Here is a 133294-nt window from a genome sequence, read left to right as displayed (position 1 = left end):
ATGTTTGTAGGGCGACTATTACGGACGGTTGGATTGCTCCGTTTTCTGTTTGTACTTTGTACCATGTTTATTAATTAGGATCTATGATGCACGGACACTGATACGGACACAGGACACGACACGACACGGGACACGTCGACACGCGAATTTTAAAATCTTATAAGACACGGGGACACGCATATATATAAAATATAAAGTATTTTTTAGATAAATCGTAATGATATTTTGATATTTTATTGATATTAAATTATAAATTAATTTTTTTAATTATTTTTAATGTCTTATTTTAATTATATCAAGTATTTAAAATATTTTTATTTTAATAAATAATAATATATACTATATCTAAATTTATTTCAAGAATATATGTTAAGAATAAGGTTAGATACACTGATACGTGATGCTATTTAGGTGTGTTCAAGCGTGTCCGGAAAAGAATTTTTTTTATTTTTTATTAAGACACGGTTGAATATAGCAGACAGACGTGTCCAACAAGTATCGATGAGTGTCGTATTCAAAATGCATCTGACACGCGAACACAACAACTCAGCGAAGTGTTCGTGCTTTATAAATTAGGATTAATAAAGTCTTTATATTAAAGGCTAAGTTGGACAGGACACAGTTATTGGCTTTATTGGGCCATAGCTTTTGGGTTGGACTAGTTGAACTTTGATAGATTAAGTTGAAAGACCAAGGAAGTTTGGTAATTCTGCATCTTAAAAAACTGCTAGTTCTCTGACCAAAAAAACAAAAGCTGGTAGGTCCAAAATAGCTCTTACGTGACCTTTTTCAAATCCTAAATCCAACCTCTTTGCTACACATGCTATGTCTCAATTTTATTACCCTAATTAATTAAATTTATATATGCTCATTTATAATAAATTCCTCAATTTAATACATACTAACAAGTTTATTATGCACGTATATGCATACTTATATGATTTTATCATGTAAATAAATATATCACTAATTTATAATTACAATTATTCATTAATTTTAACCGTAAAATTTATAAATAAAACAAAAATAAAGCTGAAGGATGTGATAGATTAATAATCCATAGTATGTTGTATAATAATTCTTTTTGATCATTTTAAAAATAATATATATTATTAACCCATATTAATTTTTTTAATTCTATAGAGTTCAAATTAAATATAATATTTTTCCACAATTAAAGAGACTAAATTATAAAATTATTCTAAACTATTAAATGCTTGAGAAAAGTTTTTTTCAAACTTGTGAAAATTAAAAATATTATTAAATATTTTAAATTATGATAAATATACTTAATCATTATATATGGTATTTTTTTTATTTTCCACGGTATCTCCCAACCTGACAGGTCAAGGACTAATCCGTCGCGGTACTGAGCTCCATTTAAGGGTTTGCCACTGGCCAATGGGTTGTTGTATGCACAAGGCGAGATTCGAACCCCCGACACTTGCTTAAGCGGACTAGTGAGCTAACTACTAGACCAAGCCAACTTGGTTATTATATATGGTATTTGTTGAGCCTAGTTTGATTTTGGGTTAAGTTATGATGACAAACATTATTTTGGATGAAAAGCCCAATATAGTTTAATGTGAGTGTTTAGTGATACAAGCCCATATGTCCAAGTTTATATTGTTTCAGCTCAAATCCAGCAAGTGATTCAGCAATGCAAAAGAGCCAAAGTTCATCCTCACAGCAACGTTCAGAAATAAGATGGTTATATATTTTGCTAAATGTTAGAGGAGTACAACTGTATCATACAAGGACAAGTGTGGCTCTGTAAAAGTAAGAAAGAACACTAGGACAACCACTAACCCAAGGACATCAGCTGAGCAATACTAGAATTGTGGTTGAGCAAAACACAAACGAGCAAAGAGCACAGAGCAGCAGCAGCAGAAAAATAGAGAAAAATGAAAAAGGAGAGCATGCCAAGGAAGAAGGCCAACCAAAGGACAGCAGATGTAGTGGTCGAGCTCCTCATCCAGCAGAGGTAGTAGAGCATGGTGAAGAAGGACTACAGCCAGCTATGACAGCTCCAACGAGCAGCTGGTACAAGAAAATAGAAGAGGAAAAATGAAGGCAAGCTGAAAATATATAACAAGTTTCATTCCATCATTTCAAAGCAAGAAAGAGCGAACACACACACACACACTCAGAGCACCATCTCTAACACAGAGCTGGAATCTCTTTCTTCTACTCAAGCTTAATTTCTGATATTTGTGTTATGACTATCTTGTGTCATTTTTTGTTTTGAGAAAAGGCTAATCTTGTGAGGTTGAAAAGCCAATGAGTGAAAAGGCAAGAGTGATGCAAAAGCGTCACTGATTTTTTTTGTGATTTTGGTTTTTGAACTAGGATTAGTTTCCCTTACCAAGTTGGGTTAGCACTTGGAAAAATGAATATGGATGATTTCCCTTTCTAATTGGGACAGCACTATGGGAAGCTAAGCTTTGGCGATAAAAGCTTAAGGGGTAGATACTAGTTGAATTAGGAAAAAATTCAATAGTATTGGTGTATGTAATTTGTGAATGATTAGTGGAAATTCCACCATGGTTTGTGGTGGAGATTAGATGTAGGATTCATTGCACAAAGAATCCGAACCAGGATACATGTTGGTCTTCATTTTCTCTTCCCTGCTCTTTTCATGTTCTGCGTATGAGATAATTTCAAATAATCTCCTGCAACTCGAACAACAGCTTAACAGAGTTTGAAATTTTAAGTTTTAAGCCAACTTTATTCAACCCCCTTCTCAAGTTCAACTAGAACCATCAATATTATTATCAAAAAGGATTTTAATTATCAATATCAGATGTCCTTTTATGAAAATTATTCTTTTTTTTTCTTGGTCAACAAACGAAAAAAAAAAACCATTTAACAATGGATTTTCCTTTTTTTTCTCCTCTTGGTTAATATCAGCCTTTCTTCATCAGGCCTAATTAATTAGCATTATGTGAAAACTACCCAGCACACCTAACACCAAGCCCCAACTCTTGGCCTTTGTGGTTTAATTCTTCTTCATTACAGAATAACCTAAACATACGTCATTTAAAGAGCAGAAATGGGATAGTTGACCCGTCACGATACTATGATAAACAACGTGAAACAGGCACATTTTTCACACACACACCAACTTTATAGTGCAATACCTAATGAAAGCATCACATAGTACCATAGAATGTCCTTTATATTAAACAAATTAGTTGAATACAATAAATTATTTAATAATTTTTAATTATTTTCATCACATAGATGTAAAAATTTATGTGACTAATCACCCATTAATAATCGGTTTTACTAGATAGACAATGATTTTTATAAACAATATGAATAATAAATTTTAAAATTGATCTAATAAACTAAAATAAAAAAATACTCCACTCCAAATTACCTCTTAAATTTTAATATTAGGATAATATTTGCACACCTAGTGAATTTAACATCCCATCATTATTAACTGGGTATGAATAAATCGAATTAAAAGAAATAACGTTCCAATTAAAAATAATCAACATACTTATTAAATTGAACATTCAACATATCAATTATTTATATTATTTAGTATTTTTATTGTCTACCTATACTTTTTCATTAATAATTACTCCTTTAGTAAGGAGTATATAAAAAATATCACAGGAAGAAGAATACCATAGGTTTTTAGAAAGAGTAATATTAGGTAGGTAATAATTTAAAATTATTTAATTTAATTTAATATTTATAATTTTATGTGCGTAATATTTATTTCAATAATAATTAATAAATATAAACAAAAGTAAAAAAAAAAAGACAAATATGATTACTTGTAATTTCTAAACTTTAACATCAAATATTTTTATCTACAAAATACCGTGAACTAGTAGAATTTAAGAGTAATTACTTAAATCAGTCTCCGATAATTTTAGAATCGGACATTTTAGTCCCCAAGAAAAATTAATATACAAATTAATCTCCAAGGTTTTATTCCGGCAGACAAATCAGTCTCCAGTTTATTTTCTGGCAGTGTAATTACCCAGATCAGTCCCCAAATATTTTAAAAACGGACATTTTAGTCCCTAAGAAAAACTAATGTACAAATCAATCCCCAACATTTCTCTCTATTAGACATAATAGTCCTCCGTCCAACAATAAAATAAAATAAAATAATTATTATTATTAATTGCACAATAATATTGTATTATATTTTTTGTATTTTTTGGAAAAAAATAATGATAAATTTATTCATTAAATTCTTATATATATATATATATATATATATATATATATATATATATATAGTCACTCAATAATAATAATAATAATAATAATAATAATAATAATAATAATAATAATAATAATATAATAAAATTATAAGAGATTATTTTACAAGAAATTTAAAGTTAAAACTATTTGATATTTTTGTATTTAATATAATCAAAAGATGTCTTAGGTAAAAAAATATATATTTGTATTAAAAAATATGTATTAAAAGAAAATATTTTAATTTAGATTTATATTAAATACATATTTTTTTTAATACAAATATTTTTTTTAAAATAGTACATCTTTTAATTATATTAAATATAAAAATATCAAATAGTTTTAACTTTGAATTTCTTGTAAAATAATCTCTAATAATTTTATTTATTATTATTATTATTATTATTATTATTATTATTATTATTATTATTATTATTAATTACATAATATTATACCATGATTTTTTGTATTTTTTAGATAAAAATAATGATAAATTTATTCATTAGATTCTATATATATATATATATATATATATATATATATATATATATATATATATATATAGTCACTCAATAATAATAAATAAGTAAATAAATAAAACTATTAGAGATTATTTTACAAGAAATTTAAGATTAAAATCATTTGATATTTTTGTATTTAATATAATCAAAAGATATACTATTTTAAAAAAATGTTTGTATTAAAAAAATGTATTTAATATAGATTCAAATTAAAATATTTTCTTTTAATACATATTTTTTAATACAAACATATATATATTTTTTTACATAGAACATCTTTTGATTATATTAAATACAAAAATATCAAATAATTTTAACTTTAAATTTCTTGTAAAATAATCTCTAATAATTTTATTATTATTATTATTATTATTATTATTATTGAGTGACTATATATATATATATAAAAGAATTTAATGAATAAATTTATTATTATTTTTGTCTAAAAAATACAAAAAATATAGTACAATATTATTGTGCAATTAATAATAATAATTATTTTATTTTATTTTATTTTTGGACGGGAGACTATTATGTCTAACAGAGAGAAACGTTGGGGATTGATTTATACATTAGTTTTTTTTGGGGACTAAAATGTCCGTTTTTAAAATCTTTGGGAATTGATTTGGGTAATTACACTGCCGGAAAATGAATTGAGAACTGATTTGTTTGACGGAGTAAAACCTTAGAAATTAATCTGTATATTAATTTTTCTTGGAGTCCAATTCTAAAATCCTCAGGGATTTGGGTAATTACTCAAAATTTAATTAATTAACTTCTTTATTTTCTTTCAAACTTTCCAAAGTGTCCTTGAGGCTCACTTAAAAAGGAATAAACTCAACTCCCAAACTCTGAGTTTTTTTTTTTTTTCTGGAAACCTGGAATTTTGGCACATATAGTTTATCATCTGTACACCTAATAACATTTTGAAAAAATAAAAAATTAAAAAGGATAATTTTTTTTAAAAAATGCATATGTGTGAAATGGACAAAAAGTGAAATTATATTACTTATATGGAGTTTCCATTGTTGGGTATATTTAACACAAAATCTTTGTGACTAGAGAGAAGTGCACTACTCTCTCAACAATACAATATCTTCCACTAGCTGAATCAATCTCATATGCCTGAATATGTGCATTAGCCATATGAAAAGTTTCAGAAATGTTTCAGAACCTGCATGCACCAACAGTGAAAAGTTTCTGTTAGAGGTGTCCAATCAGAGAATAATTTGTAGTATAATAATCTTGTTGTGCAAAATGCTAGAAGGAACAAGAAAGAGGTTGGATTTTCATATTGGTTCTCTGTTCTTCACTTTTTTAGTCACCTTAATAATTAATCAATTATACAAAAGAGATGGAATATATCCTCCTCTTGATTGATTAAAATTACTATTCATGCCTTAGCAAAGCATCAATTCACTAGTATGGAATAATAATAATAAAAAAAATAAACCAAAAACTAGCAGTTCAAAGTGAAGAAGAAAAGAAGACATACAAGAGATGAAACAGAGAAAATTTCAAACACCATCACATTCACACCCTTCAACAACAGAGTCAAATGGCGCCTTCTTCTTCTTCTTCTTTAGCTGCTGCTATTATTGCTTAGCTTGCTTCAAAGAATTCTTGGTTACTAACTTTCCTAATATATATAAAACGGACCTTACAACTTATTAATTAACAACTGTGCTTATTGAATTGAATAAACGTAGTGACGGAGGATACAAAAGTACAAAAAAATGAGATAATGTAGTAGATGTTAGTTTTTCCTGCCAAACTCTGTTGCTACTATTCAATAATTCTAATTTGGCTTCTCATTATGACCGAATACTAATTAACATTTGATCACACTTGAGATTTGGACTTATGAGATTAGATTTTTGTTGGGTATGGAAATTTGCAATTAAATTATAGGTGGTGGGTAAGTAGATTAAATAAGTTGAAATTTCAATTAGGGTATTGACAAATTTGTCTATGCAAAAAACATAGAAAATTATACGTTAATCACTGAGAGAGGTTTTAATTATTTTATGGGTAGTGCTAGGGAGCCAATGGCTTAAGTGTACAATGTGTACAATGGGCTAAATTTTTGGTCCATGAATAAAATGAACATCACCATACTAGCTAGAATAACCATCCGATACCAAGGATAACCATCCGGATACCAAGGATAATAAACATCTCAATAAAAAATTAAACTGATTTTGGGATTCACCAAGGATCAAACTCTTAACCTTTCGAATCTAGAACTCTAATACCATATCTGAAACCACTCATCACAAAAGCGTAACCTGACAGGACAATATAACACTAATGGTCATATCTCTAATACTTCTTAAACCTCCATTGTACACATTGTACGCTTAGGCCATTGGCTCCCTAGACTTTTTCTTATTTTATTCATAAATTTGGTGGGAACTTTTTATTGATTTAGCTATTTTTTTTCTAACGATATATTTTAAGAGTATAATAATAAAATAATTTTAATTTTTAATAATTAAATGTATTAAAATATAAAATATATATTTTTAATAAAACATTTTTTATGATATTATTCTTAAACTAGGTGGTTATAGCTATTATGAACTATTTAATCGCATTTAACAGGTATTCCAATAGTGTAATTGGAATCCATTTATTGTCTCCTTTTGGTCCCAACAACCAGCTAGTGAAGGCCGAATGAAGCATAAGAACAGTGCAGGATGCTCCATTCCAATCATAGATTAAAATAAGTACTTAACAAAATGAACCAAATTAAAGGAAAACAAATTAAATTAAGGGTTCATTTATTTCTTCATTTAATTTTGTGAAAGAATAAAAATGTGAGACGTATATTACGTAGGTTTGGTATTGTTTTAATCTAACAATGATGATTCATTATTAGTAGAAAATCTATACCACACTCCAAATCCAGATGAACAAATACAAGAACATGAACGCAGTTGTTTCCTGTTATTCCATTCCCACTCATGCATTTCGTTGTATTCAATTTTTTTCCCACTGTTTTTTACGTGATGGGAAAGTTTAGGGGGCAACAATTTTACTGAATTTTGGCCAGCATATAACCAGTAGAGAAAGATGAGCCATTAGATGAAATCTCACACCAATCTCACACCATCAAATTATCATTAATGGCTAATTGATGGCTAACAATCACAAAAGTTGCTGGCCCTAACATTGCTCTTATGTGATTTCGTTTACGTTGTATTTGACATCACTCCTATACTAAATGCCATACATATATAGGTGATAATGTTCGATATCAATCACGTATATTCAAATTACAACTTTAGCATATTATTTATTAACATATTATTTAATTTTCGCTTGCTAGCTATATAGGGGTGATTGAGATTCAATTCATTAAAAAGTCTCTTTTTCTATCAAAAGCATCTAGAATAAGATATATTATTCATTTATTCAGCTTAAAAACAGAATTTAAATAGCTTACCATTCAAGATTAGCTAAAAACAAATGAGATTTAGAGTTTAAAATTTGAGTTTAATTTTAATATATTATATTCAATTATATATATATTATATTTAGATGATAATTTATTAATGTATTTATGGTAATCAGATATCCATATACAACTAAATTCTCAAAGTTTTATATATGACCCCAAGAAGTTGGCATATGAAGCACCAAAGTCAATTTGATCGGATATGGTCTCATAAAAATCCATATATGCCATCAATTTATACTGTAGGGTGTATAAATTTAAGTTTTCATAGAAGATTTTTATATTTGACTCCAAAAAATGGGTTTCATCATTCATCAAGTATCACTAACCCCAAATATATATAGACATAATTAAAAAACAATAATGTTGTCGGCAACCCAAAAAAATTGGGAACAATGCAGTTATTATGACTTAAAAGATAGATAATATCGCTATGGTGTTTTTCTTTTTTTTTTGTTGACTTACCGCTATGGTGTTTGAAAATACTATTTAATTTGTCAAAAAAATTTAAAATTAATATTTAATTTAAAAAGTATAAAAATAAATAATTTTTAAATAGCTAAAATTTATTATAAAAAATAAATTAAAAAAATAGACATTAAATAATAAAGGTCTAGAAGATAATCACAACTTGCATTGTAATGAAAAGTAATCTCATTTATATACTTATTAGATGAACAATAAAAAATGCCAACAAGGAACTACATTTCAGGTTTATTAATTATTTAAAATAAGAATTATATTTATTTAATTTAAAATTTAATTTTAAAATTAAATTTTTTTTAACTTATTATTTAAATTATTAAAAAAAAGCATTGTTCCACGTACTTTCTACTTATATACACACATTATAAAGAGTACAAGGGCACACTATTCTGTAAGACTGTAACTAGTGGCTAGTTGTTAGTGATGATGACTTGATGTGATTCGCTAATTCCATTAGGTAATGGAATGCAAGTCATAATCCACATTCCTAATTTGGTGAAAACGTGTGGTCGAATTCACCTGAAGTTGATAGTCAAAAATTGTTAGAAAAAATACATATATGGTTTAATTTATTTTTTAATATATATTTATATTTTAACATATAATTTATACTAATAACTAATTTTGTTGATTAATTTTAGTGTACACATAACACAGTAAAAATTTTAGAACAATAAAATGTATAAACCAGAAATACATTGAAACTATGTGGCTTCTATATGCGCACCTCTATTATTAAGGTGGCTCTTGAGGACCTGCTCAAGATGAAGCGCCGTGTCCGGTGGATGAGCCATCATCCTAGGCCGCTCGGGCAGGATCCACCGGCCGTCTCGGCTCCTGACCATTCCCTTGTTCTCGTCCTGTCGCCAGTGCGGCGGCACACCATACTCACTCCTCAAAAAATCACAACTCTTATTCACCAACGCTATGTCCCTCTTGGAAGCCAACCTAAACCTCCTCTTCTTCCCATGGTAACCATCAACAAGGTGCAGGTGCGCCTCCAAGTTATGTGCGCACCCTAAATCACCCGTCGCTTTCAAAAACGGACTCTCTCTATGATCCAACGCAAGTTCCACACCAACATGCGCGTAGCTCCACGGAAAACTCAACGCGTCTTCTATGTACTTCTGAAACTGAAACTTCTCGTTCGTTATTATCCCTGGAACCGTTGGAACCATGTCATGCACGTTTATCACCCTCAAAACCTTCACCCCAAGCTCCTCGCACCGTTCTTTGAATTTCAGATTCCCAACCCTGGGCCCCGCAAACGAGAAAACCGTTACGGGAATCTTGGCCGTTACATCACCGTTTTCGATCACGTTCAGTTTGAGTTCCGCTATGTCGTAAGCGCTTAGGACGGCCAAAGCAGCACCCAGACTATGCCCTGTTATGGTTATGCTGAGTTCTTCGTCTTCGTAATACTGTACAAGACGTTTCACCTCAGATAAGACTTGTTCACGCGCCGAGAAGGAGCAGTAGCTGCACGCGTCTTCTTTCTTGGTGTACAAGTCATAGAAACCGGATTCGATCTTGATGGTTGGGTCGTTGGTGAAGTTTGCGGGCGTGAGAATGTCCTTGAGGTCGTAGATCCACTCGATGTACGTGACGGTGCCTCTCCAGGCGATGACGATGTCTCGGCGTCCGAGACGTTGGATCTCGTCCTCGTCGGTGGAGACTGCCACGTATCCCATCCAGTTGGCGTGTGGGCTCCACACGCTGGCCATGGAAGATTTTTGGAAGAAGTTTGGGAGGTTGATGTTGGATGTGGCGTAGAGGTAGCGGCTTATGGTGTACCCCTTTTCTTCCATGAGAAGCTTGTCGAAGAAGTGTGAGGGATGGTACTTGCAGGTGCCGCAGTATTTGGAGTGAGGGTCAAAGTCAAAGGAGTCGTAGCATGCTTGTGCTAGCTCGCCGCAGCGGATAATTTCCCTTCTTAGGTGTGGGTTCATGGGGTCTAGAAGGCCTTCCCAGTCGTTGGAGCCCTGGATTTGTTTCCACACTTGGTTCAAGGGAGGTTCATGGGAGAGAAGAATTTCTTCTTCAAGTTCTTCTTCTTCGTCGTCGTCTCCTGCTTTTTGGTGCAGATACTCCTGGTCTCGGGGACGTAGGCTTGAGATAGAACATTTGATGAAGGATTGTGGTAAAGAGAGTTTGTTGTTTCGAAGAGAGAGTGGGTTGTGGAAGATAGGTGTTGTTGGATGGAAAATTAGGGATGGGAAGGTAGTGGTAGGGTGGTTGTGGATTGGAGAAACAAGGAAAGAAGCCATATATGGCATGAATTGAAGAAGAGAGATCAATGTAATTACTTAAATGTGTGGGAGATGGCACTAAGAAATAAAGAGGGAGAAGCCACTAAAATGGAGTGGAAGCTAAGTTATGATGAAAAGCATGGACTTGTCTTGTATATGTATGTTGTTGAGAAATAATGGAAAGATTCTTTTTGTAAAGTGATGCACTTCCAATAATGTTATAGGAAAAATTTCAAAGGTACCTAGAATGGATGTTTTTCTTATACTTAAAAGAATATTATACATCCAAATTTTTTTTATAGATTATTTTTTTTTCTTTACCCATTAAATAATATTTCTTTTAATATTTCAGTTGAAAAAATCCCTTTATCTTGACATGATGTGCTCCAAAATCCCTTTATGTTGACATGATGTACTCTGAGTATAAACCTCTTTTTTATGCAATAAAAATATATTTTTAAGAATTTTTTTTATAAACTAAATTCAACTCAGTTAAACAATAAAATTTAAAATAATATTAATTATAACTATTTTTTATTATAATAGATCAATTTAATTGAACTAAGTTAAAAAAATTGAATATGTAATATTATTTTATATTTATAAATATTTTTTAAATTTTTTGTTTTAGTATTAAAATAAATTAATAAAAAAATAAAAAATTTATCTTATATATACACACACAACATACATTTTTTGATACATTTTTAATTTCCCACTTCAAATATATCTATACAAAGACATACACGAACTATTCAATCTAAAGCAATTATAGTTGCGTTTTTTTTGTAGTAAAAATATTGTAGTAGTTCCTGATATACTCATCACATGTGTACCACCTATCAATCTTGGAGAAAATAATGTTAATATTCATATTCATTATAATAGGAGTAATATGTAGAGTTTCTAAAAGAATTGACATTTAACATAACTCTTAATCTTATAGCTAGACGATGCATCGAGATTCTTTATACTATTTTGCAGTATATATGTCCAGAATAAGTGGATGATGATATTGGTATATATATCACTTTGTTATTGTTTTAATTAATGAGTAGCACAAAAGAAATAAGTTGTGGAATCTGATCCCTAACAGAGGCATGAGAGAAGTATACATAATGTATAATTAAAGAAGCTTTAAAATGTAATTGGAACGGCAAAAAATCTGATTATTATACAGATGGGATAATATCCGCAAAATATAAATCGAATGTGGATATTATTCTATGTGTAGCATTAATTGTATCGTTTAACTTCTTAATATCTCTATTTTTGTTGGAAAATAACCTGAATCAATTAGTTGCACCCATTATAAAATTCTTTGTAATTTTTATGATACTTCATGTGATTTGATTCAAACACTTTTTGCTCAACCTCACATTTGATGCTATAGTTCTTTACACAGAGCACTTTTTTTTATTCTGAAATTATTGTAAATTATTCATCACCAATGCTGTCGGAGGTAAATTTACAGGCGTTGAGCTTGAAACTCCCATTGTACTCATAGAATGAGGATTTGGAGCCAATTCTCCAAAACTTGCTATCAGATCTTCAGGTTTCGCATAAAATTTTATTGTACGAATTTTCGAAAAGCTTTTACAACAATAAAATATTACTTGCAAGTCATCATTATTCCGTAATTCAAAAGAATTAAACTTCACAAATCCTTCCCCAACGACAATGGAAATTCTATGTTAGAGTTGAGTCACTTGCTTTTTCCCATATACACTATTTTTATGTAATATATTATTGTATAACTCTCTAAATGTTGTGGACGACTTAATAAGTATAGCAGTTGACTTCTTTTTACTAGTAAAAGTTACAGCCTCCCTAATTTCTTTAATTTTTCAATTACAATGAACAAGTGTTAAGAAATTATCACCAATTTTTAACTATATACTATCTCTTACGTTACTCTAGTTTATTTATACCATCAAAATGTTCTGATCCATATACTAAATCGTTGCTTTTTGTCGAGTTTTGTCTCCTTACACTACTAAATCGTGGTGTTTATATTGGTTTTATGCCATCTCCACGAGGAATGCTAGGCCAGCAGATTTTGTGAGTTGTAGCCATCAATTAGCCATCAATAGTGTATTTAATGGTGTGAAATTTCATCTAATGATGGAGAATAACTCATTTTTATTTTACTGACTAAGTACTGGCCAAATTTTAACAAATCTGCTAGTCCATAGTTGGTTTTACTAGTGTTTCACGCTGCAACAAACTTTTCACCTAAATTGTGGTGATTGATTGAGTTTTAGCTTACAATTTTAAAACCCTTAAAACCTAAGTAGAAACTAGAATTTAAACATAGATTCGGTTAATATAAATCGTGGTTTATGTCCTGATTTTACATGTTAGTTAAAAACTTGTATGAATTCTACAATTTATATTAAAAATAAAGGTAAAAGTATAATCATTTTATTTTTAAGACAATTTGATAGTTTTAATATTGTAATAATTTAAATAAATAAATGACCCTCATATATAATACAAATATGTTAAACAAAAGCACATATATAATTATGCACATATACATTATAGCGGTGGATCAAACACTTTTGAATTACATAACCTCTATTTTGTCAGATTTTACTGCCAAATTTGTCTGTCCATATATTATACTACTAAGTTTACTTATCCAAATTCATGAATTTTTCTCTATTCTATGGTAGTTTTCTTTTCTTTTCTTTTCTTTTCAAACTAACATAACTACCAAGCTGCCATTATTCTTCTTAATAATTGTGTAAATTTTTAGTGGTGTAGGATTAGGCTGTCCAAGAGATAGTGGTCCTTTTTATTGTTGTTGTTGGTTGTGGTGGTGGTGTTAATGTGTGTGCTTTTCTTTTTTGTTTCTTAAAAAAAAGGACCTTTTTGTTGCTCGTATGTATAATTGTATCCACTAACTCGTAAAGTAGTATAGTAGTGGTCCTGGTGTTCATTACGAAGTGAAAGCTTTTATCATCATGATAATGAAATTGGAAGATATATTGCCAAATTTTAGACCCTATCCAACCCCACTCCGATGGAAAATGAAAGATTAATCCACCATAAACACGACTCAAATGAGAACCAGAAAGGACATACACCAAAGCATTCTACACGTGTGTAATCCCTCTTTCCCAATACACATTAGTATTGTGAGCTCATATATAGATAAAAAGGCTCTAAGAGAACCAAAAGTTTGGTGAGCAATTTAGAATTTCTTTTTAAAGTAATATGTATTGTAAAAAGCTATAGTATTCGGATTAAAGTGAATTTAGAATCATTTTATTAGAAGAATTCAAATTCTACTCTTTTTCTATTGATTATATTTTTTAATTCTCAAGAATTTTAGATAAAACTCTTTCAACAAGAGAATTTAATTTCTAAAAAGATTTTACTATCTGTTTCTTAAGGTATTGATTAAGCATACTATAAAAGAAAATATTTTAATGCTTTTGATATATTTAATATTTAAAAACATAAAAAAATATTTTTGTAATAAATAGCATTAAAATATCGGTTTCGCTAGAAAATCAACTAAAAAGATAGCCAACTAAAGTTAATTAATTAGAAAATAGAAAGTCTGTTATAGAAAAAACAAACAACTCTTTACTACTCTAATTTTTTGAATTGCAAAACTAAAGATACATATAATTGACTTGAGTTGACTTATATTATAGTTAAGTCCTTAGACTTTTTCTTAAAACATTTCTTTTTATGATATACTTAATCAATGTTTTTAGGGCACAAGATAGTAAACTCCTTTCTAAAATAATGTGTGCTCTCTTTTTTTATAAATCTGATTTGTTAATGTGTACTTATTTGTTTAGCTAGAATAATAAATATGTTAAAATTAAAAGTGAGGAAGAATTTGAAATTAGTCCCACACTAAAAAAGATAAAAAATGTAAAATTTATAAGATGAAAAATCATTAATTTAACACTTAAGATTTTGAATTGAATTTGATGTCTTATAATATTTATTCACTTGTTTTTTTTAGATACTGGAATATATGAAATTGGTCTCATATAGTAAAGTTTGAGTTGGATGTAATTTTTTTAATAGTCGATAGAGTTAAATATCAATTTCAAAATGATCCTTGAAATTAATAGTTACTCAACTTTATCTTCGAATTTGTACTCCGAAACTCATACTAATAACTTGGAAAAGAGAAGGAGAAGGAGAAAGGAAAAGACATCAAGTTGGAGAAGGAGAAGAAGAATGAAAATAGAATGTTCGGGAAAGGGAAAGGAAAGGCTCGGAAGGGAGGGAAGGAGTTTAGGCGGTCCCAATAAATATAATATGACGTTGTTTTTAATGTTCTGATGAATGACAAGCGCCTTAGGAACTAATGAGTCTCGAAGTACAAATTTAAGAATAAAATTAAGGAACTATTAATTTAAAGGACTACTTTAAAATTTGAATATAATTTTAGAAATAATTTTGAGGCTTAACTCATAGTTAAGAGCTTCCCATCCCACGGTGGCAGAACAAAATGTTTACCCGTTTTATTTTTCAATTTTGTGATTTTTGGTTTACAATTTTTTAATTCTTAATTCTTTTATTTTTTGAATATGGGCCAAGCCCTAGAAGTAAAACCCAATCCGCAAACCTGGTCCCCATTCTATTCTGATGCCCATGACAAAGAAAAACCCTATTCCTATGCCTCTTAATTCGTTTTGTGAGTGCGAACTATTCCTTTTGGCCATGCTAGTTTCTTTTTTTAGGGTCAAGTTCCACAATGACTTCGATAATGAATTCATGACCAGTCATATGAACATTTTTGGGTAGCATTCTCATAAAATTTTAACAATTGGGCTATAAGCAATAGCAAAAGAATTAGCCTTTTTTTTTTTCCAAAAACCTTGACACTATAAACTTAAAAAAGAAAAAGAAACGACAAAAAGTCAAAAAGTAGTGATCGTTGTATATATGCTTAGTTGCTTACAGCTTAGAATATGACAAATTGTCAATTAGGAATTTAAAAATGTCATATACATAATAACAATTAATCATTAAATTATTCACTATATATTTATATATAAATATATATTATTTAATTTATTTTTAATATATATTTTAGACTGATTTTTATTTATATAAAAAAAATTAGTATTTTTTTAGAAATAAAATTATTTGGTGTAATTACAAGTAGATAAATTTTATAGGTAAAAATTCAACACGTAAAAGGCGTATAGGGACGTGTTGAACACGTGATAATATTCTAGCCAGTACGTGGGAGCGTGTTGAATTCATGGCACTATTTTAGCTAATACGTAGAGAGCGTGTTGTAACACGTGAAGATGTATTGAATAATTTTTATAATACTGTAATACATTTTAAATATCAATATTCAACTAAAATACTATTTTTATTTCTATATTAAAAATAATTTCTGTATATTTTATATTGTAATGCGTATTTATATAAATATTTAATGTAGTAATTAATTTTTAATGTACACATAATATTGATATGAGTTAGAATATGATACTAAGCTTAAAATTATTGAAAGTAATTAAAGTTGTTTTCAAGAGAAAATATCTTAGGTCAAGTCTTTTTTACATCTAATTCTCAAATTAAGTAATGACATCTGGATTTTTTTTTAAATCTTAATATGAGTATAAAATTTAAAATTTTAATTATTCACTTAAAGCAAAAAAGTAAACATGTAATTGTTTGAATTGAGAATTGACTGAAATAAATATAAAGATATAATACAGCTGCCAAAAACAGTGTCCTTTGAGGCATGTCCACATAACATTAAGGCTCCGTTTGGTTGATGTATTTGATGAGACATAAACACAGAGACACAGACATTAAAGACATGGACATAAAATATTTGTGTCTATGTATTGTGTTTGGCAAAAATAAGAAATAAGACACATATATTTAAAAAAGACTAAATTACCCTTCATTCAACTACAAGTTTTACTATTATTACAATACACCTATTATCCCAAACAATGCATGCCATTACCATTAAATTTTTATTTCTTCTAATAATTTTTTATTTCTTCTAATACCATCTTAAATTATCATTCAAATATTAAATATATAATTGTTCTTGAAAAAAAATAGAAAATTAAAGTTCAGAATTTATCAAAGATTAATCAAAATTTAAATAAATAAAAAAAATTAAATGTACAAATTTTTTTTATAAAAAAAAAAAGAAAAGTAAATTTAGTTGTAGAATCTAAAAGAGAAAGAGAAAAAAAAAGATTTGGGAAGATAAGAAGACAAATTTTAAAAACTCAATAAGGGTAAAAGAGTAAAAAATTAGTGTCTCACAAGTTGTGTCTCAGTGTCTCACCAAATTGGAGGTACACAAATTTAGTGTCTCCGTGTCCATCCGTGTCCTCCCGTGTCCTTCGAAAATCTGTGTCTCACCAAACCAAACAGCAGACATGTGTCACCGTGTACTACTGTGTCTATGTCTCAGTGTCTGTGTCTCAGTAACCAAACGCTACCTAAGGCATAGATATAATAATAGTTCAAAACAAGAGGAATTACCAATGCCAGTATAAATTCTCAAACCAAATATTGACAAGAGTTCAACGTATAAGAACAGATCAAAACGCAGCACATTAAAGAAAAGAAAAGAAAAGTTTTTCACCAACTATTAGGAAAACCTAATTAAACAAACTTGTACGAAGATGCAAGCATGCACGAAAAGGCAAAAGTAGATTTTGTGACATAACATGATAATTCTCAAAATGGAACAAGTGACAAACTTCAAATCACACAGTGACACATTGAAAGCGAACCATAACCCACAAGCGATAAATTTAATTTAACAAAAGAACAAAATGAGTAATAAAAGGAAAGGAAAGAAAATGCTAAAAGTGTATTCTATAGATAAAACTATTTTGGGCTTTATTTAAAAACAAAAGTATTACAGTCTGAGAGGAAAATTTTCCAAACAGGTTGGATATGATTTTTCTTGGCATGTTGGAGATTCTGTCGTGTATAATCTTTTTGTCAAAAAAAAGAAAAAGGAATTGATAAAGATTCCTTTGGTATTTGTAATATTGTAATAATATTCTCTTGAACTTTAGTGAGGCTAATATTGAAGATTCAGGTGAGTGGGAATAGCACCAAAATGAAATGGAGCCCACAAATAAAATAGGCATAAATAGTGGACAGTTTAAGCTGTGACAACTCCTTGGAGCTTGGACCAAGGGCCGGCTTCTCCCATAGTCACATGTATTCCCACTTTTTTTTTTCTACGGAATAAATAATTTTGGATAAAATGTTAATTAGATTGCAGAGGATTTCGACTTAGAACTAATTAATTTTTAATAAAAAAATATCAATTAGATTATCCACCAAGATAATCAATATATATATATATATTTTTAATAAATAGTATAAAATAAAATAAAATTATTCATATATTTTATTATCTATAATAATATATATCCAATTAAAAATGTTCTAGTTTTAGATAATGAATTATTCATTATCTTTTAAGTTTTCATATAATTTATATCAATCGCTTTCTATTTATTACAAATCTTACTAAAATAGATAAAATTATTATTTATATAATAATATTTCGTAAATAGACACGTTACAGTAATTAATAATATATAAAAGTACTATCTTTAAATTTTACATGTTAAATTAATAAAAGAATATAATATATCTCCTGTTTATTACTGTGAAAAGCTAAGTTAATACTTCTTTTTTTTAAAAGACTAATTAGTCTAAAGTCAAAATTTTCAAAAACTTAATTATCACTTTACTCGTAATTTTATTTGAGTAGATGTTAGTTTAAATAGATGCTATTTTCTCTAGTTAAGTTGATTTGTGTTTAGAGAAAAAATAGATTTGAATTGATGAGATTTAGTGTGTTTAAATTGGATGGAATAAATATATTTTTAAATGGATCAAAATCAATCCAAATTGATTAAGGCAGTTGGATCGACTTAAATACTCGGATATCTAAATTAGTAAATATGTGACTGAAAAAAAAAGATAGCACAGGTGAATTACAAATTATAATATATAATTAAATTTATATTTAAATAAATATCATTTAAGGATTGACGAAAAAATCAGAGTTAGAGTGATAAAGATAAGAGACTTGCTATACATATAAGTATTTTTGGTTTATAAGTCATATAAGTTGGGTCAAACTCAATAAAAAAAATGCTCACCCATACGAGCATGTTAACACGCGCGCTATTTAACAGTTTTCATAGCGCGCTCACTCACCATTATGAAAAACGATTCTTCTTCTTCCTCGATCAAAACTACAACCGTCGTTTTTTTTTTTCGCCCTCCTCCTCCTCCTCCTCCTCCTTCTTTGAGTTTCTCTTTCTTTTTTTTTGTGTGTTTCATCTTCATCGCCGTTTTTTTATTACTGCTATTGTTACTGCATTTTTTTCCCTCCTTCTCTTTCTATTAATTTTACAACATATTATGTATTTTTTTCTTTGTTTATTTTTTTTCTCCCAAAAAGAATTATGAGAATATGAAATAAGAATATGAAGAAGAAGAAGTAGCAGAAGATGAGGAGGAGGAAGAGGAAGAGTTTTGAATTATGCAGAACTTATCAGAACACATACGCAAAAAATTCTTAAACAATACACCCAAATATCTTTGTGTTACACCCAAATATCTTACACCCAAATTTGCTGCAAATACAGAAAATTGTTTCCTATAATGTTGCATTTTTTTGTTCTTTTTTTCTTATTTCTTTCTTTCTTTTAGTTGAACGAATGTAAGTTAATCATCTTTATATGTTTCTTCTTCTTTTTTGTTTTTTATTTTTGTTTTTATTCTTGTTAAAAGAGTAAAACAATAAGAAATTTGAAAAGATAAAAGAAGAAAAAAATATGAATAAGAAAAAAAAAGAAGATGATGATGATGATGATGAAAAGAAAAAGAAGCAGCAGGAGATGAGGAGGAGGAGGAAGAAGAGTTTTGAATTATGCAGAACTTATCAGCACACATACATAAAAAATTCTTAAACAATACATTCAAATATCTTCGTATTACACCCAAATATCTTTGTGTTACACCCAAAGACAGAAAAATATTTTCTTTAATGCAGAACTTTTACATTACATTCAATTCAAACCATCAACGATGAACAACAATATTCACAAACAAAAACAACATTATTCACCTACAGAATCATAAACTACTAACAAAAATATTAACTAGAATCCAACCACACCTCAACCGCTTGATTTGATTCAATATAATCAACTTCGTTCTGGTTCAATTGACAATCTGAAATTGAATTATTCATTATCTTCAACAACAAGATAACTGATGATGGAGGAGAAGGAGGAAAAGGAAGGAGGAGAAAAAATTCCAATAAAAAATAAAGAGGAAGATGAGGAGGAGGAGGAGGTGATGTTGGTGAGAGAGTAACAAGAAGAAACTTGAGAAGGTAAAACAAAAAGAAAAAGATGAATAAAAAAAGAAAAAGATAGTAATGATGATGAAAAAAAGAAGAAGAAGCAGCAGAAGATGAGGAGGAGGAAGAGAACAAGATTTGAATTATGCAGAACTTATTAGCACACATACACCGAAAATTCTTAAATAATACACCCAAATATCTTCGCGTTATACCCAAATATCTTCGTGTTACACCCAAATTTGCTGCAAATATAGAAAATATTTCCTCTAATGCTGCATTTTTCTTCTTTTTTTTTCTTATTTCTTTCTTTCTTTTAGTTGAATGAATGTAAGTTCATCATCTTTCAAGTAATTTTATACCATTATGTGTTTCTTCTTCTTTTTTTGTTTGATTTTTTTTTTGTTTTTATTCTTGTTAAAAGAGTAAAACAAGAAGAAATTTGAGAAGATAAAATAAGAAAAAAAATATGAATAAGAAAAAAAAATGATGATGATAATGATGATGATGATAAAAAAGAAGAAGAAGAAGAAGAAGTAGAAGATGAGGAGGAGGGAGAAGAAGAGTTTCGAATTATGCAGAATTTATCAGCACACATACACAAAAAATTCTTGAAGAATACACCCAAATATCTTCGTGTTATACCCAAATTTGTTGCAAATACAGAAAAATATTTTCTTTAATGCAGAACTTTTACATTACATTCAATTTAAATCATCAACGATGAAACATTATTTACCTACAGAATCATAAACTATTAACAAAAAAATTAACTAGAATCGAACCACACCTAAGCCACCTGATTGAATTTAAAACAATAATCAATTTCGTTTTGATTCAATTGACAATCTGAACTTGAATTATTTATTATCTTCAATAATGAGATAAGGAGGAGAAGGAGAAAAAGGAAGGAGGAGAAGAAATTCTAATGAAAAAAGAAGGAAGAAGAGGAAGAGGAAGAGGTGATGGTGTTGGTGACGACGATAACGAAAAAGAAGAAGAAGAAGGTGCAGTAATGACACGAAGAAGAACATGCACGTGTTGATTAAAATCTGTTAAATTAAGACGCGCGTAAAATGTGGGTGCGTAAGACGCCCGCGTGATGGTGATTTAGGAAAAAATGACTTGTATGAACTTGTATGGTAAAATAGTACGTTTGTATGTAAAGAATACTTGTAAAGATAATATTTTATTTTTTTAATGCAAATATAAAACTAATCGAATTTGTTGATCCATACTTTTATTTATGCTGTAATGACTCTTATTAAGTCTTAATAAATGATTTGCAAGTGATAAATTCCTATCTAAAACATGCTTGTATTTGTCTCTTTGTGAACATGATAATGCTATGTGAATACTATACATGAGAGAATCTATTCTTTTGTTTTCTTTAGTTGTTTTGAAAACGAGAGGTTCATTACTTTTATTTGCTACATGTTATTTCTACAAGTTGTAATTTCACCCATAATTTAAAACTGCATGTGTTAGTTTGCTGAATTTCAGGTAGATATGATTTAAACGTTAAAATTAATAATTAGATGCAAAATATTTACCAAAATGACAAACATATATAAAAAATAAATTATTCAAGTTTTATGATTTAAAGTTATTCAGTGGTTCTTATTTTTAATTATAAGGGGAAGGGGAAAAAAAGGTAAAGAGGTTTATATTATATATATAAGAAAGTGGGCATTTTATTCTTGATGCTTCCACTTCCCCTTTAAAAAAAAAAGGAATGACCGAATGAACGAATCAAAAGATAAAGTGATTACTAAAGAAAGGTAAATTTAAAGCGGATTAGTTTTTACATTCCAATAGTCTAAAGTATTTTATATTACCTACTTATTATCAATGATATGATTTGCCAAATATAATTTGCCATAACATTGAAAACATTAAATATTTTGTTATTATCGTAGTAATTTAAAGGGACCTACCACTGAAGCGATATACCTATTAAGAAGGATGATAGAGAGGTATCGTAGTAGTAAAAGGGACCTACATATGGTGTTTATTGATTTGGAAAAAGCGTATGATAGGGTACCAAGGGAGGTCTTATGGAAGGTTTTAGAAAAGAAGAGAGTAAAGATCGCATATATTCGGGCAATTAAGGACATGTATGATGGGGCCACAACTAGTGTGAAGACTCAAGGTGGTGTGACGGAAGAATTCTCTATTGGTATAGGATTACACCAGGGATCATCCTTAAGCCCATACCTTTTCACATTAGTCCTGGAAGTACTCACAGAGCACATCCAAGAGCCTGTGCCATGGTGCATGCTTTTTGCCGATGATATCGTCCTTATGGGAGAGTCAAGGGAAGACCTAAATAAGAAGTTGGAATTATAGAGAGAAGCCTTAGAAGTGTATGGTCTGCGCATAAGCCGTAGCAAGACGGCATATATGGAATGCAAGTTCAGTTCGGGAAGGGAAAACCCCAATATAGAGGTGAAGGTTGGAGAAAACATCCTAGAAAATGTTAAGAGTTTTAAGTATCTTGGGTGCATCATACAGGATAATGGAGAGATTGAACAGGATGTAAATCATAGGATCCAAGCAGGTTGGTCAAAATGGCGGAGTGCATCTGGTTTTATATGCGACAAAAAAGTGCCTTTAAAACTTAAAGGTAAATTCTATCGCACTACTATAAGACCGGCTATGCTGTATGGTACGGAGTGTTGGGCGGCTAAAGGGGAGCACGAACATAAGCTGAGTGTGGCAGAAATGAAGATGTTGAGATGGATGAGTGGTCACACGCGATTGGATAAAATAAGGAATGAAGATATAAGGGAGAGAGTTGGAGTAGCACCAATTGTGGAAAAGATGGTTGAATCGCGTCTCAGGTGGTTTGGACATGTGAGAAGAAGACCGATAGAACATCCAGTCAGGAGGGTGGATGAGATGGAAGATGAACAAAGGGCGAAAGGCAGAGGAAGATGATGAGCGGATAATTTATACGCTTTTTGGCATTGTTTTTAGTATGTTTTTAGTAGTTTTAGTTAGTTTTTAGTATACTTTTTATTAGTTTTTAGTTAAAATTCACTTTTCTGGACTTTACTATGAGTTTGTGTGTTTTTTTGTGATTTCAGGTATTTTCTGGCTGAAATTGAGGGACCTGAGCAAAAATCTGATTCAGAGACTGAAAAGGACTGCAGATGCTGTTGGATTCTAACCTCCCTGCACTCGAAGTGGATTTTCTGGAGCTACAGAAGCCCAATTGGCGCGCTTTCAACGGCGTTGGAAAGTAGACATCCTGGGCTTTCCAGCAATATATGATAGTTCATACTTTGCCCAAGATTTGATGGCCCAAACCGGCGTTCAAAGTCACCTTCAGAATTCCCAGTGTTAAACGCCGGAACTGGCACCAAAGTGGGAGTTAAACGCCCAAACTGGCACAAAAGCTGGTGTTTAACTCCAAGAAGAGTCTCTACACGAAAATGCTTCAATGCTCAGCCCAAGCACACACCAAGTGGGTCCGGAAGTGGATTTTTATGTCATTTACTCATTCTTAAGCTACTAGTTCTCTATAAATAGGACCTTTTACTATTGTATTTTGAGGAATCTTTCAATCTTAGGATCTTTTGATCATGTTTTTATGATTGAACCCTCTTTGGGAGGCTGGCCATTCGGCCATGCCTAGACCTTGTTCTTATGTATTTTCAACGGTGGAGTTTCTACACACCATAGATTAAGGTGTGGAGCTCTGCTGTACCTCGAGTATTAATGCAATTACTATTGTTCTTCTATTCAATTCCGCTTGTTCTTGTTCCAAGATATCACTTGTTCTTCAACTTGATGAATGTGATGATCCGTGACACTCATCATCATTCTCACCTATGAACGTGTGACTGACAACCACCTCCGTTCTACCTTAGATTGGGTGAATATCTCTTGGATTCCTGATACACGACGCATGGTTGATCGCCTGACAACCGAGCGCTCGCCTGACAACCGAGCCAGCCATTCCGTGAGATCAGAGTCTTCGTGGTATAGGCAAGAACTGATGGCGGCATTCAAGAGAATCCGGAAGGTCTAACCTTGTCTGTGGTATTCTGAGTAGGATTCAATGATTGAATGACTGTGACGTGCTTCAAACTCCTGAGGGCGGGGCGTTAGTGACAGACGCAAAAGAATCACTGGATTCTATTCCGGCCTGATTGAGAACCGACAGATGGATAGCCGTGCCGTGACAGGGTGCGTTGAACATTTTCAATGAGAGGATGGGAGGTAGCCACTGACAACGGTGAAACCCTTGCATAAGCTTGCCATGGAAAGGAGTAAGAAGGATTGGATGAAGACAGTAGGAAAGCAGAGAGACGGAAGGGACAAAGCATCTTCATACGCTTATCTAAAGCTCTCACCAATGATATACATAAGTATCTCTATCTTTATCTTTATGTTTCATTCATCATCTATACCCAATTGAGTCTGCCTGACTAAGATTTACAAGGTGACCATAGCTTGCTTCATACCAACAATCTCTGTGGGATCGACCCTTACTCGCGTAAGGTTTATTACTTGGACGACCCAGTACACTTACTGGTTAGTTGTGCGAAGTTGTAGTGATCACAATTTCGTGCACCAGAAGACCTAAGAAGACTATCCATGAGGTGGTCAAACGAGATCTACATGTAAACGGTCTCTCTGTAGACATGATACATGACAGAGCACAATGGCGTCATTTGATTCATGTAGCTGACCCCACTTAGTGGGACAAGGCTTTGTTGTTGTTGTTGTTGTTTGTATTATCGTAGTAATTTAAAACTAGAAGTTTTATATAATTTTTTATGTCGATAATAAATTAAAATGGGAAAAATAAACAAAAATGAATATTTAAATTGAGTCAAAAATAATAAAAGTATTCATGTAGTAATAAAAGGTTTAATTATCTATTGGTCACTGTATGTAGTTTTATTAATTTTATAATTAGATTTTTATATTTTTTTAATTAAATTTTTATATTATTTTTTATTTTATAAGTAAATCTTTTTTAATAAAAAAATATTAGAATTAATTAAATATTTTTTTACAAATTAAAAGTATATATAATTAAAAAATTAATTAGATATTTGATTATATATATTTTGAAAAAAATATTCTAGTAATTTTAAAAATATTTTAATTATAAAATTAAAAATAATGTAAGAATTATCCTACAAATTTTTATATTGACTCACAAGACAAGTATTTGGGATTGTCATCAGTGGTGTATAGATAAAAAAAAGGCGACATTTTACTACATCAAAGGACAAGGTAATAAAAAATTGCAACATTGGAACCGGAATTTATTTTCAACAAGTGAAAGAGACTGCTTATAAAGTCAACTGGATCTACAATATCAATTTATACACTTAATTGTTTCAAACTACCCGACACTCATTGATGATATTCAAAGGAATATGATGCGATTTTGTTGGGTAAAAAACATGATGAAAAAAGATGCAATAGACTAAACAAGATACATTGTGCAAAGACAAAAGGTAAGACGATATGAGTTTTAAGGACTTGAAGAACTTTAATTTAGCAATGTTGGGAAAATAGAGATGGAGATTGAAGGTTGTAGAAGGCTTAGAGAAAGGGGGGTTGAATCTATGGTCTCCTTTTACTTTAATGACCTTATTCTTTAATTTCAAACTCTTAATTAGAATCTGTTTGAACTGTGCAGCGAAAACTTTATGAGACAATTTCGTTTTGTATCATAAATAATAGAAAACATAACTTAGAGCAAGAGAAGAAGAATGACACAAGCATGTATCCTGGTTCAGTTGCCTTGTGCCATGCAACCTACATCCAGTCTCCACCACAACAGTAGTGGAATTTTGATAAACCCCATTTGTAGGGTTTATCTTGTATTGATTTTAGGAGATTTTAATACCTTTTACCCACATTTATTCATTGAATTAGCATGATTTTGTGATTGTCTCCTTATTTGTGCTTAGATGTGAAAACATGCTTTTTAGGTCTCTAACTTGATGATTTTAATCTCCCTTTGATTTCACTAGATGCCTTGATGTGTTTGTTAGTAATTTCAGATTGAAAAGGCTAGGAATGGATCAAAAGAGTGAAGAGGAAAGTATGCAAAGTGGAGAAATCATGAAAAGCCAAAGATTTGGACTCGCCCATGGACGCGCGCGCGCACCAGGCGCTTACGCGCATGATGAGCGGATAATTTGTATACTTTTTGGCATTGTTTTTAGTATGTTTTTGGTATGATATAGTTAGTTTTTAGTATATTTTTATTAGTTTTTAGTTAAAATTCACTTTTCTGGACTTTACTATGAGTTTGTGTGTTTTTCTGTGATTTCAGGTATTTTCTGGCTGAAATTGAGGGACCTGAGCAAAAATCTAATCCAGAGACTCAAAAGGACTGCAGATGCTGTTGGATTCTGACCTCCCTGCACTCGAAGCGGATTTTCTAGAGCTACAGAAGCCCAATTGGCGCGCTCTCAACGGCGTTGGAAAGTAGACATCCTGGGCTTTCCAGCAATATATAATAGTCCATACTTTGCCCAAGATTTGATGGCCCAAACCGGCGTTCAAAGTCACCTCAAGAAATCCCAGCGTTAAACGCTGGAACTGGCACCCAAATGGGAGTTAAACGCCCAAACTGGCACTAAAGCTGGCGTTTAACTCCAAGAAGAGTCTCTACACAAAATTGCTTCATTGCTCAGCCCAAGCACACACCAAGTGGGCCCGGAAGAGGATTTTTATGTCATTTACTCATTTCTGTACACCCTAGGCTACTAGTTTCTTATAAGTAGGACCTTTTACTATTGTATAAAAATCTTTTGATCATGTTTTGATGATTAAACCCTCTTTGGGAGGCTGGCCATTCGGCCATGCCTAGACCTTGTTCTTATGTATTTTCAACGGTGGAGTTTCTACACACCATAGATTAAGGTGTGGAGCTCTGCTGTACCTCGAGTATTAATGCAATTACTATTGTTCTTCCATTCAATTCCACTTGTTCTTTTACCAAGATATCACTTGTTCTTCAACATGATGAAGGTGATGATTGACGCCCATCACCATTCTCACCCATGAACAAGGTGACTGACAACCATTCTTGTTCTACAAGCATCTGAGGCTTAGTGAATATCTCTTGGATTTCTGATTGCACGATGCATGGTTGATCGCCTGACAAACGAGTGCTCGCCTGACAAACGAGCCAGCCATTCCGTGAGATCAGAGTCTTCGTGGTATAGGCAAGAACTGATGGCAGCATTCAAGAGAATCCGGAAGGTCTAACCTTGTCTGTGGTATTCTGAGTAGGATCCAATGATTGAATGACTGTGACGTGCTTCAAACCTGTAACCTACTGGGCGTTAGTGACAGACGCAAAAGAGTTATTCTATTCCGGTAGGGGAGGGAACCAAACCGGTGATTGGCAGCACTGTGACAGAGTGTGTGCATTAGCTTTCACTGCGCGGATGGGAGGTAGCTGCTGACAACAGTGAGACCCTATACGAGCTTGCCATGGAAAGGAGTAAGAAGGGTTGGATGAAGACAGTAGGAAAGCAGAGAGACGGAAGGGAAGGCATCTTCATGCGCTTATCTGAAATTCCTACCAATGAATTACATAAGTATCACTATCTTTATCTTTTATGTTATTTTCGTTCATCACCATATATATCTGAGTTTGCCTGACTAAGATTTACAAGATGACCATAGCTTGCTTCAATACTAACAATCTCCGTGGGATCGACCTTTACTCACGTAAGGTTTATTACTTGGACGACCCAGTGCACTTGCTGGTTAGTTGTGCGAAGTTGTGTAATGCCATGGTATTGAGCACACCAAGTTTTTGGAGCCATTACCAGGGATTATGAGAGTTGTGAAAAAGTATAGTTCACAATTTCGCACGTCAGCGCACCTTGCGAAATGGCCCATGGACGCGTACGCGTGTTGTGCGCGTACGCGTCATTGCGGAAATATGATTTTTTAATAAAAATGTGCCCAGCGATTTCTGAGAAGATGTGGGGCCCAATCCCAACCAACTTTGGCGCCAAAAATACTATTTAAAGCCAAGGATTGAAGAGCAAAGGGAGGGAAATCATTCACATCCATTAGGATTAGTTTAGAGTTAGTTTTAGAGAGAGAAGCTCTCACTTCTCTCTAGGATTAGGATTAGAATTAGGTTTAGTTCTTAGATCTAGGTTTTTATTCATCATCTTCTACTTCTACTCTTCAATTCTTTGATTGTTACATTCATCATTCTTCTATTCTTTTGTTGTAATTTCCTTTATGTTGTTCCTATGCTTTGTTGTAGATCTACTCTTGTTTCTTCTATTTTCTTCCAATTCAATTAGAGGTAATTCATAATAATTGTGTTTCTTTTTATTGTTGTTGTTAATTCCTTTCAATAATTGTTGTTAGATTCTATTCTTGTTGTCAATTTTACTATGCTTTCCTTTTATTGCCTTCCAAGTGTTTGATGAAATGATTGGTTGGATTTTAGAGTAGAATTTTATGCTCTTGACTTGAAAAGGTAACTTAGGAACTCTTGAGTTACTAATGTCCAAGTAATTGATGATTGGGAGCTATTGACTCTAGTTCTCACTAATTGAATTAGTGAAGAGTTAGGACTTATGGACTTGGATTGATATATCTCATTTAACTTTCCTTTACTACTAGTTAGAGGATGATTTAATGAGATTAATTCTTTCCAATTCTCATATTGTGGTTAGTGATTAGGATAGAGATCCTTGACCACCAACCCTTGCCAAGACCTTTTTAGCTATTAGTTTACTTTTTGCCATTTATCTTTCATGTCTCTTATCAAAATCCCAAAAATAACTCATAACCAATAACAAGATACTTTATTGTAATTCCTAGAGAGAACGACCCGAGGTTCAATACTTCGGTTTATAAATTTAGGGATTTGTTTCAGTGACAAACAATCTTTTGTATGAAAGGATTATTGTTAGTTTAGAAACTATACTTGCAACGAGAATTCATTTGTGAAATTCTATACCATCAAAATCCAATCATCAAATTTCCACTATAGTTAAAGTATTACATACACCAATTCATAGGATTCACCCAATCATTTTCTCTCAAGTTCTCAACTAACTTGACTTGGTCATGTTAACACCTAACTCTTCACTCTAAGTGTTAACCCGACTTAGAAAGGGACACCTCATAGGTACAAGATACAAGACACATGAAACAACCTAAAAAAATCTGAAATCACTCTAGGCTTTTCTCTCAAGTGTGTTACTCAGCCTTTTATCACTCATGGGCTTTTTCTTGATTCTTCTTTTTCATCCTTTTTCCACTCATGAAATTACAGAAAGACATACATTAAAAATAAAATACAAACTATAGAACATGAGAGAGATTGATGCATTAACCGCCTCTGTTGCTATAAGTTGAATCGGATTCAGTTGACGCTGATTAAGTTCTTCATCTTGGCAGAATTCTTCTTTTACTAGAAAATACTATCCAAAGTTGATGAACACTTCATAGAGAAACTCTTCATAACAATACTCAAAATCTGGTTTTCTCTTCTTATTTTTTTAAAAGATGAGAATTTTTTTCTTTTTGTATCTCTTTTCCAATTGCTGAGTTGCTTTCTTCCAAGTCAACTCTTCGAGCTGTGTGCTTCCCAAAAGTGACATTTCACTTTCTTCCATTAACCCCCAAATTAGAAATTTTGGAACGGACCCTTTTTACTTGACCGAATGCCTCAAATCAGCAAAGATAAAAGTTTCAAAGGTAAACTTGAATATGAACCCTTAAGCAAGAGCTTTGTCCCCAAGAAATAGTTTTAGCCTTTGATTCACAGCAGTGATTATCAGAGAACACTTTTCCATTTATCCCAAATTAGAATAGCAGAATTTTGGAGAAGGAGTGAAGAAAGTAAATTGCATGCAAATGGATATAAATCACCTTTAACTTCTAACTTAGCTTAAAATGGTTTGATTTGGGTGATTAGATCTTTGTCCTTTTTTATTAAGCTTTCTCTTTCTTTCTTCTCTAGTGAAATGAGCAAGAAGAAGAACGAAACTTTCTCTCTCTTTTTCTCTGAGTCTAACCGAGGCAACAAGTGAATGTTGGCTTTGAAGTGTATCAGCTTGGTAGGATCAACTTTGGCTTGGATTTGCTTTCCTTACCTCTCAGCCCGTTTGATTTATTTGCTCAATTACTTTGGGTTTTGTTGGCTAAAGATTCACCAATAATCTCGTTTTTGTTTTCTTCCAAATGGGTTGCTGCTTCTTTGATGTTTGGCCTGCATCACTTAACCAAATACAATCAAAACTAATTGGGTATTTAACCCAATGAAATAATATTTGTCATCATCATATTAAATTAGTTATACACATGACTCAACAATCTCCCCCTTGATGACAAACATAATTGTGACATTGATCAAAGGAGTTGAATTTTAATAAAGTTAAGGTACTTCCCTCTAAGTGATGTCACTTGCTTTTGAGTTGCTCTCCCTTTTTCTTTTCAAGAGTTACTTTTCCTAGATTTGTGCTTTTCTCTTCTTTCCTATTTACACATTCTCATAAAGAACACAATAATATACTACATACTATATGTTGTCCATGGATGAAGCAATCCTCAAGATTTTAAAACAATTTAACATCTCAACTTAAGTGAGAGATTGTACGCATACAGCAACTAAAATCCAGCCTAATACCAAATAAAACATGGCAGCAACATCAAGAAGATCAAAAGCAAAGCAGAGCAAAACATAGATAACAAAGCAGAGCAAAGCAAAACATAGATTTATGCAACAGATACAGACCATATACACAACATATGCAATCTGATACTATTACTACTATTACTACTACTACTATTACTACTCCCCCTTTTGTCATCAAGGGAGAAAATCTAATCAAATGCAAATCTGCAACTTAAAGCCTACAACAAACTATTAATGCAAAGTTCAAACATCTAAATAACTTAAATTAAAAGCAACAGTTGTTAAACGATTTACAGTCATCCTAGACATAATAAAAGAACGTCTAAAAGTAAAAATAAGAGTTTTTATGAGACAAAAGTAAACAGAAGACTGCAGCATCATGAGATCATTTCAGGCATCCGAACCATCCTCTTCAGAAGCAGCATCTTATTTAAGATTAGTGGCAGCATTGTCATCTTCTTGGAGGTTATCAATGAATTTCAAGAAGACTGCCACTCTATCTCTAGATTTCTTGAGAAAATTTTCATGCTTGGTGGCAAGTTTCTTCTGCTCTTTACTCATAGCAATTAGATGGTTTGACTAAGAGACAAACTCTTGCACCATATCCTTAACAACTTCATACAAAATAGTTTTGTATCCAGTTGAGGCTGAAATACCTGAGGCAGATGGAGGAGGGGACTCTTCTGGTTCATAGTCATCATCATCATCATCAAGAACCACCCTTTCAGTTCAAGTTGGTCCCTTTTTCTGCTGTTTCACTAAACTACCTCTTTTTATATATGAGAGTTTATTTTCATATGACTCATTTGACAGGTCAACATCAAAATGTTCAAAGATACAAGTTAAGAATATGCCATAAGGAAGAGTTTTATCTTTCTCGCTTCTAACACAATCAAACATATACCTTATGATTAAGTAAGCAATAGAAATTTCAGTTTTTGTGAGAGTAGCATATAAAACCAGAGTATCAGTGTAAGACACCCTTTGATATAAGCCACTCTGAGGAAGGATGATATGGTTCACTATGCGGTGCAACTGAGCATGACTGTAACCCAGGACTTTGTGAGTTGGAGTGATGCCATTAATCAAAGAGATATGTTCACATACATAGGCTAGAGCATCATTGTAAGAGAGACCTGCACCTTCATCCCACTTACAATATGTGTAGACACAAGCACCAACATCAGTGTATTTTAGAAAATCACTAATGGTTTTATTATTCAGAACTATGTCACGGCCTTTTACATAAGAATAAATACTGCCCTCATGATAAGTCATATTTGCATAAAACTCCTTGACTAAATCAGGGTAAACTGGTTTTTTGATTTTAAAGATATGGTTCCAGTCAAGAAATTAAAAATTTTCAGCAAAGACAAAACCTTTCTTTTTCACATTTGGTAAATCAAGAAAAAAGGTAGGACATAAGGTACGGTGAGCAATAACACCCTCAGAAATCATTATTCATGGCAGATCGAAAATAGTGAGGATTATAGTTTGAGTGGGAAGTCATAAAGTGTGATTTGTGTGCAAAAGAGTCAATGGAAGGCTCTTTAACAGATTTGAGAGGGATTCGGGTATTACCTCTTTGAGGACGAGAGGGAGCAGACCTAGGCTTAGGTCGAGATGGCTCAGGAGCAGGTTCCTCATTGGCAGTGCGCTTCCCTTTTGATGTGCTAGGTTTGGAAGGAGTCTCCTTTAGTGGAGCCGTCGGCTTGGCAGAAGAGGGGAACCGTGGTGTGGTTTTGGTTCATGCCATTGGATTAGTATAAGGAGGAGAGATAGGAGGAGAAGGAGATGGAGTGAACATGCGATACTTGGAGCGAGTGGAGGGTTTAGGTTTCTCAGGGAGTTTAAGGATTTGTTCACGAGGAGGCTTTGCAATAGTGGTTTTCTTCCTCATTAGGTGAACCTCGATTTTGAATGAAGAGAAGCACTAATGGAAGTTGGGAAGTAACAAAGGGTTAGTGGAGAAGGAGTTTTAGAAGAGCTTTGTCCCCAAGAAACAATTTTAGCCTTTGATTCATAGCAGTGATTATCAGAGAACACTTTTCCATTTATCCCAAATTAGAATAGTTGAATTTTGGAGAAGGAGTGAAAAAAGTTAATTGCATACAAATTGATATAAATCACCTTTAACTTCTGACTTAGTTTAAAATGGTTTGATTTGGGTGATTAGACATTTGTCTTTTTCTATTAAGCTTTCTCTTTCTTTCTTCTCTAGTGAAATGAGCAAGAAGAAGAACGAAGTTTTCTCTCTCTTTTTCTTTGAGTTTGACCGAAGCAACAAGTGAACGTTAGCTTTAGAGTGTATCAGCTTGGTGGGATCAACTTGGGTTTGGATTTGCTTTCCTTACCTCGCAGCCTGTTTGATTTCTTTACTCAATTACTTTGGGCTTTGTTGGCTAGAGATTCACCAATAATCTCATTTTTTGTTTTCTTCCAAATGGGTTACTGCTTTTTTGATTTTCGGTCTGCATCACTTAACCAAACACAATCAAAACTAATTAGGTGTTTAACCCAATGAAATAATGTTTGTCATCATCATATTAAATTAGTTATACACATGACTCAACAGAGATTGATAACAAAGACTAATTCTTTGGTCCTTAAGGTATATAAAAGCAAGTATTTTCGCTTTTCTTCATTCCTAAAAGCAGAAGCGGGTTCGAACCCATCTTAAGCATGGATAAGCTTATTGGAGGGGAGAAATGTGCTAGAGAAAAGAGTTGTTTGGCAAGTTGAGAGATAGTCTACGGTAAGTATTTGAAAAAAAATTGGATACAAAACCATCCAATTATTTTAGAACCTTAAAATTTGCACTTACAGACTAATTTACTATGGGTTAGTCAACTAATGAAAAAGAAGCAAATTGGAATGCTCAAATTATTTAAAACAGTTTTAACCCAGACACAACCCAAACAATTTTACAAACTATAATTCATAAAGGCAGAGATAGAATTAGATGGAGCAGAGAAAGAAACGACACTTACTCAGTCTGCACAGGTTACTCTATTAGTTTTCAGTTCTATCACCCCCTGTAGATACTTTTCCCACTTATTTCAGAAACAAAAACCTATGAAAAGAGCTTTAGAATGTTAATAGCCCAGTCAAATTAAAAGTATTTTTCTAAAAACAAGTTTTGACAGTGAAACAAAAGCTACATACTATAATTGAAGCTATAAGAGAGAATTGTCCTTGTTGTCATCAATGTCCAGAATTGATGACCCATTGCTTGATAAAACTTTTTCCATTCTTATAGAATCTGACAGCTGGTAGACTGACAAACCCCGTTTTGACGGTTTATCTTGCATTAATTTTTAGGGGATTTTATCACCTTTTACCCACATTTATTCAATAAAATAGCATGGTTTTGTATATTCTCCTTTAATTGTGCTTAAGAGTGAAAACATGCTTTTTAGGTCTTAAAATAGATAAATGTAATTTACCTTGATTCCATTAGATGCCTTGATATGTTTGTTAAGTGATTTCAGATTTAGGAGGCAAAGATTGGATTAAAGGAATGAAGAAAAAGCATGTAAAGTTGGAGAACTCATGAAGAAATGATGGAACCAAAAAGCTGTCAAGCCTGACCTCTTCGCACTTAATTGATCATAACTTGAGCTACAGCGGTCCAAATGATGCGGTTTCAGTTGGGTTGGAAAGCTAATATCCGGGGCTTCGAAACGATATAAGATTTGCCATAGTTGCTACACGTATGGTGGCGCGCACGCGCAAAGTACGCGCACGCGCCGTTGCTGCCACCTAGTTCACTTAAAGCAACATGTGGCCAGCGATTTTAGAAGCCTTGTGGGGCCAATCCAACTCATTTCTGATGCTATTTAAGCCAAGGATTGAAGGGGAATCAACATACTCTCATACTTTACATGTTAGTTACCATTAGTTTAGTTTAGTAGTTAGAGTTAGTTTCTAGAGAGAGAAGCTCTCACTTCTCTCTAGAATTAGGATTATGATTAGGTTTGGTTCTTAGATCTAGATTTTAATCTTTGCTTTCTCCTACTTCTACCTCTCAATTCTTTGTTGTTACATTCATCTTCTTCTACTCTTTTGTTGTAATTTCCTTTATGTTGTTCTTACATTTTGTTGTAGATCTAGTATTGTTCCCTCTACATTCTTTCAATTCAATAAGAGGTAATTCATAATAATTGTTCCTCTTTGCTTTTCTATTATTGATCTCTTGCCTTTATAGTTAGATCTCTCTTTAATTCTTGCAATTTATGTTGTTTACTTGTATTGCACTCTATGTGTTTGTTGAAATTCCTCTTCTAGATTTAGTGTAGATTTTGTTCCTCTTGGCCTAGGTAGAGTAATTAGTGACACTTGAGTTATCTAATTCCTTTGTTGATTGATAATTGGAGAGATTGCTAATTGGTTTGGAGTGCACTAAAGCTAGTCTTTCCTTGGGAGTTGGCTAGAATTTGTGGCTCAAGTCAATTCATCCACTTGACTTTCCTTTTTCTAGTAAGGGTTAACTAAGTGGTAGCAATGAACAATTCTCATCATAATTGAGAAGGATAACTAGGATAGGACTTCTAATTTTCATACCTTGCCAAGAGCCTTTTATAGTTGTTAGTTTACTTTCTTGTCATTTATCTTTCATGCTTCTTATCAAAACCCCAAAATAACTCACAACCAATAACAAGACACTTTATTGTAATTCCTAGGGAGAACGACCCGAGGTTTGAATACTTCGGTTTATAAATTTAGGGGTTTGTTTTAGTGACAAACAAATTTTTGTATGAAAGGATTATTGCTTGGTTTAGAAACTATACTTCGACGAGATTTTATTTGAGAAATTCTAAACCGTCAAAAATTCATTCGTCATAGACGCGCACATACCTCAAGTAGCTGATGATCCACAACAGAAGATTAACAGCAGTGGTGACTGAAGACAATGAACAGTTTTCGCTGAGCTAAAACTGGAAAAAAAAAGTAAGTCTTATTGCCATGGTGTGTATGAAAAATTTGGAATGCAAGAAATAAAGAAATTTTTTAAGACTTAAAAAGTTTTTCTGTAAAAAATTGTTGATGCTACATCAAGATTGAAGGATGAACAATGACATTAGAGTAGCAGAAACTTTACTCTCCCATTTTTTTAATTTTTTCTCTCCTAATGTTGTTTTTTTATTTCTTTTGGGTTATTCTTTTTTTCTGTGTGATGTCCACATCGTGCAACGCCGAAAAGAGAGTGATGGAGAATCATTCCGCCGAAGAGAGAGGGAAGGAGAATTGTGCCGCCGGAGAAAGAGAAGGAAGGAGAATCATGTTTGAGAGTGAGAATGAGAAAGGAGAATTGTACCTGAGAGTGAGAGTGAGAGTGAGGAAACGAGAAAAAGAGAGGTATATTTCAGTGCATATAAAGAGTGAGAGTATGATTTTGATTTTTAATTTCTGAATTTGATATTTGTATATGTATACAAATATAGTAGCTGAAAGTGGTGTGCATGTAGCACAACTGTAATACAAAAGAGTTGGTAGAAATTTTTTTTTTTGTCAATTAAATTTTCATATTTTTTTATTTAACTACTATGCCCAATTTAAATAAACAATTTAACTAAATTCTTTAGAAAAAAAACTTAACACATAAGAATTTATATTAAAAACATTTTATAAATAAGTTATTTTGTATTTGAATTTGTATTCATAAAAGTAGTTGTTTAATAAATGGAAATGACAAATAAAACTGCTTTTAAAAATGAGAGAAGAAATATTTTTTATTTTTTTAAAAATTCTTAAATAATTTTTTAAAAACTTAAAAATATCTTTTAAAAATTATACCAAATAATATTAATGTGATTTTTTATAATTCAAAAAAAAATTTACCACTTTTTAAACAGACTAATCAATTTGGTTTAAGATAAATTATCAGTGAATTAGTTAAAAAAATAAAAAATTAATATACTAATTTAAATTAGTTTAATTTTTTAATAATTAACTGATTTAAAATAATAAAAGATAAAAAAATATTTTTTATTTTACACAGAAATATTTTATTTATTATAATCGATTTAACTTCGATTAAATTTCTATTACATCTCTAAATCTTTAAACCTCTAAATTTACTCATTTATAATCCGTTAGGTATTAGAATCTTGAAATTTAAGTAATAAATGTTGAAATGTTGAAAATATCTAATAATTATCCACTTCCATAACAAAAAGAATGAAAATCGTGAATACTTCAGGTAACATCGAAGAATTTAGTAATAAATGTTGATATTATGTAAAATTTATCCATTTAAAAATGATAATAAGCAATAAGCTCATGAATACAAACCTTCCATTTCTTACAATACATTTAACGCATTGAATATATTGGATTCTCTCATAAAAATTCTTTAATTATTTATATGTGAAGATATTTTTTTATTAGACGATAAATCATAATATTTAATTTTAGTATATTATAAAAATATTATTATTCTCTCATGAACCGTTTTTTCTTATAAATTATACTTTTGAAATGTGAGTAAATTAATATTTTGTTTAGAGTAGGTAGAGTATGATATTTTAACAAGGGGGAGGTAGTGTTAAGAGTGTTAGGAAAGCTATAAAGTATAAACCTAGTGTGTAGTGATAGAGTGGGGAAAGCACATGAGAAGTAACGCCCTCCGTTGTCGGCTTCAAAAGCAGAGAGGAAAACAACGAAATTGACCAAAACCTCCAAAAACAACCAAAACCAACAACTACATTTGCCTACTCATTAAACACTTTGTTACGCCCTACAAAAACCACAAGAAGAAGAAGAAGAAGAAAAAGAAAGCCAACTTCTAAAACGACATCGATTACAATGTCGTCGTTCGCTTTCTCTTTCACTCCAGCTCCCTCCTCCTCCTCCTCCACCTATTCCCCTTTTTCTTCTTCCAAAACTAACCCTCCCTTCTTCGCTTCCTTTTCTTCTTCTTCTTCTTCCTCATTTTCTCTTCGTCTTGCTTCACCTCCCTCCTTTTCCTCCTTCTCTTTCGGAATCAACCGCCGCACAGATCCCGCTTTCGTTCTCCATTCCACCGTCGAAGTCGCCGGTGGCGGCGGCGATCACGGATCCATCGGCGGCGGTCATGGAGGAGGTGGTCACGGCGGAGACGACGACGGCAATGCGGGCGAGCACGGGAGGAAGAAGGAGGCGATGTTGGTGCTGGCGGAGGCAGGGAGGTCGTTGGAGAGCGTGCCTTCAGACTTGGCGGCCGCCATCAAGGACGGAAAGATCCCCGCCTCCGTGGTGTCACGGTTCTTGGAGCTTGAGAAGAATCCATTCTTCAGGTGGCTTCTTCAGTTTGGTGGATTCAAGGAGCGTCTTCTTGCTGATGATCTCTTCCTCGCTAAGGTTGGCATGGAGTGTGGCGTTGGCATCTTCACCAAGGTTTGCTTTCTCTTTCTGATTTCATGCTTTCAAATTTCATGTTTAAAATCTAATTCTGTTCTGAAAAATTTTCATGCTGAATAGACTGCCGCTGAGTATGACCGCAGGAGAGAAAAATTCTTTGACGAGCTGGAAATAGTTTTCGCAGATGTGGTATGAATATCTCCTCTTTATATTCAACTTATTTCTTAAACATGCTCATCATCGTCAAGATTAAATGCTTCCAATTAGTTCTAAAATGATACAGTAGTGAATTATTTTGGCAGATTCAAGGACCAATTTGAGATATTTGATCTTTCAGGACTATTTTGATTATTAATACTATTTGTTAAGGATATAGTCAAGTGAGGAATTCAATGGCATAACACCCCTTTTCCATATACTGTTGTTCTTAGGTGATGGCCATACTTGCAGATTTCATGCTGGTTTATCTTCCTGCACCTACCGTGTCTCTTAGACCGCCGCTTGCAATGAATGCAGGCCCCATTGCTAAGTTCTTCCACAACTGCCCGGATAATGCATTCCAGGTCTCTATATAATCTTGTAGATCATTAATTGATGTTGATTACTTTTACAATTATTATTGTTATTTTGGTTTCCCTACTAAGTGTTTGTATTGTTCTTAATTTCTTTCCCAGGTTGCTCTCTCTGGGACATCGTATTCTTTGTTACAGAGGTTTGGTGCAATAGCGGTGTGTACAATTTCATAACTTTTGTCTTATTACACCTTATAATTCTAATTCAATTTCTACCTTCTTGTTGCCTTCTCTTAGTATATATTTTTTTATTTTATGCAACTAATTGTTATACAAATGGTTACACTGTACAGCGTAATGGGGCTAAGCTTTTTGCTGTTGGATCTGCATCATCACTGGTTAGTTTTCATCATCCTCTGCGATTTTTCTCACCCTCTTACATTTTATGCTTTCTTTTAATAAGTTTTGAATCTACTTTTTCCTTCACTTTAATATATGTTTCTCATAAGTGTGGTTAATGATCCTTTTGACACCTGATAATTATGGTTGTTATTTAATTAACTTTTTTCATATTTTTGTTTTGGGGGTATGGTTTAGTTAGCTCTATGCTTCTGTATCTATGGTTAAGTTTGTCTATGATGCAGTTCTAATCTAAATTGTGGTTGTTTGCTTGTACTTCTTCCCTTGTTGAACTTGTTTTTAACTGCATGAATTATAAATCAAATATAATGACGAAATGCTGTCATAAATGTTCTTCAAATATGAATATGAAAATCACTGATCAATCTTCTAAGTAGTGAAAAATGTTGAAGATTTATAATGTTTGCCAAAGGATCCGTGATAATGTGATATAATGTGATATAATGTGATATATATCCATAACATTGCACTCAAACATTTAATCCAACTAAATGTTCTTCCTCACAATTTTAAAGGAAAATGGTATCAATTGAGTCTAGATATTGACACATATTCTCTTCTGTATATATTTAGGTCGGGACAGCTGTGACAAATGCCTTGATTAATGCAAAGAAGGCTGTTGATAAGTCTTCCTCTGGAGAAATCGAAAATGTTCCAATATTATCAACCAGTGCTGCCTATGGTGTCTATATGGGAGTTTCTAGCAACCTCAGGTAAATTATGTAATTAGCAATACCTTTTTATTAGTGCCTGAAGCGAGTGGAACTTCTTATAACTTGCTCGCGCCTTGGTACGAATATGTATACTACAACAACAACAAAGCCTTGTCCCACTAAGTGGGGTCGGCTGGTACGAATATGTATACCATGAATTAAATTTGATGCATCATGGTAACATTTTAGTAAGTCTGGGTGAATGTCACTTAAATACAGTGCCAACTTTCCAATCATATTAAAAAATGTTCTTAGCCTATTAAGGTTGTCAATAATTGGTTTTGTTGTCTTAAAAAAAAATTTATTACGTTCTAAGGTAAATTATTATTATGCCTAAAGCAAGTGAGTGGAACCTCTTATACCATTAAGTAAATCTGATGCGTCATGGTAACATTTTAAAAAATGTTGTAGCCTATTAAGGTTGTCAATAATTGGTTTTCTTGTCTTAAACCTAGTATTTAGAATCTAATTTTGCTGACAGGTACCAAGTACTTGCTGGAATTATAGAACAAAGGATTTTGGAACCATTGCTGCACCAACACAAACTCATGCTCAGCGCGCTTTGCTTTGCTGTTAGAACCGGCAACACTTACTTGGGTTCATTATTGTAAGAAACTCGATTCCTTCGCAGTTTTTTCTTACAATACACTCTTGGTTCTTTTTTATCTTAAACTGTCAGTTTCAGACAAAAGTATAAGCATTGCTGGTTATCAATGGCTCATGGTTTGTAATTCTTCCGTCGACAGGTGGGTGGATTACGCTCGATTTATCGGGGTTCAGTAGGGCGCAACACCAACGGCACAGGGTTTGGAATTTGGATACTCTCTTTGTTGATTGACTTCCAAGTTTTTTGTTTCAAGACCGTCATTTTGCTTCAATAGTGGCCATCACAAAAACAATTTGTTTTTCTTGGGAGGTTTGGTCATAGGAATAGTCCATTAGATTTTTATTTATATGCTCATTGTTTGAGCACGCTACGTTATTTTTTTTGTTTCTCTCTTGTTTTCCTCATTCAATTGATGATAAGAGGATGTTCACATAATTTTAAACACAAGCATAAACAGATTGAAAGATATTGAAGGAACAATATTTCTTTTCTTTTTTCAATAATATCTAGCATGAGGTACTGGTTTTGCATATTACTTCACATCGTATATTTATTGTATCCTTATAATTATATTCTAATATGGAATGTTAGAGGGTTATCAAAATTTTTTTTATTATCAGTTAGTCATTATTGTTTAAAAGTATAAGATAAAGTATGTTGTTGAATTATTAGATTAAAAAAATTAGATTAAAAGAATTGAATTTATAGTTAAGTAATGGTCAAAAATAATAAATTTTGACGGTTTTTAATAATTTTTTTCCAATTCTATATTCAGTTTATACGATGCATTAGTTATATATAGATTATTGATGGTCTTTTTAAAACTTTACTTTGCATTAGTTATATATTAGTGTTTATATCATGCACTTATTTTTAGTTTTGAAAAGTTAGGAACAGAGTACGTAACGTTGACTTGTACTTCTTCAAAATTAGAAGCATTAATATAATTTTATATGTTAATGAATATTTATATTTTTTTATTTTTATTAAATTTATGTCTATTAAAATTATTTTAAATAGTATTCAAAATAATTTTATCAAACACAATTTTTATAGTTTATGCTTATTGGAAGTTTTTTTCCTTGTAATTTACTATACCTAATTACTATAACTTTAAAAGATGTTTTTAAAATACTCGCTTTAATAAGCTATTTTTCAAAGCCAAAGTTGTACAAGTTGTGTTGGTTATAGTAGAGGGCATTTATGTATTTTTCTGTTTTGGGTAAAACAACAAATATAACATCGAAGTCATAAAATGATAAAGTGTACAAGTTTTAAATGTATACAGATTGATAGATTCACCTAAATTGAACCATGACAAATAGTCATACAGGATGATAAATTCATCTAAAATGAACCAAGACAAAATTGATATTAATCTTTGCATAATAATAATAAGAAGAAAATATGTTATTGAATATGTGGAAAAGTTTAGGAAAAGATATACTTTATACTCTCAGCATTTCTATATGATTTTAATTTTGCTCTTATGATTTTAGTTAATTTTAGTTTTACACCAAACATTTCAATTTTACCATTCTAATAACATTTCTATCAATAGAGGTTAGTCAACTATTATAGGCAAACTATTGAGTTTAATTATCTTTTTCTCCTAAAAAAAAAGTGTGGAGTACTGATTCCATAGTTGTTCAGCTCTTACAATAACATAATCTCCCAACTCAATTCTCTACAATTTTCATCATCATCGGTGGACAATACTGTAGTGAAAAACAGAAAATTATGAATACAATCTTCTATTGATACAAGAAAGAAAACTACACTAAACAAAGTTAACTTAGCAATTTTCTATAAACATCCAACTGTAGGCCCTGTGAAGGCCCCTAAAGCCCTACTGAAAAGAATATACTCTCCATTCCGTTTGTCACTCTGGAAATTCGATATAGTATCGAATTTCCAGAGTGACAAATGTTACGAAAACAGGAACAATAGATATTTAGAAGTTATGATTCACGAGGACCGTCGAACGATTGTGTCTTTCTCAAGTTCCAATGGAGTCCCTCGTGAATACTGCGCAAGAAATCGTTGGTAGAATCAACAAGGCACGCCGTGGGAACTGGCCATGGCGCCATGCTGCACACAAGGGCATCCCCTGGTTCTAATTGCTTCCTGTCCTTGCCATCAAAAGAGGCCCATGCAGGGCTTCTGCTATTGAATGGCACTTGCACCCTCAAAGTTACATGCTCAGGTAATATCAATGGCCTAAATGATAGAGAATGTGGGCATATTGGTGTGAACAAAATACCTGGAACCTGCAAGATTTTCCCAGACTCAGTTTTAAATGTAACTAGGTAGTTCATTGTAACTAGCATCTTAGGCTGCATTTGTTTACAATCACAGAACAATAATGCAAAGACACGGAGATAAAATCATATTTGGTAAGTGAGAGATGAACACAAATAGTGTTGTGAGACACTGAATTAGTGTATTTTTTATCCTTCTTGAGAGGATTGACAAAGAACACTAGCAAAAAACCCAACTTATCTTTTCATTTTCCTTTCATTGTCCCTATCAATTTTTCATAATCACATTTTTTACCATTATATTTTGCTTCATAAATTGTGTAAAGAAGAAAATGAGGGTAAGTTGAACTTTTCATAATTTGTTCTATTTTATATTTTGTTTATCACAAAACAAAATATAAAATACTAATTTTTGTATCTCATCCATTGTATCATGTTCTCAGTATCTTGTCTTGTTCTGTTTTCAAAACCCAACGCAGTCTTAGAGAAGACAAATGTAGTAACAAGCAGGCGAAAGGAGAATAAGGAAAGTAAAATACTAGGCGAATGCTCATAGTACAATTACAAAATATTTAATGTCGTCATGGCATACGAATGTGAAATTCTCAAGGAAAGTACCTGAGGATGGACCATTGAACCGCCGGCTGCCAATGAATACGCAGTACTGCCAGATGTTGTAGATAAGATTAATCCGTCGCCTTGCACACACGTGACGAAGGAGTTGTCACAATAACATTCGAGATTTGTGAGGAAGGATGATATTCCACGGTCAATCGTAACCTCGTTTAGGACAAGTATGGGTTCTTCAGCTTCGTATTCATTTTTAGCTGCATCTCGTATGACATGGCATTGCAGCCGGTGTCGTAACGCGATACTAATAGGACCCTTCAAAATTGAATCAAGGCACTCTTTATAATGCTCGCTATCTGAAGGATGGTTAAGTTAGCTTTCAAATCATAAATGGAAACAGATATGACAATGAAAAGAATATATAATACAAATGTAGCCAAAATGTTGGAGGATACAAAAAGGGGTCATGAAGCCGAGAGAACCTAAAGAGAAGGGGACGATAGGCGGTACTGGCCCTTTGAACATAGATGCCGCCTGCACATTTAGAACGTCACAATTTATAGTCAATGTCACATCAAAATAACTATGAATGTTCGGATATGTAATGCAATGCAAAATTTCAGAGTTACCAAACTCTTTCATCCTGAATAACCAATGGCCAAAGTAATCATTCATGTTGAATAAAGTATCACTCAATATAACAAGTCAGCAAATCAGAGAACACATTTATAGATATTGGTAGTATAGTTTAAACAACTGAAAAGTTTCTTAAGGTGCACTGATTCCTCTATTATCCACAATAGTTGATGGCTAAAATCTACGCAAACAGTTTCCTTGCCTCTGATCATATATGTGAAAATATTTGATAGAAAAATGCAACTGAGCTAGATTTGGATCAGAAGCAGTTCTGTGTCACCAAGATTGAAATATGAAAATCATCAACTAGTTGCAAATGAAATAAAATTGATTTACCGTACCCATAGGACAGTTCCATCACCGCCAAGCGTTATTACCAGGTCAACTTTAGTGTGCAGTGCCAGAACTTCCTTATCTTCAAACAAAAAATTGATGCCACAAATGGTTATAATCTCATGAACAATAAAAACATTTAACATGATATATCACTGCCAGTGAATATAATATATAGAGCACAATCTTTTTATTAAATTATATCAGTTGTTTGCTTCATGTCATTTTAAATATTAAATTATCAGGATGCCGACTAACCAAAATAGAAGCTCATGAAGGAAAGAGGGCAAGATATCCAATAATTTAATTACAACTTGTTATTTAGGCTCATGAATCACAATAACTGTAAGGAAAATGCTTTCTACATCTTTCACTATTTTTTCTTTTTCCAAATAGTTAGCTCATGGAAGATGGATTCTTTTTGAGAAAGATGAGGACTGCTGAACTGAAAAACATTTTGAAACTGAGAACAGATCAATACCTAAATATTTAACTGCTTACCATCATTCCAGGTTTCAACAAAGTTGAAGTATGATGACTCGGTCAAAAGATCCACCCTGACACGTGGTTCAACATAGATATTTAGCTTCTTTTGCTGCCTCAGCCATCTGGAAACCAAAAGAAAAAGGAAAGCAGCGCCATTAATCGAGGTTTGCATCTGCTAAAATGTAAAATAAAATGAAGAATCTCCTATTATTATTATATAACCTGTTATAGATGCATATCATAAAAACAAGTAAATGGAAAGATTTTAAGGGTAGAGGACAGATATAAAACTAAGTGCTCAATATTAAGAAATGGTGACATAACCAGAAAGGAAATAATACTAAATATTAAGAGTTAAGTTAAACTTAAAACTTGACAAGGAACAATACTAGCTGTTGAGGACAATACATCAATTCTATCACCTTCATGTTTTGCACGAAGCATTCATTATCCGACAGATAGAAATATTGTGCTAAAAGATTTTAAAACAAAACTATCAAAGTATAGGAAGCTTTTAGATTTCAGTTAAGCAGAGACCTGAGTCTCCTAATTGCAATTAAGAAAAAGAGAATGAAAAACACCAATAGAAGTTAAAACAAATTCCACACATTTCTCAAGAGCTGCAGAGTTGGTACTGAAGCAGCTTAAAGTGGCAACAAGGTATTGGGATTCACACCTAACCATTTCAACACACAGAATTTGAACTGAAGCTGAATTTGGTTTGGTTAATATGAGCACAGTCTGCGGGCTTGATTCCCACTTCAAAGATATCTGAAATGAATTGACTGCTCAATTAGAAGAAAATAACTACGAAAATTTGGTATTAGCAAGACAATAGACTTTAAGAAATTGAGGAGACACGTACAAGCTTACCAATTTCAAGATAATTTCTTAATTAATAAAACCAAATGCTCCGTAACAAGATGTGATACCTGCTTACTACTGCGCTCTGCGGTGGTTATATTTCCTTTTTCGAAAGAGACAACGTCATGTTTGTGCTGGTCACTTTGCTCACCTTTGCAATACCATGAAAGTTTAAACGAAGCCTGGCTCCGAAAAAGAACAATTTTAGTCACAGTTGAACTGGCAATTTTGACACTATTAGCGGTAATAACAAATATAATTGTAGCTACACCTAAAAAGATATGAAATTAGTTACTGTTAGGACAAACTCCTCAAACCATATAGTGATATTACTTGCACAATGTCATGGGAAAAGAGGACCCAAAAATTCAATAATAATTATCACAACATAAGATCAACTGAAACCACAAAAACAACAGGAACCCAGGATGATAAATAATAACCCATTTTGCTTCAAGAAGGGGTTAACGATATACCTTTCTGACCATTTTGGAATCAGAATCAGATTTCCCATCCCTAAGAACTTCATGGGAGCAAATACCATTGCTTGAACAGCATCTTTCAAACCGCTCATTAGCTTTCTTAGATAACGGAGGATGGTTGGCGGGGTTGTTTATCCTCACATCACCAAGATCTGCTTGATTCTCTAGGGATGATTTCTCTGAAAAAAAAGCAGTAAGATTAGAATGATGCAAACAAAAGGACTTCTAAGTTTAGATAATTAGCAGAGATATCAGAACCAGAGAGGTCCCTGATTAAAAATTTATTAAAGAGGAAGTTCTAAATCACGAGAGACAAAAAAGTGTCAACTGAGTATGAAATGCACAAACAGAAGAGAGAGAGAGGGGGGGGGGGGGGGGAGTCTTCTGCAATAATCTCAAGTAAACAAATAAAATTGATTTTGCTGTTCAGGCAGATGAAAAAAGTTTATTTTTTCTTCCGCAATATCAACTTTTATAGAACAGAAAATGTGTACACAGAAAGTGAAACTTGCATGATTTAATTATAAGAACCTGTAGAATCAAACTGCAGATTCCGCGCCCTCTCCAACTCGAATTTCCGTTTCCATTCAGCGGCCTCAGCTTGAGCAGAAGCTTTTCCTTCAGCTACTCGCCTTAAGGCCTTCGCAACGGCTAGAAGGAGTTTAAGATAAAAATAAGGACAAAGATCTCGGTATCAAAGATCATGTCTTGTTGCATTTGGATATTAATAATTTCAACAAAATATGATCATACTTCTTAACGCCTCCGAGAACTCTATAAGATGGTCGTCTGATCCCTGGACTGGAGACTGAAGAAGTTCTTGCACCGCTTTCTCGGGGAATAGAGAAAACGAACTGATAAAACCATTATCAGACTGTGAACCATGTACACTTGAGTTTCCCTGCATCACACAAACCAAGATAATGATACACTTGTAACTAATAACTGCTACAACAGTTTAAACTATATACATAAGTGTAAACAAATCATAGAATCAATTACATTGTGGTGACTTTGTTTATGAATCACTGGTGATTGGTTAATATTTGTGATAGCATAAATACTATTCTCCACTATAGCCCTATGTCAATACACTATAGCTGATGCTGATTATAACAATTAACTAATGAGAATCAAGCACAACTTTAACTCTTGTCATTTTCTTTGGTATTCAAAAAACTGAATTATCAAAGTAGCAAGTACTTTGTTTCCAGACTCCCAATTTCCAGGAACACAAATCCAAAACTAAATCCTAGGCTGGAAAAATAGGACTTAAAAACCCTAGCAGTAAAATATACACACACACACAATTACAAAATTAAAATCAAAACAAGATGGAAGCTGGAATTAAGAAACAAAACGATCAAAACACGTGAGAAGGGAATATAGATACATACCGATGATGAATTGAGCTTGTTAGGGGCCATGATGAAGAGTGAATAAGAAGGGAAGAGAGACCCAAGAAGAAGAAGAGAAAAAAGATTGAAAATTTGGATCCCTTTTCCCTTGGTAGAGCCTTCCCTGGTCAATTCAATATGAATAATAAAAATGCATCTAACAAAACAAAGTAGTTAAGGACTCTTGAGGAAAAGGGTTGATTTTTGACCTTGTATTTATAATATGAAGTGGTGGATTGTTGAAAGAAGTGTGAGAGGGACATGCACATGTAAGAGAAGACACAAAAGATTGTTTTTTTGGTTGGGATTTATGGTGGGTGTTAGGAACAAACCTGAAAGGAGGCAAGTGCATTCAGAAAACTCAGATTTTGACATTTCCATTTTCATGGTTCCTTCAAAATTTTCATTTTTATTTTGTTTTTGTTTCTCCTTCAGTGGGAACCACAATCTTGCTAACACAAAGATGATTGTATCCGAAAATAATAATTAAACTGTTTAATATAATATTTATCAACATTTTAATTATTATTATTATTATATAAAAACATTTGTAGTTACTTTTTTTTTATACCACTCTTTTTTTATTTTAATTTTTTTAAAAAACAAAACAAAAAACAAAAATTTTATTGTTTCTTTTTGAAAATTATAAAAAGATTTTAAAAAAATAAAATAAAAAGTGACCTTTTAAACCAAACAATTTTCAATGTCCTTTATTTCTGAAACCCCAAAAATGTCTTTATTTCTGTACCTATCATAAATTGAAAAGACTGATGCTATAACCACTCTCCTTAAACATTTATGAAATATTAATTACCATTAAATTTTCAAGCCATATTATAATTTGGATTTATATATTTTATATTTTAAGGACACATGTTAAAGTTATAATTTTTATTAAAAATATAAAAATTTTAAATTTTTTAAATATTTATTTTATATTTATTAAATAAAAAATATAAAATTTTTTATTAATAATAAATTTATCATATACTCTTAAGATATATATTAATTAAACTCTTATGATTTAAAAAAAAATCATGTTAATGTCAACATATATAAATATATAAAGATGTTTACGTGTGTAATTAGAGTTTGTCTACCATAACATAAAGTTATTTAGGTTTGTAAGGGATTACAATTTTTCTTAGAATTTAATTCATACGTATTTTTAGAATACATAATAGAATTATTAATTAAATTTGAAAAAAATAATTTGTAATATATTTAATATATTTTTATTAAAATAAATTATTTAAAATCTTTTATTACATACTACCAACTTTAATTTATATTCTTAAAACTCATATTAATTAAATTTTAAACCCTTCTCATCCTAACACAATTTTCTACCTGAATAATGTCACAAACCAATAAAATTGGGAGTCTCCAACGTGGAATCGTTGACTATTTGCTAGTAATAATTAATGACTATAAATAAAATCAATGATGCCATCTAATTGTTTGACTCTCTTAATTGAATTTTTCAGCAAACGGATTTTGTTTTATTTTATATTTATTTATTTTTATAAAACAATTTCTATATGAAATTCCCTCTAAGCCTTTTAGAATGCAATGTTAGACATTCTTTTATCTTTTATTAGTAAAAAGTTAATTATTTTGTCTATTTAAGCTAAATAAATAGGATAAAGAGGAAAAAAATTAGATGGTTGAATGAATAAAATTAGTCGCCCTCAAACATTCTTAAATAAGTAGTCTATTATTTTTTATTAATTAAATAAATCTTAATTTTATATTTATTATATTTTATATTTAAAAGGATAATGTGTTCATGTTAACCATATTTTAGTAAGATTATAAAAAATAAAAATCTAAAACTATTAATTTATCATCTCTAATAACAATTTATTTTTGAAAAAAAATTAAAAATAGTATTTAGCATTTATCTAACAAAATAAAGAAAGATAAAAATGCTTTTAGGAAAAAAGAATTGAATCTCCCATTTATTGCAATAATGCAATGAGATTAATGCTTGATGGGTTGTGGCAACAGTGGATAGTTGGTGATAAACTTGGTACAATTAATAGTCTTTTGAAATCAGTTGTCTGCTTTATGTATAGACTTGTCTTGATTCTTTTTTAAGTTTTCTTCCAAAAGTTGATTATCATTCAGATAGTGGATCAAGACTACTTCCTTAGCCATCATCAATTGAAGGATTCAACAATAAGTAAATTCGAGTCAGAACATTATTTAGGAGTTTATAAAAAAATTAAAAAAATTATTTTTTTCATAATATTATTATTTTTTATTATATTTTTATAAAATAAATACTTTTAGAATTAAAAATTTAAATACAAAATAATTTATTTATAAGTCATTTTTAATATAGTCATTTATTATTTAAACTATTTTTTCAAAAAGAATTTAATTAAGCTGTTTACTCAAATTGGCTTAAAAGTAATTAGAAATTACGATCTTTTTTCACTAATACCATGGTAAAGTGTAATTCTGATTAAATCGAAAGTAATAGATGTCTGTTCTCTCTTTAGCTTAAACAAGTGTTAATTATTCAAATATTATTTTGTGTATATATTAACTTATTGATAAATAAATATCAAAAGTTCAAATTCCATTTTATATAGGTAGAAATTTTTTAAATCTATAATAAATTAGTCATTGACTTATCGAACTTAAAAATTCTCAGAAAAATAAAAATCTTTTGGTGAATAGCTTAAATTTTTTTTTCTGTCTGATTTTTTGTTTAGGAAACCATATATCATATCATATACTACTACATTTATAATTCATGTTCATATTGCCAATTGTCGTTAATTAGTTCCTAGCAGATGATACCAGCAAAAGCAAAAAGAAATTCAATTGAATGTGCCCCTATAATCAACTAACTGGTCAGGTCTTCACGCGGCATTACCAGTCAACCAACCACCCGCAATTCCCTCCTATTTTAATTTTCTACGATCTTATACAAACCAATTTAAATCTATCTATATATGTTCTTTTATATACCATTTTTTTTATGTGTTACAACTTACAACCGAGGTTTAAAACTGAGAAGTTATGCACCTTTCGGCTCTCACTCACTCATTCTTCCTCTACTTTTTATTTTTGTGGATACTAACATAAAGATAGTATTATAGGTTATTAGATGATTTTTTTTTTGAAGAAATAGACCATTAGATAATTTAATATGTTTAACTAAATATATTTAATTAACCATCTAAAAATTTATAATATCATCCTTATATGAAAATGTTATTATATGAATATTTTTTTTATATTTTATATATATGAGTGTAGATTGACAATAATGTAGCTGAAATTTAAGTTTGTTGTTGTTCTTTGTATTGTACTTATTTGACTTGGTACCACTGGAACAACTTTCTTCTAATAGGAACTTAGGAAGAATCTTAAGAGCTTCAAAGTCGCTCAGACTTAGAAACACATGTATTCACATTCATTTCTTTTTAATTGACTCGACCAAATTTGTCTCTCTGGTCTTCTGTTTCCTCAATTTTCTTTCTTTCCTTCTTTATTTTCAGTGGCTCAAGAACCTACATTTGTTCACACTTCATACCGGGTTAATTCAAGAATCTAACTCAATGTGAAACATTACTATCATAGTCTCATTGGTTTTTTGCTCAGAATCAATTCAATTTTAGTAGTACATAATCTTGATGACAACCTACATTATTATTACCATCTACTTGTAATGCTATGATAATAATTGATAAATAAGTTACACCATATTCATTATATATATCCGTGTATTCCTTTCTGAACTAGAATATATGATTCCCTTTTCCACCATACAAAGAAACATGCTTCCTTCCTTAATTGTTCATTTGAATGCAAACCACCATGCTGCATGATTATTCATTCATATTGATTTCATTACCTCTCTTCCTAATTTGATGAGCCATATATAAAATTATGATGTTAAATATACATAAAAAAAATCAACCACCAATCAGCAATACTTGTATAAAATATATATTTAAATATAAAATATACATTAACTTGATTGTCGGAATCATTTTTAAGTACCAATCCCTTACCTAGCTTGTGACTGTTACAAGCTAGAAATCACTATCCATTCTTAAAATCAACTCAATTTAGATTAGTTACTGCTGAACGTACATAAATATACACAAATATATAATAACTAATTTAATGACTTTTTTGTATATAAAAAGACAACTAATTCGTGTTAAGTTGAAAATCTGTACCAAATCTCAGTTATCAAATAGTAAAATAAGTAAATAAATCCAGAATAAGCAAATCTCCTAATCCGAAGTTATTGGGATATTTGCATATGCCAATGTTTTTTTTATGTCGTCTCTTCCTGTTCTTTTTTTTTGAAACAAGGTCTCAACTTTTTGTTTATGATAGTCACCATTGGGCCTAAAAACAATAGGCCCAGCCCAATCCAAAACACTTCATAAAAACGAAACCCAACCCAATTGAGTAGTTAAGGAATATTCTGTCGCTGTCAGTTCAGAGTTCCGAGTCTCAGTGTCTCTGTTATCGGAAGCGCTCTCTTTTCTTCTCCGAACCTCATAGAGTCATAGTCATAGTAATTGCACTCGGAAAATAAAATCAATAAAGAAAAAACCCTAGAACCGCCATGGATAATTTAAAAGCTTCGTACAAAGACGAAGAGGAAGAAGACGGGGCACCAACCACCGCCGCCGTTGCGGCCGCTGACGCTGCCGCCGACGCCGTCGTTGGCGACGCCGCGATTCTCAGTGACGCGGTAGCTGCCGGAGGAGGCACCGATACGGAATCAGCCGAAGTTCCTCCTGTAACAACCACCAGCACCGCCTCCGACACGCCAACGGAAGCTCAAAACGACGGCAGATCGGAGCCAGACCCTTCCGACATGTCTGATGACGAACCCGTATCTGATGAAGGTTCCCTGAAGAAGTCGCCGAAGTCACCTGCAAGAGACGATTGCGGCGGTGGTGACAACGACGAGGACGACGAGGAACCTCCACCGAAGAAGCAGAAGCAGCTCTCCACATTGACCGCTGAAACCGTTACCCTTAAGATCGAATCTTCTCCGGTGGCTGCGGAATTGCCAGAAGGAGCTAGCAACGGCGACGCCAATGCGGCCGTGTCAACGCCGGCGACAACGGCCACGGGAACAACGGGGACGAATTCGAAGAAATCTAAGAAGAAGAACAACAATGTGTGGGTAACGAAATCGAAGAAATCAAAGAAGAAGAACAAGGCTAACAACAATAACAACAATCACCACGGCGCAAACGGCGAAGACACTGTGCTTATAACGCCGGTGCCAAGGTTCCCGGACAAGAGCGACGACACGGCGGAGATGAAGATCTGCCTCTCGAAGGTGTACAAGGCGGAGAAGGTTGAGCTGAGCGACGACCGAATGGTGGCAGGGAGCACGAAGGGCTACAGAATGGTGAGGGCAACGAGAGGGGTGGTTGAAGGAGCGTGGTACTTCGAAATTAGGGTTTTGCATTTGGGGGAAACAGGGCACACACGGTTGGGATGGTCCACTGAGAAAGGTGACTTGCAGGCACCGGTTGGTTACGATGGGAATAGTTTTGGGTATAGGGATATTGATGGGAGTAAGGTGCATAAGGCTCTGAGGGAGAAGTATGGAGAAGAAGGGTATAAGGAAGGTGATGTTATTGGTTTCTATATCAACTTGCCTGAAGGGGAGAAGTATGCTCCAAAGCCACTGCATTTGGTTTGGTATAAAGGACAGAGATATGTTGTTGCTCAAGATGCTAAGGAAGATCCTCCCAAAGTTGTGCCTGGTGAGTGGTTTTTCTTTTCTTTTTCTTTGTTTTTGTCATGAACTCTATTATCTTTTACTTTGGTGTAGTTGGTTTTCTGTTTAGTTATTGTGATTTTTGGTGTTTGGGGTTGTGAATTAGAACTTCAGTTTTTTAGTGGGAATGAAGGCTGAATAACGGGGTTGATGGATGTGATGTGTTCTTAGTATTTAACAACGGATGCTTGATTTTTGCTAACTTAGTGGTTTAGTCCAAATTACTTGTTTGTGATTTGGGGTAATGGGGAGGGGGAAGATTTTCAATCATTTTTGTAGTACTGCATGGTTGTGAATGGTTTGAGACATTGAGTTATGGAATCCATTATTTTATCTAGACTCTGAAGCATGTGGAACTAAATACAGCTTGCCATGTTTTCAATCAAAGCATTCAATGGAAATTGGTACCAGGTACGGAAGAAGGGAAAGCATTTTAAAAATATGTAAGATATAGAAAGCAGATCTGCAGAACATACTGAATAAAAAGTGAAGTCCTTCAACCAGCCATTGCATAGTTAACGGCTGTGAACGATTAATACCTCACGAACAAGCAAAGAAATAGTCAGAAATGCATGTGTCTGTTATTTGTGTGAAGGTGGCCAGAAATATTCTGAGATTTTGCTCAGAACAGAGACTAGGCACTTAAGATTAAGAAAGCAGACATGAGAGATAGATGGCTGTGATGACAGTTTGAGAGTAGCTACCTGAGATGAGATACTTTGTCCAAGCGTGCTCCTCACAGCCAAGAAAAGATGAGACGGAAGAGAGTGAAATTTGACTGTTGAATGAGGTTTCCCTTGTTTTTCACAAGAGTGGGAAGAGTCAGAAAAATATGCTCTAAAATTTTATAACTATAGGTTAAAGGATATGAAGCATGAACACTTAATTTAGGTTGTTGTGTTTGCATGTTCGATATATTCCAGATAAACACTCGTCCAACTTGCTGGTGTTCTGTGTCAGACTATCTTAATAAAAAATAAAAAGTATTTCTCCAGACATGCTTAGACCCACCCAAATAAGATTGCGTATTGGCATATCTAATCTTATTCTTGGTCTATATTCTTGAAATGAGTTTAGAAATAATATATATTATGAATTATTAATACAAAAAGTTATCTAAAATATTTTGTATAATTAAAAAACACATAAAAAACAAAAGACTAGTTTGTACTTTAATATCAATAAAATTTCAAGATATTATTATAATTTATTTACAAAATTCTATATATTTTATATATATGTTCTGCCTTATACCTAACAAATTTGAAATTTGTGTGTCGGTGTTCTTGTGTTATGTCGTACCTCGTGTCCGTTAGACCGTGCTTCATAAGTTATAGAGGTGAGGGCAACGAAATTTTCATATGGCTCCACTATTTTCCCTTAGGTGGATGCTCAAGAACTTTGTTTTTAATACCTTTAGAAGTAATTTACCTATAAACTTCCTGAATGCCATGTGGTATATCGGCCTTCATCATTGATATCAGTGGCCATAAAAGCATATTGCTATGGCTTCATTTTTTAATTCTCTCATTCTTGCTATTCTTTGCTCAAATTGGTATATCCTTTGTGTCAAAAATTCAAATCCTTCTCATAAAATGCCTAGTGTGGTTCTTTGGAAGATAATGTATATGTGTGTTAGAAGTAATGCTAGGCTTGTTCCTCTATTGGATTGGTAGACATCGTCATTCTTCCCATTTGACAAAAAGTTTGAATAGTAAGTTATGGATCTAAGACTACATTGTGCCATCCTTTCTACATTTAATTCCTTATGGTTGGGAACAGACAGTAGAAGGTAAAAAGGGGAAGAATTTTGCAAAGGATCAAGCTCCTCTAAAGTGAGGTTGGTAAAGTGAAAAAGTGAGAGTCTAATCACCCTTGATTCAAGATAGTGGGATGCATACGTTATGATTATTATAAGTTCAATGGTAATCAATATCTCACTTTATCACTTCACTAATCTCCTCATTTTAGAGAATCTTTTTCCGCTTGGGAAATATAGGAGATATGAGACTGCAATGTTGGAATAAGGTCATTGATGGTATTCCTTAGCTAGATTTGTCTAAGAACCAGGATGATGTATGTAAAAATTGGCACATAATTTTTGTGGATACATTATTTGATTGACCCTCAATATAAAATTGGTTGGAAGTGGTTAATAATACAAAACAGTAAATTTATTGGTTTCTTTATGGCTGTTAATGGAGTTGTTAGACAAAACGCAATTAGATACAATCTAGGCAAATGATCATTGTTTTTGGATCTGGGATTTGATTGTATAAAGTATGGTCAGTACTACTGCATCTTTGGTTCATTATACACTGTAGATATAATCACATTCCTTTTTTGAATTCCGCAGACTGAATATCTGTTTATTGGAAATTAGGTGTGCTTGCTCTGTCTTGTTGGTTACTGTAGTAGCAAATCAGATTTTGTAAGTGTCATTGCTTGCGCTGTTATAAATTAAATTCCCTTGCCTATAATATAAATTTTGAATTTCCTTTGCTGTAAGTTGTATTCTAAGTGTTCCATGTTTATAAAAATCACCTGATTCCAAATATCATATTGTATGCAGGAAGTGAGATATCTTTCTTCAAAAATGGCGTGTGCCAAGGTGTAGCTTTCAAGGATCTTTTTGGTGGTCGATACTACCCTGCTGCTTCAATGTATACTCTCCCCAATGAACCAAACTGCATGGTCAAGTTCAACTTTGGCCCCGACTTTGAATTCTTTCCCGAGGATTTCCAAGATCGGCCGATTCCCAAGCCAATGATCGAAGTTCCCTACCATGGTTTTGATAATCGAGTTGAAAATGGAGAGGCCACTGAGAAGAAACCGTGAGAAGGTTGATGCAGTTTGCATATATTATTAACTACGACTCTGCTGCAAAACCCTAGCGGTGCACATGCACTCTGCCTCTGCTGCATTTGATATATTTCTTTTTTTTTTCAATTTTAAAAGAAACTTACATTCTTTTCTGTTTCAAGCTTGATCCACTGTACACCATACCAGCTGAAGGTGACTATGATTGCACCACCTTTGAAAAGTGTATGTGCTGCACATGGTCTTATTCTTCTGTAACTCTAGATGGTTCCTGAATTGACTCAAATGACTAGCTTAGCTGTGTAAACTTATGAAACAGAGAAATTGTTCAAGTCGAATATATAAGAATTTCATGGCTTCGATAAGATATTGTGCAGTTTCTCTGGCCTCGTCTCCTTCCAATAATTTTTTTCTTGTACATCTGTTATATTCATTGTTTACTATGCAGTTATGAATAATGCATGATTCTTTCACATAATTCGTTACAATCAAGTAAATGGCCTTTGTTCTCAGTACAGGCAAACTTAGAAGAATATAAGAAACAAACACCAAGTGAATATGAATCCCCTCATAGAAAATGGCCTGTATGTTGCAGATGCCAGATGGGTTTTTCAAAGCGTAATGATACTCAGGTATAATGCAGTACCACCAATGATATATAGTATATAGTATATAACTTCAGTGAACTTATTTTCCTTATATATCTGTTTCATTGTAGATAACGAAATAAGAGACATATTTCAACGTTTTCTTTTGGTCTTTTTTGTTTTGTAAATAAGTAAATTGTAAATTGTATAAGTTCTTTGCTTTGCAAGAGTTCTGATACAATATCAGTAGTATGTTGTTGTGTGATTGTTGTATCTTTAATGAATTGGTGAGTTGAGACCCTCTTGAGAAGACAAGGGATGCAGTGTTTGGTGCCTCTTTGAAGAGAAAGATGGTGTTTTCCTGAAAGATGGCCTCTTCTTGATGCGTTGCATTGCTTGCTTTGCATAGATATTATAAAGAAAATGTGAAGCGGGCTCTTTGAATCTGAGAATGATGAAAAAGAGAACTCTATGCAGTATGAGGATGAACACGACAGCAGCTAAGTCCCACCATTTTGAATATTCAATTCTCATGCCAAGCATGGTTGTGAGTATGGTTTCTCCTTTCAGCTTTGGACCACCTGGTACTAGAGGATCAAACTCCAGTCCAATCAAATCATTCTTGAATGCTCCCTGCATCCCCAAGAATCATTATTAGGTAAGTCGAATGAATAATGATACATGTACTCACTTTGCATTGTACATCAATTCTCATTACTATCAAGATGAAGTGTAATTAGTGGGACAGCACCAAATCTAATAGTAATGATCATGTGAGTCAACTGGTTATTCAATACAAAATGAGCTAAAACACCTTTGGAGTTGAATAACAGATTACTACAGCTATGTTATGCATTATAAGTGCCATTTATCATTAGAATCTCGAGATGTAAACTACTTATAATTTGTCATTTTATAAGTTTTCGTATTACAATACTCACCTACACTACTTACGCACTAACACACACAATACTAAGGGTTCACACAATTACACCCACATCTAGCTCAGACAGCTCGAACCCGAGTGTGGTCTTTTCGGAGGCACAAGATATGCCATTAGTACGAGCCTCCAACCACATTTTTTTTATATCCATTTGATCATCACATACTTTTAAGAGGTTTTATAATGGTAATGATCCTGATGAAGTTATTATTATTACCTGTAATCCCCATGCCCCATAATTAATGTATGAAATTGGGTAACGCCAGAAGAATTTGGGAAGATCAGGGATCTGACGGAAGTAGCCAGCAGTCATCATCATTACACCCTGCACCCATATTACAACAGGTAATTAATAATAATTGCAAATTTCAATTATGTTTCGTAAGTGTGATGATAAGAGAGCATGTTCAAATGGTAAAAATTAGGATAAAGTATATTTTTTTTATATATTTTTGAAAAGGTTCAAAAATATTTGTAATGTTTGATTTGCTTTAAGTTTGTCTCTAAAATTTTCGACAAGTTAAAAGGATAAAATTAAAATTTATTGAAAATGTTAGTGGTAAAATTTAAATTTATCGAAAACGTTAGAGACAAAATTAAAACAAATTAAATAGTTTGATGCATTGTCAGTGTAAAATAGTTTTAGACATGCATCTAATTACGTAACGCCACATCAGCAAAAATAACTACATTTTACATTGACCGTGTAAATGATCATCTAAGATGTGATTGCACGACTATATTTTACACTGTGAATACATCAAAATTAAACTCATTAAAAATATTTTTAAAACTTTTCGAAAACAATAGAGACAAATGGTATACTTTACTTTTAAAATTATATGACTTACAATATATCCTGCTCCTATTATTACTCCCATGAGGAAGTTGGGAACTAAGGAAGCTATGATCATCATGGAACTCTCCACAACCGCAATGCAGCCAATAAGATCAAGGGTGATGTAACAAAGATGTGAAAATTCTGGACGAAACTTGACCATATAATAGGTTATGGTGGCAGTGGCAATGGACATCATTGAAACAAAGGGAAATGAAGAGAGAAAATTTGATAGAATGTAGACACTAATTCCATAATATCCATTAAGCCTTTCTTTATAAAACACCTTCATTTCCTCTATGAAGGAGGGGAAGCCTCCAATGGACAAGAATGTCATGAAACCAGAAATGAAAGCCCCACATGCACCTCTTGCAAAGATGGCTCTGTAACTTGTTCCAACATCAAAGAAGATTGTTCCAACAGATAAAGATAATGCTATGTAGATTGCTAGCCTTATCCAATAGTACCCTACATCCCTACTCATGTTCACCAAAGATCTATGAGTCAATGTTGTTAGTTGCTTCCACCATTTCGCTTGATTCTTGCTTTTGCTTTCACCATCATATCCTTCCTGGAGTAATAATTGATTATTTAGTTAAAATGTGTCTTAAAGATTATTAATTATAAAATTTTTAAACTTTTTAATCTAATAAATACATATAATTTTTATAAAGAGAATTTCAATTAGTAATTTTAACATGTGTTCTAAGAATATATATTAGTTAAATTCTAATAATACTAATAATATCAAAGATTTCTTACTCCCTATATATGATTTGACATTAAATTAAATTACTCGTTCTACTAGAAACACAAATATTCGAGAGACAATAAAAAAATAAATCTAAATAAATTTAAAATTATTTTATTTTGTATTTTTTAATTATTACTTATTTTATTTTATATTTTTTAATTATTGCTTGAATAATTGAGTAATATTATGTGTAATAAGTGTATAATTATGAATAGTATAGGTTTAATTATAAATATTAAATTAAATAAAATAATTTTCAATTGTTATCTCCTAGTATTATACAAAATACTAAAAGTTCATTACCATCCCTTTTTATTTTTAATGAATCTTTGAAGTTTGAATGAATGTATCTAAATATATTAATTTAAAAATATACTAAAAAGTGAGAGATAGAAAGCAAATTAAAAAGAAAGAACTTACAAAGTTTGAGATTTGTTTGATTCTAGTTCTTGCGGCGGTTGCATATTCAGACCAACGGTATCTCTCAATGAGTTTTGCTCTGATTGCAGCAGTTGATAAGTTCCCTAATGATGGTGTTAATGAGTTTTGTTCCTGAAGATGAAAAGCAATAATAATAATATAATATTAATTAAATTAATTAATTACTCAATGAATTTAATCAAGGGAAGTGATGATTTAATTATGATATAAAGAACATATACATGGATTCTTTGGGAGGCCATGATGGTGGTTGTGACAGTATCAAAGTCTGAATTAATACAGCGAAGGAAATGATCAGAAGGGTTTCTTCTACTTGGACATGGGAACCCTGCTTTCCCAAAGAACTGCACAAATAAATGGACAAAATTATTTTTGTCATCAAAATAGGGTTTTGTGATCTAAGTACCTAAGCTAAACACATCCAAAATATTGAAAAAAATTTAATCTAAAATTTTCACCAAAGCTTCATCTAAAATATGTTTGGAGGGAAAAAATTTGAGTAAAATGACAATTAGATCCTTAAAGAATTAATGTCGAACTAATTAGTTTCTAAAGAAAATAATTAATTTGATCTTTTACCATAGTAAACGGTAGATACGTGATGTCCTTTTATTAATTCATCACGTAAAATTTAATAATAGACAGATATTTATTTATGAAAGATTGTCATATAAATAACAATTTTTTGAACAAAATTTCATCTATTTTAATAAGATACATGATAAACAGAAACCAGTTAATAAAAACTATATAGAAACTAAAAAGATAATAAATATTTTACGATCCAAAACTATCTTGTTTTCATGTTCATGTGACAACAACAAACCACATTAAATAATAAAATAATTCTTTCATTGACAATAAGACATACTTTATTAACTTTAAAAATATTTTGGTCATTTAGTGGTTGTTTTATATGATTTTTAATTATTAAAGCCAATTTGTACATTTTCAGAAGAGAAAGAATTTAGATTTTTTAAATTTTAAATTTTTATTTTAGAGAATAAAATATGATCTTTCATTTTTAAATATTTTTTCTTAGTCTTATCTATAAAATAAATAGTGGGAGATTACAGTTTATTTTTTATAATAAAATTTTAAATTTAGAGAATCCAAATATTAGTAAGCAACAATTTTTTCTTACATTTGAACCAACATTAACTAACTGTATATCTTTTTTTTCCTTTAAAAGTGTCAAGTCCCTAACATTCTTCTTTAATTTTTAAAAATCAAGAGTTAAAACAACGTACATAACTTATGGTTCAAAAGTTTAAAATACATCTTCTAATAGTTATTTGACAACACAAGTTTTTTGTTTTGGTTGCCAACTAAGAAAGTAGGAGTGAAAGTTTTCTAAATTTTCAATGTATTTAATGTTTTTTTCTCATTTATAATAATCTTTAGACTATTTTATTACCTCTATATATTCTCAGTTGTTGGAGTAATAACAAATGAATCATAATAATATATGGATTTAATTATTCTGTTAATTCTTATAATTTTATCAAATTTATAATTAGATTTATATATTTTTTTAATTAAATTTTTACATAATTTATAATTTTATAATTAGGTCATTGTTAAAATAAAAAATATTAAAATTAACAGAATATGTTTTTATAAATTAAAAATATTTATGAATAAAAAATTAATTAAATCTTTGATTACATGTTTTTTAGAAAGAATATTCTATTAATTTTAATATTTTTGATATAAAAAAGATTTAATTATAAAATTAAAAATAATATAAAAATTTAATTTAAAAAATATATATAAAAATCTAATTATAAATTTAGTAAAAATAAAAAGACTAATAAAAATAATTAAACCTAATAAATATATAAATATATGTACCTCCAGCGAGTTTTCAGTTGGTCCAAAATAAATAGTTTGGCCTCCAGAAAGCAGGAAGAGATCATCAAAAAGTTGAAAAACCTCACTACTTGGTTGATGAATGGATGAAATTACAGTCTTGCCATCATGAGCAATGTTCCTCAAAGTTTGAATAACAAAATAAGCAGAGGCACTATCAAGGCCAGTGGTTGGTTCATCAAGGAACAAGAGACTAGGCCTTGTTAATATCTCAACTGCTATGCTTAGTCTTTTCCTTTCTCCACCACTTATTCCTCTCAAATGCCAATTCCCTATAACCCTATCTGCACAATCTTCAAGACCCATCTCCATTATTGTTCCTTCTACAATCTCATTTACCTCTTCTTTCCTCATTCTTGATGGAAGCCTTAGATTTGCTGAATAACTTATTGTTTCTCTCACTGTTAGTGTTCCCAACAATATGTCTTCTTGGGTCACATAAGCCTATAGTACGAATGTTTACATAACAAAATAATATATTGATTAATTAAATTATAACAAAAAATGATTTAGTTTTTTCTTGATATACTAATATAAATTATGATGTGGAGACGTGGTTTGGGTCACCAATTTTGATTGGCTAAGCCAATGATGCATCTCTTATTCTTAAAGAATCTAGAAGAAAATAAGCACACAGTTTATTTCATATTTAAATCAACTTCAATTTTATTTCATAAATAAAAGGTACACGAGTTATTTATAAATAGTGAGAGAAAAAAAATTTTCATAACTTAGACAATGTGAGACTAAGACAATGTGAGACTAATACATAATATAAAGTTTACTATTCTAAACAATATAAGACTTATATTCCCTTATTACAATTAACTAATATAATTAACCTATTAACTCTACTTGCTCCCGCATCAATTTACATAGTAAATAGATATAAAAACTTGTCATTTTTATCTACATATCAATATGTAATTGGATATACAGTTAGTAAAATTTCATTATACTACTACTAACAGTTTATTAAAATTAAATTTTATGTAGATATTCTTAAACATTTTTTAAATTGTTAAATGATAAGAAAAAAAATAGAAATTGGATCTCAATTTGAAGTATCTAACTTTTAATTCTTGTAATATTTAGGAGAATGGTAAGAGAAAGATTAGACTGTCATTTCTTGGTAACATATTTGGTAATGTATTTTCATAACCACTAACTTTAGAAGCTGGATATCATTACAAACAAATTTCAAAAAAATATTATATATACACTAAAAATTAAAAATTAATCGCCATGAATTTATATAAATATATATATATATATATTATTTAATTTATTTGTATTATATATTTCATATTTTAATATTATTTAATACAAATAATTATTTTAGTGACTATTTTCTTTTCTAACATGATTGAACAAACCTTCAACTAACAAACTTTCAAGTATATCTATTACTATCAATTTTTATTCATCTGTTTAATTAATGCACATGTAGATGTACGAAAGATATGATGGCCAGATACAATTATGCAAAATTTTCGGTTTTTTTTTATGAAAATGAGATGGATGATATATTTTAACATCATAATTTTTGGTATTTTTTAAATTAAGAGTTTGATTTTTGTAAACCAAATTAAACCGTTTTACATTTAAAATTAATATCCTAATTCAAAAAGATATCGTTATTAATCCAATATCAAAAATAAAAAGTGGCAAAATTTTTCCTAAAAAAAAGATAGTAAGATATAAAAATGAAGGATATGGAATAGTATACAAAAATAATATATATTGTGATCATAGTTACTTACAACACCACCATAGTCCAATCTTCTTTTCTTTCCATTTAAAAGCACATTTCCAGACAAGATAACATTCCTAGCGAGTCTACCTGTAATCAATAATTCCAATAATAATCTGAAGATGTTAATAATGTGCCACCATATATATTTATAATAAAAAAATGTTATTTATATACTAAAGTCACCACTAAAATCAGCTACCAGTGTATTTGTATATAAATATATATGTAGTTTAATTTATTTTTAATATATATTTATATTTTAATATATATTTTATACTGGTGGCTAATTTTAGTGGCTGATTTTGGTGTACGCATAACATAACTCATTTATAATTTGTACATACACCTATTTCGTATATATATCAATGCTATGTAACGAACTATGCTTTATTATAATTAATGAAAATATTTCTCTTATTATTAATAACACCTTAAGAATTTGGTAACTGTTCATCATCACCATCCAACAATTTCTAAATCAATTAGTAGAACCTACCGTCCGATACACATGATTCTGAAAATCTCCACCTACCTTAACTTCTTTTAGTAGTGCATGTTTAATTAATAATTATACAGAACATTTTCGCCGAGGCCACTGTTAGGGCAATATAATAATTTTATATTTAATTTCCATTTAAAGCATAAGCATTAATTTTTCCCAAATACATGACAAATAATAGTGAAATTATTATTACTTGCAACCGTCCCTACCAAGGGTAGATGTTCAATAATAAATGAAATATGCTTTCTAAGATAATGTTCATCCAGATAGAGATGATTCTTTGTTTGATCCCATGAAATAAATAAATAAATAAATGAGGACAGTTGATGGTAGGGCTAACTTTAGCTATGTTAAAACTTTAAATAATTATCTTAGAAAGGCCAAGGAAGAATATTTTCTTTCAAATTAAATGAAGTGACAAATTGAATAGGATACTTTTTTAACTTTTCATATATTGCTCATTTATTCTATATAAAAAAAGAATCTGTAGCCTGTAGTAGTATAAATCATTATTGCTTACTATAGAATAAAAATAATTAATTTACATATATTAATAGTAAAAAATAGTAATCATGCTATTTAACTTTCAACAGCTGTTTTCTATGTTTTGTTGAGTTTTTGAATTTTTTTTTGGTTAGTATTATCAAAGTATTGTTTTATACTATTTTTGGCACTTAAAAAATAATCTCTACAATTAATTACCTACACCCTAATTATCTATGCAAGGACATGTTATGGGGATCACTTTGGCAGGGTACAATGGAACATCATGATTTAATAACATGATAAACTGCAGAGAAAGACTATTGGATCTGTTTTATGAGTTTAATCTTGATATATACACTCGCTGTAAAATATTTTACACAATTATGTAATTACATTTATTTTTTTAGATAATCATTCATGTAATCAACGTGAAAATTAATTATTTTTACTAATATGATATTACGTAATTAAATGCACATGTAAAATTATTTTATACTGACAGTATATTAAAATTAAATTCTTGTTATATTGAAGAGAAAAAATTTATACCATTTTTTCATCCACTTTTCAAGTTAATTTTATATTAGATCTAAATAAACAAAATTTAACCCCCAAGAAAAAAAAAGAAAAAACAAGAATAAAAAGATAAAAGTCATTTTTGTTAACTTATCTAAACAAATATTCAACTTTTGCAATATGGTGTCAATGTATCAAATAAATTTGCATGATTTGATGATTTACTATGAAAATATTTGTCTTTGATCTAAAATAGATGGTCAATGGTAAAAGTTTCTGAAGAAAATCTTTATAAGGGTAATTTATTCATTCCCATCTCGTTGGAAGATAACAATAACTAACCCCACCACCATTTGATTATATTTGAAATAATAAATATATAAGAAAGAGACATACTTATCACCTTTCAAAGTACATTATTTTATTCTATTCTATTTCATCATAGGATGATTTGAATCATATCACAATCACATCTAAGAGAAGCATGCAAATTGAAACAGTGAACATGATAATCACTAATCAAGTTACTAAAAAAAAAGAAGGTTTTTGCAAATGGGTAGTTAATAGTTAATACTTAATAGGATGTTTAGAAACTTTTATATCATAATTTAGACAAATTATAGAGTGTTTGTATCAACATGCATATTGGCCAATGCAAGGTTTCCCAATGGAAAGTAAAAAAAATAAAATAAAATAATAATAACAATATAAAAACCAAAATAGAAGTATATATAATAACGAACATGAAAGCTAAGGCATGAAGAACCAAATATGAACATATAGAATGGTGAAAACTCAGGTACAATCAACTTCACGTGAAGTTGATAACTGAGAGCCGTTAGATGAAAATTTAGTCAAATCAGTAAAATCATTTAACGATTCTTAATTTCAACTTCATATGAAGTCGAATGCACTTGAGTTTTCACCATATTGAATATTGTTATTATATTTGATGAAAAGATGGAAATGCAAAGAGTGATGAAAAAAAGTACAAAAACCTGCCAAAGAATCAAGAAGAGTGGATTTTCCAGAGCCAGAAGGACCCATAATAGCCATGATTCTGTTAGGTTCAGCATAGCCATTCAAGCCATTAAGCAACCTCTTTGTGTGTCCATTGCCAAAGTTTGGAACCACAACAGTTATGTCTTCCCAAACTAGGTACATTCCTCTCTTCTCAGTTCCCTCATCATCACCATTACTTCCACTGCTAGTACTTGTAGTAATGCTTTTATTCTCCATTTCTCTCTCAAATCAAGAATACTAGACAAAACCCTGTACTTCTAGTACTCTTTGGTTTTTGGAAATAATCAAATAACAAGTAATAATAATAATATTATATATAACATTGCTGCACAGCTAGCTAGCTTATATATATAAATGAAATGTGTGTGCATGATCCACAGAAATGGAAAAATGGGTCACCACTTACAAAGTCACTTTTTAGGTATATATTATTATTATTATTATTATTATTATTATTATTATTATTATTATTTTTGGATGAGAAATTAATTAATGGTTTCGTTGTGATCTGTCCAAAACAAAACAACACAAGACAGTAATATATAGATGGGCAGCTATCGTTGTTAAATAATGATGGCCTCGGTCATGCATGTGAATTAAGGAGAAGTTGAAAAGGACACATCTCATTATCTCAATCTCAACTAGTTAGGGCAACATCAACTTAGAGCTTCTTCAGTCTTCGGATAATTATGAAAAGCTGCCTCTACTTTTAGTTTTAAGAGAAAGGAAATAAGTTAAATTTATCAGATTTTATATATATAAAGATTAAAAGCTTGATATTTGCATGCAATAGACAAATGCTTTATTTTGCGCAAAATAATTTATGGCTAGTGTTAAATAGAGTTTAGATTCGTGAGAGTTTAATTTATTGCAAAATAATTTTTATATATAATGCTTGATCCCACTTAAATTTTTTCTTTTGGTTTATACTCTTAAGCCATATAAGAGTAAAGGAAGACTCCCATCATGCATCATGTTATAAAAATATTATATTAATTAAACATATAATAATAAAATAAATTAATTAATTAATCATTTAAATTTAAACTCCAAAATTATCGTTTTTTTCTCTAATATTATTTATCTATTGATTTTTTTTTTAAAATTAGATTTAATTTTGTCTGTAACAATTATATCAATTGATATAATTTTTTCGGTTATAAGCATCATAAAAAATCAATTTTTGTAACCATATAAAAAATAATTTTTAAATAATTATTTACTAACATATATAAAAAAGAAATATTTAATTGTATTAACAATAAAAAAATTATCTTTTAAAATATACAATCCGAAAAAAATTCTAAATTATGTTATTATTTTAAATTTTTATTTTATTTTATTTGCTAAATAATTTAAAGATTAATTATATTTTATAAAAATTATTATCGTATTATATATATATAAAGTTAATATTTAATTTGATTTTTGAAATTTGAGTTCAGATTCAAATTGATTCCTAAAATTACAATTGATTTAATTTGAACATCAAAATTTACAATAATAATTCGTGTTAGTCCATGAACTAATTTTCGTGAACGGCACGTTGATTTTGCATGTTAACTTATTAAGATTTGAACTCCTTGAGTAAGATTTTTATGTGACTGATATTAGATCTCCTGTAAATTTTGATTAGTTTTTTAGCATTCTCACGAAAACAACTATAATAAGTTTAATTTGAAAAATTTTGAGATTCTAAAAGCAATAGTCAAATTTCTGAAATTTCTAATAGATCTCGATTACATATAGAATCACGTGAACAAAAAAATCAAATCGTAATAAGTTAATATACCAAATCAATATGTCGTTAACAGAAATTAACTCAAAAATTAATATAAGTTACGATTACAAAATTTAAAATTTATTAAAATTTTAAAGATTAAATTAAATTTGATCTCAAATTTCAGATATAAAAAAAATAAATATTAATTCATATTCTTTGCTTTTGCTTTCACTGTTAAAGTTGTTTAGATCTGTTGGTTGGACACAGGGGCTTCCAAAGTCGCAATAACTACCCTACTAAGGTTACAAGACGCAGTAATTACCCTCACCAAACCAACAAACCTCCTAAAATAAATTCCATAATGAAACTCAGAATCAAAAGCAGCATGGGGAACAGGGCTTTGAGGTTTGAACATTCAATATGGACAATAATATGTTGTTGTTTTAACCCTTTTTTTTCTATTTTTTTTTATCACCGTTTATTCTCTGATTGACACCTCTACATACACAAATTGTCACATATTTCAATTTCAATCTCTTGCTTCTTGGACAATTTCAATAATTAATAGTAACATACATATGTATACATGTAGGGGTGTTTGCGGTGCAGTTTGGATGGTTTTAAGTCAAAAATTCATCTGATTCGAACACTAATTTTATTTGTGATGCAGTTTGAATTGGATGACTTTAAGATCCGATCCAATTTCAAGCGGTTTGGATTTGATTGAATTTGCGATTTTATAAATTAAAAAAAATTAAATACATACAACAAGTCTTAACATCAAATTTTAAATAATTAACAATAACATAACAAGTCTCAACAATATTTTTAAAAGCCAACGATAACATAACAATAGAAATAAAATTATAGGTTAGTTAAAATAAATAAATAAATAACATTTTGAACATAAAATATTTATTAAATAATAATAATACTGAATAATATAAAAATGTATAACAAATTGAACATGTTATAAATATAATTGTAAATATAATAATAAAAGAATAATATTATAGTACATTGTGCGGTTTAGATTGAATTGGATCGGTTATGAAAAGTAGATCCGAAATCCGATCCGATCTAACGGTTTGTAAAAAATAGAATCCAATCAAATTCGAATTAGTGCAGTTTTAATCGATTTTCAATTTGGATTAAATTGGATGAGCGGTTTAATTTGAATCCGTTTGAATTTGAACCCCTATATACATGATTGTTACTCAAACCAACTACATGAAAAAAAAAATGGGGCCGTTTAAAAAAAATGCTATTAATACATATTTTTTGGTGAGGTGGATTTTACCATAATTTCTCTAATAATTAATTTGTTTTTTTGTTTGTTTTCTCTTAAAAAAGAAAACAAAAAAAATGACGTCCCATCACTGTTTTTGTTAGCTAGTTCTAAATATAGGAAAGTGTTTAATAAGTAATAGGAAGAGTATTAAGTAATGTTGAATATGAATCACCAACTCCAACTGTGAATTAAATCTTCTGCCACATTATGAATTCAAAATTTGTTCTTTCAATATAATAGTGGGGACCTTTAAATTGACACAGTTTCGTTTCATTGGGCAATGGGCATAGTAAAAGCCCATCTCTTTCTTCATGCAAGCAGAATGTGTTTGCCTATAATCTCGTTTCATACTGTCTTTCCATCATCTTTATTGTCATATTTAAATGCTCCTAGTTGACCTACCTATCTGGGTTTTTTACTCTTTTATTTTAGGGTAAACCATTAAAAATATATTCGAATTATTTTTGTGTTGATAAAAATATTTATAAATTTTATTATCAATAAAAATATTTTAAAATTATTTTTAGAACGTGACAAAAATACTTATGTGACAAAAAATAAAGCACGTCTCTAATTACAACGAAATATTTTTGTTATGTTTTTAAATTATTTAAAGATATTTTTATTAATAATAAAATTTGAGAATATTTTTATTAATAAAAAAATAATTTAGATACAATTTTAGTAGTTTATCTATTATTTTATTTTAATGTCAAACAATGATCAAATTCAGTCACACGCTTTAACCATGACAAATAAATAATACCAACGTTTAAAAGGTTTTTTTTTATATTTGTAATATAAATATATTTTTGACTCGTTAATTAGTATATAGATATAAGATATATACATTTTAATTTATTGATAGAGTATTTGATGACTACATATGATATCAGTATATGTTTCATTTACATTTGAAATTATTTGTCCAAATTTAAATTGATAAGAAAAAATATATGTGTTGTCATTTTAAATAAAATTCTCTTTCTTTAAATTTGTATAATTTTTGCATAAACGTAATTTTATTTATATCCTGAAAGTTTTTTGTTTTTATCATGTACTTTTCTATTTTCACTAGTTATTATAATAAGAATACTAATGTTTTAAAGTGGCACATTCTACTACTAACTTAGGATATTAATATTGTTATAAATAATGATTTCTTCTTTACCATCAAAAACTCTTCTTCTCTAACTGTTATCGAACATTGACAACATGCAAATTTATTACGATCACAGAGAAATAATGAGAGAAAAAGAAGGGGTACATTGTCTCTGCTTCTGCATCTATCTATCTCTATTTCTGTGTGCTATTTATTATTAAAATTATGTTGCACTGCCTCACCCATCATTATATAAGTATCATTCAATTAATTCACTGCCTCACCCATTAAGCTTGTCATGCATGCATGACCAATTTGTCATATATAACTAACAACAATTTCAAATGTTTTTAAATATCAATATTTTAATATTTTTAATCGTTAATTCTAATTATAATATATATATATATATATATATATATATAATATTAATGTCACCCAATAATTCTATTTTCTTGTTAGGGTTTTTAACTTTTTTGGATTTCAAATCAAGAAGGAAAGATTTAATTTAAATGTGATTGTAAAATTAATTAAAGAGGAGAATATGGAATTTTGATATAGTTATATTTTTGAACCAAAAAAACCGTTTTTGAGAGAATGAGAAGTTGCTGTATGTATAAGACGGAATTCGAATTTCCAATACTTATTTAAACAGACGAGTGAGCTGACACTCGACCAACTCAAATTAATTAGTTAGATAAATTGAAAATTATGTAATGTACCTGTGGACTTTATTAAATATTTAGCTAGGATTTCTTGGTTACCTAACAGCACTGAAAGAAAAAAAAAAGGGTAATGAAAGTTTAAGTTAATTAATGTGCTAGACTATGTTAATTTGTTTGGGTAGAGTGTGGACCAATTGCTTTGGTTATAATTAAGCATCATTATTGGTAGAGGTTTAGGTTATATGTGCCATGTGTTCCTGTTTTCTCCTTTAGGTTATTAGGTAATTGTATGCGACCCTTGTCTCTTTTAAACCATACATAGAATAGAATTTCAACGTTGAGCTATCAATGAACTATCAAAAATCGAGGTGCATTTAGTTTCTATTTTTTTTATATATATTTTTTAGATTTATAAAAAAAATTAAATTTTATTTTCTGTTTTCACTTCCTATTTTTTTTTATAAAAATCTGAAAACTAAAAATTTTAAAAATAAAAATACAAACTAAATACATCCTAAAATATTATTATTAGTTATTTTTAAGATTTAAAAACTCATAATTATTTATTAAAAAATAATTTACTTATTATTTTAGTTAATCTAATTTAACCAAAATCATTATACATTTTAATGAATAAAAATAAAATAATGGAAATTAATCCATATGTTTGTTAATGCCTTAAAAGTAAACTTTTGTTCTATATAGAAGAAATAAGTTAAAGGTTTTTTTTTTTTTTTCGTTGAAGTTTTTAATAAGGGTAAAGTATTAAATTGGTCTCCTAGGTTTGAGCATAATTCTGTTTTGGTTCTTAAGGTTTAAAGTGTTCTATTTGAATCCAAAAAAGTTTCATTTAGCATCAATTTAGTCCCACAGTGAGGTCAAAATTAAATAATTAACAAAATGTCCTACATAACAACAGTACAAGAACAAAATTGATAATCTGAAAAACAAGTACAATCTTCAGAGGCATAAAATCAACCATTGATACATCAATACATTTATTTATTATTTTTTTATAATATAAATAAAATATTTTCTATAAAACTAAAGAAAATGATAAATAAATGTATTGATACATCAATGGTTGATTTTGTGCCTCTGGAGCTTGTACTTGTTCTCCAAATTATCGATTTTGTTCTTGAACTGTTGTTATGTAGGACATTTTGTTAATTATTTAATTTTAACCTCACTGTGGTACTAAATTAATGCTAAATGAAATTTTTTTGGATTCAAATAGAACACTTTAAACGTTAAAGATCAAAACATAATTATACCCAAATTTATAGGACTAATTTAGTACTTTACCCTTTCAATAATAATGAATATATAATAAACTTAACCTTTTAATTAATCTAGAATTGATTAATATTACTAATATAGTGATCCCCTAACTATGGTCTCGTATTAGAGCTTTAAGAATAGAAAAAAGAATTCTCATTAAAAAGCCTCTACTTCTTTCATGAAAATTGAGTTAGGTTGGGTTGGATTAATTTTCTCATGATAAGACTTGATGACTTTAGTTCAATTGGGTCAAACAGTGGAAAGATCAAACCGGCCTCTCTTGCCGTTCCAATGAAATAGCTCAAAAATGTAATTATTAAAACTTTTACATACCTCCAAAAACAATTATTTTTTTTTAATGAAATCAGTAATCACCCAAGTTTTTGGGTTGCGAGAAAACACTCCCCTATTATACGATGCCAAATATCCATCTAAACCGGCTAGGCCCAGTTAGCTAAGAAGATAGTTGACATAAAATCCGGTTCTGTTCACCAAAAAAAAAAAATAAAATCCGGTTCTGACAAAAAATTACGGTTCTGTAAAAAAAACCCGGTTCGTACCACTATTTAAAAAACAAACATTTAAACCAACCAATCTTTTTATTTTAGTGACTTAAACCAACTAATTTACTTATACCAAAATTAGTCATTAATATTAAATATATATTTAAATATAAAATACATATTAAAAATAAGTTAAATAATATATATATTAATACACAAATATATAATAATTAAATTTTTATGCACATAATATTTTTTTATATTTATTTATGCAAATATTAATACGTTATAGAAAAGTAAGAAGTAGTACACTTCTTTATAAAAATTAACTTATTATTAAAGATAAAAAATAAACAAAATATTTAAATAATAAATTTTAAACTTTAAATACTAAATTATAAATTATAAGGTCCAAAACATAAATCTCAAATTTTTAATCTGAATTATTGATATAAAATATAATAAATAAAAAACTAAAATTTATTTAATTAATACAAGTCATCTTACTTATTAATAAATATTTAAGGATAAATAATTTATAAGTAATAAATTATTTATGTATAAATTGAATTGTAGACACGATAAGATAACAAAAATATTTAGAAAATAATAAAAAATAGTTTAAAGTCGTCTAATTTTTTTTATTTTAAACTTATTAATTATTGCTAAAATAAATAATTTTAAATATAATAAATATGTAATTACAAATATTATATATAAATTAAATAAAATAATATTAAATTATTATTTTTTAACATTACTCTAAAAATAACTATCATCTACGAATAAAAGTAGTTTATTTTCTGCCTTCGTTGTTATATTTTACGTTTGTATAATATTTTCATTTCATGTCGCAACCGTCATTAGCTTTATCTAAACTTTATTATGGTGATCACTGCAAACATAGTCACCATAAAAATAAAAATAAAAACATTTGTTTGGAACCATGAATCAATCATCTTCTATTGCCTTTTCCCGTTATTTGGATGCCTCAAATTAAATTTATTGAGTAGATATTTACTATCGAATTTCAATAAATACAAAATAGAAGTTGTTGAATTAAAAAATTAATTAAATTAATTAATTAATTATTATTAATTATTTCTAATTAAATATTGCAGGCCAAAACTCATTGTTGCAGCAGTCCAATTGGATGGAAAATAAGAAATAAGGTTGGTGGGCTACTGGGCTACAAATCAATAAACAACCCAAAATGATTTAAAGCAATGAAATTAGATGGGTCAAATAAATCAAACAGGTTGCATGAATAATATCCAATCCAAGTCCGTCAGCAAGCAATTTCCTCTCATTTGCTTTCACTAAAAGCAACCTTCACCTTTTTCCATCTTGGTCAGAAATCAGAGAAGTGAGAGAAAGCTTAGTTCCTAAGCTAGTCACCGAAAAAGAAAGAAAGAGAAGATTAGGCAAGAAAGGTTGAGGTCTAATCAACCAAATCAAACCAAATTAAACTAAGGCAAAGGTCAAATGTAACACATTTCCTATTGCATGCATATTGCTTTCTTCTCCTCTTCCCAACTCTCTGCCAGTCCGAAATGGGATACATGCGAAAGATAATATCTGTTCTTCACTACTGTGCATCTATGGTCATAAGTGTGTTTTGGAGACCAAGTTGTGTTTCAATGGCTAAGATATGGGTTTATCATTAAAAATATATGTTTATGCTGTTCTATGGCTTTAGGTCAACAAAGAAGAGTCAGGACCACAGCTTCTAATTTGGGGATTAACTGAAAAGTGAGATGGTGAGTTGGTGAAGCACACTACTCTAGGGTTGACCTAGAAGAGAGCAACTCAACAACATGCAAGGATATACAAAAAAAGATTTTTTGATCATTCAGCAGCCAAGGAGAGATAACTAGCGTTTGAGGTTTATGTTATGAGAAAAGTTATCTGAAGAAGTTCATCAACTTAGACAGTGTTTCCTAATCAAATGAGCATTCTGCTAGAATGAGGAACTAAATTAAAAGCAAGTAAATCTGGTTCATCACATTACAAAGTGGTTGTTGAAGCATTAATCTCCTTTATGTTTTACAGATTGTAATTTTCTTTTTAATGTTTATCTTTCTATAATTTCTTGAGGTAAAAGGCTGAATGAGAGAGTCATTGAAAGAGCCTAAGAGTGGAAAGAGGCAGAGAGATACACATGAGAAAAAAGTCTAGAGTTATTTCAGATTTTTTTAGGTGAGTCAGTGTCTTGTATCTTGTACATGTGAGGTACTCATTTCTTAGTTGGGTTAGCACTAAGAGTGAAGAGTTAGGTATTAGTATAACCAAGTCAAGTTAGATTAGAACTTGAGTGTGAAAGGATTGTGTCAATCCTGTGGAATTGGTGTATGTAATACTTTAACTATAGTGGAAATTCCACCACTGTTGTGGTGGAGACTGGACGTAGGTTGCATTGCACAAGGCAACCGAACCAAGATACATGAGGGTGTCAGCTTCTCTCTTTTCTACTATGTTCTGTTTTCTGATATTCATGAGACAAAATAAAATTGTCTCATAAATTTTTCGCTGCTGAGTTCAAACAGATTCAGATTCCAAGTTTGTTTTAAAAGGATTATTTCATTAAAGTAAAAAAAAGTCATAGATTCAACCCTCCTTTTTCTAAACCTTCTACAACCTTCAGAAGTTCACATTGGAGATTTGTGTGAATTGAATGCAATATCTTTGTTTGCCAAAAAAAGAAAGAATATAATTTCTTTCCTTTCAATTTTAAACATATCAGAGTTAATACTTAAAGTGATCCCTGAACTTGCAATGAAGTCTTAATATCGTTTTTAAATTTAAAATTATCCAAATTTTGTCTTTGAACTTAATAACAATCGTCCTTGATATACTTTCCAGTGATAGAATAATAATGTGGTTAGATCTCGATGAAAAATACGCTGGGCTGGTAAAACGTTGCCGTTTTATTTTTTGCTCCTAAATAGAACATGAACAACCTCTTTTAGGGTATTTTGAGAGATTTTAACTCCAACATGTTAAAACCCCTTAAAATACCCTAAACGATGTCGTTTATGTTCTATTTAGACGCCAAAAATAAAACGGCAATATTTGACCAGTCCAGCGTGACTTCTAGCATAGCCTCCTTTCAACTACATCATCATTTCATCACAAGTATTTCATGGACCACAGTTAATAAATTAATAAATTCAGGAACAAATTTGAGGTAATTTTAAATTTAAGAATGACATGAGACTCAATTGCAAATTTAAAGGCCACTTTAAATATTAACTCAACATATAATAAACATCACATTTTTGTAACCTAATTAGAAAAGCAAAAGCTCCATAATTTTTTGTTGTCATATATGTTCTAGTAGAAATTCCCAATTTCCCACAAATGTCCCATTTGTCTATGGTCGTACCTCAATTGAAGTGGTTCATTAATTGATTGTAGAAACATTAATAATTTCCTCTATACACATAATCTGGTAGAACAATTGAAATTGAAATTTGGTATACATGTTAATTAACAAGGCAATCCGAAAATCCAAGAGAGAAATTGAATTAATTATATGATATACGATATAAAAGTCTTGTGTTGTGTCTAATGAAGTGGAGAATTAAGACCCTCTTGAGAAGACAAAGAGTGGAGTGGTTGATGCCTCATGGAAGGGAAAGAAGGCATTTTTCTGAATGAAGGTCTCTTTTCAAGTTGCTGAATGGTTCTCTTTGCATAAAGGTTTTTAAACAATGGAGATGCTCTTTCCTTCAACTTGAGTATGGTGAAGAACAAAAGCCTATATACTATGAGGATCAATAATAGTGCTCCTAAGTCCCACCATTTTGAATGGTTTAATTCAATTCCCAACATGTGCGTTATCACATATTCTCCTGTTAATTTTGGGTCCCCTGGTATCATAGGTTCAAACTCAAGTCCAAGCAAGTCATTCTTGTATGCACCCTACATTCCAATTCCAATGTATATATTCATGTTAGATCTTACATCAACAAAACAATACTTTAATATACTAATACAGAAAAGAGTTAATAATATCCCTGTTTTGGTCATTGTTTAAGGTAAAATACAGAGATAATAGAAAAAAAAAATTGAAGTTGGATAAATTTTGTCAAATTATACAAGGATTTTAAAAAAATTTCGTGAACACAAAAATGAGTTAATACTCAATTTGGTCTATGAATTTGCATGCGAGTCTCAATTTAGTTTTTAAAATTTTAATTATTTCTATTTAGTTTTCAAATATTACAAACGTGACTCACATTCGTCTTTGAGACAATTTTCAGTATAGAAATGTTAATGAAACAGTGACATAGATAGTCAGATACTACCTGAAACTTGTTGTAAAATGATGCAGCTTTAGTTTGACACTTAAATAATCTAAAAACAATACTGTATCACATACTTTGGGAGGAAATATTCTAATGAATACAACTTACAATGTTGTTTTTGAATTATTTGAGTGTCAAAATTAAAATGGTTTTGATTTACAGTTCGACGTGACTAAATTAAATGTTATCTCCACAAAAATTTGATTATTAAATTAGTTACTAAGTATTTTTGTATATTTATACATGTTATTTCGCATATTCTTTTTAATAAAATAATCAACCACCCATATAATTAAATGTGTCACAATCGAATAATTAAATCATGGCAGAATAATAAAAGATTTTCATCAAGCTCAATTGTATTGGTTGCTGGTTTTTTAATTTTTTTGTTTCAATATTATGACTGAAATATTTTACATGGGTATATATTTAAGTAATTGAGACAGTGACTTAATTATGCAGAATGATTGATTATACATGTAAATGTAAAAAATTGTTATGATTAGTGGGTGTGTCATGCATAGACAAATAAGGGGTACAATATTGAATATTCAGGATGAGAAAGGGAATTACCTGAATTGCCCATGCACCATAACTGATATATGAAATTGGGTAGCGCCAAACTGGCTTTGGAAGATCAGATAGCAACCTGAAGAATCCAGAGGTCATCATCATGATTCCCTGCATCAATACAAGCACCAATAATTCAAGATTAGTTCATAACTGGAATTTCCTTTTTTGGAATTTAATTTTTATTTTTAAAGTACTTTTACTTCAAGAAAATATCATAACTTTTTATTTCTAAAATTTGAACGCAAAACTACTAATTAAAATACTAAAATATCTATTATATTGACAAACTTCACATTTATTATCATTTCACAAATTCAATAGAAAAAAAGTAGTTCATTAATAGGTACCCAAACATGCCTATTAATCTGTTAATATATATATAAAATAAAAGTATATACTATATACTACTACCATATTAATTTATTTAAGATTTATTTATTGTAAGGTACATTAAATAAAGTCAAAAATAATTTGGCGGTTTTTTGTTAATATTTTTTTTGTTATCAAATATTTTCGTTAATTAATTGGCTGCTTACAATGATTCCAGCTCCTGTGATGATCCCCATTAGGAAATTTGGAACAAGAGAAGCTACAACCATCATGAGACTCTCTATGACAGAGATGCAACCATAGATGTTGAGAGTGAAGAACACAAAGTGAATGATCCCTGGCCTGAATTTCACCATGTTGTATGTGATGGTGCTTGTAGTAAGAGCAATTGCAACCAAGAAAGGGAAAGAAGATAGGAAGTTGGCTAGAATATATGCTGCAACTCCATAATATCCATTAAGCCTTTCTCTATAGAAAACCTGTTTCAGAGTAAGACATCAAATTTAACTCTAAATGCCAAATCTGCTTTTGAAGTAACAAATTAAACATGTAGTGATGTTTTTATATTAGTTATTTGTTGATGATACCTTCATTTCTTCAATGAATGATGGGAAGCCTCCAATAGACATGAATGTCATGAAGCCTGAGATAAATGCACCACAAGCACCACGAGCTAGGATTGAGGTATAGCTATAGCCAATATCAAAATAGATAGTTCCAACACATATTGAAACTATGATGTAGATTATGATCCTCAACCAGTAGTATCCAACATCTCTACACATGTTCACAAATGATCTCTTTGTCAATGTCCTCAGTTGCTTCCACCAAGTTGCTTGACTTCCCTTTTGTCTCTCATTTTCAAGCCCTTCCTGCAATTAACAATATCATCACCATCATCATACATAACTATGATCAAAATACAAAAAGAAAACAGAACAACATAAGTAAAATCGGTTACATTGGTAGATAGTTCTTGAATCCTGTCCTTTGCTCTTGTTGCATAAGTTGAACGCCTATATCTATCAACCAGCATTGCTTTAATTTGTGCTGTGGCCATATTCATGAAAGGATCTGCTGAATTTGGAACATCCTAAAAAGGAAAGGAAAATATATGAAACAGTTCCATTAATTAACTATAATTATTATAAAGAATACAATTAATATATAGTTTGTACATACGTGAATTCTTTGAGATCCTTTGAGTGTAGCTGTGACAACATCAAAGTCAGAATTGATGCATCTTAGGAAGTGATCAGAAGGATTCCTTTTACGTGGACAAGGAAATCCAGCTTCAGCAAAAAACTGTAAAAGGTGAAAAATCAGTACTAATTAATTGTAGAAAAATCCTAAAAGCTTCATGATCAACATGCTAGTAGCTACAAGTATATTTAGATTTGTGGTGAGTTTAATTTGCTTAACTAAATATTATTATGTAAATATCTATAAAAGATTAAGAAGCAAAGAAAATAATTTACTATTAAATTAAAGTAAACACTTACATGCAGTTTATTTTCATGTAAAATTTATAGTTAAAATCAAATATTAACTTCACATGAAAATAACTGAACGTTGAGTTTTCATAATAAAGAAATTGGTACCTGAACGGCCATTTTAGCTTCTCCAAAATAAACGGTTTCGCCGCCGGAGAGCAAGAAAAGGTCATCAAAGAGAGCAAAGACCTCGCTGCTAGGCTGGTGAATGGAGGAGATGACAGTGCGGCCGTCACGAGCGACATTGCGGAGAGTCTGAACGACGAAGAAGGCGGAGGCGCTGTCGAGGCCGCTGGTAGGTTCATCAAGAAACAGCAAGCTTGGCTTTGTGAGGATCTCGAGGGCAATGCTGAGCCTCTTCTTCTCCCCGCCGCTTATCCCTCTGAGGTGCCAGTTTCCGATTAACCTGTCAGCACAGTCTTGCAGTCCCATCTCTATGATTGTTTCTTCCACGATGTTCTCTATTTCTTCTTTCGACATTGATGTTGGAAGCCTTAGATTTGCCGAATACGATATCGTTTCTTTCACTGTTAGGGTTCCCAGCACCACATCCTCTTGTGTTACGTACGCCTGAACAATTACAACAACAACAACCATTTTCATGCATTTTCAATCTCTATAGTTTTCTCTATGGGGAAAGCTCGGTAAACAATGACTATCTTGAACAACATGAACAACCACTAATCAAATGAAAATATATTATACCCTAATTTATTGCTATTAATTAAATTTACTCTTTTAACTTTATTAATTCACATTGTTCAAAAAAATTGTTAGTTACTTCTACTTTTCCTTTCTCTTTTGGCATCTCTCACTTCACCAATGTGTTACTATACACTCGAAATTTCGACACATGTTTAAAAAGACAAGTTATATGCCAACGAGTTATACCTCAAATGACATACACAATGTTAAATTGAAAAATAAGGGTTGTTACTTACAACAAAGCCATAGCCTAGGTTTTTCTTCTTCCCATTGAGAATAACATTTCCTGTCATGACCACATTTTTTGAGAGCCTACCTGTGACAACATATCCAGAAATTCAAATATTCAGAAAATTGTACCCTACCACACACATATTTCGAATACAACTTAAAAACTAATGAAAAATACTATTTGTACACCAAAATCAGTCACTAAAATCAGCTACCAATGTATTTGTGTATAAATATATGTATGGTTTAATTTATTTTCAATGTGTATTTGTATTTCAACATGTATTTTATACTCGTTCGCTAATTTTGGTATACACGCAGCATAACCCAAAACTAATTAAGCCTTCTTCAATCAAACAAATTAAACATCTTTCATCACTTGTTCGCTATAATGTTGGCTTTGAATTAAACAACAATATTATTTCATAGTGTGCAGCATCATTGTAAATTGTAATTGTAAGTTAGTAAAAATTGGAACTACAATAATTAATTGTTTGATTCACAAATTAAAGATGATGAGGAAGTTTCATTGATCTTGTTATTCTTATGTACAAATATGAACATGGCTTCTTTGAAACCAAACAAATTAATGTAGACAGCATTCAACTCCCTTTGTGAATGTTAGTTGGTTGGGAAGTAGTAGTAAAAGTAGTTCAAAGATAAGACTAAGACCAAACCTCATGCCATACCAATCAATGTTATAAGACCAGACAAAATGTGAGAAAATAGTAACAACCAACCTATGTATATGGTCCTAAGCATGGACCATTCTTATTGTTGAACTACAATTCAATTCATATGTATTACATATAGTTTGATTTTTTAATTTGGCCTAACAAATTATTGTAGTTACCCAAAGTTAATTGGGTAATTAAACACTTATAGTATATAGTATAAATTATAGTCTCATAATATTAATTATTCCAACCACCAAAATTAAGACACATGTACTGTCTTATACTGATGAATTGTATATAAGAAAAAGCATAAGATGTCGTTTTCAATTGTCAACTATAGCTAAAAATTCGGAAGTATAATATGCTACAACTACAATAAGTATATATATATGGATAATACCGAAAATTCTATAAAGTTACCATTACCACCGACTTTTCTCTAATGTTCATTGTTCAAAGCCAACTCACTAAATGAAAAAAAAAAAACAGAAAAAGAGGAAGCCAAAGTCAACCAAAAAAGTATCAACAACATTTTTGGGGGGTAAAATTAAAGTTAGAGTAGAAAATGTAATTTTTATAAATAATTATTACTACTAACAATAACAAAATATATAGTATGATAAGGTTAGGCTTGTTCCCGGGGAACCTGGACGCTCCATATTTAGTTACTATTCTTTAATTGCAGATAATGACATCATAACCACTTAGGACATAACATTTAAATACAAGGGCCCTGTGTGTTATTACTTGGCCTAAGAGGGAGAATATACTTTTTGGAATAGAAAAAATCTACTATCACTTTTCAAAAATTTAATACCCCAAACGTTTTCAAGTTTTAAATTCAGTTAACATGGAAAAGTTTTTTACTCTCCCAGCAACCCTTTTAGTTTAGAGTACACTAAATTTTAATTTCAATTTAAAGAACAAATAGTAGTAGAACAAGTTGCCATGATTGATGAAGTAATTATACCAAAAAAGGTTTAACACTTGAAAGCACTATTAGGTCAAGAGTATACATCTATAATAGAAAAGATCTAAACTTTCATTACTATTCAATATCCCAATTGATTAGCAAATAATAAAAATAAAAATAAATAAATGGGTAGCACTAGAAAGTCAGAACTGCGAAAGACAAGAGAAAAAGGTTGAACCTTTACATCCAAAAACATGTCATGTATGTGTTTTGGGGCAAAGGGGACTCAAAATCTCTCAGTTTAAAATCTTCATGTTATATCAAAGACATACACAAGATACATTTAAAAAAAAAAACATTTTAAAAACTTGATACATTAATAATAATTCAATATATTATATATGTACCAAAAAAAATTTCCATTAAGAATATTTTAGAACAGAAAAGTAATAACCTGCAAGTGAATCAAGGAGTGTGGATTTTCCAGAGCCAGAAGGTCCCATAATAGCCATGATCCTTCCAGGTTCAGCATAACCATTGAGGCCATTAAGCAACCTCTTAGTTGGTCCTTTTCCAAAATTTGGAAGAAAAACTTTTAGATCTTCCCATGCTAAGTAGCTTCCCCTATCAAAGCCACTACTATTGCTACTTCCACTTGTTGCAGCTTCTATCTCCATCATGTTTTGCTATAAGAGGAGGAAAGAAAAGATTTTGAACTCAAGATGAAGCTGAATTCTTAAGTTTCAAGCTCAAAAGATCATAGTAATAGTAGTAGTAGAGAGAGAAACAAAAAAAAACACTTACTACTTTCTTCTTCTTATTAATTACTATTTTCTTTTTTAAATTTTGTAGGGAGGTGTATGTAGCACTGTTTTGCAACAAATACCAAACAACTAACTATTAATGGGTGCAATGAGATTCAATTAGTAACATGGGAGAATTATGAAGAGAGAGAGGGAGATGTGGAAGGAGTTTAATGGGTTTGAGTAAGTACAGATCAGAAGCATATGGGTGGCAAGTGAAGGACATTAATGGTGAGGGCTACAAAGGCCTTTTACATCTTCAATAACCCCATGCTTGTGATGGCACGGATATGGATGTTAGTATGTTGCTATCATCCGTTTTTCAAAAATATTGTAACATCATCATCATCTCACAAAATACCATAACATAAAATAATCATTTTTATTTTATTTTTTTTTATTTTCAATTTTTTAGAAACTAGGTTACATGTCCGAAAAATCTATGTTTAAGCATTAGTAAATTAGTTAGAGTAATTTTAATTAGATACCTTTTGGATATTATTTTTTATATTTACAGTAATTGAGTTAATTTAAATTTAAAGCTTGTATTGGATATAATATTTAAAATAAGATAAATATCATTAAAGAAAAACCGTATATCACTTTAAAGAAGGACTAATTAAATGCTATCACTTATATAATTAATCAAATAAAACAATTAAAAATAATATAAAATTTAAATTGAGTTGAGACCAACTATTAGAATGACAAATTTTGCATTAAATCGATTTTAAATTAATTTTTATATATATGATCTTACAAATATTTATATGACATTTTATAAAACCTAAAATAAAAGTAAACAAAATTAAATATTACAAATGTTCTTAAGATTTAAAGGATTAAAGATATATATTTTTTATTTAAAATATCAAGTTTGCTTTCATTAATATTTGAAAACGATATAAACCTAAATGAATTAATAATTATTCATGATATGACACAATTATATTGTTTGATTAATGCAATCAATTAGAATAAGACTTTTCTTAATTATGTATGGTGTAATATATTTATGCATGTACTTATATAATTAGCAGGAACATTTAATGTCTTTTTTAAATTAAAAATTGGACCAATTTAACAGAAACTTGTACTGCATAGAATTAACTTATACAACAATAAAATTAAATTAAAGCAGGTCTAAGTTGTTTTCAGGACGGTTCAGAAACAAGAATTGAATTCGATGTTGATATTAAGCAGTCATAAAAGACTTGAATTACTTATAAGCTAAGGTATATTATAAACGATTAATTTATGAGTCAATATTTCATCCGACTTCTGACAATTATTTCGAAAGGACAACGAGGTTCTCAAGAAAAAAAACACTCAACTTGGCTTTTGATATTTTTTTAGGACTGATTAACTCATGTACAAAAAAAAAAAACAACATTAACTTTTTTTGGTACAAGGGTTAATTCGTCCCATAAAAATAAAGCTCAGGAGTCGGGTTAATATTTTTTTTTGTTAAGAACCTCGTTGTCTTTTGAGGTAATTATCAAAGACTATTTTAAATTTTTCTCTTATATCATAGATTTAAGTTTTATTTAAAAATCTGTTATTAATCAATAAATTATTATATATATAAGATAAAATTTGAATTTCCGATAAGTTGATCAAGCTAATTAAGTTGGTTAGCTTTGATATTTATTTATGCATTAAATGCAACCCAATATAAGTGTAGACACACATCATCTAGACATCTACATACAACAAGGTTAGTAGATTACAAGGTCAATGACGTTTCTCATATTTCTTTTGATATTATTTTTTTGTTACATCCATTTCTAATTTTCTATATAAAACAAGGTCTCCCTCTCTACTATACTTGCTATGTGTAGATAAATATGAACGTACTATACAGTATACACACCTCACGGCAATGGAAAGTAGGATCTAGGAAGGTGTACCTGCTTGCACGGCTAAGCATAGGGGTTTTAAATTAGCCAATAATTGCATACATGCTTGTGAAAGAACTTACAACCTCACTAGATTTTGGAATTGGAATATGAGCCTAGGGCAAGCGTGCAACACTGCTAATTACAACATTAGGCTCAATTTCCAATCGTGATTAGACTGTCGTTACGATTAATCTTAATAGTAAATTTAATAATTAATTTATTAGTCTGTTTAAGTATGTATTAAAAGTTAAAATTTCATTTTTTATATTTAGTAATTTATTAATTAATGATAAATTTTTGAATAAAATTTTGATTTATAACAAATTAGTTCTTAGTCTACCGTAAAAAATAAAAAAAATTAACCTTAATAGTGTATATTTTTTTGTAATTGAAAATTTAAAACAATAAAGTAGAAAAAAAATAAAGTCCTAAGGAACTAAGAAGGCCCAGGACGCTGAATATATACTTATCTCAATCTCATTCTAAGGCGCTAAAAGTTCTACATGCTGCGAATACAATTTCAACGCCATATTTATCATTGTATCAGCCACTGTGTTTACATCTCGCAGGATAAAGTGAAAATTAACGCGCCACTTCCAAGTCATGATATATCTGATTTTAAACACCAAATGATCTACACACCTGTCATTATCATGAGAATTGTTAACAAGAATGAAAACCTACAGACAATTCGTTTTGCAAATCACATATTTGTGCCTCAAGTCCCAAACTAAAAGAAATCATCTCCAAATAGCAAACAACTCTCCTTGAAGAATATTGCACTCTTTATTATTTTCAAACAATCTCGTTGTCAATTTCCGTTTCAGTCTTTGTTAACACTGGCAAAATCAATCCGATCTCCAAAACCAGAATAACTAGCATCACAATTGATCTTAAAAGTATCCATCGAAAGAGAAACCCAAGAGCAACTAATCATAGAAGGAATAGAAACTTGTTGTAATTCAAAGATATTCCGAAATTCTTTCTTAAAGGCTAAAGTCATACGAGCCACTTTAAAAAGAGGCCAAGACTCATGATGGTTAAAAATCTCATTGTTCATAGCTCTCCAAATCCATCACATATCAAATAAGAATCTAAAAAGATGTTCTTTGTTATGGAACAAGAACCAGTTTTTCAAAATCAGAAAATGACTGGAAATTTTTAGAGTCTCCCAAACAAATGGAATTTTTGGAGAATCTCAAATACAATGCAAGTCAAGCAACTGGAACAACTATCTATAGATGAAAGACCTCTCTTGAGATGAAAACAGCAGTAGACAGTGCCTCTCGTAGACAAAGCTTGAATTCATGGTTATTAATAATCTTGAAATATTATGTGTGCAGTATTTTTTTCAACAAAATTAAGAATTTAATTAACATGTATTTTAAAAACAAAATGTATGTTGAAGTTATTTATTAAAAAATTATTATAAAAAAATACAAAATTTAATTTTTTATGTAATTGTTGTATATTTATTAAAACAAAAATTTTAAAATTTTTAATTAATAGTAATTTTAATTTATGTTTTTAGGATATATATATATTAGCTAAATTTAAAATTAAATATCTCGTTAATTTTAAAAATACAATGATGAATTGAATTTATCTTTTTATTTATTAGATGGTGGATGATATATCACAAAATGATATATATTTCATATTATTTAACTGACAAAAAATCATTCTAATTTATAATTATATTTTCAAAAACTAACTTAAGACTTTAAACTTTTCAATAATCCAAATAATGCACAGATATTTTTGTAAACTATTAGGACTATCAATCCTAATTATTACTGAATTCATATGAGAAGTTGATTAGCTCAATCATTTATTTATGGGTCGTACTGCAAGAATCATATTTAATTAAATAAAAATAAGATATTACAATTCAATTGAACAAATGTCTATTATATGTAAAAAATATTATATATACTTTTTTATATTTTTTTATAGAGATTTGTTAACTTATATCCTAAAAGTATATAAATATTTTATAAAATTTATTATAAAAATTAATTTTTAACGTTTTTAATATATTAAATACATAAAAAATATTTAAAAAATTTTACTATTATATTTTTTTGGTACAAATTAGTTAAATCTTTTTATATATATCTTTCGCTTTTATTAATGATTGATATAATTTTTCATATTATATATATACCCGTTGACCCTTTTGCAATAGCAATATTATACAGTAGTGAGACAAGGGACAAGTTCCGGTGATGTAGATACTGAATTTATCATTGTACCACCTAAACATGGACACTCCATACACGTGGATAGGCCTCATGGGCACTTCCATCTTCCTCCATTTCTATTGTCAGAAAATGGGATAGTTTAAACTTTTGTCTTGATAATACTGTAGCTGGTTATTTACTCCTTTCAAGTTTCAAGTTCTCAATTTCCTAACTTTCTTCATTATTGCTAGTACTATATCAAATTTATGGCACAACTATCCATCAATATTTTATTTTATCAGGTTATTATGTAGCTTTGATTGCTATCTGCTGTGTAAGCTGTCTAGAAGAAAAAAAGACTTGACAATTAGTACTTATGTTAAAATATTAAACCCTATTTTGGTACTGTAATTGAGTCAAATATAAAAACAAAATTGTGCAAATTTGTAATCCATGAATAATGTATTAGGAGAGTATATTGCTGTCCAAATAATTACTAAAGAAAATTTTAATAACATACTTATGAGAGTATATCACTCATTTCTGATTTCTCTCATCAAAGTTACTACCTGTATTTTGCTTTTTAAAGCATACATATATATCAAGTTTAAAACTAGATACATTTTCTAAGTGGATCTGTTTAGGGTCTAAAGCATCACATGCATGACCATTATGTTTGTAGCTAAGATTTCTCTTAAAAAACCAGCAAAATTTTCGGAGTGGATCCTCTCTAGTGAGAAAAAAACTGGATAGTATCCAGTGTTCAATCTAACCATTCATTATACTCTCTCTCTCTTATTTATTTTTGGTCTCACTCATAGAATCACTCATAGAATCAAAGGTGATAGATCACACTGGATTCTATCAATTGCTAAAAAAATTGGAGAGGATCTTTTTCCCAAAATTTCTATATATTTTAATAAGAGAAAGTCTAAAAAGCTAATTTTATATATAACTAAAGAGTCAATTTTTCAGAAAATTCTGGTTTTAAAATTTGGAAAACTAGTTTTACGCTCGGAAAACACACACTCTCCCACCCCTTCATCTCTCTTCTCCTTTCCATCCGTGCCGCCTCTCCCTCCCCGTTTTTTCTTCTCGCTTCTCCTTTCCATCCATGCCGCCTCTCCCTCCCCGTTTTTTCTTCTCAGGATCACCTTTAAAATTTCTTGTACAATGATTTTAGATTTTTTTGTTAGATTTTGGATGTTCTTTTTTTTATGATTTTAGATATTTTTCTATTAAGTTTTGGATGTTATTTTTTAAAAATAAACATCCGAAAACTAAGAAAAAGAAACATCTAAAACTATATAAAAAAATCATCCAAAATCTAAAAAGAAAAAAGATCGAATACATAAGAGGAAAAAGAAGAAAAGACATGGAGAGAGAGGAGAAGAGATGTTTGTACTACCATGTTTGTGATGCATCATTGATGGTGGAGGACCTGTGGCTGCTGGTGGCGGAAGAGGACATGTGACTACTAGTGATGGGAGGTGATGCTTTGTTGATGGTGGCCGTCCATACACTAGTTGACTCCATAGTTGATACTTTAGTTGGTTATCTAGCGGGATTGATTTAATAATGGTCTATTATGCTCATTGTCGATGGACCAGGACCACCTTCCAAACACGGCACTTGCTAGAAGCCAAGAAAAATGCACTACCAAAAACTCTTTTTATGAAATTGATTCTTATTCCAAATTTCTAATTTGATAACTGGCATGACCAAAATTAAATCCTCTTACTGACGTTCTATATACTGATACAAATTATTCAATATTCAACATGATAAATCTCCCCTGAAGTAGAAGACAACAAAAAGCTACAAGAACGCTCACCACATCCACTGTCACAAATAATATAATATTTTCTACCAATACTTTTGATACAATAGACCCAACATCACAGCAATTATTATCTTCAACAAACGAATCATTGCTCTTGTGGAGTCTCAAATCTCGTTGGGGTATCAATTCCCATCATACAGCAAAGGCCAGAGATCAAGATTATTAGCAAAACGATTCCCTGAAATATAAACATGATAGTATGAATGGAAGGGTTCATAGACAAAGACCTACACCATTTCAAGTTCAGTTGATGCAAGAAAATAAAACTTAAACCATATTCTTTCTACAGACATTTAGCGAGATCTATAAAAGCTAAGCATGCAAAGGTTATGAATGCCTCTGTATTGTTATATTCCAGATTTTCACAACTTAGATTGAAAGAGAACAGTTTTATAAGGAAAGATGCCGCATGATAATGGACAGAAAGTAATAGCATAATCAAAATTTTACCAAATGTATATCGATTTCTAAGGAAGCGAATAGCAAAAAAGAAATAAAAATGGCTAAGATCCCAAGATGGGATGCTGAAAATGCCTAAATGTGTTATCGGCGGTGGAAATTAACGTGATCACATCATCAGACTATTAGAACTGTATGCATAGAGTTAGAAACATGCAGCAGTTTACACATGCATGCGCCGAGAATGCAGTCGGAGCACCACAGAATTTAATCACCAAAATGGAAGGAACAAAAAATACCAGAGGAAAAGTGAAATGAAAGAGCAGAGTAATAATGGTTACTTAATCATATTTTACTCATGAGACGAAAGAAAATATACAAGCATCCCCATCCAGCATATAGTTGAATGTGTAAAATGGACAAAGAAACTTACCACTAAAATTCCCTCCAGAAGAGAGGACTTAATCTGGCAGACTCCATCGCAAACTGTGGAATTGGCTGTCAGTGACGCATTTGTGGTTTCTTCTAGAAACCTTTGTAGTTCCCTGTAAGAAGGATACCGGACCAACCTGGAGGGATCTGACACATAAAGAACTGCATATTTGGCCCCAGATTTATCAACAGAGCTGACAAGCCCAGATAAAACTTCACCTGCATATATACAGCAAAACCAAGCAAGCATTTAGCAGAGGGTAAAATCATATCTAGCAAACCCATAACTTTTTAGTGGATATACCTTCAGATTTTGGCTTCTCATCAATGTTAAGAGGTTGAGAACCTCCATTACAGAACACAAGCAAATCTGTTTTCCCAGTACGACTCCCTTCCATCTTCTTGTTCAAATATTCCTATAAAGTTACAATTAAGCAATAAATATCTTCAGATCACTGACACAGGACCCAACATTCGACAACAGATGATGTTACATGATTTTTCTGATTACCTGAACAGAGTGAAAAGCAGCACTGTCTTCATCATTTGTATCATCCATGGAGCAAGATCCAAGGAATACAACTTTGCCAATTCCCAAATCATCTCCACAGGATTCGGCGAATCCTGAAACCAATTGTTTTTCCAAATTCTCATCCTCTGATGAAGAAACATATGGAAATGCCATGGAAATGTTGGACCTGGTGAAAGACAGCTGTTCATGACAGTAAAGCAGTGTCCGAGTCAAAAAGCTTATCTAGTTACAATCATGGATTTGAGTTTACTATGTGTGGAAACTTCATAGATTGTATGTCACAAGTCTCTCACCTTGAGCAAGTCTAAAAGAGTTGAGTCTTCATGATTGCTCATGCTTAAATCTGACGATTGTAACTACACAGAAAAAATGTAACAAGTTTATTAAATAATCATGCTGCATCACCGACAGGAATCTCAGGAAAGTTGCAACACGAACTGCTTACATAGACAGTTAAATATATTACCTCTCTACCAATGAATAAAAGGGCCAGATCCAAAGGCTCCTGAAATTCCTTTCCATTGCACTACTCAAAACAAAAAAGGTTTTATATTTAGAAATTGCAACCACAAAAGCAACAATGATGGAGACAGCAAAATCAAAGAAAAACTTGCAAAAAATACAGAAAAAAATAAAAGGAGGAGGGGGGGACCCTGCCTCCAAAATGAGTATTGCTGAATATACATAACAAGAAACCATCATAGAATACCAGAAAATTTGACCAGCCAGCTTCAGCTAAAACAGACTTTGCTAGATCTTTTGGAGAAATGATCTGATAATTTACAGAATCCTTCATGCCATTTTCTGAAACCCTGTAATGATACAAGAACATATAAATTATTTGTCGAATTGATGTACCATACAATGCAAACATTAGTTGAAACCTAGAGTAAAATCAAGAACAATTTACAATCCTTTTCCTACATGTAGCGGCTAAATCAACAAGTATATGACATGTATATTTTTAAGTTTGCATTTAACCTTGTTCAACATTTTCTGCTTACCTGCTTGTTTCATCTATCTTTCTAAACCGTTCTACAACTTCAAATTTCAGTAAGCTTTCTCAACTAATCCAGAAAATCGATCTACTGTTTAGTCATATCAACAAACCAAAACCCGGATATAATGCCAACGGGTTCCTAAACATAAGTCCTAATGTTAGCATAGGTTTTTCTCTATTTCCCTTGATTTCTTTTGCACAACTTGAAAACCCTTTTTACATCTAGTTGGCTCACCTTTCCAAGTTTTGATACTCCCCTTTAACCCCTAGAAATCCCTAAACAGTTTAATGAAAACCTATGCATAAAACCTTCCTTCTACCCAATGATAAGCTTCAAGATCAACACAACTAAATCTAATGATGATTACAATTATCCACATCATCAACCAAACATACCACCATACGTCATCTAAGTATCACACTCTAATGATCTATCTTCTTACTTGACATATAAAAAATATATTTTTTTGTTAAACAAAATTTTATAGTTACAAAATATTAAGCAAAAGAATTAGGCATTACATGTCATAATGGGAAGACCAAAGAAATGCAGGGACCGTAGAAGGAACTGCCAACAATCCATTTGGAACAATAGCAACAAGAAGCAAAGCAAGCAGCGTGAACGGAACCACCTTCATTGCTTTATCTTCTTCCTTCTCCCTAACACAATAACCAAAATCAGTTCCACTTGCTCACAAGAATCCAAATGCACACCATACAAAATTGGATACACATAGATAGATTGAGGGAATCGCATGATACGGATCGATCAACTCTAGATCGAATCGAAACATCTAAAGTTGAAGACTTTTGGGGAAAAGGACGGAGATTCAATAATCGAATTCGGCAAATTTCGATGGCAGGAGTCATAGATCGGAGAGACGGCACCAGAAGAGTAACAGAATTAAAAAGAAAAACCACAAAAACCTAACTTACCACTTTGTTCTTCGTCGTCGTCTTCGTTTTCTTTTTGGATTGGTTTCGATTCAATAGTCTCTTTGAAGATTGCAGAGCTCACCCTCTGCGTGCTGAATTGGGAATTATGAATGGTGATACTGTCCAAAATTTTTGATTAGTTTTAGACATTCATATTTCACATTCGAAGCCCTGAAAATAAGAAATAAATATTAAAAAAAATCTCTAACAGAAATCTGATTTTTTTTCTTTTTTATTATTTTCAGGCTTGAGACATGTTTATTTGTACAATGTGTACAATGGTTATTAAGTTATGAAATGAACATCCCCTCGAAAAATTAGTTTAATTTTTTGGTTCACCAAGGATCGAACTCTTAACCTTTCAGATCTAGCGTTTTAATACTATCTCATGATACCATTCATCCCAAAAACTTCAGCTGATGGAAAAATGTAACACTAATAATTATATCTCTAATACTCCATAAACCTCCATTGTATACATTATATAAATATTTCATTGGCTCCTCATACTTTCCCTATTGTATATAGATATAAAAATTAGTTATTTTTACTAGAGTAATAATATATAATTAAATATACATACAAAAGAAATTAACAATTAACTTTTTAATAAACAACAGAGGTTGAATGAATTCAAGAACACGTAGGTCTTTTTTCCTCTCTTAATTTAAGAAATGCGTTAAATAATTAAAAAAAAACATTACAAAATATTTGGGGAAAATAGTAAGAGTCATACATTGAGATCATTCTCTATATAAAAAAAAAAAAGTATGGAAGAAAATTACAAGGGAAGCAGCTTCTATTTTAAGGTTTGGAAACTTAAAAACTCTCCAACAATTATACATGCATGTTGAACACATTTATCTTTTGCATAGCTTGTTCAGGCCTGTAACTCCATAAGAGAAGAATATCCACCGCAACGTATAAGAATTCTATTAGGCTATCTTATGCTTATTTCGCTTGAAAAAACAGATTGCAGACCAACATGCTGCTCCACCACAATTTCTAGGTTAAAAGATAACATTTTTGCAAAGATAAGAAATAAACAACCAGGAGTTCTCTCCAAAAAGTGAATGAATCATAACAATATGATATGATAATTCCGGGTAAACAAAATTTTCTACAATTACAGTATCATCATTGGCCATCAAATCCTAGATTACATCACAGGTGATGCATTACAAGATTGAACCAACTTTAAGAATTTATTGAGGGAACACCAATTATCCTCACAAAAAATACCCATATAGAGGGTAAGATGTTGAAAGTATTAACGCTTGACCCATTGGAAGCTTTTTCTTGCTTTGGCCTTTCCTGGTTTTTTCCTCTCTACCACTCTTGCGTCCCTTGTCAGGAAGCCAGCTGATCAAAATTCAAGAAATACTCAATTAGTATATCATCGTAGCACAACACATATTCAAGTCAAAAAATGAGGAGATTCACAAGGCTAACAAAGAATAATACATGTAGCAATGAATTTCAACTTGGGAGGTTTGATATGAGCCAATATAAACATGGTCACAAACTATAATGCTTGAGAATAGCTCAAACAAGTAATGAACATGGTCACAAAGGCTGAAAGGTTATACCGTTTCTTAGTGCAGGACGCAAATCTGGTTCCCAGCTTTGCAAAGCCTTGCTGATTCCCAATCGTATTGCTCCAACTTGACCTATTGTCATGAAAACCAGTTTCTTAATAAAATGAATGACAATTGAACCCTTATATGTTACCAACTAGGCACTTCCGTGCAACTTCCACTCAGATTCTTATCCTCGGTTTATAATTATCATCCACTGGAAGTTGAATAGAAGTGCGGCCAACTTCGCAAAGCACAAGTTTTTTTTATTTAACGGCATTCTTAAAGAAACAGAGAAATTACTACAGTGTAAATATAGAAACTGATGCCATTCATGGGAACTATGCATTTATAAGAAAACTAAGTCATTGACCATACCTGAAACACCGCCTCCTTTCACAGTACAACTGACATCCCAAAGTCCTAATGTCTTTGTCTCGGAGAAAGGTCGAAGGAGAGTAGCACGATGCTCAAGCATAGGGAAATAAACATCAAATTCTTTATCATTAACAATAAATTTACCATCACCAGGTTGAACCCAGACACGTGCTATGCTACATTTTCTTCTTCCTGTTCCATAAGCACGTCCTTTCTCGTCAACTTGTCTCACTCTTGCTTTTGCAGCTTCCTCTTGCTTTAGACGCTCCATTTCAGCTCTAGTGGATTTTCTAGTATTCCTCTCGTAGCGCATGTCTTCTATTACTCTAAGAGGGGGCAATCCCTCGACTCCTTCTAAGTCTTTCAACGCAATCAAACTGTCAAGCATTTCATCCGTGATTCCAGAAGCAGCAATCAAATCACCAAAAGCTCGGTTTGGGCCTGTTGTACCACATCAGGTTCAAGAAAACAAAACAACTCCATCATGATGACAATGTGCAAAATTAAAAAGAAACAAATCCCACATAAATAACAAATGCAGCTTCACTATCATTCTGAGTAATCTCTTGGAAATTAAAACCATATATAATAAAAGTTAGAGCCCCGGATTCTCAAAATGCCAGAAACAATAAATCTAGAAGAAATCAGAACTATAAGATGGCATCAGGTCAAGAGCAACTTCAGTTATCATCAAAAGATAATCCAACATTCACATTTACATTACACACAATACCAGCACCTAACTATTCTCTAGACCAAGCATGGCAGAATCAACAACAACCAAGAAATATGCACAATTAATAAAAGAATAATATATAAATACTCAAATAAATAAAAAGGTTGAATCATAGTATAGTAACCTTTGAGTACAGCAGTGAGCTCTTTCTCTTCCTTCTCAAGCTTCTCAATATCTTCCTTACTTCTTTCACCTTCCACAGCACTGAACTCACCCTTCATCCCTTCAATATTATCGTCTTGAAAAGCAAACACATCATCTTCCTTCACTTCATCACCATCCTTCTCCTCCTTCAAGCTCCAAGGTTGAAAATCCGATGCACCCACCCCAAGGTGCCCACCAGAACCATCTTTTACTTTATTTCCCTCATTATCAATCCCTTTGAATATTGAACTCTCATCTTCATCATCAACACCCTTCTCTTGCAAGTACCATTTCTCCTCCTCCACCACCTTATTCTCCTCCTTCCTCCCCAAAGGAAAACATTCTTCTTCTCCTCCTCGATTTTCCCCCGGAGGCATGTTGTTCATTTCTTCATCGTCGAAGAAAGCAGGGAAATTTTCTTCAGTGTCGCGAAAGTCCTTCCACGCGGGTGGAGAATACGGTTCCTTCCCCTTGCCATTGTTATTGTTGTTGGTGGAGAAGGGTTTGGGAGTGGCGGTGAAGAAGGGATTGAGGGGCAAATTGGGGATTTTGGTTTGCGGCGGGAACGTGTAGGGTTTTGGGGAGGGAGAGAGGAAGCGTCTGAGATGGGAGTAGGGTTTTGGAATCAAACGAGAAAGCATGGTGATATATGTTGTTGTTGTTGTTGTCGACGGGAGGTTTCATTCATTCATTCATTGGTAGTGGACGACGGCGATTGGAGGCTGATGCGGCGGCGGCGGAACGGTGGCGATCGGAGGAGGGAGAGTGGGAAGAGCTGGAAATGAGTGGAACTGCTAACGGGCAAGAGGGAGCGAGCTCATTAGGTTATGAGAACCACTCCCTATACGCCGTCGTTTTGCAAATACTTTAAGATTTCTATTTTAATAATCCGATTTTGTTGCAAAATAAATAAATAAATAAAAGAAATAAATATAAAATAATAAAATGTAAATAAAAAATTCTAGTATTAATATTTATTAATACTATTATTTTAATATAATTGAGACGATTCATATATATTCATTAATAGTATATGTTGTAGCATACATCTCTATATAGAAATAAAAGTGTCTTATATTTGATATTATGTGTGTTATTTATCTCGTACCACACTACTCTATTTATAGTTTTATACACATGCAAGAGTTATTATTTTAAAATATCATTAAATATAATCTTTTTTGATAGAAAAAGTATGAGGAACCAATATCATTAGTATACAATGTGTACAACGAGGTTAAAATAAAATTATAGTCAAATCATCAATTATAAAGATTTGCTAATTTGAATTTTGAAAAAAATTAGGATTCAGTTATTTGAAAACAAAAACCACGACCATCTCTCTCTGAACGGTGAGAACTAACCAAAAATGCAGACCTTTTCACCGATGGTGGTAACTCATCTTCTCCTTGTCTCGTGTTTTATCACCGGGAGTCGTTCTGTCTGACACCGACGTCCGCACCGGTGAACGCCCAACAGCGCATTCTGATCGTGTGGCTCGTTCTAGTGGCACCGCATCAAGTCCACCTGCAACGACTCCGTCACAGCCGACGTGTGCCTTCCTCTAGCCATTGACAGTGCAAGATAAAGGAGTCACAAGTGTCTTTCCTTTGATACGTCCATCACCGCGTGGAAGTTCGTAAATGGCGTGCAATGTCGTTCAATCGCCGTGTCATGTTCCATCCTCTGTTGTTGATCACAATTCATCGAAGCCACATGAAAATGCTCCCGACCATTTCGTCGCCGACGGTGAGCAATCTAATAAGGTGAACATGGTTTGTTGACTCATTGATAATGGATGGTTATTTTCATAAGATTTAGATGTTCATCGTCAGTGCAAGTGGAGTGTTTTATTTTATGTTAAATGCTTACTTGGATGGAACATGAATATTCTTCATTCAACCATATTTGTGCTGGTTTTAAATTCATGGTGCACAATTATGTATGGAGTATATGCATGTGTTAATCAATGATGGAGTATATGCATGTTTTAAATATCCAAAGTTAAACCAGCATGTATAAACAATATAATTGGTATACTGGACAACTTGCTACTTAATAAATAATCACCCATGATTTTGTGCATGATGTCCATAGACCCGCTTGAACTTTATTAGTGTAGTATATTGTTAAATAATATAAAATAGAACTAACTGTATTGTTATTATTAAGAGTTTTCCTGAAAATGTAAATTAAATATAATAGAATGCTTCCTGCATCTTTAGATTACGCATATATGTATGAGTATACATGATAGACAGTGTATGAATTAAAAAGACAACTCTAGTGACCTTGGACTCTAAAACTGAGGAATGAAATAAGTGCATGGTGGTTGTATGTGTTGCATGTTGATATTTGTGGTATATAGTATCATGTAGCACAGAGAATAGTAGTAGTTAAAATGCTTATATAATAGGTAAAATAAAATAAGTAATTCAATTACTATCAATAGGTGATATTGATGCTTTTTTTTCTAGATTAAAATGGGTAAGATGATGTGGTTGATTTATATTTATGTCTCTTTCTCTGTAGTGTTTAGCGAGAATTTATATACATCTCATTTACTAATAGTTTATCTAATTAGTTTTCATGATTCGATTTGCGTGTTTATTTTGTGATTATAGGCATGTCACTGTTGGATGTTACTGAGGTTGGAAGTGAAGAGATGAATCTTGGTTACGAGGTTTCGATTCTAGTTTTATCCTGTATTCTCATGTTTGGGACAGTAACCATCCTCTCGTGTACATTGAATTCTTTGAAAAGTCAAAATAATCCATACTTCTAAAATTAAAGCAACTAGTTTAAATTGAATTATGATCAAAGAATAAAAGAAAACTTGTTTATAATTTATTGAATTAAGCAATAGGTGGCGTGACTTCATGAGCATGTGTACATGTATTGTACCTCGTGGAATCTTAAATAGGAGTTAGATAATACATTTCATTGCTGAACAAGAATAAAAAAAAAGAAACATGCCCGAGGAAAAAAAATTATATTTGTCTCGCTTTTCTGTGGTGTTTAGTAAGGGTCTATGTACATGACATTTACTAAGAGTTTCTCCAACTAGGTTTCCTGATTTGGATTTGTGCGTTTATTTTGTGATTGTAGGCCATGCTACTGTTGGATGTTTTTGATATTGAAAGTGAAGAGATGGATCTTAGTCACGAGGTTTGGACTCTAGTTTGATTTTGTATAGTCGTGAACCGCATGGTTGATTTGACCATTAAGGTATCTGCCTCAGGAAACCAAAGCCAATAGCTTCAATCTTAGCCAATTTTGCATTCTCGTTCTGTTCTTCAAAATGGGAAAACAAGTTGCCAACATAACATGGTGAGCATCGCGTCTCGACTAGTTTCTGTTGAGCAAAAATAAAAAGGAGAACACATCACAACTAACACCATATATGTTTGGGCGATGCCGTAAACATTTTCATACCTTTTTACCCATCTGATTCTTCGTATCAACTGCAGAAGTTTGGATGGTTGTCACGCCACTGACACCTGCAATCCATTGCAATATGTTTTCAATTTAATAACCAAGAAACAAGATAGATAACATGACAAAGTAACATTTAAACAATCCAGCTACTATTTGGTACCCAATCCATATTCCTTACAACAACATGGCAGCCCATAAATCAATATTTATAGCCAGCAATAGTGATCCGAATAGATATTAAATTAGCCACTAATTTCAGTAAAAATCGGTAATTTCTATCTCATATCAGAACCAGGGTTGTCCATCATACAAGGGTGTGTTGACCTAACAAAATCAACCAAAAAAAAAATTACCGATCAAACATCAAACAATTCAATGAAGCCTTCAACCTAATAACATCAAACTGGCATTCACGATCATCAAAATCAATCCTCCAAATGTCCCTATAGTAAGCACATTTAATTAGGAGGAAAACTATATTCAAGAAACCATACAATCAACTATGAAAACTAACCATCCGATTACTTACTAAAGTAACCATCCAATTAAAGCGGAAAAAATATCTATCATGAAGACAAACCATCCAATACCCTACTAAAATAACGATCCAATAAGTGTATAATACCCATAAACAGAAAGGATTCCCTCAGCAGTAATTTAATTGGTACAAGAGACTGGGTCAATCAATTACAAACAAAACAATCATCAAGTTAAAATATTCTCACACTATGCAACAACATGCCAGATCCATAAATCAATGTTTACAGCCAGAAACAGCGATGCAAATAGATATTAAATTAGGCACCAATTTCAGTTAAAATCAAGTTTTAGTATCTCAGATCAGAACCCAGTTTTTGCATCATACATGCATTTGTTTACTTAACAAAAACAAACCACATAAGAAAAAAAAAACCAACAAACATCAACCGATTCAATCCTCCAATTGCCCATATAGTAAGCATCTTTAATTAAAAAGAAAAACTATAATCAAGCAAGCATACAATCGACTATGAAAACCAACCATCCGATTACTTACTAAAGTAACCATCCAATTAAAGCAGCAAAAAGATCTATCATGAAGACCAACCATCCAATACCCTACTAAAGTAACCATCCAATAAGTGTATAATACCCATAAACAGAAAGGATTCCCTCAGCAGCAGTTTAATTGGTCCAAGAGACCGGGTCAATCAATTACAAACACAACAATCATCAAGTTAAAATATTCTCACACGATGCAACAACATGGCAGCCCCATAAATCAATGTTTACAGCCAGAAACACCGACGCGAATAGATATTAAATTAGCCACCAATTTCAGTTAAAATCGGTACTTAGTATCTTAGATCAGAACCCAGTTTTCGCATTATACATGCATTTGTTTACTTAACAAAAACAATCCACATAAGAAAAAAAAACCAACAAACATCAATCGATTCAATCCTCCAGTTGCCTATATAGTAAGCATCTTTAATTAAAAGCTAAGAAAAACTATAATCAAGAAAGCATACAAACGAATATGAAATCCAACCATCTGATTACTTACTAAAGTAACCATCTAATTAAAACGGCAAAAAGATCTATCATGAAGACCAACCATCCAATACCCGACTAAAGTAACCATCCAATAACGGTCAAAAATAAGAAGCCAATGGTCAGCTATTTTACTTACATCGCATCAAAAGGTTTACACGGGGCGGGAAAACAAAAAAAATGCTATTTAAACTAGATTAACAAACTTTTTCCACCCTTCCCGCGCTAAAGTTAAATCAATTGCAATGATCTCAAGTAACATCTAATTTCTCATGCTCCAACATACTAAAATTCCATCTATTTCATTTTCACCATGTAAAATTAAGCAAATAAGCAACATATAATCTCTACAGATAACAATAAGCAAGTGGAATGATGTATCATGAAAAGAAGAAACTAACCCACTTAACATGGATGCTCGACGACGTTCTGGTTCTGATGTTCGTGTTGGTCCCGGTGAATGGTTCACGTCAGGCGGCAAAACTGTTAAATCAATTGCAACAATCTCAAGCAACATCTAATTTCTCATGCTCCAAAATAATAAAATTCCATGTATTTCATTTTCACCATGTAGAATAAAAAAACTAAGCAACATAAACTCTCTCTAGAACAAGAAGCAACTGCAATGAGGAATCATGAAAAGAAGAAACTAATGCACTCACCGTGGATGGTCGACGACGTTCTGGTTCACGTCAGTCGGTGAAACAAGGATCAGATCTTCAGCCGCGAACCGTGCGACGGTGATGCTTCCAGTGACGGCGAACAACTGCGGAAATTGGGCACTGCTACTCGAGTCGGAGGTGAGGAACGACTGTGCGATCCCGATGCTGCCAGCAATGGGGTTTGCTTTCAAACAGGGGTCGTCAACGCAGATGTTGTCGGAGCTACTGCAGGTTGCGATATAGGCGGCTTCGCGGCGGGGTGGGTGTTGGTGAGCAGCGACAGGGAGGTGTTTTGGTGGTAGGGTAACACACGGTCCATATGGGGTGAATTGGGGGTAATTCAATTAGGGATTGTAATTAGGGTAAATGAGGGTTTATTGTAATTTTCAAATTAAATTGGGATAGATAAAAAGCTCATATTGTATAAAAATATCATTGTCTCCCTAGCGGGACTGTTTTTTGATAACATGAATCTCCCAACATTGAAAAAATGAGTTGTCCATATTGTAAAAGAATTCATGATCATCCATATCGCAATACTCCTCCTTAGATGTCCATTAGAATTATGCCTCATTAAAATTTTACTAAAGAAAAACTCAATAGAAAAAATCTTTAGTGAAAGAAAAAGAGTGCAGTATTCGTTGTGATGGGGATTGCCTCGCTAAAAACCTTGTCAAGAAAAATCCAATAGGGATAAAAACCTAATTAAGGAAAAAAGAGTACAGCCTCCTCCTCTTGTCGACATTATTTAAGATCTCGAAATCGTCACATCCCAATCTGATGTACAAATATTTCAAACGAGGATTTTTGGAAGTGATTTTGTAAATAAATATGCTAAATTATTGCTTGAACTGATCTGTTGGACATTAATTGTTCCTTGATTTTGAAGGTCACGAGTGAAGAAGAATTTGGGAGAAATATGCTTTGTTCCATTACCTTTGATGTATCCACCCTTAAGTTAAGCAATGCATGCTGTATTATCTTCAAACAGAATAATTGGTGCTATTTTATGATCAATCAATCCACATGATAACAGAATATATTGGATTAAACTCCAAAAACACTTGCGACTTATTTCATGTATCGGTAGTATCAGCATGATTAGAGGATATTGCTGCTATCGTCTGTTTTGTGGATCTCCATGATATAGTTGTATCACCATATGTAAATAGCTATCTTGTTTCAGATCTTCCTTTGTGTGGATCAGACAAGTATCCTGCATCTGCATAACCAACTAATTATGACTTGAATTCATATGAATAAAACGATCTCATATCAACAATTCCATGAAGATATCAAAAGATTTGTTTGATTTCATTCCAGTGTCTTCTTGTTGGAGAGGAACTATACTTTACTAGTAAATTCACAATAAGTGATATATCAGGTTGTGTATTATTAGCAAGATATATTAGTGCTCAAATGACATTGAGATATGATACTTCAAGACTAAAGATATCTTCATTTCCTTCTTTAGGATAGAATTGATACTTTTTTACATCCAAAAATCTTACGATCATTGAGGTACTTAATGGATGTGACTTATTTTGTTTGATGAATAAAGATCTCATTTTTTTATGTTCAATCTGCAGATCAAAACAAAATTTAGTTTTTTCAAAATCTTTCATCTCAAATTATTCTTTTATAACTTTTATAATTGTTGAAATCTCTTCAAAAGTTTCAATGATATTTAAATCATCAACATATACAACAATTATAATGAATCTAGATGCAGAATTATTTTTGAAAATACATCGATAGATATCATCATTCTTGAATCTATTTTTGACCAGATACTCAATAAGACGATTACGTCACATTCGTCCATATTGCTTTAGACCATATAAAGATCTTTGTAATTTGACTAAGTGTAATCTCTGTGAATATTCATTAGATGGTTTAGATATCTTTAGTCTTTCAGAAAATTTCATATAGATATCACGATCTAGTGATCTGTATAAATAAGTTGTCACTACATCTATTAGATGCACATGTAGTTTATTATATGCAGATAAATTGACTAAATAACGCAATATTATTACATCTACTACAGGAAAATATATTTTTTCATAATCTATAACGGGCCTTTGTGAAAAATCTTGTGCCACAAGTCGAGATTTGTAGCGTACAACTTTATTTTTATCATTTTGTTTTCTCACAAATACTCATCTGTATCAAACAGGTTTTACATCTTTTGATGTACGGACTACAGGTCCAAAGACTTCACGTTTTGCAAGTAAGTCTAACTCATCCTTCATAGCGTCTTCCCATTTTGGCCAATCATTCATTTGTCGACATTTTTCGACTATTCTTAGTTCAAGATCCTTACTTTCATGCGTGATATGTAGTGTCACATTATATGCAAATACTTCATTGACAATTGTTTTATTTCGATTCCATTTTCTCCTATAAAAGTATAATTTATTGAGATCTTATCATTTTCACAATTTTCAGGTGCCTAAACATTTTCTGGTGTAAAAATTATATCAGAATTTTATACACTTATTAGTGTCTTTTCTATGTCTTTATCCTTTTCAACAGGAGTACCATTTGTCTTGGTAATATCAAATGCCTATCTTCTTTTTCGATGATTTTTATTTTTGGAACCAATTGGTCTACCACGCTTTTGGCGTGTACTCGTTTCAGTAGTTATTTGTCCAACTAGAACATCAATTCGAATTTGGGCATTTTTAGTTGATATGTAAGATTTAGTTATCCTCTTTATATCAGAAAATGTATCAAGTAATTCATTTGTTATTCTTTACAAATGTGTAATCTTTTGAACTTCTAATTTATATTGTCCTGATCGTGGGTCTATATGCATTAATGATGATGCATTCTAATTAAGTTCTTTTTTAAGTGGCTTATTCTCTATTTCCAATATTAGAAACATTGATTCATTAAAATAACAATATGCAAATCGAGTTTTAAACAAATCTCTTGTTCGTATCTCAAGATACCTCACTAAGATACCTCACTATAGAGGAAGAAGCATATCCCACATAAATCTCCAATTTGTTTTGGAGTTTCATTTTTAGTGCGAGAAGGTGGGACAATTGGAACATATATTGTACATCCAAATGTTTTCAAATGAAAAATATTTGGCTATTAGCCAAAAGCTAATTGTAAGGGAGAGAATTAATGGTAACTTGTTGGTTTCAAATGAATAAGTGTTGCAGCATGTAAAATCGCATGTCTCAAACAAAAATAAGGAGATTTGTTCTCATAAATAAGGGTCTATTAATTAATTGGAGGCGCTAATCTATTTTGTGTGTGAACGTGAGCTATTAGATGTTCAACACTTATTCCGTTAGCCATACAATAAGCATAAAAGTCTTGGGAAGTGAATTCACCAGCATTATCAAGACAAATTGCGTTGATTGGCTTTTCTAAAAGTGTGTTTTTAATCGAATAATTTGAGCAGGTAATCTCGCAAATGTTAGGTTGCTAGAAGACAATAAACACACATGAGACCTTCTTGAGGATGGTCGATTAGGACCATAAAGTGTCTAAATGCTCCATATGGTAGATGAATTGGTCTAGATATATCTCCTTAAATTCTTTATAAAAATTCAGGGGACTCAAACTTAATTTTTACTAGTGATGGCCTTACAATTAATTTTCTTTGAGAACATGTAGCACAATAGAATTAACTAGATTGAAAAACTCTTTGACTTTTTAGTGAATGTTCATGAGATTTTAAAATAATTCTTTGCATCATGATTATTCCAGGATGCCCTAGTCAATCATACCAAATTATGAATTCATTTGTACTAGTAAACTTCTGGTTTATAATGGCATGTGATTTAATTGCACTGATTTTAGTATAATATAGCCCAAAAAAAGTGATGGTAACTTTTCTAATATAACTTTTTTATTTGAATCATGAGTTGTGATATATAAGTACTCGTGATTTTCCTTATTCATTATTTTAATATGATATCCATTTCGACGAATATCTTTGAAACTCAACAAGTTCCTTAGAGACTTAGTAGACAATATTTATTATGAATTATGTTCCTCCAGGAATCAAAATTATAGTTCTTTTGAAATCTTCTATCACATTGCCTAAGCTAATAATTGTGTTAACACATTCTTTTTTTAGTACAAGATGAGTAAAATATAAATTACTTTTGAGAATGATATATAAATTTGCACTATCCGGAAGGCAAATATCTTCATTATATATCCTTACTATTTTATTCAAAGACAAATAATAATAATAAGATTATAATATAAAATAAGTAAAGGTACATGCACAATAAAATTGTATTTTTGATTGGAATGGTTTGTCACTTTATATAAAAATAGTAACCTATACTAAAAATTTGTCTATTATTATTATTATTATTATTATTATTATTATTATTATTATTATTATTATTATACGAACTTGATATATTTAGTAATTTTGAAATTATTAAACATAAATAATAATATAATAATATTTTATTAAACTATTTATATACATCATACTTGAAATTTAAATTCATAAGGGATAAAATTTAACAAAATTTTTTTTACATTATTTATTAATATTAGTATTAGCAGACTCAAATATTAAATCTTTTTATCATTAATTAAATGACCAATATTTCTTTCAAGATCCTCAAAGAAATAAGATACTTCATAATAAATGGTATAATTTTTAGCAAAATCCTTTGAAACAAATTTTGACTCCTTTCCTTTGTCATTATTTTTCAAAGATATTTGATAAAGATCAACTAAGTACCTTAAGGTACAACAGGTACGTGACCAGTAACACTTTCCACTACAACAGAAATATTTGTCTTCTGTTGATTTATTTTGTTCTTTATTTCTTTCTTTATCCTACTTCTGGTGAGATCCTTTCTTGTGAAAATAGTTTTTCTTTATTTCATAATTTTTCTTGTTACCAAATCCTTGCCAACCTCTTCTGGGGTTATAATTTGTCGTATTTGCTTCAGGAAATGGGACGGCACCAGTTGGTCATGCTTCATGATTTCTTAAAAGCAATTCATTGTTTCGTTAAGTAACAAGAAGGCAAGAAATTACAACAACAACAACAACAAAGCCTTGTCCCACTAAGTGGGGTCAACTACATAAATCAAACGACGCCATTCGAGAAATTAATTCAAAATATTTTTTAAATTCTTTTTCTTGATACTGTTGCTGCAGGAGCACATTCGAGACTTGGAAGGTCGAAAAATTTTTTTTTAACATGTCATTGTCAGTTATCTTTTTTCTATATAATTTTATTCGTGAGGTAATTCGAAACATTGCTGAATTATATTTATGTATGGATTTAAATTCCTATAGACGCGAGTATATTCACTCATATCGGGTTTGAAGAAGTAGTTATTTCTAGATATATCAAGAGTATTAAATTCAAGATGAGAGAGTTTTGATATAATAAAGATTTATTACCAGAGACTTCTTAAATTTTGATCAGAGTCTTGTGCTAATAACGTGTTGTAAAATAAATAAATAAAAAAGATAAAATAAATACAAAATAATTAAGTATAAATAAAGAACTCTAATATTAATATTTACTAATATTATTATCTTAATATAAGTAAAATGATTCATATATATTCACTAATATTATATGTTGCAGCATACATTTATACAAAGAGAGAAGTATTTTATATTGATATCGTGTATGTCACTTATCTCATACTATACTACCCTATTTATATATATACAAAGAAAAATAAACCGCCCATATTGTAAAAGAAGTCATGGACATCCATATCTTTTACTAAAATAATAGTAGCAATCTACCTTTTTGTTTTGATACACTTAATCAACAGAAATAACTAATTCACTTATCTTTATTCACAATAAAAGTCAATCATTAATTTATTTTGTAATAATATATATTTTATATATTTTATTATATAAGAATAGTATTTATATACTAAAATCAGTTATTATATATTTATATATAAACACATATATAATTTAACTCATTTTTAATGTGTATTTTATATTTTAATATGTATTTTATATATGTTACGGCCCAGCTCAGCTGGCACCTTGGCCGACCCGGCTCGCGGACAACCCGATCTGCGCGGTCGGGTTGGCGCGCATAACTCGTTTGGCCTGCGACCCGGACATGCACCCCTACTACCAGCTGTAGGGAAGCTTCCTGGAAGGAGGCCCGCTCTTGTGGGGCCCGCCCTATTGACAGGATATATAAGGGGAGGGTCCTACCCCTCCCCCAAGGTACGTCATCATATTCCTTGCTCTCATACCGCCTGCACATTTTTTTGACTTGAGCGTCGGAGTGTCCTTACAGGTGGCACCCCCACACCGCACGAAGAGCTCGGAAAGTCGTATGTACCCGCCTCTCTCGCCCTAGATCCAGACTAAGGCTGGAACCCACCTTCACACCCAGAAGTAACTCCCGAACCGTTCAGAAACTGACCAACCGAACAATATATACTAATAACTTATTTTGATAACTAATTTTAGTGTACATTTATTATAATTGTTTACTATATATAATTTTTTCATAAAACAATCTATCATCAGAATAATCAAATATAACATAATAGAATAATAAAAATTTTATAGCAGAGTAACCAAATTTCTTTGTAATATAATATCAATAATTTCATAAAATTTAAATATGTATTCCTATACAATAGTTAATTGGTAACAATTATTATGTTCATATAACATATTTGTTGAGTAAATTCCCATAGTGGTCCCCGAGATTGACGCCATACATTAAATTTGTTTCTGAGATTCTAATAGCACTAATTACGTCCCTGAGATTGGAAAAATTGTACTATAGTAGTAGTCCCTGATCCGTTTTTTGTTAACGATGCGTTGACGTGGCTTGATGACGTGGACTTTTGGTGACACATGTCACCTCATGGTTTGGCCACATGTAACGGTATGATGACGTGTCGGTCAACAACACGTGGCATGCTGACATGGATGGGTATGCCACGTGTCACAATACTATTTTGCCACATGTCAAATTATGCCACGTGTCACAATGCTATTTGTTCACGTGTCATCCACTATGTCATCGTTACATGTGCACCAAATTGGTCCTCTACTTTGCATCAAATGACTCATTTTAGTCCCTGAAACTGAATGTCGTGCACCAAATTAGTCCCTTCATCAGTTTTTTCTCATTTTTTTTATAAATTTAAAATTCTCAGTATATATTTAAATACACTAATTTTCATTTTATCTTTTTAGAAGTTATTTAAATATAAGTGTTTTTATAAAATATTTTTAAAATATTAGTTTTAATTATACAATTTTTTCTACAATATTTTATTAAAATAATTATGTGACATATTGATATTGATTTAATAAAGAGTGTAAGAAGTTAAGACTATAATAATATTCCTTAATACAATTTTTTTAATAGTTAACACTTTAATAAATATTTTAGGAATACTTGATAAGGCACTTATTAACTAATATAAATTCATTATTCCTATCCATTTTAAGAATGTCCGATTTCCCATATAATTAACTTCTCACTAAATTAATAAGATAGATTTATACTGTCGATTATAATAATTTATTTTATCTATAACTTAGTTACGCAGTTTTTTCATATATTAGTATATTACACTATTAATCAATATAAGTACTTATTGTAACCATGATTTGAACAGTATTAAAACAGATACAAATAAATACAAGAGGCAGTAATAAAGTTTTGGTTTTAGTTAACATGTACTCTAATGATACAAGTTAACATTATTAATTAAAAAATTTATTATAAAATATGTATAATAGAAAATATAATTAAAATTAGTGTATAAAAAAATATTGAGAATTTTAAATTTATAAAAAAATAAGAAAAAAAACTGATGAAGTGACTAATTTGGTGCATGACATTCAATTCCATGGACTAAAATGAGTCATTTGATGCCAAGTAAGGGACCAATTTGGTGCACATGTAACGATGACATAGTGGATAACACGTGGACAAATAACATTGCGACATGTGGCAAAATAGCATTGTGACACGTGGCATACACATCCATGTCAGCATGCCACGTGTCGTTAATCGACACGTCATCATACCGTTACACGTTGCCAAATCATGAGGTGACACGTGTCACCAAAGGTCCACGTCATCAAGCCACGTCAGTGCATTGTTAACGGAAAATGGGTCAGGGATTACTATGGTGCAATTTTTTTAATCTCAAGGACGTAATTGGTGCAATTGGAATCTCATGGACGATTTTGGTGCACGGCGTCAATCTCGGGGACCACTATGGAGATCAAGGTTCTGAAAACCGGACCGGACCGGCCGGTTCGACCGGTTTAACCGCGAACCGACAATGCAAGCGGTCTGGTTGGTGCGGAATTTTACAACCCACACTTACTAACCGGCAAGTGCACCGGGTCGTACCAAGTAATACCTTACGTGAGTAAGGGTCGATCCCACGAGGATTGATGGACTAAGCAACAATAGTGTTTGATAGGATTAGTTAGGCAAGTAGAAAAGAGTGTTTGGATGCAATATAAAAAAACATTAAACAATATAAAGAATATTGAAGAAAGGCAAGTAAATAAATTGGAAAGAAAATATGGAGAAAATAGTTAAGGTTTTAGAGTTATCTATTTTTTCGGATTAACTTTTCTTACTAACTATTTTAATTATGTAGGATTTAATTTATCGCAAACTATATGTGACTAGACCCTAATTCCTTAGACCTTTCTAGTCTCCTCTAATATTCATTAACTGCCAATTCCTTGGTCAATTAATTCCAATTAGAAGCTACATGATCAAATTCCAGTTTATATGCCACAAAAACTCTAATTACCCAAAAATAAAAGGATTATATGTCACGTATCCTATTAAATTCAGATAATTAAAATTTAGGAGAAATTGTTTTCTGGCTGTTGTTCAAGTAAAGAGCTTTTCCAAGTTTTACAAGAACTCAAATAGAAAGAGGGTCATACTTCCATTCCACCCAAATTTATAAGATAAAGAACGAAAACAATTCTTAAATATAAATCCAAAACATAAATTAAAATAGAAAAAGTAATAAAATCAATCCATACAAATAGATAGAGCTCCTAACCTTAACAGTGAAGGTTTAGTTGCTCATGGAATGTAGAATGTAAATTTGTATAGAATTCCCTAATGGAATTCTTCTTAATGGAATTGTGTTCAATAGAAGAGAAGTCTCCTCTATTTATAACTAATCCTAATTAATTTAAAATCTAATATCTAAAATTAAGATAATATCTTTTCCTAAAAGATAAGATTTGAATTTAAAATTTGAATTAATTAACAAGTCTTCAGTTGATGGGTGGGGACCACTTGATTTGTCCATTCTTCAGCTCTAATATGTGTTTTCTGGGCTGGAAACTGGGTCAAAACAGCCCAAAAATCGCCCCAGCATTTTCTGTATTTTTGCAGATTGCGCATGTGACGCGTCCGCGTCGTCCACGCGTTTGCGTCATTTGTGCAGATTCCAGTCCACGCGTTCGCGTCAGGCACGCGATCGCGTCATTGCGATTTCTTCATTCCGCGCGGTCGCGTAAGCCATGCGTTCGCGTCGGTATTCGCTGGTCATCTCTTTGGTTTCTTCTCTTTTTCTGCAGAAACTTCATCAAATCCATCCGAATGCTACCTAAAATAAATAAAATTGTACAAAACTCAAAATAACATCCATAGTGGCTAAAATATAATTAATTCTTAATTAAATTCAACAAATTAGATGTAAATTCACTAGGAAAAGATAGACAAGATACTCACGCATCACCGGTCCTCCTGTATTAACCGGCGAGAAGAAAATCACGAAAAAACCGGTGAACCGATTAAAAACCGACCGGTTGGACCGAACCGGTGACCGGCTGGTTCTTCTAAAAAACTTAAACGGAACCGTTTTTAATGTTTTTTAAAAAATAAAAAACTGAAATCCGACCCGCCCGACTCGCCCGACCCGTTACCACTCGGAACCCCCTTCTTCCCCATTCCCAAATCGCAGTCTCACACTCTTACTGTCTCTTACTCTCACACCCTACCCTAGCCCTCTGAAGCATTCGAAAACCCAAGCCCAGTCGCCAATGCCGTTGCCGGGGTTTGCAGGTCGTGACCGCCACCATCGTCGCGTGGTCTCTTCTTCCGTTCATTCATCTCAGTCTCACTCCAGATTCTAGGCGTGAACGATGAACGCTAGCCCCTTCTGAAGCATTCGAAAACCCCAGCCCAGTCGCCACCGCGGTCGCGGGGTTTGCTGGTCGTGACTGCCACCACCATCGCGTGGTCTCTTCCCCAGTTCGCCCGTTCATTCATCTCAGCCTAGCCCCTTCTGAAGCATTCCCAGGCTCCCAGCGTCCCCGTGGTCCTCAGGCTGCCATCGCCGTCACCTGCTCCTCAGCACCGCCTCTTCGTCTTCGCTGGCCTCTCCCTTCGTCGTCGCTGGTCTTAGCTTCATCAGCACCCAGGTGAGTGAATCCTCTGTTTTATCTTCTCTGTTTCAACTTTCAAGCTTTCATCCTCAGCGGCGGACCTCTGTGTTGCTGCACCCCTCTCCGCCTCGCCTTCACCTTCCTTCCCCCATTCTTCTTCTGCAACGCAGGTTCTACCCCCATGCTCCCTGCCCTGTTCCCTTTTTACTGCCTTATTTTACTTCCTTTTAATTCTGTTTTGGATTTTTGTTCGAGTCACTAGGAGGCTTTAGGTTAGCTGACTTCTGTTTTCTGGTTTGAATGTTGTTGTTGACTGGCTGAGTATTTTGGATTTTTCTGGATTGAATGCTGCAATGTCTGAACTGTGAATGCTGCTGTGATTGAACTGTGACTGCTGTTTCTATATTCTGCACATAACCTGCCTGATGAAATGCCTGAATGGAATTTTTGATTTAATTTTTTGATTTGATTATGCACCTTAATGTAATTTTTGCTGCAACACCAAACTGAGCTTGGAATGTGCCACTGTGGTTGTTTTGTTTGGCATTACCTTATTCTTGCATATTTTCCTTTGGCATGATAATCTCCTGAGTTACATACCTGTTAAACTCTAAAATAGTTTTAAACTTACAAACTTTGAAATCTGTTTACTGTATTTTTCAACAGTACATACAATGTTTGTTTGGGGAATTGACTATAATTTTTCAGCAGTACCCACTCAATTTTTAAGATTTATATTAGACTATAATTATATTTTAAGATGTGTATTTATAATTTATTTATTATTTCTATTCTAAAACGGTTTTTTCGGTTGAACCATCAGTTGGACCGGTTAGACTAATAAACCAATAAATCAGTGACTAGAGCAGTTTGATGACCGGTCCGATTTTCTGAACCTTGATTTGTATAATGGCATTTGATGGATTGATTTATAAATTAGTTGTATTTATGTTTTTGATTAGTTTGTTAATCATTAATTTACTGAGTGTGTTATGTTTTGCTTTCTTTTTATTTACTATTTTGCATTAGTGATTAATTTATTATCTATGTTTATATAGTTAGTTATGTGACTTATTAATCTCATTCCTTCAACAACTCTATCTATTTTATATATCATTATTAATATTAATATCAATGACTAATTACTAATTTGACAGTCAAAATGTACAACATGACATTCTTTAATTGCATTAAAATTAAAATTAAAATATCAAAATTGAAATTAAAATATACCTATATTATGTATCATATATTACTATCTAATTTAATAATCAAATGTATCACATGACACTCTCTTATTAAAATTGAGCGAAAATATTTTTTTCCAAAATTAATAAACTCCTTTCCTAAATTCTCTCATCTACCTCTCTCCATTTTTCTATTTCTCTCTACTATTTTTACTCTATATATAATTTATATTTTATATTAATAATTTGACAAATGAAAATATGCCATCCGATATTTTTTATTATAATTAAAATAAAAATTTTTCTTCCAAAGTTAACAAACTCTCACTCTCATTCTTCATCTTTATCTTTCTCTTTCTTTTCCCTCATTCTCTATTTTTTCTACCTTTCTGTTCTACAGAAAACAAAATAATATAATTCAAATAAAAAATATTATTACTATTATTATATACATATTTTTTAATTTTTTATTTAGTTTTAAATTTTTACCGCTTATCTTTTTAATCTATATTTTCATTTCTCTTCTTTCAAATATTTATTACATATAATTTGGAGAGAATACTAATGTTATAATTAAAAGTTAGAATCAAGATTTAATTGTTTTTAAAAAAATTAGTTTTGAGTTAATTTTATAACTATCCATATAATTTTTTTATACTAATATCTAATTATATTTATATATATATAGAGAGAAAGAATATTATTTTTAAATAACAAGTATAAAAATCAATTATTTCTATTTGTGCAACAGACTTAACACCTAATTAAATATAAAAGTATACACATTAAATTATTTCAAATTTTAAATAACGAATGTTAAAATTAATTATTAATAAAAAAAATAGACTTTTCATATAAAAATAATAATTAAAAATTTTATTATTTAATTTTTTATTTATAAATACATTAGTCTTCTTAGTCAGAAACTTTTGTCAACCTATAACATTTTTTATGTAAAAATAGTTTAATTTTATAAATCTTTTTGTGTCATGCATAATATATACTATCATAACAAAATGAACCGTAATTTTAAAAAATATATATTCCCATAATATTATTTCTGATAAAAATACTAGTATCAATTAAAGAAGCTGACAGCAAAGAGTAACACATAACCCCATAGCCTCTTATTCGACTCTATAGTCAAGATTTACTTGCTTCCTTACTAAACTCAACTGTCATTAGAAGTTGGTTCATTCAAGTTAGTACATGGAATGAACCGGGAGATCTGTTGGAAGTTGGAACAACACACAAAACAGTTTGTTTACTGTTTAGTTATCTACACATTGAAATTATTGACAAACCTGAATCCCACAAATAATAGTGGCTCCAAGGGAAAAAAACTAAACAAATATCTGAGTGATTTTTCCATTTACAATCTAATTGGGTTAAGACTTGAGATGAAGGGCATACAATACAAAACTCACTGGTGCTGACTGGGGTTGGTATAAATATGGAGGGTGTAAACTATATATACATAAGAAAAAAAAACTGCCCACTACCAAAATTGGATGATGATGACCCATTAACCCTTCTGATACCACAAGATTAATTGAAGAAAATTACTGGGAAAAAGGTCCTGATCCTTTCAACCCCATTTCTGTTCAAACTTCACTTCTGAAATTTTCTCACCAATTATGCAATTGAGAGGTAATGCTTTTCTCGACGGGATGGTACTGCGTGTAAAGGTGTCTCTTGGCTTTATCGGAGCCAGGCTGCTCAAGCCACTTGTCATATAAGCCTCTTACGATGGGGTTATCGAATGGTTCTGCTACACGAACCTAGCATATACAGAAATTTAGTCATTCACTGATTCAGAAATGTTGTAAGGAGAAAAATGCAGAAAAAACTTAAATTACAATGCCCCAGAATTATATCATTCATGAAAACTAACGGCAAGTTTGCAACAGTTCTTACATTTTCTATGTAAATAGTTTCCAACAACTGGCTCAATTCTTTGGGAGATTGCCCTTTCTTTGGTTTAATTTGACCTCCGCCATTCAAGCAACCTGCTTAAAATCAGTAGCATGTTAAATCAGCATATAAATAAAAGGCTCCATCAAAAAACATTTGAGATGGAAAGGAAAAATGCAATACCTGAAGGGCATGCCATGATCTCCAGGAAATGATAGTCACATTTACCAGTTTTAACTTTTCTGACAACATTTTGCAGGTTCCGGAAACCATAACAGAGAGCAAATCTCAACACTGTTTTCCCCTCCGCCTATATAGACATTAGAAAACAATTTATATCACTATATATTCCATAAATTGTTATTATGCATGAATATGCAATATCTTAAATACTTTGACAACCTTCATATACTCGAGCTTAACAAAAAAAGCTATATAAATATTTTCACAAGAAAACTTGCCTCAAGTGTAACTTCCTGAAAATCTGAATTCCGTATATTTCTAAAGTTCAGAGGGCCATCAATCTGTCTTCCAAAAAAAGTTCTAGCGGCATATCGGAAAATTGTTTCTGCATAACCCCCAGAGCTTCCACGGACCCCATAAAGGTAACCTTCTTCATTAATATTTGTCAACCTGCATGAAAGTGCATCAGATCTAAACTATTTCACAAACACAAGAAACTAAAAGATAGAGGCAGTTTTTAGTTTCTTACCGTCTATCCAAAGGAGATTCTTCTAAGCTTTGAAAATCAACTTCTTTTAACTGCAAAATAAAAACAGAGCAGAAAATTATTCACAAACCATTAGATATAAGTGAATGAATTCACAAAACTGATGAGATGCATGGAGAATACTAACCTGAATCAATTCCAAAACTTCTCCTGTTGTGAGTACCGAATCGACCTCTGTCATCATGTTATCTTCATTCCCACTCCCTTCATCATGGGACTCCGGATGGAAAACAAAGTCATCCCTAGCAGCCTCAAGCTTTTTATCATAACAAGGCATAACAGTGACGTGGTAAATTTCTTCAGGCCTGTTAAAAAATTTCCAAGCATTTCACTACATAGATAACTGGAAAAGTTGGCTTCTTTTTCAGCATGACAAAAAAAATTAAGACATCATATATTATCATAAAAATAACAGGGGACCTTTTCAGTTTTCATCAGTAGAAACTTTATTATGTTGAGTGAACACCCTACCTAAGCCCCATATCTTGGCATAAATAGTGTTTTATGATGGCTCCAATTGTTTGTTGTGGACTCTTTACTTTTGAAATATTTGGTAAAACAAACGACCCAAGTTGCTTCTCTGCATAGCATATCCAACCTGAAAACATATGTTCACATCACAGCAATCAGTTAGCATTTCTCCCTCCTACTTGAATCCTCACTAAAACCTATTCTAAATACTTTGAAAGTTAAATTTTCAGTTCCCCCTTCCTTATCTCAAACTCCGAATGCAATACCATAAAGCCACTAGTAACTAAAGAAAGAAGCCATTTTTCATTTTTTTTTTTGTGATCAAGACACAGAAAATTGACAGAATTAATAACTTAAGATCCCAGTTAAAGTTCCTATTTCCAAATTCAGTACCAAAAACAATTGCAAATCCAATATTTCTTCAATACTTTTCTCCAGGTAATATTAAATATAAGCCAAGTACTTTCACAAATCACAATATCGTTTTGTCCAGCATCCAGGTGTATGTGCTTGAGACAGTTTTCGAGTGCATTTGGTTGAGATAAGAAAAAGGAGTGTTTTTTATCATATAGTTTTCAGTAAGAGTCTATTACATAAGGTACTTTGTTTAGCCTATAGGAAATGCTCTCAAACTTTTAGTCTTTTCACAAATATTTATGTAATTCTTAGAAGTCTGTATTGGTCTCGTTTAATTAGATTAAACAACCAGGCCTTAAATGTAGCCATTACCAAAACTAATAAAGAGTTAAATTTATATACCTGGGCATGCAGAAGCAATCATAGGTAGGCTCGACTTATTCTTCTCATCATCAGACAGTTGACTCTGTTTGTACCTTGACATGAACTCCATACAAGATTCAATAAGGGTTAAATCTCTACTGCAACTTGTATCGAAAATTGCCTTCACTCCCAATGATTTGAAAAATCTTGTCAGCTTCTTGAAAACCTGTAATAGCAAATATTTCACATTTAAACCATGAGTAAAAGAATAAGAGAAAAGCAGTCTGGTACAAAGATAAACCAAACAAGCTAGAATTCATAGAAACTGAATGTAGGAGGCTAGAATTCAAAATGGTTGTTTAAATAATGGCATAGCCACATAATTCATAGACTTCAATTCATAGACTAAAAGCAAATATCTAAAGCATCACCTGAAGGGGAGAAATGCCAAAATGAGCTGCAAGGGAGGCCCTTGACTGGGGAGAAACAGACATAATCACTGCTTTTCCTTTGTTAATATTAGATAAGAACTCATCCAAACTTTGTTTCTCCAGCATAACTGTCTCCGCAGATGTCACACAGCCACTGTATTGTCAGAAAAACTCATTATGTAAGCCATATTGGCCTTATTAACCATCCCATAAACATAGGGGAATATGTTATTTTTTTAATGCTAAAAAATAACCACACGTATGACCTATTGACATTAGGTATCTTGGATGGTCAGTCATAAAACTTCCCCTTGGTGTAACCCAGATTCTCATGTTTGGCCTTCAGAACCTTCAGGATATTTCCCCATAAGTCTATTTTAGACAGCTAATATCTAATCATTCTATATAAATTTCAGCTTTAATTAATTCTTTATAGAAGATCGAAGTCTTCTTTATGGTGCTAAGGGTTTTGTTTGGACAATAAATAAATTGCTTAGGCATTGTGGAATTCTGATCATTGGGTTTTTAAGGATGTTCTGATTCTCAGACTTGCAATTTTTGACTTTTTAGAGAATTTGGAAAGAGTTGCTTTTGATATAAAGAACAACTTGGACTAGTGTCTTAGAAGTAATTTCTAAAATAGTTTCATCCAATACACCCTTTATTGCATTATGTTCTAAGAGCCAAAACGAATAAATGCTTCAACATAAATTCAAATACCAACTCTCCTTAAGCTATATTATACGATTAAGACTCCTAAGCATGAATTGTACGGTTATATCTCCAACAACAAAATACTATGTCTTTGTATATCAGTTCTCTCATAATTCATAGAATGTTTTCATCTTGATGCAAAGTGATCTGATCATTCCATAATCCCGTAGTCCGAAATCCCAATACAGCCCTATCACAATCATAATATTACTGACAGAACAAAAATGTCATGAAAGGTCTAAATTCAACCATCAACTACTGTACTTTTCATTGTTTTCCTAGTGAAAGTTCGCTAGATGTCCAAGGTCATGGGAAAAAAAAGTAATAATAATACTAAAAAAAATCACTTCACACTCGCTGAATGTTAAGAGAGGACAAACCTGCATGCCAAACAATCCTTTAGAGAAATCTTAACAGGCTCTGACTGAACTTGCTTGTTTCTGCCAACTAAAACCTACAGTCACACCAATAGCGAAAATTATATATGAATAAAGACCAAAAAAAAACAATGAAAGTTTCAGCTGAATATAAAAAAGAGCTCTTTCTTAACAAAAGAACACTTATTTTCTTTCTATAACAAGAAGAGGATTGAAAAGTGAGTTGCGGAAGTTACCTCGGAATCGGGCTTGTTGGCGTTTGCTTTCAAGCCCTTGAGCGATACTATGCATGCCTGAGACGGCGCTATGAAATCGTTGAGGTCCCCAATCCGAAGCGCCGCCGAGAATTTTTCCGACATGATCAATAATTTGTAGTTGGGGAAGCTGAAAAAGAGAGGTCAGGCGGCAGTACGCGGTAAGTTGATTGATGATAAGGAGGTAGAGGGTCTGTAAATGATGAAAAGTTAGGGTTTTGGGAGGGAAATAAATATTGGGACGCGCCCAGAAAGTTGGAGAGGGATCTAAGTTAAGTCGGTCAAATGAAGAAGAGGGAGAGAAGTGAAGATGATCGATTCAGTATTCATTCCTCGAAAAGTTCACTCGTTTTGTAAATTACTAAATTGAATAATTGATCACCAAATTTTTTTAATTAAATTTATTCTTTAAGAATTTAAGAAGTTATGAATTAAAATTCACTCGACAATTAAATTTTTTTTATTTTAAAATCATAAAAACTAAATGATTTAAATTTTTTTCAGAATTTTAATTCTTATTTTTTTATTTATATACCAGACTAAAAAGAATCTAATTTCCAAATCTACTCACCTACTCTTTAAATTTAAATTCTATTTTATTAATAATTTAATATATTAGAAATAATTTTTTTAAAAAAATAAAATTTTTTTCTCATATTAAATGATATTAAATAATTTCTGGACAAATTCTAAAGATTTTAAATCTTTTCATCGCTTTCATTAAAGTTTGTTGATAACATGATATAGCATATTAAAAAGTAATACTATACATCTAAATTTTTTTATAAACTAAATCTAACAGCACAACAAAATTAAGTCTAACTAAATTAAGTAATAAAACTTAAAATAATATTAGTTATACTGATTTTTATTATATTAGATCAATTTAGTTAAATTTAATTAATAAAAAGACTTAGATGTATAATATTATTCTATATTAAATATCACCATAGTATATATATATATATATATATATATATATATATATATATATATATATATATATAACTGCTAACATAATAAATTTATAAAATTATAAAATCAACCACAAATTAAAAGTTTCTTGATTTTAGAGTTAATTTAATCTAATTATATAAATTTATCATGTTAATAGCTAACCGTCAAGTTTGTATTGTAGTTTGATTTTATCTAGCGTATTACATCAGTGAATTTTGATATTGTTAGCATTTAGCAACATAAATAATAGACTAATATAAAATTTTTGAAAGACGAATATTTTATAAAAAAAATTATTTTGAAAACCAATTTAAAAATAAATGATCTTTTAAAAATGAATATGACTATTTTTCTGTTTGTTCATTGTTTAATTGTATATTGAGCAACAATAATATGTTTAAGAAAAATAATTAGGAGTTTTTAATATAAATAAGCTCACATTTTAAATGATAATAAGAAAAAAATTAATAATTTTTAATAAAATAATTTTATGATATCATTAAAATATATCTTTAAGACAAGTATTAGTAAGATCCTTAAATAATATGTATTGGACAACAATAATTATTAATTAGGAGTTCTAATTTTTTTTTCAAAAAAAAAATTCAAATTTTTTTATCTTTTCAATTCTTTCAAAAAATTTTATATATATTCAAAATTTTTTTTAAGTATTACGAGGATGAATTAAAACTCCTAATTGTGATTTTACATTTAATTATTTTTGGTGAACAAAGAAAAAAGAAAAAAAATACATTATGTAATTATTTAGGACGTGAATATCAAATTTTACTTTTGAATTAAGTTATTTTTCTAAAAAACTTCTCTAACTTAATTCATGAAATAGAATCCTAATCCCAAATAAGAAAAATATTATATATTTGTATAATTTTTTAACGGCTTTTATTTTTATTTTAGTATTAAAATAATTGATAAAAAATAAGAGAAATAAATAATTCTTTTATACAATAAAAAATATAAAATAGAAATTGTACAAATGAAATTATCTCGATCACCGAAAAGACTTTGAGAAAAAATCGAATAAGAGAACATAAAATGAAATGACACCACATTCAATTCAAAACATTAAAGTGTCAAATTAATGGGTCTCTCATCTTATAAACTTTTTACCATTGGTTATCAAAATCCGGTAATTATTCCGGTCATACGACTAGATCACCGGATCACTGATTCAACCGGTGGATCACAAATTCACCCAATTGACCCAGTCATAATTAAATAAAAATATAAAATTATAAAAAAATCAAAAGTTAAAATAAATGTCTTTACAAACATATTAATAATAATAAAGTATCAACTTGTAGATATAATAAGACACATAACTAACTATATAAACATAGATAATAAATTAATCACTAATGCAAAATAGTAAATAAAAAAGAAAGCAAAACATAACACACTCAGTAAATTAATGATTAACAAACTAATCAAAAACATAAATGCAACTAATTTATAAATCAATCCATCAAATGCCATTATACAAATAGTCCAATATTGCCGGTGTAATTCTCAATACTCAATATTAAATCAACTCTTATTATTACAATTAAAGGCTAAGACTAAGACTATGAGTCTCTCTATACAGAAACTATCTATTCTTACGGTAATAAATTCATCTTGGTGACGATTTTCAACAACAAATTCAACTCACCGATGATTTTCAGCACAAAAAATATAGTTCAAAAGATGATTTACAGCAACAAATTAAACTCAACAGCAACAATAAATTTAGCTCAATACAGCAATAATTCAACTCAATACAACAATAAATTTGACTCAATACAGCAACAAAAGATGGTTCAGTAATGATTTACAACAACAAATTGACAGGGACAAGGGAAAAGGAAAAATTGAAAAAGATAGAAGAGGGGAATGCAGGGACAAAAGAAATAAAAGAATTAGAACAATAGAAGATTTAGTTAAGTGATATTCAGCAACAAATTCAACTTAGAGCAACAATTTAAAAGCAATAAAAGATAGGTATTCTATCATGCACATTTTCAACAAACAATTGTAACCAGTGTTATTTTTTCTTTTACAATGATATGTACAAATCACGTATAGTACAAAACTACAAACTAACTGGAAATAGATATGAGCTTAGATGCATGAATATATAGTGTAGTGAGGTGAGTTTTTGTCTCTGTTGTTAACATGAGATTATACAATGCTCCCCCTGTGAATTTGTCTCTAAGAAACATTATAATATTCATGAATTCGCAAAATGTTTACTCTAGGGAACCAGAGAGCATACATACTGGACTAGGCAAGCAATGCTTAACTACATTGAATAAATTTGCATGGCCTTGACATGACTTTGACTAATAACACATACAAATATGCATTGAAAAAGTACAAAATTTCAATAAACATTACTAAACAGAGGCAAGAAAGAACAATCATCATTCAGCAACAAACATTACAAACAGCAACAAGTAATCACACTGTTACCAAATTCCAAAAGAATGAAAACCAGATAACCCCAATCATAAACACCATTACCAAATTAAATAAAAAATCAACCAAAAATCACCTTGCAAATCAAAAACTCAATCTCTTGAACTCAATAATTACATCAGTTATCCAACAAAATAATTGCATCACAGTTATCATAAACTGATTTCAAAGCCTAGAAGTAGAGTGAAATTAAAAACATGAAGCATATAATAAATCAAAAGATCACCAATTACAAATTTTTTAATAAGAACAGAAGTTAAGAACAATGAAAAATGAAAAAAGATTCAACAGTTTTCAACCCAATTTTAATAAAGCTCATCACAATGATTAACAACAACAAAAAGTACTGAAGGAACAGTGAAAAGATTCAACAGTTTTCAACCCAATCAACCAAGCACTGACTGAGTATTCTGTTCTGATTCTGTGACTGAGAAGCAACAAATTCAAGTTACAGCAACAAATTTAACAAATCCAAGTAAAGTCCCAATTTACAGCAACATTTAGATTAGCAACAAGGCAAATTTGATTAGCAATTCAGCAACATGCAAAAATACAGGGAGAAGAAAAATCTGAAAAAGAGAGAGGGAAGCGATGGTGCAGGGACTCACCAACGGTCGACGGCGAGTCGGCGACCACCCCACGGAAGGCGACGAAGCAAGAGACACCCCCACGAGTTGCTTCTGCCGCCGGCGACGAGACAGACGAACCACGAGATGCCAGTGACTGAGACGAGACTCGAGTGAGACTGGGAGGCAGAATCGAGCAGAGACAACCACGGACAACGAGCAGCAACCTACACGCACAGCTCGAGCACTCACTGGCGAAGGGAGGCGCGAGCAGCCGAGCACAGAGGAGAACGGCGAGATGCGAGCACCCGACGTGGAGGATCCGGCGAGAGGCCCGAGAGAACGAAGACGGAAGTTCTTGAGTGCGACAGACGGCGGCAGCAGTCTCTCACTCCGACAGACGGGGACAACTATTGGTGGAGGCTAGTGTTTGCTTTCATTGGGGGAAGCTAGGGCAATTTGCTCTTTGCCTGAAGGAAGGAGTTGAAGAAGGGGGGAATTGGGGATAAGGATAACGCGCGGATTTTTCCCTTTCAAGGAAGGAAACGACGTCGTTTTCAGTAAACCGGCCGGGTTCCGGTCCGGTCCGACCTGCCGGTAACCGACCGGTTCAGCGGCTTTTGAGCGATTTTTAATTTTGCGGTTTTATATACTGGACCGGACCGTTTTCTTTGCCGGTCCCTGTTGAACCGGTTCGACCGGCCGGTTCGGTCCGGTTTTTAGAACATTACTTTAAACACAAGTAAGTCTTTAGCATGGGACTCGAGACAAAGAGACATTACATGTGAGACAGACTGTGTAGAGGCTTTAACTATTGTCAATAATTTACAAGATTGCTCTAAGTTTATTGATCCTTTGGTGTTCAAAATTCAAGATATCATGTCTTGGAAATGGCGTGTTGATATCTGGTTGATCTTGAGAGATGCAAATATAGTAACAGACATCATGGCAAAGACTACAATGAGAACCCTTTCTCTCCAAGTGAAGCTTCCATTGTCTTGAAAGGAGTTTGAGAATAGTATTCCGCACGACTGCCTTTCTTAAACAGTTTCTTGTTTATTTTTTCTTTCTTAGTTGTTGTTTATTTTCTTTTAAGTTAAAAAAAAAACACAAGTAAGTCAAATACAAAGTTATGTTACTAGCTCCTAATTGTCAAGTACTATTATTAAAATAGTTTCTAATTTTTTAAAAAAATATAGTTATCAGAAGTACATTTGATGCAAATTAAAAATTTTTAGAATAAAATTAAAACAAAATGAAATTTAAGAATATTTTTTAAATTTTTTACAAAATTTAAAAAATTTTAAGGACAAAAAATATATTTTACTCTTTTATAATTTAAAGTTATACAAAATTTCATTCTTTTATATTTTTGAAATTTTTTAATGGTAATACGCTACCTAAAGAGAGTTTAAATGAGACAGTTAAAATAGAGAATTTCTTTGTAGCATTGATAGATTATATACAATGAAAGGATTGTTTTGTGCATGCTCTTATTCAATGTACTATTTTGGCTGTACAAATATATATTATTATTTTCCTTTTACATCTATGTTACAAGTAAGCTATCATAGCTCATCTCCACAGGGCTTTGTATTGTACCTCAAATACTAACACTACCTATTCAGCCTCTTAAAGGAAATAGCTACTTCATCTTCAAGTGTTGCTAACTAGTACCTTTTCTTTCACCATTTTTGTTAGCATAATAGTGTCACTACTCACTATTTCTTTCATATTTGTTAGCATAACATTCACCTTTTTCTTTCAATATTATGAGGATGCCACAGTGATCCAATAATTTTCTAAGCATGAACTGGCTGGAGTTCCAATGGTCCTTGACCAAACCCAATCTGTCTCCTCCACAAGCTGTAGTTCTGCCAACTGCCATTAGTCGTGTCGTCACTCGTCAGCCATATATTAAATGAACTCGCTCCGTTTTCTTTTATCTGTCATTGTTATAGTCACAGATAAAAGGAAACGGAGAGAGCGATTTCAGCATTGGTAAAAATTTTCATAATAAGCATTGAAATAGAAAAATAGCCATTTCTAAAAAGCATTTGCTTGTTGCTTTATACATAATGAATAAGGTGATTATACTGTAATTTTTTTTTCCCATGAGATAAAAGTTTCTTACCCTGCCATCTCTGAGCTCAAATATAACAGAACCTTCAGAAAATGGAATTGGTCTTGTAGATGAAACCTGTGTTGAATCAGACTCAAAATCAATGCTCTATCTATGTTTTTTTGTTCAATCAGTAAATGTAGATTATACTTTACCTTAGGATCACATTTAGACTTTTGATCAGAAAGGTTGTTCTGATCTTTCTTCAAGCCATGCATAGAATATTCATCATTGCAAACTACCTTCCCATCATTGAGTCCACTTTGTCTTGGTCGATTCGCCTCAACCATTTCACTTCCCATTGAAGGGAAACCAAAGTCCTTCCACTTCCATGCACCATTTTTGTCCATGTATCTCAGGTACACTTTTCCATCTGAACCAATCAAAAGTAGTTGAGTACCCTCAAAGCTAGGACCAGTTGAACCAACTAGTTTCGCGCCTTTATCGGGTGTTCCATGTTCTATCCAGTTCCATCCATTCCATGCATTCCATTGGTACTCAACAAGGCCACCTTCTACTGAAAGCATGAAGAGTGAGCCTGAGAGCGATTTCTGTGATGCTCTAATAACTGTTCCAGGAAACTGTGATAGAATCAAATGCTGAGATTGGTAATGCTCATGCCACAAATCAGTCACTTTGTTATACTGATATAGGCGACCGTTTCTTCCTGTGACGAATACTATGTTTTCCCTGAACAATTCCTGGTCTACAATGCATGCAATTTTAGCATTTGGAGGATGTTTGCAATCTTTCCATTTAAACTTCCTCATGAAAACCTGTGTATAATGAAAGATATGAAGTTGATCATGAATATGAGTATTTAATTGATTTCATTAGAATTAATTAGAATTACAAAGCGAAAAACTTAAGGGAAAGGAGTTATTAACTACTCAAAGTGCATAATTCTTTTATTAACTACTGTTAACCTACCATGAACTGCAGTAATCTTCCATTTTTACTCACAAAGAAGAGTGCATCTTCTGTTGTAACCTTCCTTGATTTAGCTGGAAATCTATCCCATGGTTGGCCTCCAATAACACTCTTTCCTTTCCTCATAGCACTGCAATTCCTCCATGCTATCTCATTTTCATGCCATTCTCTAAGAAGCACACTCCCAAATGTATCAACCATGAACAAGCTTCCATTATAGTTTCCCACTATACCTTCTATAGCTGTAGAACTCTCATGCTTCAGCCACACCCAAACATTCTCAATACAAATGTGTTCAAACACTAATCCATCATTTGTTATGAAGAAAAATGACTTTCCTTCATACATCAACCGAAGCCGGAAGTTACTACTAGTCCAGCCATCAGGGAGATTATAATCTTCTGTAGATTTAGTCGATTCGCCTAATGAAGTGCCCAGCGATAAGTAGTAATTCTGTGTCTGGCTTTGCTTTCTCCTACCTGTTACTGAACTTGTTCCAGAATCCACTGATTCATCTTTTAGTCCTGCAAGGCAATTTCTGGGGCCGCGTTCTTCTGTGCAATATTCTGCATTCCATCCTTCGCTCTCTGGAACATCTAATATCGACCAAACATATTTAGTTGATGCTTTCCTTCTAAAGTTTTGCGGTAAAGCTGGTCCTGAACTTTCGCCGCCTAGTCCTAGTAGATGTAATTCTGCAAGTCTACCATCATCTAGTGGAAACAGTATCCTGCCAGCTTGTAATGGCAAGCCAATTATACCTCTTGCTACTTTAGCATGTAAAGGGTGCTGATGATTTTCCCAACTTCCTGGAAATCGATTAGTTGTACCTGTGCATGTGTGTTCATGTGAGAATTTAGTGTCTAGAAAGTAGTATTCAGGTTGAAACCTCTCTAGTTAATACATGAATGATTTTATTCATTAGGAGATATTATGCTAAAGTTTTGAAGTTCATATGCATTAAGTTAAATAATTTGTAGCATAACTGGATGACTAACCTAATTGTTTTGGCATTTGATATTCAAAGACTGATCCAACTGCACTGGTGAAGAACAAGGAAAAGAAAGTTTCACTTGATTCGTCATGTAGAGCCGGCGTAATGGATGTCAAATTTTGATGTGGTGGACTTCCATGGACCATCCATTTCCACTTCCTCTGATGCAGTCTCCTCTCTACCAAATCACCCTCCTATATACAATTATCAGACATTTTTAGAACATGCTGTCCATGGCAGATAGAATTTAATTCGAGGGAGCGAAGTTGAAATTCAACATTTTTCCAAGTTGTCCATCTCAAAATCCAATTGGAACTTAATGAAATTCTAGTGAACTAACTAAAAGTACCTTGTTTAGAAGAAACAGAGATTCAGAATAATCACCACTCAGTCCACTTAGAGTGCACCCTTTAGATGGTACTAAAGGCGCGAATTGTGCTGTCCTTTCTTTCCATATGTGCTTCTTCCATGATGGTTTTGATTTTTCATCATATTCATAAAGATCTCCAGCAGAACTACATTAACACAACAAGGTGAACAATGATATTTAATACTTATAGAATTAGGATGGCAATTTGCACCTTAAAAAAGAACACCACATCTTAACTTCACCTTATGGTATACACTACTTCTCTTACAGAAGCAACTTCAGCTATTGCTGCTACATTTGCTCCAGCTGGTTGGCCATGATTTGTCCATCTGCTCTATATATGTCGCGGAATAGAAGCGAACTTAATGATATTTGCAGACGATTAACTTCTTTAACACTAATATATTTGCTCCAAAACTTGAGTTTTACCTTAGAGGCTCAACCCCAAGAAGTTCTAACAGTGTTCCATTCCTTGTGCAGAAATAAATTCTCCTGTCCCAACAACAAAATCTAAATTCAGCATATGCTTGAATTATACATGGTTAAATCAATCTAAGAACAAAGAAGGTATTATTATGTTTACTCACTGCCTATCATGTGACACAATTCCAGACTTTATTAACACCAAAGGATTTTTCTTTGAATCATTATTTGTGATTTGATTGAGTGTAGGTGTGACATCCAACCAAACTGTTTGTGAGGTTTCACCAAATTGCACATGCATCTGCTAAAACCAAAACATAATCTGTTAACTCAAGAGGCAATAGGCACTGTTGCAGTTCCAACAACTAACATAACACCAATTTAAAGTGCAGAATCAAATCATACTAGTGTCCTTGAATTAAATACTTGCTAAGCTATATATGCATGTAATTGTGTGATATGAATCCGAAGCAAACAATGAACAATTGATAACTGTCCCCGGACACAAAATACAGAGATACTGAGATAATAAAGACGGATAAAATATGTCCCCACTGTCCTTATGTCTTAGGACAAAGATATTTAAGTCTATCCTTTTAGTCTAAATAGGTTTTTGTCCCTCAACATATCTGTATTTGTGTCCTGAGACAATATCCAAACACGGCCTTACAAACTAATGATACTTATAAGGTGTAACCTGATAGAGATTTCCTGCTTCAGAAGCAGCAAGAATTATGTGATTGATGATGAATACCGCGGTTGCGCGGCCGGATGCTATTGGCAAGTCATGAGGGGCAATAACCCATTCAAGTCCATTCCAAAACCTCTCATATATAGAACCACTTTCCCCAGTGACCCAAATAGATGTATCTGACATTCTGGTCAATGAAATTCTCTTCCTCAGTGGCAAAACCACATCCAAGGGCTTAGCATCAAACAATTCATGCTGTTCAGATACCAGATGATCATCATAAGGAAACACAACTTCAACCCATCTATCAGCTTGTTCATTGAACTTCCAAAACCTATCAGTTTTCTGCACAAATCTCTTATTGCTTTGTTTGAAGAATTGATAATAAGGGCAGCATGAAGCAGTAACCTCAACTATACAGCACCTTTCAGAGAAGAGTATCCAGATGCCATATATTATATGAAACACTGACATGGTGGCATAATAATAATAAAATAGGGATCCTGATAAAAAAGAGAGAAAGAAATAAAGCAAATCTCAAATGAAAATAGAAAGTCATAAAAAAATTCTTTGGACTTGTTTGGTTATTGGTTTGTATAGTTTGTACCATATGGGGTAAGGTATCTACCATAATCTACTACCCCATATGGGGCCATGGATGATAAATGTCTCTGATCATCTATCTGCTCAAAGACTTCTAATACCTGATAAAAGAAAATTCTGTTGTTTTGTCATGCCATCTAATCTAAGGAGAAGAACTCATAATTTGAGTTGTGAATAAGAGATTGGGGTTGTGAAGTGATGAAGAGAAGGGTAGGTTTGTGGGGCTCCATGAAGAAACATCAAGTAGAAGTTAGTATCAGATACTATTTTTTAGATTATAAGTACAAGTATGCAAGTACAAAAAACCTTTGCAATCAGGTGTAGATAGCTTCTTTCTCCATCACCTTTCTTGGTTGGTTTTCTTGACCCTTCAATCTTTTCTGGCTCATAATATCACTCTTTTATATTAGATGTTGTTCTGAAAAATTATTGTATATATATATATATAATTTAATTTTGATGCAATGGTAAAGATATACCAATTATAGACGTGTATCAAATTACTATCATACCAATAAAAATAATTATATTATCAGTATATTAAAATTAAACTCATATATTTATACAAATAAAATAATCATTCATTCAAATAATCAAATCTATCATAGTATAGAATAATTAAATAATTTTTATAATATTATAATTATTTTTTTATAAATATCAAATATATATTCTTATATAATAATGGAATAATTGAGAAAAATAAAATTACACTTTTTGTTTATTTGTTAATAACTTTGACCTATAATAAGCGGTTAATTCACTTAGTGAGTTTCACACCTTAGCTTAACCAACTCCATCTACTTTATTTATATTTGTACATAAAAAATGGTGATTATATATTTAATCTTACCAAACTCTGACGACTTATTTGGCAACAGTCAAGATTCTTTGCATGACTTTGATCATGATGCTACAACTACTTGGGAAGAATGTATGGGTTCCATTGGAACTTGGATCACCATAACAAGAAGCCTCGAAATTATGAAGCTCAATATAATTCTACCAATATATTGACTTCACTAAATAATGGAAAATGCAAATTTCATATCAAATGGGGTTTGTGAAAGTGAGAGGTACTGAGTTAGATGGCTTAGCTCAGATACCATTAATTTTCTTTAAAGATGAAAGGGACATGGAATGCATCACCATTCAGAAATCAGAAGTGGTAGGCATGTACTAGCGGTGATAAATAATTTCTCACACATTTTCTAAAGCCACAAGTTTTGTAAAATAATAAAGTAAAAAATTAACATTAAATTTAAACTTCTAATTTAAAGTTGATTAAATTTTTACTTTTTTTTTTTATTCAATCGATTTTTATATTTTAAAAGAGCTTGATCTATTATTTATAATTTTATTAATCAGTGACAATTTATATTCACATTTCTATTTTGTAGAGGAATATGATTGAAATATCAGTTTTATTATGCGAGATTCTTGAAATATATAAAATATTTAAATTATTCTTAAGTATAATTCTTAATAAGATTTTTTAACATTTTATATATCATATATAAATAAATCTAATTAAATTGTATATTGTATTAATATATTGTATTTTTATTTTTTTTTATATAGACATAGTTAGTAAGGTATTACGATCTCTAAAAATAAAAAATGTATATATACCTAGATATAGTTGAAAGAATTCGTAAATAGAAACCTTCAAGAAAAGTTGAAGTAAAACTGTAAAAAAAAAAAAAAAAAAAAGTGCAACACACTCGAAAATGTAAAAATCGGATAAACGGAAAGAATAGACCATAAATATAAGAAGTAGAATGCTAAGAATACAAAATATCAAACTCTAGACTCCACCTACAAAATCAAAGCCGAGAATAATATATATATATATATATATATATATATATATATATATATATATATAAATATCCCATAAACTACAATTCTACAAAGGCGAAAAAAATAAAAAAATGTAATATTTTAATTCTCATAATAGAGATCAAAATAGAAACAAAAAAAAATTTAGAACTTAAAAATGAGGAATAAGGTCATTCCCAATGAGACTTGACCCATTCTATTCCATCCTTATTCATAACATCGTAAATTTCCTTTGAATTTATTATTTTATGAGTATGTGTGGTTGGGGAATTATAAATAATTCCTAAAATTTTAAAATAGGAATATCATATTTCCATATTTAAATCAAAATTTGAAAAACTATTCCCAAACAAATTTAATTATAGGGAATCAAAATACCATCATTTGAATTTTAATTCCCACCTTTTTTATGAATATATTTGATTCTCATAAAAATAAAATATGAATAATAAAGTAATACTTAAACCACACACACTCTATATAAAAAGAAAAGAGGTTGAGCCGGCTAGTTGCACTTATTTTTAAGTTATAGTCTTCTTATAGATTAGTTTTAAATTGTGGTCCATAATTTAACTGTAATAGCAGCTATAATGCTGGATTTAGCCACATCTTTCTGCAATTATACACAACTCTTTCTAATGCGATAAAATGTCAGCTCATATCATAATTAGAAATAACAATAGTACCGAGAGACTAGTTGCAGTTTAAGAAACTAGTTATGTCACAATCAATAGTTAGTTGATATCAAATGTTGCGTATGTAATGTGTTTCTACTATCACATTGTGCATAACTTGCACGACACAAGTTAAAAAAATGTTTTAGAGACACCAAGTTGGCACTTATTTGTCACGGTTATATTTCATTATTAGATTAGATTAATAATATATCTGTACATATTAATCTAAAAATACACAAAATGTAAGTCAAACATATTAAATTATACTTGTTTCATAAATTTATGTCCCCGCATGATATCATAGTAGACCACCACTCCTTTTCCTTATACATGAAGAGAACGTGCAAATTGTTCATCATGATCATAGGCTTCTTTATATGAAGCTGTTGTTCTATGCCACGTGAGATACATCTAGTTGTTTATCATTTATTATGGAAATTGTGAGTTTCTATGAAAGTTGCAACAAGACCAATTAAATTTCACCAAACCAAAAGTGGGGTTATTTATAGTATTATTAAGTTCTTAATAGACCCTACTTCTTTTGATAATTGTTTTCAAGAGATTCTCCTGATTCTTTTGCATAGTGGGAGATAAAGGTCAGCCACGTCCATTGGCTGAGAATTCTTCCTTTTGATACATCATCAACCAAGAAAAGAAAATTGTAACGGTAAATGTTTTGGTAGAAATGGAGGTAACAGTAACTAACAAGAGTAAAACTTTATCCGTATGGCCATATTCACAGAAGTATCAACCATAGAAGACTCACCATACTCATTTAAATTTATGCTTTAACTCATCAAGAAAGGACAAAAATGACATAGACAAACTAAGAAATATAATACACCACCTTGTAATTTATTGTTTTCTTTTGAATGAATTAAAGTATGAATGAATGTGAATCACCATATCATTTCTCTTTCACAATTTATGTAAATGACATGTGAATCACATAATCTGCAAAGAGTTACCATTATGAACAAAGAGGCTAATAAATTTCCTTCAACCTTAAGCCAACAGTAGTTAGGGGGTTAAACAAAGTCCTGTGTTGGTATTTGTATGATTCATATAGAACTAATCTGCCCAAGAACAAAATATATATACATAACAATTTCCTGAACAATCAAAATTTCAGAACAAAATATATGTACACTCCCTCTCTATCGATCCCTTGTCTTCTTTATTCTGTTTATTACAGATTCAATTGAATTCTGGATTCTGGTTCCTTCTGCTAGCATCACTGCTTTTGATGCTTCGCGTAAATGTTGAATCCCACGACCCAAACTAGCAATTGAGTGTGCTGAAGGGACAGATTCAACAGCGCACTCGATCCCATCCCCACACATAAGTAAGCCTGAACATGCTCCAATGCTCCCTACGAATGTAGCCCAAGGCAAAAACCCAACAGGCTGTATCTTTCGCTTTCTCATTATTTCGAAGAAGGCCGTTCTCATAACTGAGATACTGGTTCTTTCAGCCGAGGCGATAACGCCGTGAGCAATAGCTCGAAACTTCTCGGCAGATCCAACTGCCTTCATGATACTGGAAGTTTTAGCACCGGAAGATGCAACAACTTTAGATGGGCCCAGGGAAAAACTCAGAGCCTTGTGTGTATAACTGACAACAACTTTGATTGAAGCCGGAACTTTGAAGGTAGCAACCTTCATGAGAGTTGATGCAGGAACTACTTTGGTCAAGGATGAAGCACCTAAAACAGCTGTTGCTCCTGCCCCTACTGCCATCATAGGATTCTCTGGTAACAACCGTTTCTTGTTGCTATAATTCAGGGCCACCCGTTCAACTCCAGAATTTATTGTTAGATCTCCAACCAGCTCTTTGACTTCATCAGGAAGAGGAGTATCCCAATGCTTCCTAAGACCTCCTAAGGAGCCAGCATCTACTACTGCAACAATGGTCTTAAACTTATCAGCCTGACTACGGATAGCATGTGCAAAGAGCACATCCGACTTCTCGTCAACTGAAAGCTCTGAGAAATCAATCTTTTGAGACTTGGGATCGACTTTGTTGTTAGTTGGAGCCAAACCGCTCTTATTTAGAGATACTCTAATCCCCTCAACTGCAATTCTAAATCTATGAACCTCGGAAACAGTTCTTGCGTCAAGAGCCTCACCTCTGTTTACATCCAATAGCATCTTTTGCGCATGTGCTAACGCCCTCCCAATTGATGGAATGTTGTCAAATATATTATGCAAGTCTTCAAGTAATGGATAGATAGACCTGGCAAAGGCCGGGACCTCATAACTACTACTTGCCTGAATTTCCCCTGAACCAACCTCTGAATTGGTCCTAAGTAATGGTGGATCCATAACAACCGATAAAACCTTTGCCATCTGCGCCTTGGCATCATTACTCAGAGAAAACCTATTCAAAGTAATTGGAGCTAGAGTAAAAACACCTGGTTGTTGAGGAACCAAACTGCTAACAAAACCATTAAAATGGCTTCCAGCATCAACACCACCACCGATATTAGAATTATCAATAGAGCTACCTAATCCCGACTCGATCACAACAAATGCTGAACCTACGTCGTCCGCCGCCTTCTTGGCGGCCAATAAGTGGCCATGAAAACTGGTCCCAAAGATTTCCTTCATCACAAAATTCCCTGCGACACTCTCATATTGTTCCTTACCAATCTTTTCAACAAAACACTGTTTGATTACCCCAAATGGTGAAGTAGGGAGTGCCTTGTCAACCTCAACATCTCCCTCAGATTCAAGAATCTCAGGAAAAGAGGAACGACCCCCTTGAACAACAACAGCATCAGGCCTAATTTCCCTAATAAGGAACTGTGCATCAATTGCCGATAGCTTAGACAAGTTCAACGCCGAAAGAACATAAACTAGGGTTTGGGTTTTGGGATCACGGAACGCGAAAACGAATTGCTTTGTGTGCTCAGGTACAGAGAGCTTGCTTACCAATTTCTTCGAATCTCGAAGGTCGTTGGTCCTTAATGCAGAGAAAGGCCAGAGGTTTTGCAGGTTCCAGAGCCACAATAACGCAATCGCCATTGGCTGTTCCAAAACGACAAAGTTTCTCCCCCACAGAACTGCACTGCGATTTTGAGAAAACAGTTAACAAAGATGGAATCTTTGGGCAAAAGGTATAAGCAAAATAGAAAACCAATGAAGAGTTCAATGTCAGTGGCCAAGAGAGACTTACTGTGAGAGGAAGACCAGAGGAATCTGCACGCGGAGAAGGAAGAGGAAAGGGGAAAATTCAGCAACAGAATGGGATGGTTATGGATCAATCTAGCGTCC

The 133294-nt window shown here is 31.6% G+C and overlaps 11 protein-coding genes across 20 annotated transcripts; 2 read left to right on the top strand and 9 right to left on the bottom strand.

The window, feature by feature from the left end:
* Nucleotides 1-9020: 9020 nt before the first annotated feature.
* Nucleotides 9021-11119, bottom strand: LOC130968238 (phospholipase A1-Igamma3, chloroplastic). The gene is made up of 2 exons (XM_057893413.1): nt 9422-11119; nt 9021-9213 (listed from the first exon to the last, which is right to left on the bottom strand). The coding sequence occupies exons 1-2, from the start codon at nt 10968-10970 to the stop codon at nt 9182-9184; spliced, it is 1581 nt and encodes a 526-aa protein (XP_057749396.1). The 5' UTR covers nt 10971-11119; the 3' UTR covers nt 9021-9181.
* A 26435-nt stretch (nt 11120-37554) lies between these two features.
* On the top strand, nt 37555-41078 carry LOC130965811 (protein RETICULATA-RELATED 4, chloroplastic-like). The gene is made up of 8 exons (XM_057890567.1): nt 37555-38338; nt 38423-38491; nt 38734-38865; nt 38977-39030; nt 39168-39212; nt 39808-39947; nt 40429-40554; nt 40694-41078. The coding sequence occupies exons 1-8, from the start codon at nt 37769-37771 to the stop codon at nt 40728-40730; spliced, it is 1173 nt and encodes a 390-aa protein (XP_057746550.1). The 5' UTR covers nt 37555-37768; the 3' UTR covers nt 40731-41078.
* Nucleotides 41079-42133: 1055 nt separating this feature from the next.
* Nucleotides 42134-47932, bottom strand: LOC130968883 (NAD(H) kinase 1). The gene is made up of 11 exons (XM_057894360.1): nt 47584-47932; nt 46940-47087; nt 46718-46837; nt 46181-46365; nt 45773-45886; nt 45517-45611; nt 44856-44962; nt 44363-44436; nt 43841-43919; nt 43434-43741; nt 42134-42824 (listed from the first exon to the last, which is right to left on the bottom strand). The coding sequence occupies exons 1-11, from the start codon at nt 47611-47613 to the stop codon at nt 42516-42518; spliced, it is 1569 nt and encodes a 522-aa protein (XP_057750343.1). The 5' UTR covers nt 47614-47932; the 3' UTR covers nt 42134-42515.
* A 4138-nt stretch (nt 47933-52070) lies between these two features.
* LOC130970603 (protein TRAUCO) lies at nt 52071-56544 on the top strand. Of its 6 annotated transcripts, XM_057896733.1 has the most exons (4): nt 52071-53345; nt 53726-53770; nt 55743-55790; nt 55932-56043. In XM_057896733.1, exons 1-3 carry the CDS (start codon nt 52184-52186, stop codon nt 55772-55774), a joined length of 1239 nt encoding a protein of 412 aa, XP_057752716.1. In that variant the 5' UTR covers nt 52071-52183; the 3' UTR covers nt 55775-55790; nt 55932-56043. The 6 variants fall into 6 exon arrangements, with proteins under 6 accessions (XP_057752716.1, XP_057752713.1, XP_057752715.1 ...); XM_057896730.1 differs by lacking the exon at nt 55743-55790 and having other exon boundaries at nt 55932-56544; XM_057896732.1 differs by lacking the exon at nt 55743-55790 and having other exon boundaries at nt 53698-53770; nt 55932-56174.
* A 498-nt stretch (nt 56545-57042) lies between these two features.
* Nucleotides 57043-66113, bottom strand: LOC130965446 (ABC transporter G family member 15-like). Its single transcript, XM_057890207.1, has 8 exons — nt 65873-66113; nt 63378-63457; nt 61597-62058; nt 59964-60086; nt 59722-59853; nt 58561-59118; nt 57927-58034; nt 57043-57399 (listed from the first exon to the last, which is right to left on the bottom strand). Exons 1-8 carry the CDS (start codon nt 66111-66113, stop codon nt 57043-57045), a joined length of 2061 nt encoding a protein of 686 aa, XP_057746190.1.
* A 9756-nt stretch (nt 66114-75869) lies between these two features.
* LOC130966095 (ABC transporter G family member 15-like) lies at nt 75870-82722 on the bottom strand. Of its 2 annotated transcripts, XM_057890855.1 has the most exons (10): nt 82499-82722; nt 82149-82380; nt 80110-80189; nt 79277-79738; nt 78858-78980; nt 78637-78768; nt 78263-78547; nt 77882-78154; nt 77346-77453; nt 75870-76386 (listed from the first exon to the last, which is right to left on the bottom strand). In XM_057890855.1, exons 2-10 carry the CDS (start codon nt 82372-82374, stop codon nt 76030-76032), a joined length of 2046 nt encoding a protein of 681 aa, XP_057746838.1. In that variant the 5' UTR covers nt 82375-82380; nt 82499-82722; the 3' UTR covers nt 75870-76029. The 2 variants fall into 2 exon arrangements, with proteins under 2 accessions (XP_057746838.1, XP_057746839.1); XM_057890856.1 differs by having other exon boundaries at nt 82149-82706.
* Nucleotides 82723-88299: 5577 nt separating this feature from the next.
* LOC130970570 (uncharacterized) lies at nt 88300-91944 on the bottom strand. Its single transcript, XM_057896695.1, has 9 exons — nt 91724-91944; nt 91310-91447; nt 90497-90599; nt 90254-90313; nt 90081-90143; nt 89767-89967; nt 89560-89671; nt 89257-89474; nt 88300-88602 (listed from the first exon to the last, which is right to left on the bottom strand). Exons 2-9 carry the CDS (start codon nt 91423-91425, stop codon nt 88510-88512), a joined length of 966 nt encoding a protein of 321 aa, XP_057752678.1. The 5' UTR covers nt 91426-91447; nt 91724-91944; the 3' UTR covers nt 88300-88509.
* A 647-nt stretch (nt 91945-92591) lies between these two features.
* On the bottom strand, nt 92592-95392 carry LOC130967154 (30S ribosomal protein S9, mitochondrial). Its single transcript, XM_057891975.1, has 4 exons — nt 94539-95392; nt 93679-94119; nt 93313-93393; nt 92592-93085 (listed from the first exon to the last, which is right to left on the bottom strand). Exons 1-4 carry the CDS (start codon nt 95197-95199, stop codon nt 92994-92996), a joined length of 1275 nt encoding a protein of 424 aa, XP_057747958.1. The 5' UTR covers nt 95200-95392; the 3' UTR covers nt 92592-92993.
* Nucleotides 95393-112863: 17471 nt separating this feature from the next.
* Nucleotides 112864-121855, bottom strand: LOC130968552 (protein NAR1-like). 2 transcript variants are annotated; one of them, XM_057893894.1, is made up of 12 exons: nt 121410-121855; nt 117352-117562; nt 117119-117192; nt 116025-116178; nt 115633-115819; nt 114874-115000; nt 114530-114707; nt 114385-114434; nt 114134-114305; nt 113856-113982; nt 113676-113767; nt 112864-113539 (listed from the first exon to the last, which is right to left on the bottom strand). In XM_057893894.1, the coding sequence occupies exons 2-12, from the start codon at nt 117472-117474 to the stop codon at nt 113387-113389; spliced, it is 1437 nt and encodes a 478-aa protein (XP_057749877.1). In that variant the 5' UTR covers nt 117475-117562; nt 121410-121855; the 3' UTR covers nt 112864-113386. The 2 variants fall into 2 exon arrangements, with proteins under 2 accessions (XP_057749877.1, XP_057749876.1); XM_057893893.1 differs by having other exon boundaries at nt 117352-117499.
* Nucleotides 121856-122803: 948 nt separating this feature from the next.
* Nucleotides 122804-127896, bottom strand: LOC130968493 (uncharacterized). Of its 3 annotated transcripts, none has more exons than XM_057893790.1 (11): nt 127505-127890; nt 126904-127400; nt 126371-126507; nt 126213-126275; nt 126026-126112; nt 125763-125928; nt 125418-125607; nt 124420-125249; nt 123645-124265; nt 123502-123567; nt 122804-123313 (listed from the first exon to the last, which is right to left on the bottom strand). In XM_057893790.1, the coding sequence occupies exons 1-11, from the start codon at nt 127551-127553 to the stop codon at nt 123170-123172; spliced, it is 2850 nt and encodes a 949-aa protein (XP_057749773.1). In that variant the 5' UTR covers nt 127554-127890; the 3' UTR covers nt 122804-123169. The 3 variants fall into 3 exon arrangements, with proteins under 3 accessions (XP_057749773.1, XP_057749775.1, XP_057749774.1); XM_057893792.1 differs by having other exon boundaries at nt 122805-123313; nt 127807-127896; XM_057893791.1 differs by having other exon boundaries at nt 122805-123248; nt 127505-127886.
* A 2895-nt stretch (nt 127897-130791) lies between these two features.
* On the bottom strand, nt 130792-133281 carry LOC130970719 (uncharacterized). Its single transcript, XM_057896886.1, has 2 exons — nt 133197-133281; nt 130792-133083 (listed from the first exon to the last, which is right to left on the bottom strand). The coding sequence occupies exon 2, from the start codon at nt 133043-133045 to the stop codon at nt 131177-131179; it is 1869 nt and encodes a 622-aa protein (XP_057752869.1). The 5' UTR covers nt 133046-133083; nt 133197-133281; the 3' UTR covers nt 130792-131176.
* Between the last annotated feature and the right edge of the window lie 13 nt (nt 133282-133294).

The sequence above is a fragment of the Arachis stenosperma genome, chromosome 3 (assembly GCF_014773155.1).
Source record: "Arachis stenosperma cultivar V10309 chromosome 3, arast.V10309.gnm1.PFL2, whole genome shotgun sequence".
Classification (NCBI taxonomy): domain Eukaryota; kingdom Viridiplantae; phylum Streptophyta; class Magnoliopsida; order Fabales; family Fabaceae; genus Arachis; species Arachis stenosperma.
This window is presented reverse-complemented; position numbering and strand designations above follow the sequence as displayed.

Excerpts from the sequence above, each read along its gene's own strand:
- LOC130968238 (XM_057893413.1), bottom strand. The coding sequence starts at position 10,970 with ATGCCATATATGGCTTCTTTCCTTGTTTCTCCAATCCACAACCACCCT. Across the intron at positions 9,214-9,421 it reads GAGCCACCTTAATAATAGAG|GTGAATTCGACCACACGTTT; the intron begins GTGCGCATATAG and ends TATCAACTTCAG.
- LOC130965811 (XM_057890567.1), top strand. The coding sequence starts at position 37,769 with ATGTCGTCGTTCGCTTTCTCTTTCACTCCAGCTCCCTCCTCCTCCTCC. Across the intron at positions 38,866-38,976 it reads GCCCGGATAATGCATTCCAG|GTTGCTCTCTCTGGGACATC; the intron begins GTCTCTATATAA and ends TTTCTTTCCCAG. Across the intron at positions 39,213-39,807 it reads TTGGATCTGCATCATCACTG|GTCGGGACAGCTGTGACAAA; the intron begins GTTAGTTTTCAT and ends GTATATATTTAG.
- LOC130968883 (XM_057894360.1), bottom strand. The coding sequence starts at position 47,613 with ATGGCCCCTAACAAGCTCAATTCATCATCG. Across the intron at positions 46,838-46,939 it reads GTTCTCGGAGGCGTTAAGAA|CCGTTGCGAAGGCCTTAAGG; the intron begins GTATGATCATAT and ends AACTCCTTCTAG. Across the intron at positions 42,825-43,433 it reads GTTCAATGGTCCATCCTCAG|GTTCCAGGTATTTTGTTCAC; the intron begins GTACTTTCCTTG and ends AAAATCTTGCAG.
- LOC130970603 (XM_057896730.1), top strand. The coding sequence starts at position 52,184 with ATGGATAATTTAAAAGCTTCGTACAAAGACGAAGAGGAAGAAGACGGG. Across the intron at positions 53,346-53,725 it reads TCCTCCCAAAGTTGTGCCTG|CTTGCCATGTTTTCAATCAA; the intron begins GTGAGTGGTTTT and ends AACTAAATACAG. Across the intron at positions 53,771-55,931 it reads TCAATGGAAATTGGTACCAG|GAAGTGAGATATCTTTCTTC; the intron begins GTACGGAAGAAG and ends TATTGTATGCAG.
- LOC130965446 (XM_057890207.1), bottom strand. The coding sequence starts at position 66,113 with ATGGAGAATAAAAGCATTACTACAAGTACTAGCAGTGGAAGTAATGGT. Across the intron at positions 60,087-61,596 it reads CAACTGAAAACTCGCTGGAG|TTCTTTGGGAAAGCAGGGTT; the intron begins GTACATATATTT and ends TTATTTGTGCAG. Across the intron at positions 57,400-57,926 it reads ATGGGGCATGGGGATTACAG|GGAGCATTCAAGAATGATTT; the intron begins GTAATAATAATA and ends TTGGGGATGCAG.
- LOC130966095 (XM_057890855.1), bottom strand. The coding sequence starts at position 82,374 with ATGATGGAGATAGAAGCTGCAACAAGTGGAAGTAGCAATAGTAGTGGC. Across the intron at positions 78,548-78,636 it reads TTCAAGAACTATCTACCAAT|GAAGGGCTTGAAAATGAGAG; the intron begins GTAACCGATTTT and ends TGTTAATTGCAG. Across the intron at positions 76,387-77,345 it reads ATGGTGCATGGGCAATTCAG|GGTGCATACAAGAATGACTT; the intron begins GTAATTCCCTTT and ends ATTGGAATGTAG.
- LOC130970570 (XM_057896695.1), bottom strand. The coding sequence starts at position 91,425 with ATGAAGGTGGTTCCGTTCACGCTGCTTGCTTTGCTTCTTGTTGCTATT. Across the intron at positions 89,968-90,080 it reads CTCTTTTAGACTTGCTCAAG|CTGTCTTTCACCAGGTCCAA; the intron begins GTGAGAGACTTG and ends TGTCATGAACAG. Across the intron at positions 88,603-89,256 it reads TTCTGGAGGGAATTTTAGTG|GGAATCGTTTTGCTAATAAT; the intron begins GTAAGTTTCTTT and ends TTTATATTTCAG.
- LOC130967154 (XM_057891975.1), bottom strand. The coding sequence starts at position 95,199 with ATGCTTTCTCGTTTGATTCCAAAACCCTACTCCCATCTCAGACGCTTC. Across the intron at positions 94,120-94,538 it reads GCTCACTGCTGTACTCAAAG|GCCCAAACCGAGCTTTTGGT; the intron begins GTTACTATACTA and ends GTGGTACAACAG. Across the intron at positions 93,394-93,678 it reads GAAAGGAGGCGGTGTTTCAG|GTCAAGTTGGAGCAATACGA; the intron begins GTATGGTCAATG and ends TCATGACAATAG.
- LOC130968552 (XM_057893894.1), bottom strand. The coding sequence starts at position 117,474 with ATGTCGGAAAAATTCTCGGCGGCGCTTCGGATTGGGGACCTCAACGAT. Across the intron at positions 116,179-117,118 it reads AAGGATTGTTTGGCATGCAG|TGGCTGTGTGACATCTGCGG; the intron begins GTTTGTCCTCTC and ends CTGACAATACAG. Across the intron at positions 115,001-115,632 it reads GATTGCTTCTGCATGCCCAG|GTTGGATATGCTATGCAGAG; the intron begins GTATATAAATTT and ends ATATGTTTTCAG.
- LOC130968493 (XM_057893790.1), bottom strand. The coding sequence starts at position 127,553 with ATGGCCCCATATGGGGTAGTAGATTATGGTAGATACCTTACCCCATAT. Across the intron at positions 127,401-127,504 it reads TAGATACCTTACCCCATATG|GATCCCTATTTTATTATTAT; the intron begins GTACAAACTATA and ends CTTTTTTATCAG. Across the intron at positions 126,508-126,903 it reads AAGCAGGAAATCTCTATCAG|ATGCATGTGCAATTTGGTGA; the intron begins GTTACACCTTAT and ends TGGTTTTAGCAG.
- LOC130970719 (XM_057896886.1), bottom strand. The coding sequence starts at position 133,045 with ATGGCGATTGCGTTATTGTGGCTCTGGAACCTGCAAAACCTCTGGCCT.